General features: G+C 37.7%; 7 protein-coding genes and 2 long non-coding RNA genes across 13 annotated transcripts; 6 read left to right on the top strand and 3 right to left on the bottom strand.

Annotated features, from left to right (window-relative positions):
- Positions 1 to 29,808: 29,808 nt before the first annotated feature.
- LOC104087161 (uncharacterized) lies at positions 29,809 to 30,267 on the top strand. Its single transcript, XM_033653648.2, has one exon. It carries the CDS (start codon positions 29,809 to 29,811, stop codon positions 30,265 to 30,267), a length of 459 nt encoding a protein of 152 aa, XP_033509539.2.
- A 10,467-nt stretch (positions 30,268 to 40,734) lies between these two features.
- On the top strand, positions 40,735 to 57,080 carry LOC104112851 (probable helicase CHR10). 2 transcript variants are annotated; one of them, XM_070177388.1, is made up of 17 exons: positions 40,735 to 41,079; positions 41,288 to 41,295; positions 41,416 to 41,494; positions 41,593 to 41,750; positions 41,932 to 42,063; positions 42,563 to 42,740; positions 49,376 to 49,511; positions 49,681 to 49,798; positions 51,168 to 51,257; positions 51,524 to 51,631; positions 51,732 to 51,935; positions 52,275 to 52,400; positions 52,472 to 53,130; positions 53,538 to 53,683; positions 54,499 to 54,663; positions 56,266 to 56,380; positions 56,688 to 57,080. In XM_070177388.1, the coding sequence occupies exons 1-17, from the start codon at positions 40,899 to 40,901 to the stop codon at positions 56,716 to 56,718; spliced, it is 2,634 nt and encodes an 877-aa protein (XP_070033489.1). In that variant the 5' UTR covers positions 40,735 to 40,898; the 3' UTR covers positions 56,719 to 57,080. The 2 variants fall into 2 exon arrangements, with proteins under 2 accessions (XP_070033489.1, XP_070033486.1); XM_070177385.1 differs by lacking the exon at positions 41,288 to 41,295 and having other exon boundaries at positions 40,952 to 41,079.
- LOC138893322 (uncharacterized) lies at positions 43,798 to 48,851 on the top strand. Its single transcript, XR_011408582.1, has 2 exons — positions 43,798 to 44,097; positions 48,755 to 48,851. It is a non-coding gene; the product is annotated as an uncharacterized lncRNA (long non-coding RNA).
- Positions 57,081 to 57,107: 27 nt separating the features above from the next.
- LOC104112850 (probable 2-oxoglutarate-dependent dioxygenase AOP1) lies at positions 57,108 to 59,086 on the bottom strand. The gene is made up of 3 exons (XM_009622890.4): positions 58,597 to 59,086; positions 57,654 to 57,981; positions 57,108 to 57,567 (listed from the first exon to the last, which is right to left on the bottom strand). The coding sequence occupies exons 1-3, from the start codon at positions 58,968 to 58,970 to the stop codon at positions 57,304 to 57,306; spliced, it is 966 nt and encodes a 321-aa protein (XP_009621185.1). The 5' UTR covers positions 58,971 to 59,086; the 3' UTR covers positions 57,108 to 57,303.
- Positions 59,087 to 62,422: 3,336 nt separating this feature from the next.
- LOC104091259 (probable 2-oxoglutarate-dependent dioxygenase AOP1.2) lies at positions 62,423 to 64,497 on the bottom strand. Its single transcript, XM_009596586.2, has 3 exons — positions 64,060 to 64,497; positions 63,151 to 63,472; positions 62,423 to 62,823 (listed from the first exon to the last, which is right to left on the bottom strand). The coding sequence occupies exons 1-3, from the start codon at positions 64,428 to 64,430 to the stop codon at positions 62,680 to 62,682; spliced, it is 837 nt and encodes a 278-aa protein (XP_009594881.2). The 5' UTR covers positions 64,431 to 64,497; the 3' UTR covers positions 62,423 to 62,679.
- An 85-nt stretch (positions 64,498 to 64,582) lies between these two features.
- Positions 64,583 to 65,300, top strand: LOC104112849 (uncharacterized). Its single transcript, XR_690086.3, has 2 exons — positions 64,583 to 64,947; positions 65,019 to 65,300. It is a non-coding gene; the product is annotated as an uncharacterized lncRNA (long non-coding RNA).
- Positions 65,301 to 84,224: 18,924 nt separating this feature from the next.
- On the bottom strand, positions 84,225 to 86,804 carry LOC104112853 (probable 2-oxoglutarate-dependent dioxygenase AOP1.2). The gene is made up of 3 exons (XM_009622892.4): positions 86,371 to 86,804; positions 84,919 to 85,240; positions 84,225 to 84,591 (listed from the first exon to the last, which is right to left on the bottom strand). The coding sequence occupies exons 1-3, from the start codon at positions 86,739 to 86,741 to the stop codon at positions 84,448 to 84,450; spliced, it is 837 nt and encodes a 278-aa protein (XP_009621187.1). The 5' UTR covers positions 86,742 to 86,804; the 3' UTR covers positions 84,225 to 84,447.
- A 37,126-nt stretch (positions 86,805 to 123,930) lies between these two features.
- LOC104110886 (type III polyketide synthase A) lies at positions 123,931 to 125,813 on the top strand. The gene is made up of 2 exons (XM_009620446.4): positions 123,931 to 124,279; positions 124,597 to 125,813. Exons 1-2 carry the CDS (start codon positions 124,072 to 124,074, stop codon positions 125,574 to 125,576), a joined length of 1,188 nt encoding a protein of 395 aa, XP_009618741.1. The 5' UTR covers positions 123,931 to 124,071; the 3' UTR covers positions 125,577 to 125,813.
- Positions 125,814 to 126,016: 203 nt separating this feature from the next.
- LOC104110885 (uncharacterized) lies at positions 126,017 to 142,831 on the top strand. 4 transcript variants are annotated; one of them, XM_009620445.4, is made up of 9 exons: positions 126,017 to 126,259; positions 126,433 to 126,492; positions 137,694 to 137,826; positions 138,515 to 138,800; positions 139,059 to 139,187; positions 139,270 to 139,319; positions 139,658 to 139,755; positions 139,829 to 140,116; positions 142,269 to 142,831. In XM_009620445.4, the coding sequence occupies exons 2-9, from the start codon at positions 126,445 to 126,447 to the stop codon at positions 142,746 to 142,748; spliced, it is 1,512 nt and encodes a 503-aa protein (XP_009618740.1). In that variant the 5' UTR covers positions 126,017 to 126,259; positions 126,433 to 126,444; the 3' UTR covers positions 142,749 to 142,831. The 4 variants fall into 4 exon arrangements, with proteins under 4 accessions (XP_009618740.1, XP_070033465.1, XP_009618738.1 ...); XM_070177364.1 differs by having other exon boundaries at positions 126,430 to 126,492; positions 138,512 to 138,800; XM_009620443.4 differs by having other exon boundaries at positions 126,018 to 126,259; positions 138,512 to 138,800.
- Positions 142,832 to 144,179: the final 1,348 nt, after the last annotated feature.

The raw sequence follows: 144,179 nt of genomic DNA, 5'->3' as shown, positions 1-144,179 counted from the left end.
AGGAACTTCAAGAACCAATTTTTGATATTAGGTGCTAAAACGCTCCCGGTTCATCCAACACCCGACCTGAACATACGCCCAAGTCCGAAATCGACATACGAACCTATTGGAACCATCAAATCCTGATTTCGAGGTCATTTACTCAAAATGTTGACCAAAGTCAAACTTGGCCTTTTAAGCCAGCCTTAAGGAACCAAGTGTTCTGATTTCAACCCGAATCCTTCCAAAACCCAAACTAACCCTCTCTGCAAGTCATAAAACAGTAAAAGCATGTAGGGGAAGCCTTATTTAGGGAAACGGGGTTCTAGAAAGCAAAACGACCGATCGGGTTGTTACATTCTCCAACTCTTAAACAAACGTTCGTCCTCGAGCGGATTTAGATTCATACCCGAGGTGCTGAATAAGTGTTGATATCTGCTCCGCATGTCCTCCTTGGACTCCCAGGTCGCCTCCTTGACTGGTTGGCGAGGTCGCTGGACCTTTATCGCGAAAATCCTCTTGGATATCAACTGGCGATCCTGTCTAGCAACAATGGCAACTGGCTCCTCCTCATAACCCAAGCTCTCGTCTAGCTGAATAGTGCTGAAGTCTAACACATGTGACAGGTTGGCGTGATACCTCTGGAGCATAAACACATGAAAAATCGGATGAACCCCTGATAGACTGGGAGGTAAAGCAAGCTAATAAGCAACCTCCCCAACTCGCCTCAACACCTCGAATGGGCCTATAAACCTGGGGCTCGGCTTGCTCTTTTCCCGAATCTCATAATACCCTTCATCGGCGAGACTTTCAAGAGAATCTTCTCACCCACCATAAATGACACATCACGCACCTTCTGATCCGCGTAACGCTTTTATCTGGATTGTGCTATGTGGAGCCGCTCCTGAATCAACTTTACCTTTTCTAAGGCATCTTTAACCAAATCTGTACCATATAACTTAGCCTCGCCTGGCTCAAATCACCCGATGGGAGAACGACACCGCCGACCATATAAAGCCTCAAATGGAGCCATCTCAATGTCGGACTAATAATTGTTGTTGTAAGCAAACTCGGCCAAAGGCAAGAACTGATCCCACTGGCCCCCAAACTCAATCACACATGCTCTGAGCATGTCCTCCAAGATCTGGATTGTCCATTCTGACTGTCCGTCGGTCTGAGGATGAAACGCAGTGCTGAGCTCTACACGGGTACCCAACTCACTCTGTACGGCTCTCCAGAAATACGAAGTGAACTGAGGGCCTCTATTTGATATGATGGAAACAGGCATACCGTATAACCGGACTATCTCCCGAATATAAATCTGGGCCAACCTCTCTGAAGTATAAGTAGTGGCAACTAGAATGAAGTGTGCCGACTTAGTCAACCTGTCAATAATGACCCAAACTGCATCGAACTTTCGCAAAGTCCGCGGCAATCCAAATACGAAGTCCATAGTGATGCGCTCCCACTTTCACTCCGGTATAGTCATCTGCTGGAGTAAGCCACCTGGCCTCTGGTGCTCATACTTAACCTGCTAGCAGATTAGGCACCTAGCCACATACTCGACTATATCTCTCTTCATCCGTCGCCACCAATAATGTTGTCTCAGGTCCCGATACATCTTCGTAGCACCTGGATGAATGGAATATCGAGAACGGTGTGCCTCCTCTAGGATCCTCTCCCCCAAGCCATCAACATTAGGAACACATAAGTGACCTTAGAGTCACAGGACACCATCCTTTCCAATAGAAACCTCCTTGGCACCACCCTGTAGTACCGTCTCTCTGAGAACTGCCAAGTGTGGACTCAAACTGTCGAGCCCTGATCTGCCCTAATAGTGAAGACTGGAAACAACGCATGCAAGGACTCGGCTGGGCTCCGAAATATCCAACCTCACCAGTCTGTTAGCCAAGGACTGAATATCCAAAGCTAGTGGCCTCTCCTATGCTAAAACGAATGCCAAGCTACCCATACTCTCTGTCTTCCTGCTCAAGGCATCCGCGACTACACTCGCCTTACCTGGATGATAAAGAATAGTGATGTCATAGTCCTTCAGTAACTCAAGCCATCTGCGCTGCCTCAAATTAAGATCCCATTTCTTGAACAAGTGCTGCAAGCTGTGGGGATCAGTGTAAACCTCACAAGGCACCCCATATTAATAGTGCCTCCAAATCTTAAGAGCATGAACAATCGTGGCCAACTCCAAATCGTGCACAGGATAATTCTTCTCATGGGGCTTCAGCTGACGTGAAGCGTATACAATAAATTGCCCCTCATGCATTAATACACAACCCAAGCCAACGTGTGAAGCGTCGCAATACACAGTATACATCCCCGAACCGGAAGGCAACACTAAAATTGGTGTTGTAGTCAAGGCTGTCTTGAGCTTCTGAAAGCTCGCCTTACAATCATCGGACCAACGAAATAGAGCACCCTTCTGGGTCAATCTAGTCAAAGGTGCTGCAGTGGATGAGAAGCCTTCCACAAATCGGCGGTAATACCCTGCTAGTCCTAGGAAACTCCTGATCTCAGTCGCCGAAGTAGAACGAGGCCAACTCTGAACTTGTCAAACAAATCATCAATGCGCGGCAATGGGTACTTGTTCTTAATGGTGACCTTGTTCAACTGGCGGTAATCGATGCACATCCGCATAGTCCCATCTTTCTTCTTCACAAATAATACTGGTGCACCCGAAGCTAACACACTCGGTATGACAAACCCCTTTGCCAGTAACTTCTCAAGCTGCTCCTTTAACTCCTTCAACTCTTTTAGAGCCATACGGTATGGTGGGATAGATATAGGTTGGGTGCCTGGAGCCAATTCAATGCATAAATCAATATCACGATATGGTGGCATGCCCGGAAGGTCAGAAGGAAACACATCGGCGAACTCCCGGACAACTGGCACTGAATCAATCGTCAAAAACTCTACGATAGTATCCCGAACATAGGCTAAATAAGCCAAACAACCCTTCTCAACCATATGTCGAGCCTTCAGGAAAGAGATAACCCAACTAGGTGTACTGACAGACGAACCCTTCCACTCCAACCTGGGCAACTCTGGCATCGCTAAAGTAACAGTCTTAGCATGGCAATCAAGGATGACGTGATATGGAGATAACCATTCCATGCCCAGGATGACCTCAAAGTCGGTCATATCAAGTAACAGAAGGTCCGCCCTAGTCTCGTAACCACATAATGTGACCACACAGGACCGATAGATCCGATCCACAATCACAGAATCGCCCACAGGAGTGGACACATAAACAGGAGTACCCAAGGACTCACGAGGAATATCTAGGAAATGAGCAAACAGAGATGATACATATGAATAGGTAGATCTTGGATCAAATAACGCCGAAGCATCCCCACCGCAGAGAGAAATAATACCTGTGATCACGGCATCTGAGGCCACTGCATCTGGTCTGGCTGGAAAAGCATAGAATCTAGCTGGAGAACCAGTTGGCTGGCCTCCACCTGACTGAACTATAGCTGGCTGACCTCCCCCTGCCTGGCCTCCACCTCTAGGACGGCCCCTACCCGTCTGTCCCCCACCTCTGGGCGGTCGGACGACTGGTGCTGCAATCATGGGCTGATAGCCCTCCTATACTGCCTTGCCCCGAAGTCTGGGATAAAATCTCTTCATGCGACCCGAATCCCCATACTCGTAACAACCTCTCGGTATCATAGAATGTTGCACCGAAGTCTGACCCTGATGGCCTGAATACCCACTAGAAGAATCCTGAATGACTGGTGGGCGGTATGAACTCTCTCGCATGGCGCTAAAATAAGCACTGGAAGAACCCTGATGAACTGGTGGGCGATAAGAACTCTCTGGCATAGCACAAAAATAGGGTCGTGCCGGAGCACCCCGAGGAGGTGGTGGTGCTGAATATGTGGGCCTACTAGGCTGACCCCTCCCAAACTGCCCTTTGCCCCTAGTCGGGGCAACTCTAAACTCTCCAGAGAATTGGGCCCTCTTGTCCTGCTACATCTGCTCTCTACCCTTCTGGCGGTAGCCCTCATCCTTCGAGCAATCTCTACTACTAGCTGATAACAGTACTTATCTCAACCTCCCGGGCCATACTAGCCTGAATATTGGCGTGCAACCCCGCAATAAATCTCCGCACTCTCTCGGCGTCGGTAGGAAGTAGCAAAAGTGCCCGGCGAGACAACTCGGAGAACCTCACCTCATAATCAGTCATTGACATCTGGCCCTATTCGAGCTACTCGAGCTGACCTCGCAACTCTTCCCTCTGAGAGAGTGGAATATACCTATCCAAGAAAAGTTGTGTAAACTGGTCCTAAGTCATGGGAGGAGAACCCGCTGGTCTGCCAAGAAGATAAAACTGTCACCATCTACGGGCCCTGCCCTCCAGCTGGGCAATCACTTCCCTCCAGCTGCCCACCCTATAGCACTCCAATATATTCATATTGTGCAGTCTGTCTCTGCACCTGTCAATGAAGTCCTGAGGATTCTCGTGTCGCTCACCCCCAAATACCAGAGGGTGAAGCCTAGTCCATCTGTTCAAAATCTTTTGCGGCTCACCGGCCGCAGCTGGTCTAGGATCAGGCGCAGCTGCTGCTACTGGCTGGGCTCCTACAGTATACCCGGGGTCTGATATACTGCAATTGCATGCCAAGGAGCCTGAGCAGTATGGGTCTGTGCTCCCCTTCCTGACTAAGATGTGGCTGGGTCCGCTGGATATAAACCAGCCTGAATTATTGTGTCCATGAACCGCATCATATGGCCCATGACCTCCTGAAAGCTCGGTGCTGTCATGAAATCTATCGTAGGTGGCTCTGCTGTAGGCACCTCGCCCTGCTCCTCAATAATGGGATCCTCCACTGGATCCGCTGGTGGTGCTACTGCGGCAGCTTTGGGACGCCCTCGTCCCCTACCTCTGGTCGGTGCCCTCCCTCGGCCTCTACCTCAGCCTCTAGCAACGGGGGGAGCAGCTCCTCCCGGGTCTGGAACGTTCGTCGTACGCGTCCTCACCATCTGTGAGAGAATAGAAGGAAGAAACTTAGTATACCATCAATTGCACGATAAGAGATGAATAAAGAGTAGTTACCTAACATCCTATAGCCTCTCGAAGATAAGTACGGACATCTTCGCACCGATCCGCAAGACTCTATTAGACCTGCCCAAAACTTGTGAGACCTACGTAAACTTAGAGCTCTGATACCATGTTGTCATGACCCAATTCCAATTTAGGTCGTGATGGTGCCCAACACCATTTTCAGGCAAGCTGACACTAATCAGAATAGTGGTTTCCCGTTTAAATAAATTTACTAAGCGGATACATTTCCTTATTTGTTGAAAAGGTTTAGAAATTTGCAAATGAGGCATAATTAGACGGGAATAACAAGCACTAATCAAAATCAAGTAAACAAATCTAAAATAATAAGTCTACTAGAGTACGTGCCAAGATCTAGTGTCACAAGTATGTGGACAATCTAGTAGAATATAAAAGAGAGTACTAGCCTATTGTATGAAAGGAAATAGACAGAAAAATAGAGCATAAGAGAGACCCCAGCTGCTGCAGGACAGCTTGGAAGGCAGCTCACCTTGAAGTCTCGAGATGGGGATCAAAACTACGTGCACCGGACTGGTAACCAGATGCACCTACCTCAGATCCTGTACAGTTAAGTACAAAAGTGTAGCGTGAGTACATAAACAATATGTATCCAGTAAGTATCTAGTCTAACCTTGAAGAAGTAGTGACGAGGGGTCGACTCCGACACTTACTAGGGCCAACAATATGATAATATGAAATTCTAATTAAACATGATATATATAACAATGAAACTCAGAAAAATAAATAACCGAACAATCTTTCACCATATTTAAGAGCTCAAATCACTTCCTTCATTTAAAACAATAAATCTTTCGAATAATGAAATTGGCACCGATTAGAAAAGGGACTTCCAGTCTTATTATCACGTATAAAATTCCACCGAGGAGGTTCGGCCTGATCCAACATAAATATAAATTGTGCACTGCCGAGGATCAAACTGCTCGAACCATAGATGCATCTATTAACCTGCCGAGACGAACGGCCCGCTTCCATGAGAGTAGTAGAAAGAATTACCCCGCTCGCAGAATATACTTGCGACGCGGTCAATTATAAATTATCAATAAATCATAACCCTTTCTTGATTCTTTTCAAAATAAAGACAATTTTTCATTGAAGCTTTTAAATCCTTAGAAATACTTGACTTAGTTTCATTCGATACAATTAACAAATATCATCAAATAACGGTGTCCACAAAATATGGTGTAAACCTAGAACTACCCGGACATAAACATGAATAGTAGCTACGTACGGACTCTCGTCACTCCGTGCGTACGTAGCCCCCACAAATAACAACACATATTAATTGAGTTCACCTATGGGGTAAATTTCCTCTCACAAGGTTATAAAAGAGACTTACCTCGTCTCAAGCCTACTTCCCAAACTCAAGAATGCGCTCGAACCTCCGATGCCAAATGACTCGGAACTAGACAAATATTACATAAATCGATCAATATATGCTCAAAAGTTTATATCTCTAGTGTCAAAGTGATTACCCAATCTAATTTGCAAGATTCCTAAAATTCACCCTCGGACCCACACGCCCGGATTCCGGAATATTTTGAAGAAAGTTCTTACACATGACCTTAAGTACATAATATATGTTTTTTATTAAGTTTCATAATCATTTTCATGGTAAAATCTCATTTTTATTAAACCCTAGGTTCTAACCCACTATTTCTACCAATTTTCAGGTTGAAATCTACCCACAATCTATGTATTAAACTCACATCAAGGTAGGAATTACTTACCCTCAATAGCCAGGTTGAAATCTCTCCCTTTTGAAGCTGTAAAATCGACCAAGTGAGTAAAGAATGGGAGAAAAATGCTCAAGTACCATATTAAATAAAGACTCTGCCCCTGTGATTTTCGCACCTGTGGTGCATTGGCCGTATCTGCGGATCCCGCTTCTGCGGAAAAAGGGTCCGCTTCTGGAGAATCGACCGGGCCGACTAGGGTCGCTTCTGCGGACGGGTTCCCGCTTATGCGAAAAAGTGGCCACGTTTGCGAAATTAGGCTGCCTTCCTTGGGCCGCATCTGCGAGGCTAGGCTCGCACATGCGGCTGGCCAACCGCAGGTGCGGTTATGACAGAACTGGGGAGTTTTAACTATTGCTTTAGCTCCTGAAATGGTCCGAGCCTCGTTCGATCGACACTCGGGGCCCCCGGGTCCCGCCCGAACATACCAACAAATTTTGAATCATAAAACGGACTCGCTCGAACTCTGGGAACACCTGAAACAATGTTAAAACTAAGAATCGCATCCCAAAACCAATTGAATCCAACTTAAGAACTTCGAGTTCTTCTATTTACTTCCAATGCACTGAAACATGCCTAAACTACTCGGAATGACACCAAATTTTATGTGCAAGTCTTAAATGACACTATAGAACTATTCCTGGTCTCAGAATTCCGTTTGGACCTCGATATCACCAAAACCCGTTCCAAACCAAATTTAAGGAACTTGAAAAACCAACTTTTTATATTAGGCGCCGAAATACTCCCAGTTCATCCAACACCCGACCCGAACATACGCCTAAGTCTGAAATCGACATACGAACCTACTGGAATCATCAGATCTCAATTCCAAGGTCGTTTACTCAAAATATTGACCGAAGACAAACTTGGCCTTTTAAGCTAACCTTAAGAAAACAAGTGTTCCGATTTCAACCCGAATCCTTCCAAATCCCAAACTAACCCTCTCTGCAAGTCATAAAATAGTAAAAATATATATGAGAAGCCTTATTTAGGGGAACGGGATTCTAGAAAGTAAAACGACCGTTCGGGTCGTTACAATAATGAGTCTTTCTCCCCAGTTGTTAAATTCACTACCACCAAATGCCTTCTTTCTCTTGCTGCAAAAAAGGGGTGGATTATTTGTCATCTAGATGTCAACAATGATTTCCTTCATGGTGATCTCCATGTAGAGATTTACGTGAAACTACCCCCTGTTTTAGTGGTTTCTTGTTCTTCTTCGTCTTCTTCCCCACTAGTTTGTAAGCTCAAGAAGTCCCTCTATGGTCTCAAATAGGCTTCAAGATAATGATTTATAAATTGTCCGAATCTTTGTGCTCTAGAGGATACATTTCAAGAAAAAATAATTATTCACTCTTCATTAAGTCTTATGGTAGTTCACTCACTGTTTTGGCAGTCTATGTAGATGATATATTATTGGCAGGAAATGATGTTCTAGAATTGGACAGTCTTAAGGCTTTTCTAGATGCTCAATTCAAAATCAAAGATTTAGGATGTGTTCACTACTTTTTGGGTTCGGAAGTTATTCCACAGCCCCAAGGTTTCTTGATGTGTCAACACAAATTTACTTCTGATCTATTGGAGGAATTTCACTGTGCTTATTTAACTCCTATCACTGTGAGCACGTAAATTTTGCCCTGTGAAAAATACTCCTATAAAATCCACAAAAATAGATTTTTTCTAATTATTTTAATTTTTTCATAGAATTTCTAAGAATTTCTTGCTTGCATATTTAATATTTTAAAATCATAGAAAATAAAATAAAAATGTTCAATTCATCATTGCATAGCATTTTATATCTTAAATGCATTTAGAATTTAATCACATTAATTAAATACATTATTAAATGAAAATCACAAAATACAAGGGTCATATTTATATTTTTTAGCTTTTAGTTTTAATTTAATAATTTTATTTCATTAGTGTTAAGTTGATTAATTAGTTAATTATTAGAAAATAGTTAAGTAAGGTTAATTTTATAAATTAGAATTAAGTTAGGATTTAATTTGTTGGAATTTGAAATCAAAGAAAAGAAAAAAGAATGAAAAAAGAAAGGTTTTGTTTAAGTTTTATCTCAAATTGGGCCATAGCAGCCTCAATTGGCCCAATTCCCCTCCTACCCGCCCCAGTCCATCCCAACACCCGGTCCAACCCCTTTCTTTAATTAAAACAAACCGTTTTGCCACATTAAATCCCAACAATCAATTTCTTTTGATATAACGGTTCGTAACTTTCCCCCATCTCCCTTTTAACTGTCCGAAACCCACCCCCAAAAGCCCCAAAGACCTCTCACTTCTTTCGTCTCTCATCTCTCTATCCTAAACCCTAGCCGCCCTAGGATTCCCAAACCCCACTCACCGGCGGCCGCCACCAAACAACCCCAAATCTTCACCCCATAATCCCTAGACTCCTCTCATCACCAATCTACCATCTATTCTCTTCAATCCCCACTAGAAATCCCTGGATTTCAAATCTCAAAAACCCAACATTTCCCTTTTCTAATTTCTTTGACAAATTCAACCCGTTTTGACCTAAAATTTACATTGGTCGATTATTTTTAACAAGAACGATCGATTAATGTTAGTTTTGGCTCATGTCAAAGCCACTGGAGTTCGGCCAACCAGTCGTAGTTCCAAATTTCCACACTCTTCGAGGTAATCGTCTTCTTTCTCATTAGTTTAAATTAGTTGTTGTTTTTTGCATTTAGGATTAGCTTTTGTTTTAATGCTTCTTTGTCTAGTTTATTAGTTATTTGCATGATTAATTAGTCCGATATTATTAATTAGCTCAATTGCTTCAAGTATAACCAATTAATGGCTGAATAGCTAGGTTTTCGCATTAATGTTTTGTTTAAGATCAGTAGTTTGTAAGCTCAAGAAGTCCCTCTATGGTCTCAAATAGGCTTCAAGATAATGATTTATAAATTGTCCGAATCTTTGTGCTCTAGAGGATACATTTCAAGAAAAAATAATTATTCACTCTTCATTAAGTCTTATGGTAGTTCACTCACTGTTTTGGCAGTCTATGTAGATGATATATTATTGGCAGGAAATGATGTTCTAGAATTGGACAGTCTTAAGGCTTTTCTAGATGCTCAATTCAAAATCAAAGATTTAGGATGTGTTCACTACTTTTTGGGTTCGGAAGTTATTCCACAGCCCCAAGGTTTCTTGATGTGTCAACACAAATTTACTTCTGATCTATTGGAGGAATTTCACTGTGCTTATTTAACTCCTATCACTGTGAGCACGTAAATTTTGCCCTGTGAAAAATACTCCTATAAAATCCACAAAAATAGATTTTTTCTAATTATTTTAATTTTTTCATAGAATTTCTAAGAATTTCTTGCTTGCATATTTAATATTTTAAAATCATAGAAAATAAAATAAAAATGTTCAATTCATCATTGCATAGCATTTTATATCTTAAATGCATTTAGAATTTAATCACATTAATTAAATACATTATTAAATGAAAATCACAAAATACAAGGGTCATATTTATATTTTTTAGCTTTTAGTTTTAATTTAATAATTTTATTTCATTAGTGTTAAGTTGATTAATTAGTTAATTGTTAGAAAATAGTTAAGTAAGGTTAATTTTATAAATTAGAATTAAGTTAGGATTTAATTTGTTGGAATTTGAAATCAAAGAAAAGAAAAAAGAATGAAAAAAGAAAGGTTTTGTTTAAGTTTTATCTCAAATTGGGCCATAGCAGCCTCAATTGGCCCAATTCCCCTCCTACCCGCCCCAGTCCATCCCAACACCCGGTCCAACCCCTTTCTTTAATTAAAACAAACCGTTTTGCCACATTAAATCCCAACAATCAATTTCTTTTGATATAACGGTTCGGAACTTTCCCCCATCTCCCTTTTAACTGTCCGAAACCCACCCCCAAAAGCCCCAAAGACCTCTCACTTCTTTCGTCTCTCATCTCTCTATCCTAAACCCTAGCCGCCCTAGGATTTCCAAACCCCACTCACCGGCGGCCGCCACCAAACAACCCCAAATCTTCACCCCATAATCCCTAGACTCCTCTCATCACCAATCTACCATCTATTCTCTTCAATCCCCACTAGAAATCCCTGGATTTCAAATCTCAAAAACCCAACATTTTCCTTTTCTAATTTCTTTGACAAATTCAACCCGTTTTGACCTAAAATTTACATTGGTCGATTATTTTTAACAAGAACGATCGATTAATGTTAGTTTTGGCTCATGTCAAAGCCACTGGAGTTCGGCCAACCAGTCGTAGTTCCAAATTTCCACACTCTTCGAGGTAATCGTCTTCTTTCTCATTAGTTTAAATTAGTTGTTGTTTTTTGCATTTAGGATTAGCTTTTGTTTTAATGCTTCTTTGTCTAGTTTATTAGTTATTTGCATGATTAATTAGTCCGATATTATTAATTAGCTCAATTGCTTCAAGTATAACCAATTAATGGCTGAATAGCTAGGTTTTCGCATTAATGTTTTGTTTAAGATCAGTATGCTCCTCTTTGTCTGGTTATATGTAGTAATTGGAATTTTAGGGGTCTAAAAGAAATAGAAAAATAAGGGAATCTGTCTGTTTGTTTGTTTAAAAGGTTTTAAAACAGGATAAAAGATTTGGAAATACATTAAAATGGGGGAATCAGTTCAAAACTATGGGTAAAAAGTTAAAGTTTCAGAAGTTTAAAGATTTGGGGAGTAAAGAAAATATCTAAAAGGGAGAGAAGTTAGAAAAGATGCTGAAAATAGGACAATTGTCCAATTTAGTTGCCAAAAGATGCTATTTTCCTGAATTTTAAGGAGGGCTGACATATTCCCTTCTTGAACCTCCCCCATCTCTATTTTGATATACTCATACACTCTATATAATAGGAGGATTTCTCTGCAGACGGGAGAGGAACACAAAAAATTCTCTGAAATTCAGAATTCCTCCTTTCATTCTCTCACTGATTTCTGCAAATCCACTATCCTTCACTTTTATTTTTACTAAAGAAAATTTGTGGAAAACCAACATTGGAATTTCAGAAATGACAAAAAAAAAAAAAAAGAACCAAAGATTTTCATTAGCTCGCTTCATTATCAGATAGCTGTTTTTTCAAAATTATGAATGAAATTCGAATTTTTTTACTACCTGCTTTGTTTTTGATAGATTTAGTATACTGCTTGTTTGAGTTTGTTCAAATGCCTACTTCTGTTGATATCTGAAGCTATTTAGTGTATGAAGTTGAAATTCTGAGTTACTAAGTATTAGTGAACCTTTCAATATTTGTTGTTTCTTGTTGGAAATTTGCTCTCTAGATTGATGTTAACAGTATCCTAATTTGTTTGTTATTTGACTGTCGTGTGTGATACGGTGAATCGATATAAATAGCTCAATGAATACTTCTCTGTTAAAAAGAAAATTATTTGAAAGGACCAGAAGACATGTGACTCAAGGATATCTACTTTCTTGCAAAAGATAATGGGGATATAATTCTATATTTGAGGTTCCTGTAATTCATAAATTGTCAAATTTCAATGTATAATTAGAATATTTAGTGTTATATTTAACATAGTTTGATAGAGTCATTAGTTGCTTTTGTTTCGATTAAGCTAGGTTGTTAATCCGTTAGCATTCTGATTATTGTATGAGATTTAATTGAATTCACTTTATGAATGATCATGTGTTAATCTCTAATTAGCTTTTAATTGTGTACGTTTGGCCATTCGAGATGGGGCTTGTTCTCAATGGCCCAGATCCTATATCGAGCTTTAATGCTTCACTTAGCACCTTGCAGGTGTAATCGGGCCTTGTTTGAAGTGGCCCAGCACTGGAAAGGTCCCTTTAGACCTGCTGGCCTATAGAATGGCCATTATATAAAGTTGATGCTTTGGGCTTGAATGCCAGCCCATCTTTATTCACTTGGGCCTATCTGAGGCAGACCTTTAATGTAACGGCGAACACGTTTTAGGTATCCCTAATTGTCAATCGTTTGTTTTAGCCTAATGCCCTTTTCAAAGCACGATTACTATAAAACTTAAAGTCACAAAAGATGCGTAGTGTATCCAACCCTAGTCATTTCAATTTCCTTAGCAAATTTCATAACAAGATAGGATTCCATGCATTCTGGACAGTTCATGCCTAATCTCAAAACTTTAGGAAAAGTTAATCAATCCTTGAACATCGTAGAAATGCTTTTAGGCACGTTTTAAAATATTATCGTGATTATGTACACGTTCGCATGATATAATTATGATCTCCAAATATAAATCAAAGTACGCGTTCGCGCGACTTTGACCAAACAATCTTAATATTAATAAAGCGTAATTAATTGTATACATGTACGCGTGACATAAGTTTAGCGCCCCAAATAAAATGGATATACACACATGTGATCCGTTTCAAAGATAAATCCATAAACGCCATAATCAAAAGCGGTAAAAGGTAAAAACGCATAATGGTTCTAAAACACGTAATTAGACAAATAAGTCAGGTATGATTAAAGTGACCGTGCTAAAACCACGGAACCCGGGAATGCCTAACACCTTCTTCCGAGTTAACAGAATTCCTTACCAGGTCTTCATTCACCGCGAACCTTAAAATAGAGTCAAAGTTCCTCGATTTATAATAAATCGGTGATTTGGAACACCATAATAATTATCCCAAGTGGTGACTCTAATTAAATAAATAATCCTATTTCGAACAATTTTAATTAAATTGAAAAAAATCCCCTATCCCTATCCCTCAGGAAAAAGAAGGTGTGACAGCTATGGCGACTCTTCTGGGGACCGAACCTAGAATCTCTGGTTCAGGGTTCAGAATTCGATGTTGTAATGTGATCTATACTTGATTTTCTTGATTGTTAATATTACTGTGTTCGTGGGCCTAATGTCCTAATTGCCGCTCATTTCCCGCTTTGATATTATTTTGAAATGTATAAACTACCTTCTTACGCCACCCTTCTGAGTCTTCTAAAATATGGTGCACACATGCGCATGGCCCATTTTTCTATTAGAAGTCATGCCAAATAAAACGAGGTTGGACCAGGAACTAGGCCGGGTAGACTTTCGTGCTCTCGGTACATTTCCCCCACCTTAGCTCGAGTTGTCCGCTTGGGAAAGCCATGTCTAGAACACACCCTAGGTTTTTAAACCTAGAATAACATAACCTTATGCCAGATCCCTAGTAGGAATGTTTGTTTGTATCACATGCATTTGACTTTGGGGACTCAACACAGTGGTTGGGTCCATCTAGGACAGGTGTACCCGAAATAAAATATTATTTGGCTTGCATGTTGATCGGCTAGGAAAAGAAAAGCAAGAGAAAAACCAAGAGTGAGGTAAGAGAGAGAAATTTGCCGATTCTGAAAAACCCTGGTATTTGGAAAATTCTCGAAACTGTGCCGAAATTTTGAAAAAAAAAAATCATTTCAAAATGAGTCAGTATCTTCAAAAAGCATGTTTTCATGTTGTATCAAAACAAGACCGAACTACGCGGGTCTGATTCTCACCGGATGTGAGATACGTAGCCAAACCTCATCGGTTTCGGCCCCTAATTTTCAAAAATCCAAAAATATTTCCCTTTAATTCCTTCTTTAGAAGTTTTTCATTAGAAAATCCAAAATAAAAAAAGCATTTAAAACCAAAAATAATTTCTGTCTTTTTAAAAGTTTTTCATACAAAAAAGAAAATCCCATCAAAATCCAAAAACATGTTTTCCTTTTCTTCTTTAGAGGTCTTTCTCCGGAAAAAAATGAAAATTCTTTCTTCTTTAGAAGTCTTTCTTCTAAAAATTCAAAAAAAAAATCGAAATCCAAAAAAATATTTTCTTTCTTTCGAAAATTACCAAAAATGGAAATCCAAAAAAAATATTTTCTTTCTTGTTTAGAATTCTTTCTTTCGAAAATTTCAAATAAAAAAAAAGATAGAGAATTCAAAATTCAAAAAATATTTTCCTCGTTCGGAGCTTTTACGATTAGATTTTTTTAAAGAGTAAAAAAAAAGTAAGTTTATTTATTTTATTCTTGACCTTCCCGAACTACGCAAGATCTGATTCATATGGAACATGATACGTAAGCAACCTACATCGGGTTCAATCGAATCATCATAAAAAAAAAATGGGATGGAGGAATGGGAAGAAAGAAAAGAGAGGCTATCAGAAAGAAAAGAGAGGGAAGAAAATAAAAAACAAAGGAGCGCAAGAAACAAAAAGTGAAGAAGAAAAGGGGACAGGAAGAGCGAACTTGGGATGATGCCAATATGACCTTCGTACCCTCAGAGTCATTTAAGAACCGATAACTGTGACTAGGTGGATTGCACATAATGTGAGATTATCTTATGTTAAATGCCCTAACGCTAACGTGATGATTTCATTTTGTTTCTCTTTGTTATCTTCATTATAACAGAAGGGTGGCTGGTTTGTGGTTCCTAAGTTGGTAACTCTACCCTGCAACATAAAGTCGAAAGGCAATGACAGACGACAAAGGAATTGGGTTGGTTGATATTGGTGCCCAAAAGCAATTGGTTGAAGAAGCCCCTTTGCTCCAATAGGGTCAGCATGACATTTGTAATTTGAAAATTGCCCGCCCGAATTCGGGGCAGGACAATTGCACTTGCGTAACCTTCATTGGGTAGCACCCCGTGTGCTGCCCGTGGAGGAGGTGGGGGAGGGTTTGGAATGTTATCATTAGCCCGGCATCCTCTTCTTTGGACTTGAGGTTCTAGATTAACCTCATCCTCACCATTGTCATCTACCTCCTCCCCCGGAAGAACATGTCCGAGAGCATCATTATGAGCCATTTGGTACCTAAAGCGATTGATACACAAAAGTTAGAAAAATAGAAGGAAAGAAAAATAAGACACACAAATAGTTAGATAGATAGCCAACACCATCTAACTCCCCAGCAACGGCGCCAAAAAGTGATCGAGGCCAAACCTATACCACTATAGAGTAGCGAGGATGGTTGATGCAGTTTTACCCAACGAGGTCAGAATCGATTTCCACAGGGAGTTAATTTGGTTTGGAGTTGGGTATATAACTAATCTAGATGTGCGTGTTGTTCCTAATTGCACTTTCAAACATTGTTGCGATTGATTCTATTCGAATTTTATACTATTGTATGCTAAGTGTAAGCTAAGTACAATATTTTTGGTGAAAGTTTTCAAGTGTTAAAAGGCACTAGGGAAGTGACTTCTGCCTAGGTGAGTATCTAATGGGTATCAAGAATCTAGGACAAGCTTGTTATGATTGGGGTCGTGATATAACCATCACACATAAGTGCTCACTCTATACCTCTCGGTAGTTTGAGTGACTTTGCCCGATTTGGCTTTCTCAAACCCAAATGGGTGTTCATACAATACAAGTAAAATTGACTCAAGTCGGGTATTATTATCTCTAGGTTTAACCCTTTAATTGGGACTATCAATCTCTTGAGTTTACTCCAATTCCTTGTTAGCCTAATTTTTCTAGACTTAGTCCCTCTTTCTCAAGAAGAGCCTAAGTCATAAAGGCATGAGTCAGTGTTTGCAACCACTAATTCTATAATTTTAGCATGAACTGGGCTAAATATCACTAACCCATAAATAATTAAGCCCTAAAATTCAAGACCCATTAAATACCCACACTAGGGTTGGGTCACAACCCTAGCTATGGGGTCTAGCTACTCATAATAACCGCAGAAATCAAAGATAAAAATGAAATATAAGCCATAATAATAAAGTACAAAATGAAAATCTAAAGTTTGAAAATAAATCTACTTTAAAATTGCCCCAAAAGGGAAAAACCAGTTGTTTACGTGCTCTGCTAAACAAAACTTAACCTAAAATTGATAAAAGGATCTATTTATACTAGGCTGAAATTTTCGGACAAAAATGCCCCTACGAAGGATTCGCGGACGCGTAATTCTGACCGCGTCCGCGCTTGAGCTTTCGCGGCCGCGTAATAATGAGCGCGGTCCGCATTTCTTCAATACTGGGCTTGGATTGGGCTTAGTTTTGCGGACCGCATAATTTCCACCGCGTTCGCGTGTGCTTCCATCGTGCCCACGTAATTTGGACGCGGACCGCATTCTTCAGTTAAGCCCGACTTGCAGGGTCTTTGAACCTCAAGATGCGTACTCAGCAGAATTCCCTTCGCGGTCGCGCCAAAGATTTTGCGGCCACGCCTTTCTAATGCGGTTAGCGGTGATTTTAGTACTCGAAGCAGCTTCTCTGAATCTACTTTCGCGGACCGCGTAATAGTGGCCGCCTCAGCGGTGGTCCTTACGCGGCTGCGCTTTTCTACCGCTCTTAGCGCTCCAGTCTTAGCCTTGGATTCGTGCAGGTTTGACTCCTTCATGAGTTGATTATGGCTTCTTTGCCTCATTTTTACCAAACCCTGCAAGCAAGCACATTAAGTTAGTTTTCGGGAATACCTTTATGCATTTTTGACCCAAAACCTAAGCAAAAGAGAGCAAATAATACGCTAAAACCCCTAGTTATCAACTCCCCCAAAGCTTGTCCTCAAGCAAACAAGGTAATTCCCACCTCCACAAGAAAAATAAAGGAAAATTTCAGCTTTCCTAAGGTGACTTCATCAGGCATCAATTGGGACTAACAATTACCATCAACACAAATGCATTATCAACAACATCATGCTATGACTTCTTGAGTTCCATAGTTCTAATCTGACACAAAAGCATCAAGAGTTGACTCAATTCATCAAGGAAGCTCGCTCTCTCACGTAGGTCATTGTGGATCCCAAACTCCTCCTCATATACTCTCCATGTGCTAATCTCACCTTATAGAATGTGACACTCAAAACAGGTATTGTAAAGAAGTGCGCTCATTACTCTCAAAAGAATGTCACAAGTCCGGCTCTAAGTACCATAAGCTTGCCCCTCATGTAAATCACAACTAATGTAAGCTCACTCAACTTGAAATCCTATAGGGCTTTAGCGGGATGTAATGAAGGCTTTTTGGATCAAGGTAGGACATAATGAACTATGATGGTATCATCTTTCCTTAAGCACTCCATTTGCTCATTTCGGTTCATATTTTCTTGACTCTTTGAGTCATTTTCTTTTTCTTCAGGGGAACTAGAGAGACATATTGTCACTCTTTCTTGTTCACGACAATCATTTTTCTCCTTTTCTCATCATTCCATGCCTTTCAACATTGTTTTCTTTGAATCCCTTCAACCTTTTCTTTCTTTTTGACATATTTCTTTTTAACTCTTCATCCTTTTCTTTGCCTTTCCTTTTCATCAATTCTTTTTGTTCTTTGTACCTTTCATCACTTTGAAATTCCTCGTCTCTCCCCTAAACTTATATTTTTGCTAATTGCTCATCATGAATACTAAGGAAAGATTGGGTGCCAAGAGAGGGTCATTATAAAATGGATGAAGGCTTGTAATGTAGCTATTGAATGAAAAAGGCTTAGGCTCATAGGGGTTGACTAGGGATATCATATTGGTAGGCTATGGAAGCTTTCACAGTTCAAATGGGACCAAGGAGAGCCTACAATCACTTCTCAAGTCGAGCTACACTTAGAATTTCGCCTAGACAAACATTCAGGGCAAGTTCTAGACTTATTGGCACGGGACTTGGACTTGCAATTCAATACCTCACATCTCTCTCAAGCTAATGGATTGTTAAAGAGAATAGAGTCGAGAGCCCACAACAATCCTATCTAAGATTGAAGATCACAGATGGCTCAAAGAAACCACTTGATGATAGTTTTAGTCAACTCAAGAGTCTAAAGGTCACAACTAGAGCTATTCTTTGTCAATCAACTTGTTTCTAACCATGAGATCGAAGGTTAATGTGTTAGTACCAAGTGAAGCCTGCTTGAGACACTTTTATTCATTACTACTACATATCAGAGCAAAAAGAAAAACAGACTCAATCCCTTAAGAAGGTTGTCACGCCATTCATCGTTGAGAAGAGCCACCCGGTTCACACAATATCCACCTTTGGAAAGAACCATGGCATTAAGAAAACCAAAGGCTTATTGATCACACAAAAATGTGAAAAGAAGATCTCAAAAAGAAGCTATTAAAGGAAATAAGAAGCTAAGCTATTAAGGAAAAATGCAAAAGAAGTTATAAAGTAAACTATGGAAAGTAAAATGAATATGTACAATAATGGAGTGAAACGAATATATACAAAATGGAGATGAATATATACATGAAATGGTAAAGTTATATACATACCAAAAGTGAAAAATAACGAAAGTGAAAATAACGATAACTAAAAATAAAGGAAAATAGTATCATAATTATTACATGCCAGTCATCAAATCAAAATAAGACCCCCCCCCCCCCCCCAATAAAAAATAGCATTGTACTCAATGCTAAAAGCAAAAATAAGATTAGGGAAGGGATACAGAGTAAAGAAAACTCCCTATGCGGTCTCTGTATACATAGGGTCAGGCTCACTAGTGGGGACCTCGAACTGCATAGGATCATCAACTCCCTCCGGAACCACCAACTGTATCTCCAGGTCCTCTGACTGGGGCACCACAAATCCTCTCACCGGCTCTCTGTCAGCCTCCTGCTCTGATTCCTGTGATGTCTGTGCTGCAGGGGCAGTCTCCTCCATAAGCAGGTCCAGTGGAATATCTCCAGTAGAAGTGAACTTCTCTACCTCCATCTTCAGCAGCTCCACTGACTCTTTTGAAGCTTGAATCTTCTTCAACTTTTTGACCTGCTTGTCCAGCTCCTTGATCTCCTTCCCATGAGTATCTAATGTCTCTAGGATTTTCTTTTGGTTGTCCAGGAGCTTCTTCTGGTTGTCTAGAAGCCCCTTCAATGAATCCTCCACTGATGGAGGTACCTGAAGCTCTGCTAGGGCTGTTTGTGCTGCGATTGCACTGGATAAGACAAACAACTTTGATGTAGCTGCCTGCAACTAGTTGTTGACGCTGGATAGCGTCTGAGAGACCCGTAGTGCAGTCTGAGGATAAGCTGGGAAGGAAGGCACAGATAGCGGGGAAGAGACAGATGGCCCTGAGGAAGGAGGTGGCATAGCAGCAGATGAACCTTCGGCTGTGGAAGGCTCGGACCCACTGGCTCTTCAGACTGGCCAACGGAGGTAGTGGCTTTGCCTTTGGACTTGGGATTGTCTGCTCCCTGAAGGCTGTACCAAGAGAAGGGCCTTTTTGGCTTCACCTTGATGTCAAAATTCCCCCCCCCCCCCCCATATCTTGGACTTCTAAATACATGGTGAAGTTGGGGAACGGGTATGATGTTTCTTCCTTCCCGATAGCTTTGGTGATGTTTCTGGCCATGATGTTTCCCACATTTATCGGGTACCCCGCCATGATAGAAGCCACAACAATTGCCTAGGAGACTGGGATATCACTGTCATGCTGAGATGGGTCTAGCCGGCTGCAAACGAAGGTGCACCACACCTTTTTGCTTCAAAGCTCAGAGTATTTCTAGCAATTTGGACCCCAGGTGTAAGCCAAGCCGGTGTTGTCCCAGGGATGGCTATCACCTCTGCAAGCCATGGACGGGCCGCCTCATCTAATGCCACCTTCTCCAAGTACAGGGATTTGTCCACATCATCGAACCCTGCATATATATCCAGTATCTTGCCATCAAATCTGATCTTTCGGTTCCGTACCTTAGTCATATAGGTGCCCTTTTTTATGTGGGCGACATTGGCGTAGAATTCTTTGACTAAGTACTCATTGGCCTCTGGTAGCTTGCTAGTGAAGAATTTCCACCCCCCTCTTTCATCAAATTGCTTCTTCAAATTGGGATTGTGGGGTAGAAGATCTCTTTCTATGAAATCCCTCTCGAGGGTGAGCGACCTTTGTGGCCACCATTCCCGAACTTGTGATAGGCTTTCTCACTGACAAATCTATCTTGCCATACTGTGGGCTTTCTTGATCTCACTAAACCTCCAACCAGGGTATCACCACCTCTCCTGTCATCCGGGACATCCTCTTCATCATCAATATTAATTGGAGCCGTTGTTGAGGCTGGAGTTGTAGCAGGTGGGGCAGGTGGTGTCGAAGTCTCACTACCTCCTCCTGAGCCATCAGACGACCCAAACAAGGAGGTAGATTCATTGATGAGGTGGTAGGGCTGTGATTGAGCCTCTTGTTGGGGTTGTGCAGCTTCCCCTTCAGAAATCTCCCGGAAGGGGACATATTCACTAGTCTCAGAAGAGTCGGGAGTGGGTCTTCGAAGGGTTTGCTTCTTGCCAATGACCCTTTTAGGTGCTAAGGGTGCAATATGTTTCCCTCTGCCCCAGCCTCGGGAGGATTCTCCCCTCCCTTGTAATTTCTCAGGACCGTCATGATATCGCACCATTATCTGCATACACAATCAGTGAAAGCTCATTAGTATTGTGGTTCAATGAATCAGCAAAGGAAAACACATAAAATGATTACAGTGTTTCTCAAAGCAGGGGTCCGCTGACAGCGTAAAAAGGAGCGTGACCGTGGAAGGGTCAGCACGGTCCGCGTAAAAAGGGCGCCACCGCGAAAGAGTTGGGACCAGACTACCAACTCTCTAAATATTGGTTTCCGCTGACCGCGAAATAATAGGCGCGGCCACGAAATAATAGATGCGAACCGCGTAAAAATGAACGTGGCCGCGGAATCAATTTGTTAATTCTTTGAAGCTCATGAACGCAGTCAGCGAAATTATGGACGTGGCCGCGTAAAGTCAACCACTGACGCAGAAAAATCACCGCGTCCGCGAACATATAAGCCTACCCAGTTCGCACAAAATCATGAACGCGGACCGCGTAATTTGGACCGCGGTCCGCGAAATTCAAATCATACTGGCACTGATGAATTATTTAAGACCTAGGGTTTCACTTAGTGCAAAACTTTAGGCAATTAAAAGGCATAGTGAACAACCCTATCCCCCATTAGGCATTAAACATTACCCACATAGCATCAATCAAGCATCATTTTGAAATCATGACCTGTGTTAAACCCTAAAAAAGAAAAAGTAAAACTAGAAGAAAAGAAAATTAAAAGATGAAATTAATGTAAAGATTTGAGCATACCAGATGTGGATTTGTAGTAGGAAATTGCTTCTTGATTAATGAGATATGAAATTGAAAGCGTAAGAAGGGGAAGATGAACAAAGGTTTATTTCGGTGAGAGTGTGGGGTTCGAAAAGTGTAAAAGTCCTAAGGAGTTCCTATTTATACCAACCCCAGAGGCCCCACCGACTTACCTGAGCACGGTCCGCGGAATTCCACCGCGGTCCGCGCTTTTTACCTTTCGAAGAGCCTTTTCAGAGACAGGTCCACTGAGAGCGGATTAACGGGCGCGGCCGTATAAGATCAACGCAGACCGCGAAATGACAAACGCGGACGCGAGTATAACTTCATAGAGTTGATATTCTGGACTTTTCAAGTCCGCGTCCGCTGACAATTTGCGCCCCCACAAAAAGCTCTCGCTGATTGCAAAAGTTTGAGCGCGGTCCGCGTAATTTCCCACACTTAGGTAAAATTTTCCAGCAACAGTCTTTTACTGCACAAACAATTCCTACACAAAGCTCACAACTAGTTAGTTCAAAATAAATCCTGATCTAAGAAGAAAAATAAAAAAAGAAAGAAAAACACATGGGTTTCCTCCCAAGAAGCGCATGATTTAACGTCGCGGCACGACGCATGTTACCAACATCATTGGAAATTGATCAAGGCCACCACATGGCTGTCATCAAACTTGCTGAGGTAATGCTTCACTCGGTGCCCATTAACTCTGAAGATTTCACCATTTTTGTTTTTCAAGTCAAGAGTACCAAACGAAGTCACGTGCACTACCTCAAAAGGGCCACTCCATTTTGACTTGAGTTTTCCCAAAAATAGTCGTAACCGAGAGTTGAATAAAAGAACCAAGTCACCCTCCTTGAAATCTTTATTCCGAACATATTTATCATGTAAGTACTTCAACTTGTCCTTATACAAGGACGAGCTGGAATAGGCATGAAATCGGAATTCATCAAGTTCATTGAGTTGCTCTACCCGGAGATTGGCTGCTATATCCCATTCAAGGTTTAACTTCTTGAGCGCCTGCATGGCCTTGTGCTCTAACTCAACCGGAAGATGGCATTCTTTCCCAAATACCAACCGGTACGGAGACATACCAATTGGAGTCTTGTACGCAGTTCTATAAGCCCACAAAGCATCGTCAAGTTTCCTTGATCAATCCGTCCGGTTTGCATTGACAGTTTTTGATAATATACACTTTATCTCCCTGTTAGAGACCTCAACTTGTCCACTAGCCTAGGGATGATAAGGGGTTAACACCTTATGATTGACACCATACTTGGAAAGTAAAGTGTCGAAGGCCTTGTTGCAGAAATGAGAACCCCCATCAGTGATGATTGCCCGAGGAGTGCCAAATCGTGTGAAGATATTCTCCTTTAAGAATGCCACCACACTTCGTGCCTCATTGTTGGGCAAAGCTACAGCTTCAACCCACTTGGAAACATAATCAACAGCAACCAGAATGTAAATGTTACCACAGGAACTCATAAATGGCCCCATGAAGTCTATGCCCCACACGTCAAAAATATCGATCTCAAGAATAGTGGTGATAGGCATTTCATCCTTCATGGAAATTCCACCAGCTCTATGGCATTCATCACACCTTTTAACAAGCTCACTTACATATTTATACAGGGTAGGCCAATAAAATCCATAGCTAAGAACCTTTGAAGAAGTTCTCACCCCACCATGATGACCACCGTAGGGCAAGGAATGGAAAGCATCAAGAATATTCATTTGCTCCTCTTCCGGGACACATCTCCGAATCACACCATCATTGCAAATCTTGAAAAGATAGGGCTCGTCCCAATAATAATCCAAGATGTCCCGTTTGAGTTTCTTCCTTTGGTTAGAAGAGAGCTCACTCAGGACAATGCCGGTCACAAGAAAGTTAGCCACATCGGCGAACCAAGGCATACCATTCAAAGACACGGAGATGAGTTGTTCATCCGGGAATGAATCATTAATTTCGAGGCCATCGTAGGGCCTCCCCTCCTCTTCTAAGCGGGACAAGTGGTCTGCCACTTGATTATCACTTCCTTTTCTATCAATGATTTCAAGGTCAAACTCTTGAAGCGGAAGAACCCATCTCATCAACCTAGACTTCGAGTCCTTTTTGGTCATCAAGTAACGGAGTGCCGAGTGATCGGTGTGCACAATCACTTTGGCACCCATGAGATATGGCCTGAACTTTTCCATGGCAAAGACAATGGCTAATAACTCGTTCTCGGTCATCGTATAATTGACTTGGGCGTCATTCATCATTTTGCTTGCATAAGAGACCGGGTGAAATATCTTATTGACCCTTTGCCCCAAAATCGCTCCCATCGCAATGTCACTAGCATCGCACATGAGCTCAAATGGTAAGCTCCAATTGGGTGTGGTAATGATGGGAGTGGTTGTCAATTTATACTTTAGAAGATCAAAAGCTTTCATGCAATCTTCGTTGAACACAAACTTTTTATCCTTTTCTAGCAGCTTGCACAAGGGGTTTACCACTTTTGAGAAATTTTTGATGAACCTTCGGTAGAACCCCGCATGCCCAAGAAAGCTCAAGTTCCTAACTCCCTTGACGGAAGTAGGAAGAGGGAGTTTTGATATAACTTCAATCGTCGCTTTGTCCACTTCAATACCGTTCTTTGAGATCTTATGGCCGAGGACAATGCCCTCCTCGACCATAAAGTGGCATTTTTCCCAATTAAGCACTAGGTTGGTCTCTTCACATCGGGCCAACATTTTGTCAATATTTTCCAAGAATTGTTCAAATTAGTCCCCCACAACACTAAAATCATCCATGAACACTTCAAGGAACTCCTCCACCATATCCGTAAATATTACCATCATACACCGCTGAAAGGTAGCCGGTGCATTACACAAACCAAATGGCATCCGTGAGAATGCAAATGTGCCTGCCATACAGACATGTGAAGCTGGTTTTCTCTTGGTATTCCGGTGCAATGAGAATCTGGTTGTACCCTGAGTACCCATCCAAAAAGCAATAGTAGGCACGCCCAGCAAGTCTGTCCAATATTTGATCAAGAAAGGGCAATGGATAGTGGTCTTTGCGGGTCACTTTGTTCAGCTTTCTGTAGTCCATACATACCCTCCATATGGTGACAGTACAAGTGGGTATCAACTCATTTTTCTCATTTGTGACCACAGTCATACTTCCCTTCTTCGGCATACATTGTACCGGTGAAGTCCATAAACTATCCGAAATAGGGTACACAACCCCTGCATTAAGCCACTTGATAATTTCCTTCTTGACGACCTTATGCATAGCCTCGTTCAACCTCCTTTGGTGTTCCATGGAGGGTTTGGCATCACCCTCTAGTATAATTTTGTACATGCAAAAGGCGGGGCTTATACCCCGAATGTCAGCCAAAGTCCATTCAATTAGATTTTTCCTTCTTTGAAGCACCGCAAGGGTGGAGTCTACCTGCACGTTAGTTAGGCAAGCAGAAAGAATAACAGGTAATGTGGAAGAAGGGCCTAAGAATTCATGCCTGAGGTGTGAAGGCAAAGGCTTCAACTCCAATGTTGGTGGCTCCTAGATTGAGGGCTTTGTTGGTTGAGTCTTCTGGTTTTCCAAGTCCAAGAAAAGTTTACGGGCCCCATATGAGTAGGATCTCATTCCTTGCAATGCATTTGCATATTCAACCAAACCTTCCTTTTCATCATCCTCATGATTTAACAACACAACTTCCAAAGGGTCTTCCACATTGATCATGGCACTCGTGTCATCAACTATCACCTCCGTCACAAGATCCACAAAAGAGCAAACTTCATTGCTATTTGGTTGCCTCATTGATTTGCACACGTGGAATACAACTTTTTCATCGCCCACTCGAAAAGTGAGCTCCCTGCTTCCACATCAACCAATGCCTTCTCTGTTTCTAGGAAAGGTCTCCCCAATATTATAGGCACCTCATAGTCGACTTCGCAGTCGAGAATCACAAAATTAGCAGGCAAAATAAACTTATCGACTAGGACTAGAACATCATCAATAATACCAAGCGATTTTTTATTGTCGGATCCACCATTTGTAATCTCATGGAAATAGCTCTTGGTTGCCCAATACCTAGTGTCTTGAACACGGAATATGGCATCAAATTAATACTTTCTCCCAAATCACACAAGGCTTTTGCAAAATCGGCGCTACCAATGGTGCATGGAATTGTAAAGGCACTGGGATCTTCAAGCTTTGTAGCCATCGAGTGCACTATGGCACTCACTTGATGAGTCATTTTGATGGTCTCACAATTCATAGATCTCTTCTTAGTTACCAAGTCCTTCATGAACTTGGCATATCCCGGCATTTGTTCGAGAGCTTCCACCAAGGACACATTGATTGACAAACTTTTCATCATCTCAATAAACTTCTTGAATTGGTTTTCATTAATTTGCTTTGCAAGCCTTTGAGGATATGGTGGAGGAGGCCTTGACAAATGGGCCTTGGCTTTAGGCATTACCATTTCTGGTATGTCTATCACGTGTTCCCTAGACAGGTTCATATCATTCTGAGTCTCCTCCATGTTGTCATCAATATCGATCTTCACTTCATCATTCACATTCTCATCATTGGCTTGAATCTTATCATCTTCTTGCAATACAACATCATCACTCATAATCTTCTTTGGATTAGAGGTACTTGCATCTCTACCTCTACCACTTCTTGTGGTCACCACCATAGCATGGCCTGTATTGTTCCCACCCTTCGGGTTTACTACCGTATCACTTGGTAGTGCCCCCTTAGAGCGAGTATTCAATGCTTGAGAAATTTGACCCATTTGTACTTCCAAGTTGCGAATAGAGGTAGTATGGGAGGCTATTTGGGCATCGGAGTCAGCATTCCTTTCCATTATTTGTTTGAACATATTCTCTATCCGCCCCATCTCATTGTTTGAAGAAATTTGCCCTTGAGACGAATATGGAGGCAGATTGTTGGGTTGTTGATACATCGGGGGCCTTTGAAAGCCCGACCCCCGATTGCCTTGATTATTATTATTCCAACCCCCTTGGTTTCCATTGCCGCCCCAATTGTTATTGTTGTTTCCCCAATTTTAATTGTTGTTCCCTCAATTGTTCGAGTTGTTATTGCCATTGTTCTAATTCCCTTAGCCTTGGTTGTCCCAATTTTGATTGTTCCTTTGCGATCTCCATTGTTGATTTGGAGCATTGCTCCATTGACCATGGTAGTTATTGGCATATAACACTTCCTCACTTTGATCATCATAAGAATCGTCTTGATTGTAATCACTACCACTTTGCTCATATTGATCTTGATTGGTTTGCACTTGTTGACCATGCTGTCTCCTCTTGTTGACCATGACATTTACCCCTTCCATGGCATTTACTTGCTTTGTCCCTTGAACTTGTTGAAGTTGGGCCTTTGCTAACTAATTCATAGTAGTTGTCAACTCGGCTATGGCTTGTCCGTGATCATGAAGTTCCTTGTGAAGATGGATGACATTAGGGTCACCCTGAGGAACATTTGCCCGACTCTGCCAAGCTGAGGATGTGTCAGCCATCTCATCAAGTATGTCACAAGCATCGGCATAAGGCATTTTCATAAAATTTCCCCCAGCTAGCTGATTCACCACACACTGGTTGGTTGTGTTGATGTCGCTAATGAATCATTGCTTCAGTCATATCATTGTTTGGGCATTCCTTGACCATTGTCCGGTATCGCTCCCAGATTTCATGTAGGGGTTCATTAGGTTCTTGTTTAAAGGCTAAGATCTCATCCCTCAATGCTGCCATATGATCGCGTGAGAAAAATTTGGCTATAAACTTTTCTACCAACTCATCCCACGTGTGTATGGAGTGGTTGGGTAGCTTCTCGAACCAGTCCAAAGCTTTCCCTCTAAGTGAAAATGGGAAAAGTCTGAATCTCAGAGCTCTGACATGTTCGTTTGCTTGCTCCCCAGCATGTGTCTACAAAACCCTTTAGATGCTTGTATGCGTTCTGATGAGGAGCTCCAGTGAAGAAGCCCCTTTGCTCCAATAGGGTCAGCATGACATTTGTAATTTGAAAATTGCCCTCCCGAATCTGGGGCGGGACAATTGCACTTGCGTAACCTTCATTGGGTAGCACCCTGTGTGCTGCCCATGGAGGAGGTGGGGGAGGGTTTGGAATGTTGTCATTAGCCTGCGGGCCTCTTCTTTGGACTTGAGGTTCTAGATTAACCTCATCCTCACCATTGTCATCTACCTCCTCCCCCAGAAGAACATGTCCGAGAGCATCATTATGAGCTATTTGGTACCTAAAGCGATTGATACACAAAAGTTAGAAAAACAGAAGGAAAGAAAAATAAGACACACAAATAGTTAGATAGATAGCCAATACCATCTAACTCCCCAACAACGGCGCCAAAAAGTGATCGAGGCCAAACCTAAACCACTATAGAGTAGCGAGGATGGTCGATGCAGTTTTACCCAACGAGGTCGGAATCGATTTCCACAGGGAGTTAATTTGGTTTGGAGTTGGGTATATAACTAATCTAGATGTGCGTGTTATTCCTAATTGCACTTTCAAACATTGTTGCGATTGATTCTATTCGAATTTTATACTATTGTATGCTAAGTGTAAGCTAAGTACTATTTTTGGTGAAAGTTTTCAAGTGTTAAAAGGCACTAGGGAAGTGACTTCCGCCTAGGTGAGTATCTAATTGGTATCAAGAATCTAGGACATGCTTGTTATGATTGGGGTCGTGATATAACCATAACACATAAGTGCTCACTTTATACCTCTCGGTAGTTTGAGTGACTTTGCCCGATTTGGCTTTCTCAAACCCAAATGGGTGTTCATACAATACAAGTGAAATTGACTCAAGTCGGGTATTACTATCTCTAGGTTTAACCCTTTAATTAGGGCTATCAATCTCTTGAGTTTACTCCAATTCCTTGTTAGCCTAATTTTCCTAGACTTAGTCCCTCTTTCTCAAGAAGAGCCTAATTCATAAAGGCACGAGTCAGTGTTTGCAACCACTAATTCTACAATTTTAGCATGAACTGGGCTAAATATCACTAACCCATAACAATTAAGCCCTAAAATTCAAGACCCATTAAATACCCACACTAGGGTTGGGTCATAACCCTAGCTATGGGGTCTAGCTACTCATAATAACCGCAGAAATCAAAGATAAAGATGAAATATAAGCCATAATAATAAAGTACAAAATGAAAATCTAAAGTTTGAAAGTAAATCTACTTTAAAATTGCCCCAAAAGGGAAAAACTAGTTGTTCACGTGCTCTGCTAAACAAAACTTAATCTAAAATTGATAAAAGGATCTATTTATACTAGGCTGAAATTTCCGGACAAAAATGCCACTATGGAGGATTCGCGGACGCGTAATTCTGACCGCGTCCGCGCTTGAGCTTTCGCGGCCGCGTAATAATGAGCGCGGTCTGCGTTTCTTCAATACTGGGCTTGGATTGGGCTTAGTTTCTCGGACCGCGTTCTTTAGTTAAGCCCGACTTGCAGGGTCTTTGAACCTCAAGATGCGCTCTCAGCGAAATTCCCTTCGCGGTCGCGCCAAAGATTTCGCGGCCGCGCCTTTCCAATGCGGTCAGCGGTGATTTTAGTACTCAAAGCAGCTTCTCTGAATCTACTTTCATGGACCGCATAATAGTGGCCGCCTCAGCGGTGGTCCTTACGCGGCTGCGCTTTTCTGCCGCTCTCAGCGCTCCAGTCTCAGCCTTGGATTAGTGCATGTTTGACTCCTTCATGAGTTGATTATGGCTTTTTTGCCTCATTTTGACCAAACCCTGCAAGCAAGCACATTAAGTTAGTTTTTGGGATTACCTTTACACATTTTTGACCCAAAACCTAAGCAAAAGAGAGCAAATAATAGGCTAAAACCCCTAGTTATAAACTACCCAGAGTCGGCCCACCAGGTCCTAGACTCATATAATCATAGCTCTCAAAATGAGCCTCATGTTGAGAATGAAAAGTTCACAAGGAAAGAAGAGCGAGATGAGATATCCAGAAAGCTGAAAGGTATAGAACAATCCTTAAACAACATGCAAGGGATGGGAAATCAGATTAACATGTCTTACAATGACTTGTGTATGTTCCTTGATGTTCATATGCCCGCGGGGTTTAAAATGCCAAAGTTTAACTTGTATGATGGGCGTGGAGATCCGGTGGTCCATTTGAGGGGTTATTGCAGTGAAATGAGAAGTGTTGGCGGGAAATATGAGTTGTTAATGGCGTATTTCAGTGAGAGCTTAAGTGGGGCAGCCTTGGAATGGTATAGTCGTCAAGATGTGAGTAAGTGGTATGCATGGGATGACATGGCTCAAAATTTTGTTCGATACTTTCAGTACAATATAGACATTATCCCAGACCGTTCCTCCCGATCTAAGATGGAAAAGAAACCCGAGGAAAGTTTTAGGGAGTTTGGGCTCAGATGGAGGGAACAAGTTGCTCGGGTTAGTCCCCCGATTGATAAAGAAGAAATGGTTAAGCTTTTCTTACAAGCTCAGTGACCCACCTACTTCAGTTATTTGATCCCGGCTTTAGGTAAGCCTTTCAATAATCTGGAAAAATGGGGGAGATGGTAGAAGAAGGGATCAAGTCAGGAAAAATCACGAGCTATTCTGCATTCAAAGATACTACAGAAGACATTCAGAACATCTAGTAAGTTTGGGGGGTAAGTTTGGGGGGAAGAAAGAGAAATAGAAAAGATGTTGTTGAGCCCCGCCAATGACAAGTCCCAGTGGGCGTTCCTGCTCAATGCTTTCAGCCTCAATATCGACCCCATGAATATCCTCGTACTCCAGATAATCCTCCCCAATGCTACTTCTCTCCACAAAATCCTTAAAGTCATACCTCACCTTCCCAGCACTCTATCCACAATGCATCGCCATATTCTCCACATCTACAACACCTGCAACGGCCGGCCCCACCTTCACAAATGTCTTACCCACCTCTACAAGCATATTAACCACCTACCCGCAAGAGGTTCCAACCGAGGCCGGAGTACAAAATGAAAAGGCAACAACAAAAGGAAAAATCTTTCACTCCTATTAGAGAATCATATGCCAGTTTGTTCCAAAAGTTGAGGCAATTGGACATGTTGAAGCCGATTCAGATAAAAATGCCGAACCCCCTTCCTAAGAATTTTGATCATTCTCAAAGGTGCGCATATTACTCTAATGCCCCGGGGCATGACATAGAAAAGTGTTGGAGTCTAAAAAGAGCAGTCCAAAAGCTTATTGATGCAGGTGACATATTCGTGCAGAATCCAGATGCAGCAGATACTAGCCAAAGTCAATTACCTGTTCATAATGAGACGCATATGATGGGCATGGTTTGTTTTGAAAATGAACATGAGAACACTTCCAAGTTCCTTGGCGAGCCACTCGCCGCAAAGTTTTCAGTGCTATCAGTCTCGGTTCCAGAAGTTGATCTTAAGAATGAGCTGGTAAAGGGGACCCCAAAGCCACCTGCTGAGGTCAATGTGATTGAAATTGGTAAAGGTGTGGGTAATGTCGATGTGCGACTCAGTGGCTAAGATGTCGAGCTTGGTAATTGGAAAGACACTCCTTTCTTGGCTAGCCAGGGAGGAGTTTTGGTGGTTTATTTTGTTGTCATTTCTGATGTCCGGGTTATTTCAGGGTTGTAATTCGGATATTGTCTTGTGACTCAAACCCTTCTATCCTTTTACTTTGCCTAGTTCGTTTAGTCGTAGTAACTCGTTTAGTGTTCTCTAGGTTTGTTCCAAGGTTGTAACCCATATTTCATTTTGCTTGTTTCACTGTTTAAACCCTTTCACCATATGTCTAATGCAATTTCCTGTCTTATGTTATTTTTAGTCCGTATTTGTTTAGCTCCCTTTTCCTTTATAGTTCTTTTCATGCTGCCTTTAGTGACATGATTTGCACGCAGAATTCTCAGCCTGGTCTTGAAAGTTAGTCTAATCAGGAAGCAATGAAACAAGTTTTGAAGATGACAAGGACATTTGAGGGAAATAAGTAAAGATTTGGACATTTTAAGATCATTTAAAGCCCGAATTGTGTGAAGCTGGGGCAGATAGTTTGGGAAGTTAAGAGGACAACAAGAATTTGTTACAAGAGAGTGCGTCCTAGACAATTTGAAGCAAGGAACTTTGAGTTAAAGTGCATCTCAAGTTACAAGATAAAGCCAAGGGAGTTTGTCCCACACTGATGGAGGGTATCCATTGTGAAGAAGAAATCACCCAACGAGAGTTCTGTAATTGACAGGGTACTAAAGAGAGATGCAAGGCATATGAGTGATATCTATGCCGAAGTGGCAAAACAAATGTTGTGTATGATCTTCATTTTTCACCCTCGAGTTGCATGTGTTGTACTTGGCATTTTCAGAGATTGGGAGGCCCTCTTTCAGCTACCCAAACACTTTATACCCTTCGGTACCCTTTTGAGCAAGTTTTGATTTCTTTGACCTCCCCTCTTTTGGAATCAAGTTAGAGTCACTAAAAAAATTCATGTCCCCATAAGGTTTGTTTTAGAAGTTCACCCCGAAAGAAAATAGAGAAAAAAGAGAAGAAAAGGAAAAGAGATAAAGAAAAAAAAGGAAAAAAAAAGGAGAAAAGGGAGAAAAAGAAAAATAGCAACAAAAAGTATTCTTTTGAACTACGTTCGACCTGATTCTTGTGTCAACAAGATACGTAGGCAGCCTTACTCTAGGGTTCGGTCACACCAAGTCAAAGTTCTAAAATTCCTCACTTCAAAAGAAACTGGGGCAAAAGTTTTGTTTTCTATAAAAGACGGTTCCAAAAATTGTAAAGTTATACCCCATTTTGTCTTATGTTTGAATTTGAACCTTCATGCCTTTCTTTCTTTCTAACCCTATCCAAAAGCCACATTACAGTCCAAAAACGACCTTCCAGATAATCTTTGAGAGTACCGAGTTAGATATGCGAGGAACATAATGATATTTTTACCATGGTTAATGCCTTATCATCTGCAGAACAAGTGGAAATAAGAAGAAAAGAACAAAATGATCTAGTCTTATCAGTAAAAACCTTCACAGGCACCATAAGGCGGCAGTGAGTTGAGAGAAAGAACAAAATGAGAGAGGCTTGATGGTGAAGACCCCTCGGACACTACAAGTAGAATAAGGATCGTAAATAAGATAGGATAATCAAAGCATTGAAGCCCAGTTTCACGACTTAGGGGTATAACAAGAGTTGAACATTAGACTTGCTTGACAGATTAGGCCGCTTAATCCAAAATGCATGTCATGGTCATTGGAGTTGGTATCCACATCAAATAAGTTTCAACTTTGTAATTTTCTTGTTAGATATCATCTATTTCCATTGTCCCCTTACTATATTCCTCTTGCTTTGTTTAAGTCCTCTTTTTGAGTCTATTTTGTCAAAACAAGTGAGAAATGACACCAAAATTTACTACCAGCTTTCCAATTGCACAAAGCAGAGTCTGGCTAGCACATCAAAGTGGTATAAGTCAGGGAAAAGTAGTATGCGCATTGAGTTGATAACAATTGACGTGCTTTGGGATTCATGTGAAATGCAAGTTCGGTAAATGTCATTCATGAGCACAATGCTTCGGGTATAAGGTATTGGGCTTGAACGAATCAGAGGTGTTTTCTGTGATAAGGGTTGACAGAAAAAGTGGTTAACCAATAACAAGCAAGGTCTTCCAAGTGGAAATCAAAGTTATCATGGCAAGTGTAGGATCAATCCCCCTCAAGGTCAAGACCACAAACCAACCACCATGTTTTAAACTCACAAGTTTTCTTTTTTTGAAACAGGAACGAAGACTATGTCCAAATCAAAGCTTGGAAGCTCGAATTTTTCAGGTGTAATGCCCAAATTTTGTCAGCACAAAGGCTATTTGAGAAGGTTTTTACCTCCTAGACCTTCACCTAGTTGAGAAGATCATTAGCTCTCAAGAATTTTTCATGTTTGAGAAGAACTGTACCTCCTAGGCAGTCTCCCTAGTCGAAAGAGTCTTTAGCTTTCTTTAAGTTCAGGATCTCGCCTGAAAAATAGGGTCACTTCTTAGTTTCTCCTAAGTGGTCAATTTTTAGTTTTCTTAAGCTGTTAATCTTTAGCTTTCCTTGAGGTTAGGGGTCCTGCCTGGAGAATGTGGTCACTTTTCAATTTTCTTAAGTTGTTAATCATTTGCATTCCTTTAGTTCAAGGGTCCCGCCTGGAGAATAAGGTCAGTTTTGAATTTCCTTAAGCTGTTAATCTTTAGCTTTCCTTGAGGTCAGGGGTCCCGCTTGGAGAATAGGGTCACTTTTCATTTTTGTTAAGCTGTTAATCTTTAGCATTCCTTAAGTTCAGGGGTCCCGCCTAGAGAATAGGGTCAGTTTTAATTTCCTTAAGTTGTTAATATTTAGTTTTTCTTAAGTTCAGAGGTTTCGTCTGGAGAGTACGGTCAGCTTTTAGTTTTACTTGAGTTCAGGGGTCCCACCTGTAGAATAAGGTCAATTTTAGTTTTCTTAAGTTGTTAATCTTTAGTTTTTCTTAAATTCAGGGGTCCTGCCTAGAGAATAGGGTCAGCTTTTAGTTTTCTCAAGTTATTAATCTTTAATTTTCCTTGAGTTCAGGGGTCCCGCCTGGAGAATAGGGTCAATATTTAGTTTAGTCAAGCTCAGTTTATAGTTTTTCTTAAGCTCCATCTCACAGGAGACGCACATTCTAGTCGAGTCTTTAATTTCACTCTCATCATTGCACCCTTCATCAATAGCATAGGCGATTTATAGTTTTGCTAACAACTCACAAATCTTCCTAGTACAAACTGGGGCAGAAAATTTTGTTTGTTTTGTTTGTTTTGATTGCAGGCAGCCACCTGGAGAACAAGGGTCAATATTTTAGAAATCGATTTTAAGTTCAAATCAGAGAAGTACCAGGAGCCCGCCTGAAGAACATGGTCAACTTTCAGTTTCTTTCAAGATCAAGCAGGAGGATCCCGCCTGAAGAACATGGTCAACTTTCACTTTTCAAGTTCAAGTCAACAGCAGGAACCTGCCTGAAGAATAGGGTCAATTCAAATTGAAGTAGCAGAAGCTCGTCTCAAGAATGCGAGTCGACAGTTCGAGATGCGCAACAGGACTATAGAAGATTCAAGATCAAGTTTCAGAGGATTTATAGATAGGAATCTTGTAACTCATAGCTGATAGGCTTGTCTAGTTTCTTTTCATTTTAATTTTTGGTGTAATAAGGGGTTCAGCAAGCAGTAGCAGCAGCAACAACATGTGAAACCACAACTTTTTGGTAGTCCCAGCTACCAAAGTTTCTAGAACTACACTGACTTGATTCCTTTATAGCCAAGGATATGTAGGCAACCTTTGAAGCAAGGTTCGGTCAAGCTTTTTCAAAATGCTTCTCATGGAGTGTCCAGTAGGCAAAAATTGCTCGTAATTGCTCACTTTATCTTTGCCCGAAAACTCTTCGTATTTTTGAGCAAAGAGGGGCAGCTGTGAGCACGTAATTTTTGCCCTGTGAAAAAAACTCCTATAAAATCCACAAAAATAGATTTTTTCTAATTATTTTAAATTTTTCATAGAATTTCTAGGAATTTCTTGTTTGCATTTAGTTGCATATTTAATATTTTAAAATCATAGAAAATACCATAAAATGTTCAATTCTTCATTGCATAGCATTTTAGATCTTAATTGCATTTAAGATTTAATTACATTAATTAAATACATTATTAAATGAAAATCACAAAAATACAAGGGTCATATTTATATTTTTTAGCTTTTAGTTTTAATTTAATAATTTTCTTTCATTAGTGTTAAGTTGATTAATTAGATAATTGTTAGAAAATAGTTAAGTAAGGTTAATTTTACAAATTAGATTTAAGTTAGGATTTAATTTGTTAGAATTTGAAATCAAAGAAAAGAAAAAAAGAATGAAAAAAGGAAGGTTTTGTTAAAGTTTTATCTCAAATTGGGCCATAACAGCCTCAGTTGGCCCAATTCCCTCCTACCCACCCCAGTCCATCCTAACACCCGGTCCAGCCCCTCTCTTTAATTAAAATAATACCGTTTTACCATATTAAATCACAGCCCTCAATTTCTTTTGATCTGACGGTTCGCAACTTCCCCCATCTCCCTTTTAACTGTCCGAAACCCACCCCCACAAGCCCCAAAGATCTTTCACTTCTCTCATCTCTCATCTCTTTATCCTAAACCCTAGCCGCCCTAGGATTCCCAAACCTCACTCGCATGCGGCCGCCACCAAACAACCCTAAATCTTCACCCCATAATCCCCACACTCCTCTCATCACCAATCTACCTTCAATTCTCTTCAATCCCCACTAGAAATCCCTGGGTTTCAAATCTCAGTAACCCTAGAAACTCAGCTTTTCCCTTTTCTGATTTCTTTGATAAATTCAACCCGTTTTGACCTAAAACTTACATTGGTCGATTGTTCTTAACAAGAAAGATTGATTAATGTTGGTTTTGGCTCATTTCTAAGCCACTGGAGTCCGGCCAACCAGTCGTAGTTCTAAATTTTCACACTTTTTAAGGTAATCATCTTCTTTCTCATTAGTTTAAATTAGCTGTTGTTTTTTACATTTAGGATTAGCTACTGTTTTAATGCTTCTTTATCTAGTTTATTAGTTATTTGCATGATTATTTAGTCCGATATTGTTAATTAACTCAATTGCTTCAAGTATAACCAATTAATGGTTGAATAGCTAGGTTTTCACATTAATATTTTGTTTAAGATCAGTATGCTCCTTTTTGTGTGGTTATGTGTAGTAATTAGAATTTCAGGGGTCTAAAAGAAATAGAAAAATAAGGGAATTTGTCTGTTTGTATGTTTAAAAGGTTTTAAAACAGGATAAAAGATTTGGAAATACATTAAAATGGGGGAATTAGTTCAAACTTGGGGTAAAAAGTTAAAATTTCAAAACTTTAAAGGTTTAGGGAGTAAAGAAAATATCTAAAAGGGACAACAGTTAGAAAAGATGTGAAAATAGGACAACTGTTCAATTTAGTTGCCAAAGGATGCTATTTTTCTGAATTTTAGGGAGGGCTGATAAATTTTCTTCTAGAACCTCCCTTATTTCTATCTTGATATACTCCTACACTCTATATAATAGGAGGATTTCTCTGCAGACAGGAGGGGAACACGAAAAATTCTCTGAAATTCAGAATTCCTCCTTTCATTCTCTCACTGATTTTTTTACACCGATCTCTGAAAATTCACTGTCCTCCACTTTCATTTTTAGTAAAGAAAATTTATGGAAAACCAACATTGGGATTTCAGAAATGACAAAAAAAAAAAAGAACCAAAGATTTTCTTTAGCTCGCTTCATTATCGGATAGCTGTTTTTTCCAAGTTCTGGTTTGACGTTTGGTTGAGCTTCATTTTCTGCTGTTTGCTACTGTTTTATTGAGCTGTAGCTGACTCTGTTTCTAGCCGTGCTTCTCAAATTCAAAGGCTTATTTTCTTGTTATTGTTTAGGTATGCCCGTTTACCTTTATTGTTTAAATCGAAATCATGAATGAAATTTGAATTGTTTTACTCCCTGTTTTGTTTTTGATAGATTTAGTATAATGCTTGTTTGAGTTTGTTCGAATGTCTACTTCTGTTGATCTCTGAAGTTATTTAGTGTATGAAGTAGAAATTCTGAGTTACTAAGTGTTAGTGAACCTTTCAATATTTGATGTTTCTTGTTGGAAATTTGCTCTCTAGATTGATGTTAACAATATCCTAATTTGTTTGTTATTATTTGACTGTCGTGTGTGATGAGGTAAATCGATAGAAATAGCTCAATGGCTACTTCTCTGTTAAAAAGGGAATTGTTTGAAAAGACTAGAAGACATATGACTCAAGGATATCTACTTTCATGCAAAAGATAATGGGGATATGATTCTGGATTTGAGGTTCCTGTAATTCATAAACTGTCAAATTTCAATGTATAATTAGAATATTTAGTGTTATATTTAACATAGTTTGATAGAGTCATTAGTTGCTTTTGTTTCATTTAAGCCAGGTTGTTAATCTGTTAGCATTCTAATTATTGTATGAGATTTAATTGAATTCACTTTATGAATGATCATGTATTAATCTCTAATTAGCTTTTAATTGCGTACGTTTGGCCATTCGAGATGGGGCTTGTTCTCAATGGCCCAGATCCTATATCAAGCTTTAATGCTTCACTTAGCACCTTGCAGGTGTAATTGGGCCTTGTTTGAAGTGGCCCAGCGCTAGAAAGGTCCCTTTAGACATGCTGGCCTATAGAATGGCCATTATATAAAGTTGATGCTTTGGGCTTGAATGCCAGCCCATCTTTATTCACTTGGGCCTTCTGAGGCAGACCTTTAATGTAACGGCCAACACTTTTTAGGTATCCCTAATTGTCCATCGTTTGTTTTAGCCTAATACCCTTTTTCAAAGCACGATTTCTATCAAACTTAAAGTCATAAAAGAGGCATAGTGTATCCAACCCTAGTCATTTCAATTTTCTTAGACAATTTCATAACAAGATGGATTCCATGAATTCTGGACAGTTCGTGCCTAATCTCAAAACTTTAGGAAAAGTTAATCATTCCTTGAACATCATAGAAATGCTTTTAGGTGCGTTTTAAAATTATTATCATGATTATGTACACGTTCGCGTGACATAATTATGATTTCTAAATATAAATCAAAGTACGCGTTCGCGCGACTTTGGCCAAATAATTTTAATATTAATAAAGCGTGATTAATTATGTACACGTACGCGTGACATGATTTTAGCGCCTCAAATAAAACGGATATACACACATGTGATCCGTTTCAAAGATAAATCCATAAATGCCATAATCAAAAGTGATAAAAGTAAAATCGCATAATGGTTCTAAAACACGTAATTAAACAAATAAGCCAGGTATGATTAAAGCGACCGTGCTAAAATTATGAAATTCGGGAATGCCTAACACCTTCTCCCGGATTAACAGAATTCCTTACCTGGTCTTCTGTAATCGCGGACCTTAAAATAAAGTCAAATTTCCTCGATTTGGGTTTTTAAAATAAACCGGTGACTTAAGACATTATAATAATTATTCCAAGTGGTGATTCTAATTAAATAAATAATCCCATTTTAAACAATGTCACTTTAATTGGAAAAACTCCCTTATCCCTATCCCTCGGGAAAAAGGAGGTGTGACAGTCACTACTCATCTTGATCATTCTATCAAGCTCACTTTTGATATGGGGGAGCCTCTATCTGATCGCAAAATTTACAGAAGGATTGTGGGCAAGTTCAATTTCTTATATCATACCAGGCCTGGCATTGCTTACTCAGTCCAACATCTTAATCAGTTTTTTCAAGCTCCTCAAATTCCTCACATACTAGCTACCATACATGTCTTGAGGTATGTGATGAATGCTCCTAATTTGGGATTTTCCTCCCTAAGTCCTCTGGCTTTTCTTTTTTAGCTTATTATGATTCTGATTGGGCCACTTGTGCCCAGGCTCGAAGGTCTATTAATAGGTATTAAATTACATTAGGGGGCTATCCCATTTCTTGGAAAAGCAAGAAACAACCTACCATTTCTCTCTCAACTGCTAAGGTAGGATATAGAGATTGCGCATGGTGGTTGTTGAGATCCCTTAGCTTGTTCGACTTCTGGCTGATCTTGGGTTGATTATTTCCAGCCTTGTTCCTGTATATTGTGATAGCCAAGCTGCCTTGCATATTGTGAAGAACCCAATTTTTCATGAGCGTACTAAACACATCGGAGTTGATTGCCACTATGTACGGGATAACTTACAATCTGGTCTCATCACTTTGCATCATGTTTCATTTTCTGCTCATTTTGCTGGCATTTTAATTAAGTCTCTTCTAGGTAACACTCATCATCATCTTCTTGGCAAGCTTGGGGTGTCAACACCCTCAAGCTTGAATGGGGGTATTGAGTTGATGGAGCTCACACGAAGAGGCCTAATAGTTAATAGTAGTATTAGGCCCAATATGTACAACTAACCCATTCTCACTTACTTGTATTAGGTCAATTCATTATAGGATATTCTTTTATCTTATTTTGTACAGATTTTATAGAAGTAATGAAATAAAAAATTATTCTCTTTTCTCACCTCACCCGATTTAGGGTTCCTTTTTCATTTCATTTTCTCAATTTTTGCAAATGACCAATGTAACAATTATAATGTTTACTTTTTAAAAAAGAGTTTAAGATACATAATTTAACCTCTTACTTTAATAACATTTGTTATGGTGACTTCTTTAAGTAATTAGAAACAGTAACCCGTGATCTGACAAGCCTGGATATATATAATTGTTAGTGAAAACAAAAGATTGATTGCTTGAGAATCTACAATAGTAGATGAGCAAGTTCATTTCAAGTAAAATAATATTTACTCATGATAATTCTACCTTGCGTCCTGATATAAGCGAGAGCTTTAATCAAATACATCCCTACTTAAATATTTTGAAGCATCTACTCTAAATTCATCAAGTATATATAAAAACATTTGATAAGAGGTAAGTATTTAGTAGCTCGATCGTGGATATTTTTTACTTTGAGTCGCTTGTCCAAGTAGGCTAAAACAGAAAAAGAAGAAGAAGATAAACGCTCTAATGTCCATTTTGTATGAAACTTTATCATCTAGGCAATGAAGAAATATCTATTTGATTAAGATCTTCTAATTATATTTAATTATACAAAGTTATGAATCTTAACATATTTTTTTTGCGCGAAAGGTATTTATTTGGTAAAGAATTTGTAAAATAAAGTTTTAGCCTTTTCCGCGAAGTTTCAAAAACTACTAAAATTTTGTGCTAGAAATTCTTGCAAGTTCAAGTACTCCTTGGGGCATAGTAGTTATAATAAGGATTCCAGGACAGAATTTGCTTCAAAAAAATTGAATAAAAGTTCAAAAAGAATTTCAATAACTTTTCTTAGGTGAAATTTTATTGTCACACAATTTTTGCAAACCCAATCTTTACAAAAAACTATTTTCTAGTTTTGTGAAACAGATGCCAACTTTAGGGGGCAAACTGCACTATCCGTTTGAGGACATTCTGTAAATTGACGCTCCCCGCGCACGTCTCCCGGGGTTCGAATAAATATTTGTTTCCCTGGAAAATCAAATGGTAGTTTCCACTTCCAGCACCGCCCCTTCCTCAGATTTCAATTGCTTTCGCCGATGAATTACGAGCAGAGACTAATCGCCGCATCGAAGTTCGTCTACGCCGGCTACTCAGCCGACGATTCTCCGCCGGTCAACACTGTTGACTGGGGAGTCAAAGCGACTCTTAAACCTCACCAAATTGAAGGAGTCTCATGGCTCATTCGTAGATACCGTCTAGGCGTCAACGTCATTCTCGGTATTTCTTCTTCTAGAAATTTCATACTCTTATGTGTGCTCCAAAGATGTAAACTTTCAGGAGTAAAATAATAAGACTATCCGAAATTGCACTGATAATTAATGAGTTGAATTTGCCGTGTTTTTGGGACGGAGGGGAGTATTTATATTTTATATTGATTGGCCTAATTTGACATAATTAATGATTTCTCATTTTATTGTTTTTACAGGGGATGAGGTAGAATTGCCAACACTGAAACCAGCATTTAATTTGAAAATAATGATTAATTAAGCAGCAATATTTGTAGTCAATGGATAGCGTCTTGATTTCTTCTATGTATGAATGGTTTATTGGCAGATGGGGCTGGGGAAGACTTTGCAAGCTATATCATTGCTGAGCTATCTGAAATTCTACCTAAAGACTCCTGGACCATTCTGTGAGTGGGGAGACATGTGATTTTTATCTAATAATAAATAGTAGCCGAAACACATCTTAGGTAGACATTCTATGCTTAGATTTTGCAAAATGTTGCAGTGGTGCTCTGTCCTCTTAGTGTGACGGATGGTTGGATGTCTGAAATGGCCAATTTCGCCCCAAAATTAAGAGTGCTATCCTATATTGGAGAAAAGGAGCACCGGCGCAATCTACGTAAGAAAATGTATGAGCATGTGAACAAGAAGGCGTTGTCTGATGTAAGTATTGGGTTCTATTGCACTTAGACAATCAGATTTAATTTTAAGTTGGTTTTTCATATACATTTATATAAGCTATATCTGAACACCTAAAGGCTTGTTGTGACATTACAAGTTATTTTCTCTTCAAGATTGTCAATTTATTAATTTATCTTACCCTGAATTTCTTTATTTCTTACAGGGAGAATCATTATCTTTTGATGTGCTGTTGACTACATACGACATATTATTACTTGATGAAGATTTCCTATCACAGGTTCCATGGAGTTATGCAATAATTGACGAAGCACAAAGGCTCAAAAATCCATCTAGTGTATGTCTGGGATTCTTCTTTCACATAAAATGCAACTTGAGATATCACACCTGATCTTGGTATGAGATAAATATTGACTACTAATGCAGTCACGATGCGTGCTCAAGGTCTACTGAAGTTAATTCCGTATATTACCTTTAAGTTTGAATTAACTAAATGCCCATTTGAGGGTAAATAGATGATATTTCTTCAATATCCTTATTACTTCGAAAACAAAGTTTTCCTCCAGCTTTCCTTGAAATGCAAAGGCATTTATCGAAAACGATTTTGATTAACTTTTTCGTTTGTAGATTTCGATATAATGTAATAGTGCAGTCTTGAAATGTTGAGTGCATTCAACTGCTCTACAGAAAGTAGGACAACGTCTATTTTTCAAAGTTCAGGAGCAAATTTTACGTTTCAATAAACCTTTTCGGGGGTGGGGGATAAGCAACTGTTCTTGATCTTCTCAGACCCTATAACACAAATACCTTATGCTGCGTGTTTGAAATCTTTACAGGTGCTGCATAATGTGCTCAAAGAGCATTTTGTTATGCCAAGGAAATTGCTGATGACCGGCACACCTATACAAAACAACCTTTCAGAGCTTTGGGCTCTGTTGCATTTCTGTATGCCTTCTGTTTTTGGAACACTGGATCAGTTTCTCTATGCATTCAAGGAAGCTGGAGATCCTTCATGTAATACTTAAGCCTGTAATGAGTCATTGGCTTGCTTCTTTTTCCCTTTAAAGATGAATATGAAAATTCTTGGGCACTGCTTATTCTTTTTGCAATTTTGATCATTTCTGGTGTAGTTTGGGACGATTTTTGTGGCTTATATGTAAATCCACACACATTCACCTATAGTGGTGGCAAAATGGTTAAAACAAAATAGTTATCTACCCATATTATCCATTAAAAAAATGGGTTGGATAATGAACTTTTTAAAAACGGATCAAATATGGATAAGAACTATATTATCCACTTAGAAAATGGATAACCAATGGGTTTAACTTTTACATTTGTAAAGCCTCAAATTGGGGGTTCTTCAAGTTTGGGATACTAGGATTTTTACCAAAAATGATCATATTCAAGAAGCCATGGATAATATGGAGATCCATATTATTCGCCGGTTAACCCGTTTTTATTAGTATTAAATATGGGTCGGGTAGGATAATTTTTTCCGTTTTTGCATTACCTGTGTTGACTCGCCTATATCCTATCGACCCGCCCGTTTGCCACCCCTATTCACCTGTATGTATATACTGTACACACTATAGAATTTTTATTTTTTTCATATATATATATATATATATATATATATATATATATATATATATATATATATATATATATTCACACACACACATACATATATATTATTTCATCGTGTGGTTTCTGTAGTTTTGTCACTTTATGATACTTTATAGCATTTAGAGCACAATATGCTGATGGCTCCTCTATTTTCTCTGTGACATACTTCTGTAACAATTTGCTATGCTTACTGAAAAAAAAGAGGCCTATGAATTGGGTTGCCAGTGGTTGGGAAGAGGAGAGACTTGCTAGTGACAAGCTCCCTGTGACAGAGTCAGAACATCATTCATTTTCATATATCTGAGAAAAAGTTATTATTCTTCATCTTCCCCCCTATACCCACCAAAAAGACGCAGGGCTCTTCTAAGGATTCGATTGTCCAGTCCTATATTTTGTGGGGTCCATCCCCATGCTGAAAAAGTCCAAGTTGCCAAATTGGACTTGGACCTGGTTGCCAAATTAGGTAGGCGTCAGTAAGGAAAATTTGCAGTGCAAATTTTCAACCAATACTTCATTCTGATTGGTTGAAGAGGTAGGCCATTTCTCCTTTTACAGCTCTCATTTCTACACACCAACAAAGAGAGAAAGAAAGAGTGAGGTTTCACAGACAAGGTATAAGAAAATAGTGTGTGAGAAAAATAGAGAGTGAGCGATATTGTAGTGAGGTGAGAATATCAAAAGAGGGTTATTTCTTTTGAGTGTTGTAGTGGTCTTTGGAGTATTTTACTCGGACCTACAAAGTGTAAAATTCTTTGCTATAGTGATATCAGTTGCTCGTCTCGGGGCCGTGGTTTTTTTCCTTATTCAAAAAGGTTTTCCACGTAAAAATCTTGGTGTCGTTGTCACTATTTTATTCTTGTTAATTACCGTATCTCGGTGCTACTTTATTATTCCGCTTTTATTACCGTGAATATTATTTCTGTAGGGGATTTATTCCCAACAACTGGTATCAGAGCACAGGTTCTGCTCGTTTACAGAAATATTATTCACTGTCGATAGTACTATACTCGGTGAAAAATAAAAATGTCCGGAGTAAAGTACGAGATAGCAAAATTTAATAGAGATAGCTGTTTCTCAACATGGCAAAGAAGGATGAGGGATCTGCTCATCCAACAACGATCACACAATGTACTAGATGATGATGCCAAAAAGCTTGATACCATGAAAGCTGGGGATTTGGCTGACTTGGATGAAAGGGCTGCTAGTGCAATCAGGCTGCACTTATCAGATGATGTGGTAAATAACATCATTGATGAAGACACCGCATGTGGCATTTGGATAAGGTTGGAAAGCCTATACATGTCCAAAACGCTGACAAATAAATTGTACCTGAAGAAGCAGCTATACGCCCTACACATGGGTAAAGGTACAAATTTTTTGTCACATTTAAATGTGTTTAACGGACTAATCACACAGCTCGCCAATCTCGGAGTGAAAATCGAGGAAGAAGATAAAGCCATCTTGCTGTTGAACTCACTGCCATCTTCGTACGATAATTTGGCAACAACCATCCTGCACGGTAAGACTACCATTGAGTTGAAAGATGTCACATCGGCTCTTCTACTCAATGAGAAGATGAGAAAGAAGCCTGAAAATCAAGGAAAAGCTCTCATCACAGAAGGTAGAGGCAGGAGTTATCAAAGGAGTTCGAGCAATATGGTAGATCCGGAGCTCGTGGGAAGTCTAAGAACCGATCCAAATCAAGAGCCAGAAATTGCTACAACTGTGATCAACCAGGTCACTTCAAAAGAGATTGCCCAAATCCAAGAAAGGGCAAAGGTGAAAGCAGTGGCCAGAAGAATGACGACAACACAACCGCCATGGTGCAAAACAATGATAATGTTGTCCTCTTTATAAACGAGGAAGAGGAATGCATGCACTTATCAGGTCCAGAGTCGGAATGGGTTGTTGATAAAACAACATCTTACCATGCCACACCGGTAAGGGATCTTTTTTGCAGATATGTAGTAGGTGATTTCGGCCTTGTGAGAATGGGTAACACAAGTTACTCAAAGATTGCGGGGATTGGTGACATTTGTATCAAGACAAATGTCAGATGCACATTGGTTCTAAAGGACGTGCGACATGTGCCTGATTTGCAGATGAACTTGATATCGGGAATTGCGTTAGACCGAGATGGATACGAGAACTATTTTGCAAATCAAAAGTGGAGACTCACCAAGGGATCATTGGTGATTGCAAAGGGAGTTGCTCGTGGCACGTTGTACAGGACAAATGCAGAAATATGCTAAGGTGAATTGAGCGCGGCACAAGATGAGATTTCTGCAGATTTGCGGCACAAAAGGATGGGTCATATGAGCGAGAAGGGATTGCAGATTCTTGCCAGGAAATCACTCATTTCTTATGCCAAAGGTACAACGGTAAAACCTTGTGACTACTGTTTATTTGGTAAGCAACATAGAGTCTCATTTCAGACATCGTCTGAAAGAAAATTGAATATACTTGATTTGGTATATTCTGATGTTTGTGGTCCAATGGAAATTGAATCGATGGGCGGTAACAAATATTTTGTTACTTTTATTGATGATGGTTCACGAAAATTATGGGTTTATATTTTGAAAACCAAAGATCAGGTGTTTCAAGTTTTCCAGAAGTTTCATGCTATGGTGGAAAGGGAGACAGGCCAAAAGCTAAAGCGTCTCCGAAGTGACAATGGAGGTGAGTACACTTCAAAGGAATTTGAAGAGTACTGTTCGATCCATGGGATTCGACATGAAAAGACAGTTCCTGGAACCCCATAACACAATGACGTAGCCGAAAGTATGAACCGCACCATTGTGGAGAAGGTGAGAAGCATGCTCAGAATGGCTAAACTGCCTAAATTATTCTAGGGTGAAGCAGTTCAGACAGCCTATTACATGATAAATAGGAGTCCATCAGTTCCGTTGGCCTTTGACATCCCAGAGAGAGTTTGGACCAACAAGGAGGTGTTCTACTGGCATATGAAGGTGTTCGGCTGCAGGGCTTTTGCACATGTACCAAAGGAGCAGAGAACAAAGCTTGATGATAAATCTGTTCCATGCATATTCATCGGATATGGAGATGAAGAGTTCGGGTACATATTGTGGGATCTTATAAAAAAGAAGGTCATTAGAAGCAGAGATATAATCTTCCGAGAAAGTGAAGTTGGAGCTGTAGATGATCAATCAGAGAAGACAAAGAATGGTATAATCCCTAATCTTGTTACCATTCCTTCTTCTTCTAACTATCCCACAAGTACAGAAAGTACGACAGACGAGGTTATTGAGCAGGGGGAGCAACCTGGTGAGGTTATTGAGCAGGGGGAGCAACTTGGTGATGATGTCGAGCAAGTGGAGTACCCCACTCAGGAAGAACAACCTCAACCTCTGAAGAGATCAGAGAGGCCAAGGGTAGAGTTATGCAAGTACCCTTCTACAGAGTATGTCCTCATCAGTGATGAAGGGGAGCCATAAAGTCTTAAGGAGGTGCTGTCTCATCCAGAAAAGAACCAGTGGATGAAAGCCATGCAAGAGGAGATGGAATCTCTACAGAAAAATGGCACGTACAAGCTGGTTGAACTTCCAAAGGGAAAAAGACCACTCAAATGCAAGTGGGTCTTTAAACTCAAGAAAGATGGAAACGGCAAGCTGGTCAGATACAAAGCTCGATTGGTGGTTAAAGGCTTCGAACAGAAAAAAAAGGTATTGATTTTGACGAAAATTTCTCACGTCAAAATGACTTCTATTCGAACAATCTTGAGCTTAGCAGCTAGCCTAGATCTTGAAGTGGAGCAGTTGGACGTGAAAACTGCATTTATTCACGGAGATTTGGAAGAGAAGATCTATATGGAGCAGCCATAAGGATTTGAAGTAGCTGAAAGGAAACACACGGTGTGCAAACTGAATAAGAGTCTTTATGGGTTGAAGCAGGCACCAAGGCAGTGGTACAAGAAGTTTGACTCATTCATGAAAAGTCAAATTTACACAAAGACATGTTCTGATCCATGTGTATACTTCAAAAGATTTTCTGACAACAACTTTATAATTTTGTTGTTGTATGTGGATGACATGTTAATTGTAGAAAAAAACAAGGGGCTAATCGCAAAGTTGAAGGGGGATTTGTCCAAGTCATTTGATATGAAGGACTTAGGCCCAGCACAACAAATTCTCGGTATGAAGATAGTTCGAGAGCAAACAAGCAGAAAGTTGTGGCTGTCTCAGGAGAAGTACATTGAACGTGTACTGGAACGCTTCAACATGAAGAATGCTAAGCCAGTCAGCACACCTCTTGCTAGTCATCTAAAGTTGAGCAAGAAGATGTGTCCTACAACAATGGAGGAGAAATGAAACATGGCTAGAGTTCCTTATTCTTCAGCAGTCGGAAGCTTGATGTATGCAATGGTATGCACTAGACCTGATATTGCCCACGCAGTTTGGTGTTGTCAGCAAGTTTCTTGAAAATCCTGGAAAAGAACACTGGGAAGCAGTTAAGTGGATACTCATGTACCTGAGAGGTACCATGGGAGATTGTTTGAGCTTTGGAGGATCTGATCCAATCTTGAAGGGCTATACAGATGTTGATATGGCAGGTGACATTGATAACAGAAAATCCACTACTGGATATTTGTTCATATTTTTAGGGGGGGCTATATCATGGCAGTCGAAGTTGCAGAAGTGTGTCGCACTCTCTACAACTGAAGCGGAGTATATTGCCGCTACTGAAGCTGGCAAGGAGACGATATGATTGAAACGGTTCCTTCAAGAGCTTGGATTGCATCAGAAGGAGTATGTCGTCTATTGTGACAGTCAAAGTGCAATAGACCTTAGCAAGAACTCCATGTACCATGCAAGGACCAAACACATCGACGTGAGATATCACTGGATTCGAGATATGGTAGAGAATGAATCTCTAAAAGTCTTGAAGATTTCTACAAGTGAGAATCCCGCAGATATGCTGACCAAGGTGGTACCAAGAGACAAGTTCGAATTGTGCAAAGAACTTGTCGGCATGCACTCAAACTAAAAGTCCGGTGTTACCTCCTTCAGGTGAATGGGTCTGGAGGGGGAGATTGTGGGGTCCATCCCCATGCTGAAAAAGTTCAAGTTGCCAAATTGGACTTGGACTTGGTTGCCAAATTAGGTAGGCGTCAGTATGGAAAAATTTGCAACCAATACTTCATTCTGATTGGTTGAAGAGGTAGGCCATTTCTCCTATAAAAGGAGAGCTTCGGCTCTCATTTCTACACACCAACAAAGAGAGAAAGAAAGAGTGAGGTTTCACAGACAAGGTATAAGAAAATAGTGTGTGAGAAAAATAGAGAGTGAACGATATTGTAGTGAGGTGAGAATATAAAAAAAAGGGTTATTTCTTTTGAGTGTTGTAGTGGTCTTTGGAGTATTTTACTCGGACCTACAAAGTGTAAAATTCCTTACTATAGTGATATTAGTTGCTCGTCTCGGGGCCGTAGTTTTTTCCCTTATTCAAAAGGGTTTTCCACGTAAAAATCTTGGTGTCGTTGTCACTATTTTATTCTTGTTAATTACCGTATCTCGGTGCTACTTTATTATTCCGCTTTTATTACCGTGAATATTATTTATGTAGGGGATTTATTCCCAACATATTTTTCCAGTTAAACAGAGCGCTGCTCCTGTAACTTTTTGTAAAAATAAAACAGACATGGTGCCTAAATCTTTTTCAACTGTGAATCAAGGGTAGAGGCCACAAAATGATATTACGAACATTCAAGTAATTTTCAATAAATAAAAGAAGGTGACGATGATACTAAATGTTGCCTAAAAATCTTGAGTCTGTGTCTTCAGTTTCCCAGTTTACAAGTATACAAGATTGAGATTCATCTTTCCATTTTTGCTTATAGGAAAAGACTTAGATTGCATTGAATTGATTAGGAGGGTTCATTGAATATTTTCTTTAATTCCCGACTGACAAGGTCATGTCACTTGTTTATATGCTATCACCATTCATTGAACAGCAACATTGGCCGCCCCTATTCTTATTGTAATATATTTCCATTTTAACAGGTCGTGATGCAGACAAAGCTAAGGAACAATTCAAAATTTTGAAATATGTAATAGGGGCATTTATGCTCCGAAGAACTAAATCTCAGCTTATTGAGTTGGGGACTCTTGTACTGCCACCTCTTACTGAGATTACTGTGTAAGTTCACCATCAGGGTCACTGATTTTGCAAATGATTGCTACAGAACTCTCACTAGAGCTTGCAGAGGATATCTCTCTCTTTAGTTGGTTGGCAATAATCTCATGTGGTTTTTCCATGGACTTACTTTTGTGTAGTGTTGGTAATATGTGTGTAAATTCGATTCCAGGATGGCACCATTGGTGGCCCTGCAAAAGAAGGTATATATGTCCATATTAAGGAAGGAGCTAACACAGCTGCTAGCACTTGCTTCTGGAGCACCCAGTACTCGGTCGTTACAGAATATGGTACATACCTATCTTTACTAGCCTGGGTGTTTCTCATTTTGTTTCTCATTTTGGGTTCGGTGACACTTAGATTGATGATTTTGATTTGCTCTTCTGTGTGGAATCTGGTGTGGTGAATTAACTTTTTGTTTCAATAAGAGAGTGCAACAAGAGGTTTCTTATTATGCTTTTTGCAACTGGAGTATAAGAAGCTTCTGAAGGTGATGAGTACTAATTTAATGAACCAACTTGACATTTCAACGATAAGCTTTTCATCTAAGTGCGTCTAGTTTATTATATCCTGAGTAGTCTAGAGGAGCTATGTTGCTTCTTTTGTAAGGTTTTCTGCATGCCAAATTCTGCCTATGCTGATCAGCAGGATTGACATAATTGAAGGTGAGTTGGTAACTGGGGGTCACAATTGAGCTATGAACCTTGGTTCCGTCTAAGAGGAAGTCTAGTTAGTAAACCATGTATAATTACAGACAGTTACATCTTTATCAAAAAAATAAAAAAATAAAAAATACATTACAGACAGTTACATGCGGTGAACTTATGTTTATAATAACTATTCATACTTCAAAGTTGATCTTATTACGTGTAAAAGATTAGGGTATTATACTCCATGTGTGAACTTTTAGTACTTTTACAGCCTCCTTAAGTTAAAAGTAAATCTTAGTTAACACTCGTATCTGAAGCTGCGTAAACAGCAGACTGAAAAATTAGCAACTATATACACCACTTCGACCAATCAAAAAGAGACAATACACTTCTTTTCTAATAATTTTTTTAGAGTTACCATTCTCTGCAGAAGATAGGGCGCAATGGAAGAAAAAGATATATATAGGCAATAAATATTATTTGAGAATATGTTTTAGACGGTAACACTTTTATGGTCTTATACTTTCTAGGAGTGGTTTAACCTTTCAGAGATATATACATTTAGAAAATATGCAGAACTTCTAATACTTTTTATTTGCATTTGCATATTGGCACGGGATAATTTAAATGGTGTAACGTGGTAAGTGAAGATTCATATAGCTGACCCCAACTTGTTTGGGACTTAGGTCTTTGTTGTTTACAGTTGGATAGTTGGAGTTTTTGTTATCAGATGGAAGTAAAAGAGGTTGTTGGAACATTTTCTTTCAGATTAGGAGAGGTTTAATGGCATTCTTTTTTAAGCTATTCACTTCCTTTCTGAGTTGAATTTGCATTCATTGAGATTCCACCAAGTATCTTTACTGCTGCTCAGCATCTCCGCTTCAAAATATCATGCTTAGTATCTGATTTTAACCTTTAAGGGGCGAGACAAATGCTTCGGAGTTGGAGATTTATTTGCCGGAACTCAGCTTGTTTCTTCCCTAAAACTAACCTGCTGTCTTGCTTCCAGGTAATTCAACTACGAAAAGCATGCAGTCATCCTTACCTTTTTGCTGGTATAGAACCTGAACCATATGAAGAGGGAGAACACCTGGTTCAGGTACTGTATCTGCTTTCTGCTGATAGTCATTATACTTATTTATGACTGTAGGTTTCACACTTGTTACACACCGTAAATTGGTATCCACCTGGCAGTTAGTAGTTAAGATTATGCAGCTGTTAGTTATTTACTCATTTTAGCATTGAAGATTGGGGCAAAAGATTATGCTACATTCTTTTGTAGTCACTATATTCATGTCACGCTGTGTAAAAGAAGTATTTACTTGTTCATGAATTCTTATCTTCTCACCATTAGCTACTGCTCAGGCTAGCGGGAAATTGCTTATTTTGGATCATCTTCTTCAAAAGCTTCATGCCTATGGACATAGAGTCCTTCTGTTTGCTCAGATGACTCAAACACTGGATATATTGCAGGTAAGTGTTTGTATCTGGTATCTTTTGTAAACTCTAGTGGATTGTTTGAACAATACAAGCTTTACTTGAATATTTCTACTTCTTTGTTCATCTTATGCAGGATTATCTGGAATTGAGGAAATATTCTTACGAGCGTCTTGATGGTTCAATTCGCGCAGAAGAGCGCTTCGCTGCAATAAGGAGCTTCAGTCAACACTCAGCCAAGCGAAGATCAAAGTTGGAAGCTGATCAAAATGGAGCATTTGTTTTCTTGATTTCAACAAGAGCTGGTGGAGTTGGGTTGAATCTTGTGGCTGCTGATACTGTAAGTGCCAATTGGTAGCCCAACTTATATCATCAAGGAAAATGCTTTTAGCTCGTATTCCATACAATATAGTAATGTCAATTGATACCTACCGGGTGATAGGTGGAGCATGCTTTGGGAAGTCATGATTTTTCTGAAAAAATGCTTAATGGTGAATATCTTGCAAGTTAATTGAACGATACACTTAAATTACTGCCTTAAGTTTGATATCAAGTGTACAAATATAGTCAATTCTCTTTCTTTTGGCCACTGCGGAGTGGTTTTGTGTACATCTGGACCCATCGAACCCTGATCTGACATCTAATTCTTTCAGCTCTTTGACAAGTTATGGTGGTGTAGGTCATATTTTATGAGCAAGACTGGAATCCCCAGGTAGACAGGCAGGCCTTGCAGCGTGCTCACCGAATTGGTCAAACAAACCATGTGTTATCTATAAATCTAGTCACAGAGCAGACGGTGGAGGAGGTAAGAAGAAGATTGTAAACTATCTCGAAGTTGATGTTTAGTTCCTCTAAATGAAGGTTCTAACTGTGTAGGTCATTATGCGTAGAGCGCAACGGAAATTACAGCTTAGCCAGAATATTGTAGGAGATGATGTCTTGGATCAGGAAGGGAAAGAGATGGCAGGTGCTGAAGCTGGTGACTTGCGATCTGTTATACTTGGATTGCATATGCTAGATCCTGCAGAAATAACCAATGAGGAATCAGATGAATTTGATAGGACTGAGTTGACTGCAATGGCAGAAACGATTATTGGATTTCGCAATGAAGAACGTTCTGCTAAAGATGAGTTTGAGGTAAAGCCAGTTGACAGGTTAAGTGAGTTCAATGTTGTCACAAAAAGGGGTCCAGAATCTATTAAGCTTGATCCTCGTCTTGATGAAGCTTCATATCTCGCATGGGTTGAGAAATTCAAGGAAGCATCACAGGCCAACCATGGTCCAATTTTCGAGCTTGGGAGTAGGAGAAGCTTGCCTGAGAAAAAGCATCTAAAAACTGAAGCAACAAAGAGAAAGGAAGAGGAGGAGAAGTTGTCAAAGTGGGAAGCTCTTGGATACCACTCGTTATCTGTCAGATATCCTGTATCAGCTCCGGATACTGATATCTCCTCAGATTCCGGCGCTGTTCATTTTGTTTATGGGGACTGCACTCATCCTTCTAAAGTGTCTCCATCAGAGCCGACCATTATATTCAGGTTTATATGCTCTCAGTGAAATCATACCTTTCTTTGTCAAGCTTGTGATGCTTCTTGCAGCTTTTGCACAAGTATTTAGCTTCTCTTGAAACTTTGTTGTGAAATCTTGTTTGCTCTCTTGGTTCAAATTCTTTCCTTTTTCTTTTCCAAAAATTCTTTTCTTGCTTGCTTGGTATATTCGTATATTTTTTTCAATGACAGAGAGGATTCCATGGTAACTGCAATTTCCTTTGAATTCTTGCTCTTCCTTGCAAGTTGCCATTGTTGAATGGTTTGGGAATATTTGTAAGTAACTAAATAATTACTTAATAGAGGGCACCTGTATCTGATAAATGCTTAAAAGCACTCCAAGCCGGGCAAAAAATTCATTTATACTGCATGTATTTCTTATCAATATTTCTTGGCAGCTGCGTTGATACATCCGGAAGCTGGGGTCATGGGGGTATGTTTGATGCATTGGCGAGACTATCAACTAGTGTACCCGCTACATATGAGCGAGCTTCTGAATTTCATGATCTTCATCTAGGTGATCTCCATCTTATAGAGATTACAGGTAAATTTGGTTTCTTTGTAAAATCATGTGCTTGTTTTCCCTGACATCACTAGCGCTGACAATCGAGGTTTTTAAACTTGTCCTATACTTGTTACTCCTCTAAGCTAATTAAGGAACTGACTGACTTGTGTTATTCAGGTGTACTTGATATTATGAGCGTGTACATGCATTTCTTCCACTTTATAGCCTCCATCCAGTTCATGTCAGAAGATTCCTTTCTGTGATGGAGTTCAATAGTATCATTTTGCATACATATCTGTATAACTGCTGTAACTCAATATCTGCATCCATAGTCAAGTCAACCATGACATCAGTTTGAAATCATGCAATGTTTGCATAACTTGGCATGTCTCGACTTGTCAATTAGGACTGGCTGGAAGTATATAAGATGTTATGGTAGTAGATATGCACACTATATTGATAGAAAAGCTGAGGGTTCACGCTGGTCTTAGTGGAAGTTTTCTTGGAGTTGCTTTTAACAGAAGACCTTCTTGTCTTCTGCTGAGATGAGAAATAAATAAAAGTCCAAATTAGCGGAAAAGAAAGAAAGAAATGATAGATCTGCATGGGATGCACTTGATTGGTGGTTTCCAGGAGTTGTTTATTGCCGCATGCAGTACACCTAATACAACTGCTAAATTCTTTAGATGGGAAAATAAGATTGCTCAAGATTACTGGTGCTGTATTTTTCTTTTCTTTTCTTTTCTGTGCTCTCCATTCCCTGGTCACTTACTTTTTTCAATCTTCTTTATTTGTCTTAGGCTTTATCTTTAATTAGTTTTTTTCCTAATCTCCACATAATCATTGTTATGTAGAGGATCTCACTAGTGGCAGTGATTCACCTCATGCTCCTCAATGGGTAGCTTTGGCTGTTGTGCAGTCCTACAATCCTAGGCGCAAAGTCCCACGTGGCAGTATCTCCATCCCTGATTTGGAGCATTGTCTATCAAAAGCATCATATTCAGCTGCTCAAAAGTCTGGTACATTCAATTTTCATGCTTCTAGAGAAATTTCTTCTGTTCTACTTGTGGTTTGCGTTCTCTTTGTTTTTGTATGGTCTGCAGTTGGGTTCCTATTTTTCAATCTTTGCTCAAGTATAAATTTAGTATTTGAGATATTCTGGGAGCTTACTAGAACAGTGTAACGACAGCTTGAATGGGAAGAGAGAAAAGGAGGCGCTCTAGTATGGGTGCCTTTAAAAGTAGAAATTTCTTTTTTCCGTCTTGAAGTTGGCAGTTCCCAGTGCTTCTCTTTCTCTTTCTTTTTTTTAAGTTGGATGTCCCTGAAGGGACGTTCCTGATGCTTCTCTTTGCTCCAAGAGATGTCCCAACTTCGAGCGCTTTACTCAAAATGCTACGAGATTCTGAGACGAAGTTTAACATGAGTTTAGGTTAAGAACGGAGATAATATACGTCTCATATACCGCATGTTCCATGGGAAGTTACATTCAGGATTGTGTTTATATAGCTTATGATCATTGGTTTTGGCCATGCCATTAGGCATTCTTGAAGACATTTCATAATGGTCCAAACGCTTTGTTGCATCTCCTCGAATATAGTTATAACGATCTCCTTTGGTACAGATATATCAATCAGTATATATCAATCAGTTAACTATTCCTCAATTCAAGTTAGTGAGGTCGGCAATATGAATTTTCCGTATGTGTACTTCTCTTGTTCATGCACATTTCCTTCCGAGACTAAATCATTTATCATTTAAGCAAATTAGGAGAGAAATTGGTCATATACTTTCTACTGTTGAGATGTGTAGAATTATGGACAAGGAATTACAGCCAGGTGGGAGTTTAAATACTAAATTTTCATTTGCTTCTTAAACAAGTGAAATAAGTGCAAAAAACTGAGATTGATATTGGAGCTGCTGAAATGGATATTGGGTGTTTTTGAAATGTTTACAAAATGGATTTAGGTGCTTTCATATACAAGAATGGAGTGAAACAGATATTCATCTAAGAGAACAAAGGAAAGTCGAGAACACATCAATCTAATGATGTTAGTTTCCTGCTTGTTGGAACCATATGAAACAAGTAGACCGATGTAATAACCCTAATAATTAATAATCTCAGAACAGCAGAAATTGTATTATTAAATATTAGTAACTTCTCCAAGTATACTAGTATCTACCAAAATTAGAGTAAACATTAGTCAGATTATACTGCAACGACTTGTACATATATGTAGAACTAGTGTATTATGGAAATGGTTGTACGGAAAAACTTTCACCAAAGTGATATGCTACTTGTTATCCCTAGTCAAGAATGGTTGCGGCCTTGTGGGATGTGGGGGGTACATAATGTGCAATGTGCCAGGTAGTTCTGTGCCTATACCAGCTCTTAGTAAAAACAAATACAAGAAATTTCTGTAATTATTTGAATATTACCAGGTTATTGTACCTGCCAAATGTATCTGTTCAGAAGTTTCCTTGGCTATAACATGGTGGATGTCCAGCTATTATCATGTTTACATTTGGAAGAACATTGCTCAAATCTTATCATTGATGGTGACTTCTTGTTTTCTGCCGGCACAATATCCTAATCGTTTATTTATACTTTTTGATATTTGAAGCATCAATCCACATGCCAAGAATTGGTTATCAGGATGGTTCTGACAGGTCAGAATGGTATACAATTGAACGTCTGCTGCGGAAGCATGCTGCTCTCTACGGCATAAATATCTTTGTGTAAGTTCCTTCAATTTGTTGTGTTTCTGTGTGCTCACACATCTAATCTAGTTGTACATGTGCATCAGTGCTTGTATATGATCTAGCAAAGTTGGTTGTTGAAGGATTATGGTAGATTCTGTATTCATTGGATGTTTGTGTTTTTAGCATGTACATAAGAAGAAGGAAAAAGGAGGAAAAAAGAAGGGAAAATAAAAAGAAGCCAAATTCCCCTTTCTAGTTGGTTAAAGTGTGAAATAACAGCTACTGCAGTTTTAAACCAAGAACAAGCATTCACCTAAGCATAATTCCTATTTCATGTGTTCAGGTATTATTTCCGGCGTTCAGCACAGAGCTAAGAGATGGACAGTATCAGTGCTCCATATGCAATGGACACATCTGGAAAAAATCCGGTTAGTGTAGATTAACCTTATGCCGTATGAAGTTGGTCAGCCTGTGACATTCTAGATGTCAACAGTTAGAATACCTGTATCCTTTTAGTCTAGGTGTGAGTTGAGTTAAGCAATGATAATATGATGTGGAGATCTCCTTGATGGAGGTTTATGTTTTTCAGACCGTTAACTATGGTCAAAGCAACTTTCAGGTTGTTATACAAGCTAATCAATAGTTTGGTATCTGGCATTTGTTTTGGCAAAACAACCGTAATAGGTTACTTGTAAATATTTTTTTGTTGTATTTTCAATGAAATTATTATCTGAAACATTGTGCATCAATTACCCTTTGTCACTTGTCGATAATCACTCGGCTGGTGTAGAACCACTGGCGTAAATTTGATTACACGTCAGCAAACATTTATTTATGATTTGTCACAGATTTTACCTACCTTCTTTTTCCATATGAAGAACTTTTTTGAAGCTATCTAATCTATATATATAAATATATATATGTTGATGCCATTAAGGACTTCGTTATAGAGATGAAATTCAAGCGATGGATGCAGTAGTATTGATGCCGCAGTAAGCTTTAGCAGTGCTGTGAATCATGGAGTTAGCACCAGAGAGGTAGTACCAAGCTAATCCAAAATTATCGAAAGGCTTGTATTGTAAAGGATGTGTTTCATCCACTAATTCCTCAGGTATATCTGTTATTCCTTTGTTGAATGTGAACAGGGCCAATGTGTACCTTTGCTTTTCCTCTTTCAGCAACACTTGGTGCCGCGGTGCATATATTCTTCCATTGCTCCATGCCTATTCCACAACAAAACACACATACATTGGTGAATATTAAGTAGTCATATGAAAGTTAAAACTCAAGAAGAAATAAACAGATAGACCTCATAAGCATCACCAGCCATGAAGACGAATGCAGAAGGAGGGACATTAACAGCAATCCAATCACCACTTTTACTTTCAACTTGCAAACCATTAATCTGATTCTGAAAGAGCAGTGTGGAGAAGCTCTTGTCAGTGTGTATATTTGCACCTACATTATTAATATTGGACGGTGGTGGCGCTGCGTACTTTGTAGGACGGAGGAGATATGTAGTGGCTGCTATATGAGATTCATAGTGCCTTTCTGCTACTCCATAGCTTTCGAACACCATTTTGTCCACCAACTGTTCTAGTTCTGCTGCTACCTTTACGTACGATGTTACTGTTTCACTAACCCCCCCCAAAACAATGGAAAAAAGAAAACAAAACAATTCAAAAACTATTTTTGAAGTTAATAATATAGAGTACTTTATATGTGCCCAAACTGACAAAGTAGTTGTGATTGATTATATAAATATCATTTTGTTCTAACAATCATAAATATTACTAACATATTCATCAGATTATTCATAAGTTATTTCATTCATCATTACCGGAAAAATAACTGAAAATTTACAAAGATTACATTTTATTAAAAGAGCCTCTACATAACAAAACATAGATAGTACGTCTTTGCCTAGAATACGAAACAGCTAATTTTCTTCTTTAGTTCTAAATTTTGGTTGATGTGTTTGGTGCTAATGGCAAGTATACATAATACATGCATCTTTGATTGTATATATAACTCATCGTATAAAAGCTCTATGTACAGTCCGCACATAAGATAAACTGGATATTCGTAATAATTATTATCTGCTTTGTTATTGAAATGACTTAATTAGCTTGTTGCGGACGGTATTTAGGTTAAATATGATCTCTGCAAATAGTTAAATCTTTTTAATTTTAATTTATGTCAAGTCAAACTAGAAGAAAATTAGGACAAAGTAACTATATATTTGCTGTTACCTAAATCTTTGGTTGCCTTGTGGCCACATGAGTGTGGTAAAGCTTTGTAGTGCTTGAATATGAGTTGGATATACAATCCCAAAGCTTTCATGAAGAGGAGCTGCCTCCAGCTGACCAACCCATCGATAGAAATAAAAGTCAGAAGAGTTCTTCTTCTTTGTTTCAATGGGCAGATCAAACAACTCATCCATTACATCAAATATTTCCTTCTCAACTTCAGAAGAAACCTTATCATATAGTGCTATAAAATAACCATGATCTTCAAGTGCAAGGCGAACGCCATTGCACAATTCTAGCCAAGAATTTGAACCTCGCTTTGATTTCTCTAATTTGTTGAGATCAATAATAGGAGCCTTACAAAGTGTTTGAGACATAATGTTTTGTTTTACTTAGCAAGAAAAACCTTCAATATTTCAAAGTATGCATGCGGGGAATAATTCATGCCACTCTTTCAAGTTATACAGTATATATAAGTGTTTCATTAACTCATGATTATTTTTTCTTCTATTTTTTGGGAAGTGGGGTTGGGGTTGAGTGGGGTGTTTACTATATGGATCAAAAGTGAAAAATTAGGTAACAGAGAAACCTAAAGTGCAATATTGATAACAAAACGTGACTATTGTTCATGTTAAAACTTAGACAAATTTATTTGAATTTTTTAAAATCGAACTATTTTTTTGGGGGGAGGGGGGGGGGGTAACCATCTGTTACTGAAACCCACTAACCCGGCTATACCAGATTCGTGCCGCGTAGAATCAATTTAAGGAGAAAATATTTTTTGCCAAGAATTTTTTCATTCACAATGCTCGAATCGAGACCAAGTAAGCTATATGAGCTATCAATTTACGACAAATTTACTAAGTTTGATTGCTCAAATTAATGAAATTATCAGCATACTGTCAATTTGAGAAATTTAGCTTGTCTTTCTCATTATTGAAACTCGCGAACTACTTCCTACAATCGAAGTTGAATTATTTTAGTTATGATATATAGTTGGTACGATATATTGTAAATGGATTTCAAGTAGCCATCACTGGGATTGATTCGTTTATGATAAAGTTTTGATGGGCTCATGCATGATTGACTACAGCTAGATCATTTATGGAAAAATTACGCGACACAACAAATATATATAATGTATTCATCATTCGTAGTTATGCTATCAAAATATCATCATTCGTAGTTATATTTGGATTTTTTAGCAAATCCATATATAGTACTTAAACAAGAGATCAATTGTTTTGAACTTAAACTAGTTGGTTATAGCGTCCGTTTAGTAAGCGGAAGTCTTGAGTTTGACTTTTAATGAGAGCATTCTATTTTTCTGCATTTATATATGTATTTCGCGTTGATTGTATTCGTTGTGCGAACGTATACAGTCGATACAAGCTATATCCTTTGTATAAACCCTTGTATTTTGACTTAGTTGAATTATTTTAGTTATGATATATAGTTGGTACGATATATAGTAAATGTATTTCAAGTATCCATCACTGGGATTGATTTGTTTATGATAAAGTTTTGATGGGCTCATGCATGAGCTCATAAATATTATATTTATGATTTTAGGGTGCATAAGTGCATTGACTACAGAATTAATGAAACTAAAATATGGTTGTCTTCTGTCAAAGCTAGATCATTTATGGAAAAATTACGCGACACAACAAATATATATAATGTATTCACCATTTGTAGCTATGCTATCAAAAATATAATGTATTCACCATTCGTAGCTATGCTATCAAAAAATCATCATTCGTAGATATATTTGGATTTTTTTTTAGCAAATCCACATATAATACATAAACAAGAGATTAATTATTTTGAACTTAAACTAGTTGGTTAGAGCGTCCGTTTAGTAAGCGGGAGTCTTGAGTTTGACTCTCAATGAGAGCATTCTATTTTTCTGCATTTATATATGTATTTCGCTTTGGTTGTATTCGTTGTGCTAACGAATACAGTCGATACAAGCTATATCCTTTGTATAACCCCCTATATTTTGACTTAGTTGTACTCGTTGTGCGAACAAATGCTATTGATACATGTTGTATTCGTTGCGTGAACGAATATATCATACTATATTTGTTGAGAGTCTAAATACAAGTAATGCAAGTTGATAACAATTGAACAGTAATTACAAATAGTAATTAGACAAACTATAGTTAAGCCCGGTAATTAAGCTCTAAATTGTAGTGCTTTACGAAGATTCCTCGTCATTTATCATGGTTCAAGTACAAATTTGGATCTTTAACAACAGTTAGCTTTTAAGTGAAATCTAATGCCCCGAAGTATTGGCCTTTTGGAGTCCTTTTTAATTTATTTTTTTTAAACCCGAAGGGACACTTTTGGAGTCTAACTACTTTTTTAAACAAATTATATTTAACAAAATGTTATCACTTATCAAATAAATAAAAATACTACAGAATTATTCGGTGCAGGATTATTCAACTAATCAAGACATGCTTAAATATGATTAATGTTTATCTATCGTACATATGACGTTAAGCAACAAATAATCTTCTAAAATTATTGATTAAGATATTTGCAGGTCTATTATCGTACACAACCTAATGTGGGTTTGTTTTTAATATTCTTTTAATCTACTCGTATTACATTAGCATATACATGCATCTTTCTGCGAAATTAGTCTCCGTGGTTAAAAATTACTCCATTAATTAATTTTTGGTGCATTCCTGTTCTTTTTGCTTAATCGACTCAACCATTTATTAAACAATTCTGCACATAGAAAAGATTAATATATTTCAAGTTCCGTACGTTAGATTGGAACATAACAACTAATCATAGGATCATGCTTAGCTCAACTACCTAGCTTAGTTTAGGACTTGTTCTTTATAGCTTAGTTCTTATATACATTAATAACATTACATATGCGTTTAACTTCTATACATGGATAGTCTAAAAGAATATTTTATATTATTTGTCACCTAAAAGATAATTTCAACTAATTTTTCTTTTTGCTGTTACAGAAGCAATAGGCTTGGATGGACGAATCTAAAAATAAATATTTGATCGAACTCTCTTTTTTCCTTCGATCCGTGAAAAGATATACTCTACTTCTTTGGATCTTATCCGCTTCATAGGTTAATCAATCTCCACATTTTTTTTATCTTCCTCTAAAAAGCTCATCATAAGTGGAATTAATTATTTGAAAAGTAAGAAAGACACTAGGTTGTGAATGTATGCACACACGCACATGCGCGCTCAAACACACAATTAACAAGCATAAATCTCACACAACTGAAATATAGATAGACCTTTTTAGCCTTTAAAAATATATATATTTTACATTAGATAAATTATTATTTATATTTACTACTATTTAAAACTTTAAATTTAACAAAGTTTTGAGTATTTTGTATTTCTTTATTTTAAGTATAGAAACTCGTAATATTTAGAAATAAAAAAATCGAGTAAAACTTTACTTATATAAATTATTATTTTTTGAACTGTGTAAAGTTAGCTAATTACTATAAATATGAATGATTTGTAATTATGTTGTAGATATCTAGCTATGCATAATAAGGAAACTTAATAATCTGAACGCTTTACTTTGCGAGAAATTGAAGAATTACATATATATTTAGTTGTGAAGGATCCAGGTAAATAAATTAGGAAGTAGGTGTTTATGGGATTGGTTGGAGATGATATTTAACAGAGTTTGCTAAAATCGCGGGTTTATATATATATATACATATATATATATATATATATATATATATATATATATATATATATATATATATAAAATCGCGTATAAGTTTCATGTCTATTATAATAGTTTAGATTAGATAAATAGGCACAAATATCAACAATCAAGTCGATCCATTATACATAATTCTGGATTCTTTATTTACAATAGGCAATAGCAGAGAAGATTGGTGCTAGACAAGCAGAACTTGTCTTGAAAGCAAAGATCTTAGTTCTGAAAAAATAAACATGCGTCTAATAAGAGAAGTAAAGCATCAAATTAAATATATCAGCACTTGAAGAATAGAGCTTCATCTTTGTGTTCTTCACCCGATTTGTAGTTACGAATCAGTTCCATATATAGTATCAAAAGGCTTAAACTGCAGAGGATGAAACAATGAGCTCTTCTAGTGTTCCTATCTTCTGTGGATGTGAAAATTGCCCAAGTGAATATCTTGATTCATTTCCACTCATTGTAACTCTATGTGTAACAGCATGTATTCTGTCGTTGCTCCATTCCTTAGCCAATAAAAACCCAAAAATTTTGCACGATCAAATGAAACAACATCAGGTTTACAATCTACTTCGTTCGTTTCATTTTATATGATACTCTTTCCAACAACAACATTTTATATGTGAAAACTCTTTAAGCTTCTCATTTTTACCTTTAGTGATATATGCTTTTATACCTCAAAAATATTTTGACATGCTTACTTTTGGTATATGACAAAAATCATTATTTTCTCTTCTTAAGCTCCGTACGCACCTAGTCAACTACTTTCACAAAATATGAAACGGAAGGAGTGACATGCAATTTAAAGTTTCATAGGTATAGGGATAACTAACCTTAAGTGCATCACCCGCGATAACAATAAAGGATGAAGGAGGAAATTCTACAGAAATCCAATGGCCATCCTTTGTTTCGATTTCCAAACCATTTACTTGATTTTGATGGAGTATAGTAGTGAAGCCCTTGTCACTATGAGGTGGAAGACCAACGTTAGGCTCATCGGACTTTGGAACTCCATATTTCATGACACGAACAAGGTTACCCTTAGATTTAACGCATGTTTCATGATATTTCTCCACATCATAGCTTGCAAACATCGTTCTTGTCACCATGTTGTCTAGTTCCAGCATTTGCTTTGCATGGGAATGAAGTAGTCCACTATTCACACAAAGGCCAATGGATAAATAAAATTAAGAATATTAAAGAAAAACAAAGAAGGGAAATTGAGGAGTGGAGGAAGGTAATCGATATATGGCTAATAGCCTATTTGGCCTAGTTTCTAAAATCAAACTTATTTTAAATAATACTTTTAAAAAGTGTTTCTAAGTGTATTTTCTCAAAAAAAATAATTTTAGGAAAAATCTATTATTTTCCGCTTCTTAAAAACTGCTTATGCTTCTACACAAAAATACTTTTTTCCTTCTAAAAGCTTGGCCAAATACTTTACCTCGAGAAAAAAAAAATTTGGCCCAAAAGAAGCTTGGTCAAATAGGCTATAACTATATTTTTCTCAAAAGTATTTTTTTAAAATAAGTGCTTTTGAGAAAAAGTATTTTTTCTTGCTTCACTAAACTATTTCAAAAACACTTGTTTAATTTCCTACTAAAAGTTTGACCAATTAACTAAACGTTGAAAAAAATACTTTTGACAAAAAAAATAGACTATAAGGATGGTAAAAAAACTCCTTGATATGCGAACCAAAAACTTTAGTATGAGGAAAATAAATCTTAATTCAGATATCATACCAAAAATGAGTATTTCCAGAAGGCCACATGAGATTTGTGAAGCTTTGAACTGATTCAAGATTGGTGGAATTCTCAATTCCCATGCTTTCATAAAGAGGCCGAGTATAGGATTCTGGTCCAATATAACCAAAATTAGGAATTTTCGAAGTGTTTTTAGCTTTGGTCTCCACAGGTAAATCAAACAACTTCTCCAATTCCCGGAAAAGTTCTTTACACTGCTCCATTGAAATTTCTTCATATATTGCTAAGAAACAGCCATAGATTTCGAAAGCTTTTTTAACATCTTGGCATGTTGAAATCCAACAACTTGAACTTGGGCTCATATTTTCTTGGCTAAATCTGATAACAGGAATGACTCTTTGGGATTCCATGGTTATTAAGTGGTCCACCACTAAGACTTTAGAGATGTATATTAGGACTGTAGGAGGTAGCTATCTGAATCATATACTATATATATATATATATATATATATATATATATATATACATCTCATTAATACTGAAATATAGCAAGAGGACTAATATTTTTTGCCCAGTTATTTACATCAATTATTGTCTTTATCATTGGGCGGCAATCTTTTACATAATAAAATTTCCATCATCCATTTCTAATGTCAATGATTACTTGAAAAATTTGAATATTTTTTCTCTCATCATTTGTTTTTACATGGATTAGAATATTAAACATATGTGTAGGTCATATTAAACATCTGGACCCATCGAACCCTGATCTGACATCTAATTCTTTCAGCTCTTTGACAAGTTATGGTGGTGTAGGTCATATTTTATGAGCAAGACTGGAATCCCCAGGTAGACAGGGCTCACCGAATTGGTCAAACAAACCATGTGTTATCTATAAATCTAGTCACAGAGCAGACGGTCGAAGAGGTAAGAAGTAGATTGTAAACTATCTCGAAATTGATGTTTAGTTCCTCTAAATGAAGGTTCTAACTGTGTAGGTCATTATGCGTAGAGTAGAGCGCAACGGAAATTATAGCTTAGCCAGAATATTGTAGGAGATGATGTCTTGGATCAGGAAGGGAAAGAGATGGCAGGAGCTGAAGCTGGTGACTTGCGATCTGTTATACTTGGATTGCATATGCTAGATCCTGCAGAAATAACCAATGTGGAATCGGATGAATATGATAGGACTGAGTTGACTGCAATGGCAGAAACGATTATTGGATTTCGCAATGAAGAACGTTCTGGGAATTAATAATGCATGTCACTTGTTCAAGTTATACAGTATATTTATCTAACCAAACCCCAAAATAAGTAAGAAAACCACTTATTTTTCGAGAAAATATTTTCCTCCTTCCTACTAAACATACCCTAACTCATTATTTTTTCTTCTATTTTTTGGGCGGTGTGGCATTGAGGTAATTGGGTGGGGCGTTTACTGTTTCCTTTCATGAAAAAATAACAAATGATCATATTCATCGTGGCAAATGAAATATCAGTGAGTAGACTGGGTAAGCTTTCACCCATTTTGTTGCCCAGTAAGACCAAATATAAATTAAAGAAAATTAAATTGGTGTAAATTTACCTTTTTAAATAATTATTTTACTTCTGAAGCTATAAAAGGTTAGTTTAGTAGGAGTACTGTTTTTCCCCATCCTGAGAAAAGAAATAAAGAATACGCTAAAGTATCCATCAATTTGTTAGATTTCTGGGAATTTTCAATGGAGGGATCAAAAGCACTTTTATATAAGTTAAAAGTTAAATGTGTTAATCATTACTATATCAAAAGTGAAAATTTTAGGTAACAGAGAAAGCTAAAGTGCAATATTCCTACCAAAACGTGACTATTGCTTATGTAAAAAATTAGACAAATTTATTTGAATTTTTTAAAATCATTTCTTTTTTTTGGGGTTTAACCATCCGTACCGAAATCCACTAGCCCGGCTATACCAGATTGGCAAGAAATGGCGTGGTATAACACTGTATTTACTTTTTAGCCAGTGTTTTTAATGTTGAGCAAAAATAGTCACTACTCTATTAAAATCGATACAAAAAATTATTTTTATCCTTTCTTCATGAGTGATGTGTAAATATTAAGGGCATATTATCCTTAATTTCATGAGTGTTGTGTAAATATCAAGGACAAACCATGTCTTAATATTTTACACATCATTCATGAAGTTAAGAACACCATGTCCTTAATATTTTATACATCATTCATGAAGTTAAGGATATCATGTCCTTAATATTTACACAATACTCATAAAGTTAAGGACACTATATCCTTAACATTTACAATGCACACATGAAATTAAGGACACCATGTCCTTAACATTTATACTGCACATATGAAGTTAAGGACATGATGTCCTAAAGTTTCATGAGTGTTGTGTAAATATCAAGGACAAACCATGTCTTAATATTTTACACATCTTTCATGAAGTTAAGAACACCATGTCCTTAATATTTTACACATCACTCATAAAGTTAAGGACACCATGTCCTTAATATTTACACAATACTCATAAAGTTAAGGACACTATGTCCTTAACATCTACAATGCACACATGAAGTTAAGGATACCATGTCCTTAACATTTATACTGCACATATGAAGTTAAGGACATGATGTCCTAAAGTTTAACAACATAAGGTGCAAATGCAAGTTAAGGACATTATGTCCTTAATATTTACATTGCACACATGAAGTTAAGGACACTATGTCCTTAACATTTACGCTGCACATATGAAGTTAAGGACATGATGTCCTAAAGTTTAACAACAGAAGTTGCAAATACAAGTTAAGGACATTACGCCCTTAATATTTACATTGCACACATGAAGTTAAGGACACCACGTCCTTAACATTTACACTGCACATATGAAGTTAAGGACATGATGTCCTAAAATTTAAATACAAGTTAAGGACATTATGGCCTTAACATTTACATTGCACACGTGAAGTTAAGGACACTATGTCCTTAACATTTACGCTGCACATATGAAGTTAAGGACATGATGTCCTAAAGTTTAACAGCAGAAGTTGCAAATACAAGTTAAGGACATTATGTCCTTAACATTTACATTACACACATGAAATTAAGGACACCACGTCCTTAATATTTACACTGCACAAATAAAGTTAAGGACATGATGTCCTAAAATTTAACAACAGAAGGTACAAATACAAAATACTTTGTCCTTAATATTTACACAACACTCATGAAGTTAAGGAATTATGTCCTTAATATTTACACAGCACCCATGGACACCACGTCCTTAACATTTACACTGCACATATGAAGTTGAGGACATGATGTCCTAAAGTTTAACAGCTGAAGGTGCAAATACATGACACTTTGTCCTTAATATTTACACAACACTCATGAAGTTAAGGACACTATGTCCTTAATATTTACACAGCACCCATATCTAGCACAGGGGTATTTTTGTCCGCACGGGTAAAAATCTATTAAGCACTGGCTAAAGAGTAAATACATTTAAAACAGTGGCTAAAAAGTAAAGACATCTCTAATTAGTGGCTATCTGTGCACTTCCCCCCAGATTGGTGCGGCATAAAATCTGTTTAAGGAAAAAACGCTTCCTATCAAAAATTTCTTCATTCATAAGGCTCGAATCGAGACCATGTAAGCTACGTGACCTATCGATTTCCTACAAATTTACTAAGTTTTATTGCTCGAATTAATGAAATTATTAGCATACTGTCAATTTGAGAAATGTAACTTGTCTTTCTCATTACCGAAACTCGCGAACTATTTCGAACAATCGAAGCTGAATTATTTTAGTTATGATATATAGTTGGTACGATATATTGTAAATGGATTTCAAGTAGCCATCACTGGGATTGATTCGTTTACGATAGTTTTGATGTGCTCATGCATGAGCTCATATTTATTATATTTATGATTTTAGGGTGCATAAGTGCATTGACTAAAGAATTAATGAAATTAAAATATGGTTGTCTTCTGTCAAAGCTAGATCATTTATGGAAAAATTATGCGACATAATAAATATATACACTGTATTTACTATTTTTTTTGTTAATACTTTCAAAAAATTACCATTCGTAGCTATATTTGGAAATTATAGTAAATTCACTTGTAGTACTGAAACAAGAGATTAATTGTTTTGAACTAAAATAAGAGAGTAACAAACTCTCGTAGTTATTTGGTTAGAGCACCTACTTAGTAATCAGAGGTTTTGAGTTTGACTCTCGATCATATCATTCTATTTTTTTGCACTATATTTCGCCTTAATAATGTCTCGAGAGTAATTGGCTTTTTGGAGTCCTTTATTTATTTATCCAATGCCCCGAAGGGACACTTTTGGGGTCTAAATACTTTGTTTTAAACAAATTATATTTAACAAAATGTTATCAAATAAATATAAATGCTAGACAGTTATTTGGTGCAGGATTTATTCGACTAATCAAGACATGCTTAAATATGATTAATATTTATCAATCGTACATATGACGTCAAGCAACAAATAGTTTTCTAAACATATTGATTAAGATAGGTTCAGGTCTATTATCGTACACAGCCTAATGTGGTTTGTTTTTAATATTCTTTTAATCTGCTCGTATTAAATTAGCATATACATGCATCTTCGCGAAACTAGTCTCCATGGTTATAAATTACTCCACTAATTAATTTTTGGTGCATGCTTAATCAAATTCGACCCCATATATATATCACGTTCCGTTAGATTGGACATAACAACTAATCATAAGATCATGCTAAGCTCAATTACCTAGCTTAGTTTAAGACTCTAATTTGTTCTTTATAGCTTTTTTCTTATATACTGATAGTGAAAAAAAAGAATTTATATTATTTGCTATCTAATCGATAATTTAATTAGCTGTTCATAATGAATGAAACTAGTTATTTGAAAAATAAGAGACACACTCAGTTGTGAATGTGTAACATGCACGCGCACGCACACACGCACACACACAACTAAAAAACATTAAGTTCACAACTGAACTATTATAGACGTTTTTACGTTTTAAATATATATTTCATCTTAGAAAAATATCAATTAATATTTTATAGCTGTTCATTAAAAATAAGAGACACACTCAGTTGTGAATGTGTAACACGCACGCGCACGCGCACGCACACACGCACACACACAACAAAAAAATATTAAACTCACAACTGAACTATTATAGACGTTTTTACGTTTTAAATATATATTTCACCTTAGAAAAATATCAATTAATATTTTATAATATTTAGAGCTTTAACTTTAACTAAAGTTTTGAGTATTTTATATTTCTTTATTTTAACTATGTGGGAACTCATAATATTTAGAAATTTAAAATTCGAGTAAAACTTTACTTATATAAATTATTTTCTTATTTGAATTCTATAAAATTAGCTAATTACTAAAAATGTGAAGGATTTGTAATTATGTTTGAGGTCCAGCTATGCACAATAAGGAAACTTAATTATCTGAAAGTAATTAAATCGCTTTTATCTTCCTAGATACTGAAGAATTGCATATTTAGTTGTGAAGGATCCAGGTAACTAAATTGAGAAGTACGGTGTTTATGGGATTGGTTAGAAATAATTTATATATTTCACAGATGACAAGCACTTTGCTAATTAAACGCGTATACGTTACAACTATGTTTGTCCAACGGGACAGAACGAGACAGGACGGGACGGGACGGGATAAAATTAACGGGACGGGACGGTATTTAGTCGGGATAGTGACGGGACGGGACGAAACGGGACGGGACAAACGGGACGAAACGATAGACCCATCTCATCCCGCTAACAAACGGGACGGGACGAGACGAAATGGTAGGCCCATCCCATCTCGCTAACAAACGGGACGGGACGAGTTCGCGGGCCTTAAGTGCCGTTTTAAACAAAAAATTATTTAAGCATTGAGTTTGGCAACGACTATTCTTTTGACAATGACTAAATTTTTAAAGTTTGCAACGGCTAGTTTTTTGACTTATTTAATAAACTTAAAAATTAAACGGAAATTAGAAAACTAAGTAAAGAATTATAAAGTATTAAAACAAAAGACTTGTAATGAAATATTCTAGATCCCATCCCGCTAACAAACAGGACGGGACGGGACGAAACGGTAGGCCCATCCGGTCTCGCTAACAAACGGGACGGGACGGATTCGCGGGCCTTAAGTGCCGTTTTAAAAAAAAATTATTTAAGCATTGAGTTTGGCAACGACTATTCTTTTGACGCTGACTAAGTTTTTAAAGTTTGCAACGACTAGTTTTTTTACTTATTTAATAAACTTAAAAATTAAACGAAAATTAGAAAACTAAGTAAAGAATTATAAAATATTAAAACAAAAGACTTGTAATGAAATATTCTAGTAATTATAAATTTATAATAGAGTTATAATTTATTTAATATAATTTCAAGCCACTAAGTAAGTAAGTAAGAGTGTAAGACAATTCATAAAAAAAGAAATCAACGCTTAGAGCCTTTTATTTTATTAATAGAATTTTCAAATCTCACATACAAATATAATTCTTTTGAAGAGCACCTAATCTACGCAACCACATTCTAGGAAGGGTTCTGTTTGAACTAGGCCTCTTTGTTCGTTGCCTTCTTCGTCTTTAATACTTTCCAATCCTTGATTAATATAAGAATCAAGTTCATCATCAACAGAGGAATCAAAACCTATTATATCATACATATCTTCCCATAGAACTTCTACTCTAGACTTAGAAGTAGAAGGAGCAGTTTCACCACCTGTTGTTTCCATAGATTTATATTTATCAAACATTGATCTAACATAAGAATATATGTTAGCTTGACAGTCTTCGAGAGATGGTTGTTCATTTTCTTGAATTGCTAAATTCTCATAAATTTTACAAACAAGTCTATTTGCACCTCTTAATTTTAAAGATTGATTAAGTATAGTAGAAATTAGGGGGGGGGGGAGGGAGGAGGACAATTATAGCCGTTTTGGCCGTTGGGAACAACTATTTTTGCAATTGGAGCCGTTGCCCAACGGCTAGAATTCACAAAACAAAAAGGACGCGGGACAGGCAGGACGGGACGGGACGGGACAAACGGGGCAAAATGGCCATCCCGTCCTATCCAGTATCCCATTTAACATGAGCCTATCCCGTTTAGAATTAAGTGGGACGGGACGGCCCGTCCCGTTGGACAGCCTTAGTTGCAACTAGATGAGTCAGATATTAATTAATAATTAATGGGAACAAAATAATAGTTTTTTTTGGGAACAAAACAAAGTGCTCACCACAGAGTACTCACCCAAAGGGCAGAGGCTTTGGCAGAGGCTGTAGCTATCACGACCCAAACCGCATGGCCGTGATGGGCACCCGGTGCCTTACACAACCGAGTACCAACGTAACATATCTTTCTTATCATACTGTCATGGGTAAGTGGCCCAGAAGGGTCGTCATGAGACAACAAGAATAAAACATAAGGGAATACTAGACATAGCACGACCCAACATGATATAGAAACTTATACATGTGACATACGGGCCTATAAGGCCGACATAATCATTTGTATACTCAAGACATAGGCCGATAAGGCCATACAAGTATCCATATACATGTCATCTTTCTACAATCCTCTATGAGTACATAAATGTCATAAAGGTTGGGACATTGCCCCACCATACCAATCAATACATATTCAAATCATACTGACCAAATAGTCAAATCCGAAGCAAAAGGAGTGCACAAACACCTTCTGCTGAGCTGATAGCCTACTAGGAGAACTCTCAACCTGTCTATCGGGACCTGCGGGCATGAAACGCGTGTCCCCGGAAAAAGGAACGTCAGTACAAATAAAGTACCGAGTATGTAAGGTATGAAACAAACATGGAGTAAGGAACTCAACCTGTAAGTCTGAATAGCTCTTTGAATCATGAAAAACTTTATAATGTCATGCATGTGCGTATAAATACCATACCATGCTTAAGTATATGCGTACATAACATCATCAAGCCTCTGAGGGCATCCCATCATATCATCTCAGCCACTGTGGACTATATCATCAACGTATACCAACTGATCAGGTGGTGGTGCATATATAACGCCATAACCTTTTCCATATCCCATATACATATAATATACGCGTATATAACGTCATCTGGTCATGGGTCAATGTACATGTATAAATGAATGCAATGCATAAGGAAGTAAATCTATAAGATCTCTCGGAATATCATAAGACCCATGGGCATACGATATGATAGTAGGACATATGGGGAATCAAGAACATAGGCAACCCTAGTACTTCTAGGAATAGAATTATTTGTGAAAGTTGCATACTTGCTCATTTCTTGCATCATATGGATCATGCCAAAAAGGAAAGAATGGATAACCTTAACATACCTTATCACAATATTTTCAATCACCAAGTTAAACTCGCCTCTTCGTACCTTAATCTACAACAACAACAATAATAATAATACTATCATTAAGTTACGAAATGTACAACTATCACACAACGAACGACAAACTTATTTTATATTAAAACGGACAACATCTCCCCTATAATCCTTACTTCCTTCAAATTCAAGATAACACCAAACACAATAATATCAACATGTATACATTATTTTCCAACCTTATATACACCACAGAATACTATAAAACAGCCCAACACACCCCAATCTTTTTATACACAAAACGACCATCGTAGTAGTGTCAAACGGCCCGAAAATATTACGACGAATGACCAGCCCACCACCCTGAATTTATGTGGTGTTCTTCCATAACCTTATTCCTCCAAACCTCCACAAAACAGTAGTAATACACGCAGCCCAACAGCAACACAAAATAATCCACAAAACAGTCTGCTACAAGTGAATAACTCGAACTCACAACTTCCGATCACCGTCCCGTGAGTTCTAACTATTGGGAAACGAATTTATCAACATTCCTTGATATCAACATTCCTTGAATAACTCGAACTCACAACTTCCGATCACCGTCCCGTGAGTTCTAACTATTGGAAAATGAATTTATCAACATTCCTTGATATTTAAGCACTTAAATACATAAAGTACACATTTTCCTAACTATGAAGTACCTTCCAAAACTCAAACTACAAAGAAAAAGAGAGGCGATATAGCGATACTTATGTCGTATGGATCGTTTTAATGTTATCGTTTCTTGATTCTATGCCCGGTATGATAATCTTGTTTGAAGCTTTTGCAGAGAGCTTAAGAGTAAAGTTAGGGGTCTTATTTGATTGTGTGTTCCGGAAAATTGAAGAAATAAACAATATAAGTATATAAATATCCATTTTGTTTGAAAAGTCAAAAGGTGCTACTTGGCACCCTAGCATTCGTCATTCTTCAATGCTTATAATTTTTTATTCGAGTGTCGTATGAACAAACGGTTAAGAGAGTTGGAAACTAAATTCCAAGATATTCAATTTGGTATATAATATGTCCCAAAAAGCCCTCATATAGCACACAAAATATATTTCTTAAAAAGCTTTATTACAAGGCAAATCCTTAGTCGGTGTTTTCGCAACTTTAATCCGATTTTTTCCAAACATCATATTTTCTATCCAAACCTCATATATAGCCATATTATGACTTTAAAATCATTTTAATAATGATTAATTAGTCTCATATTCATTACGTCACCTTGGGACGCACATGGTGTAACAATTTTTCCCCCTTAGAAACATTCGTCCTCGAATGTTAATCCAGAAATCTATAGAAATTTTAGCAGAGTCTCCCCTATAATGGTACTACTACCAACCTGTCACACATAAAACCCAACAATACAAAGCCACATAGGGCCACAATCATCAATAACACCAACGGCCTCACATGACCAATAACAATAACTAACATAAGAATCAAGTATCATATACGTACCTAAAGGTTGTGATGTCTCAGTCTGATCCTCCTCCGGAAGTGGAAACAAGTGAGGATACCTAGTCTTAATTTCTTCTTCAGCTTCCCGAGTCATCTCCTCCACACTATTGTTAATCCAAAGTACTTTAACTGAAGCTACATCCTTAGTTCTTAATCTCTGAACTTGTCTATCTAGTATAGCAATGAGTGCTTCCTCATATGATAACTGCTCTGTAACCTAAACATCGTCAACTGGAATGACTTTAGAGGGATCTCGAATACACATAAGGAACATAGACATATAAAAGACTGGATGTACATACTCCAATTTGGAAGGCAAGTCTAACTCATATGCTACTTGGCCTACTCTGCGTATAATCTTATAAGGTCCAATGTACCGAGGGCTAAGCTTTCCTTTCTTACTGAATCTCATAACGCCTTTCATTGGTGATACCTTTAGGAATACCCAGTCATCTACCTGAAACTCCAAGTCTCGTCATCGATTATCTGCATTGGACTTCTGACGAATCTGTGCTACTAATAGCCTTTCCCTTATAAGCTTAATCTTCTCAACTGCCAGTTGTACCAACTCTGGTCCTACTAACTTAGTTTCCCCAATCTTTAATCATCTTATAGGAGACCTACACTTTCGTCCGTAAAAAGCTTCGTATGGAGCCATATGAATGTTGGAATGACAACTATTATTATATGTAAACTCAATAAGTGGAAGATGATCATCCCAGCTACCCCTGAAGTCCATCACATAAGCCTGTAGCATATCCTCCAGCGTCTAAATAGTAGGTTCAGCCTGACCGTATGTCTAGGGATGAAATGTTGTACTAAGACTTACCTGAGTCCCCAATCCTTTTTGGAAGGACCTCCAGAAATTACCTGTAAACTGAGCACCTCTATCTGAGATAATATATATAGGGACACCATGAAGTCATATTATCTCCCTAATATAAAGTCTTGCATAATTCTCTACTAAGTAAAGTCCTGACAGACAAAAATGGGCTGCTTTTGTAAGTCTATCGACAATAACCCTTATAGTATCGAACTTACGTTGGGTACGAGGTAAGCCTATTATAAAATCCATATTAATCACTTCCCATTTCCAAGTCGGAATCTTTATAGCCTATAATAATCCACAAGGTTTCTGATGCTCAATCTTAACCTGCTAACAATTAGGGCACTGAGCAATAAACTCTGCTATATCCCTCCTCATTTCGTCCCACCAGTATATTCCCCTGATATCATGATACATCTCCGTCGCTCCTGGATAAATAGAATAACGAGAATAGTGAGCTTCTCCCATAACCTGATGGCGCAACCCTGCCACATTAGAACACATAATCAACCTCGATATCTGAGGACTCCATCTCCTATAATCTCAAATGGTGTATTCTCCTTTTGAGGGTATGTATCTCTGTAATGAGCTAGAACAGGATCCTCATACTGGCGTTCCTTCACTTCAGTTACTAAAGAGGATGTTGCCGCGTCCTGAATAGTAACTCCGGTATCACCTGAGTCCAGTAATCGAACTCCACGGCTAGCTAGTTGATGAATCTCATGGGCTATCCCACACTTCTCTGGATGTAAATATGACATGATACCCCATAGATCTACGGCTGAGGGCGTTAGCTACTACATTCGCCTTCCCCGGATGGTATAAAATATCAGCGCCATAGTCTTTCAGTAGCTCCAACCATCTCCGTTGGCGTAAATTCAATTCCTTTTGATTGAAGATATATTGAAGGCTCTTATATCCGTATAGATATCAACATGAATGCCATACAAATAGTGCCTCCATATCTTTAGTGCATGAATCTTCGCGGCTAACTCTAAATCTTGGGTCGGATAATTCTTCTCGTGCTTTCTTAGTTGTCTTTAAACATAAGCAATTACTTTTCATGGTCGTTCTGGCACTTGTTGCATGAATACATGGCTTATCTCATTACTCACAAATACTGGAATTTCCTGTAACTCATATGATATCAAAAATCATCTTTTGATTTTTTTCCCCCTTCATTAGCCATGATAGGTGCCACTTTCTTATGGAGTGCATACAATGTTGTTGTGAGACTGTTGTTACAAGACCATTTCTTCTTTATGTCACTATACTTAAGTTGAAGCCTTCTTCCTTATTCTCTCAGCTAGTCTTTCTTTGTAGTACTTAAGAGAGACCCTTTGACTCTTGTAAAGCTGCGAGCTTATTACATCGTATACCCGAAAGAATTTTTGATGTTCTTATTTACCTATAATTATCCTTAACTACTTACCTCCACGCCCTTGTGCTCGTAAGGTTGATTCTGAACTGAAACTTTTGACTGTCTTCTCAGTGGCACCATTTTTTTTAATTTTCGTAACACTTATACGGTACATTTAACAACCCCAACTCCAATCTGAATATTTCTCAAGGATTACAATGTCATCATATTTGCCCGACTGAATTCCCTATGTTGGGTTTCACTATGTTTATCTTGCACAACCTGTTGATTTGTCTATATCCTCTTGTTTAGCCATGTCTAGGCTCTTCCTGAATCAACTACTAACTACACGTTAGTCCATTCTCATATCTATATTCTGCGTAATCTCTCTTGGGTTATATCATTTGTCTTAACTTACCCCGCATACTGGCTCCTTATGTATCTAGTGTTCATTTGCACTTATTTATCAATAACATCTAGTGATGGAACCCTTATTGTCTCTCCCCGCCGTCATGCTTACATAATGTTCTGGAGTCGTATCATATCCGTAGGATCTGAATAAATGCAATCTTATTCCTTTCGCCTTTCTACCACATTCTTCCTTTACTATTCCATAGTTACCTTGACCACATAACTCCGACTTAATACCATATCACACCACCTTCCCCCTTTAGGGGAGTACTAACATTTATTGATATGAAGATTTATCTATAAATGTTTCACCTCTTCATACTTGGCATCTTTTCACATCTTCACGGACTCATACTTGCCTTGCGGTAACTCTTATGTACGAGGGATAATTTAATTTCTTACATACAAAGGTGACACCTAGTGTAACTGGCACACTTAGTCCCTTAAGCTTAACTCTGGTCACCATGCTTGTTTTAGGGAAGCGTTTTCCTGAATGACCTTTAAAGGTTATTCTTCTATTGTCCATTCAATTATCGCCGGAATGCGATCTCTGAAATTCTCATGATATCAACTATTATCAAATCCTTTGGTCCCGAATTCATGTTCAGTTATCTTATTCACTAGCCCATACTAATTTCTATTACTCAGGGGGTCTAACTTTTCCTTTTGGTAATCACATATGAGTCACCAACTCATTTCTCGAAATGGGACATGACTTTATGGCTTATACTCTTTTATTATCTCAAGGACTGTAACTTCTTGTCTTTTCCTTCACTTGACTATAGAATCTGTAGTCCTGTCATATTTTTATTTATCGTTATCATCCATTTATCACATCTTACTCATAATGCTTCATTTACTTTCTTCTTATTCTCCTGCTAATATTTCTGTCTATCACCTTATTATGAAAACTTCTTCAAAATATTCTTTTACTTTTAGCCCCCATCGATTCAACTCACTGGCTCTTCGGGTCGCCTAACACACTTTCTTTACTAGGGACGAGATCCATACAAAGGTAAATATTTATCCCTTCTAAGATTCCAATGCCAATCTTCTGAAATTTCTGAACATTCTAGTATTCATATCTGATTGTACTATTCTAGAGTGCGCCATCTGGGTATTTCAAAAGAATAACCATTACCTCGTTTGCAATATCCCTCGAAAATGTGAGCTAATGATAGCAATCCATCCACAATTTTGGGTTACTCCCACAGGGCATAACTGAAATGGGTGTTGTCAAGTGAATATATCTTTGCTATTGTTGAAAGTAACTCAGAATGCTTATATTTCTTTGCATGAATTGTAAATACAGATAATCTTCACTAACTGGGTACCTCGTATCCTTCTTCACCTAGCTTCTTTTACTTGTTGAAACTTGTATCTACCTTCTGATACTCTCGTTGCTTTTTACTATAGGGGTAGATAGATATTCATGCCTTATGGCTCCTTATCAAGAGGCTCACACGTCGTAGTACACACATATCTACTGAAGGCCTTACATTTACTCATCATAAGCATGACGCAAAATTGAGTTCCTCTGACTCAACTCTTCCACAACCACATTTAATCTTTTACCAACTGTCTTTCTGGATGTAGATGTCGTTGTATAACAAATAAAATAGAATTTAGGAATTTGAATTTCTTACAACTGATCTCTACCACACGATCTAGAGTAAGAAGAAAGAGTGACAGTCCTAAATGCCCTATAGCCTCCTGCTTATAAGTGTGGTGCATAGCACACCTATAAACAAGACCCTACTAGACACGGCTTGTAGACTCCATAGGACATAACTGCTCTGATACCACTTCTGTCACGACCCAAACCGCAGGGCCGCGATGGGCACCCGGTGCCTTACACAGCCGAGTACCAACGTAACATATCTTTCTTATCATACTGTCATGGGTAAGTGGCCCAGAAGGGCCGTCATGAGACAACGGGAATAAAACATAAGGGAATACTACACATAGGACAACCCAACATAATATAGAAACTTATACATGTGACATACGGGCCTATAAGGCTGGCATGATCATTTGTATACTCAAGACATAGGCTGATAAGGCCATACAAGTATCCATATACATGTCATCTGTCTACAAGCCTCTAAGAGTACATAAATGTCATAAAGGTCGAGACAGGACCCCGCCATACCAATCAATACATATTTAAATCATACTGATCAAATAGGCAACTCCGGAACAAGTGGAGGGCACAAACACCTTTTGTTGAGCTGATAGCCTAGTAGGATAACTCTCAACCTGTCTATCGGGACTTGCGGGCATGAAACGTAGTGTCATGACCCAAACTAACCATGTCGTGATGGCGCCTATCGTGGAACTAGGCAAACCGATATTTTCATTTCAAAGATAATTTCAAGGCTATCTAAAATAAAAACCTTCGTAAAGGAGTTCAAATCAAAACAAAAGTGTGGAAAGAAAAGCCCGACATCGGGGTGTCACTAGTCATGAGCATCTACTACAATTTATCTGACAATATCGATACTAACATAGTCTGAAAAATAGATAAATACAACTAAAGGAAGATAAGAGGGAGAAGAGCAGGGCTGCGATCGCCAGGCAGCTACCTTGCTATCCTCGAGAAAATCTGCAACCAGAATAGTCAACAACGGCTACCGTGTCCAGCTACACCTGGATCTGCACACCAGGTGCTGGGAGTAACGTAAGTAAGATAACTCAGTAAGTAACAACAATAAATAAAGACTGAGCAGTAGTGACGATCAATAAGCATATAAAGTTCATATCATGGAATCTTAGTAAAATACCACATGCTTTTAAAATCAGGGTTTGAATCAAAATATCTCGTTTAAACCCAGTTCCAGTAAAATCATTTAAAGATATTTTTTACAGTTTTCAAACAAAGGCTCAATGCAAGGTATGCAAAAATGATGAAATCATAAATAGCCCCTCGGGCAAAACATCACTCATATACAGCCCCTCGGGCAAACCTCACAGTCACTCGTATACAGCCCCTCAGGCATACCTTACAATCACTCGTAAACAACCCCTCGGGAATACCTCACCATCACTCATGCCTCCCAGTCACTCAGCACTCGCACTCAGTAGGTACCTGCGCTCACTGGGGTTGTGTACAGACTCCGGAGGGGCTCCTTCAACCCAAGCGCTATATCAAGCCAAATCATGGCATAAATCAATCAGGCCCTAGGCCTATATCAAACATGTTGCGGCGTGCATCCCGATCCCATAAATATCCTCACAAATTAGGCCCTCGACCTCACTCATTCATAAACCTCTCAAGCCACTCGGGCTCTCAGTAAAACAGGGTATTCAGCCCAAAAAACATTTATATGCATCAAAATAGAGTAATAAAAACTGAGTTATACAGTAAACAGGTATAACCATGACTGAGTATAAATTTTCAATCAAAAACAGTAAGGGGATAGTAAGAAAAGGCCCCTAAGGGTCCAAATAGCACTGGAACAAGGCCCAAACATGACGTTCAGCCCAATTTACAGAAACGTTTTCTAAAACACATAAGTATCATATAGTTTCAACAAAATATGCAACTTTACAGTTGCTACGGGACGAACTAAGTCATAATCTCTAACAGTGCACGCCCACACGTCCGTCACCTAGCATGTGCATCACCTCAAAATAGTAAAATGATACAAAATCTGGGGTTTCATACCCTCAGGACTAGATTTACAATCGTTACTTACCTCAAACCGGTCAAATCTCTACCCCGCGATGCTTTTGCCTCTCGAATCAGCTTCCAAATGCTCCAAATCTATTCACAATCAGTACAATAGCATCAATATACGCTAATGGAATAAATTCCACATGGAAAACTACCAATTTAGACCAAAAACCCGAAATTGGCACAAACCCGGCCCCCGGGCCCACGACTCAAAATCGGGTAAAAGTCACAAATTACGAATACACATTCACTCACGAGTCCAACCATACTAGTTTCACTCAAATCCGATTTCGAATCGACATTCAAATCCCAAAAATTTATTTTATGAAGTTTCTATAATTTTTCCCAAATTTTCACCTCAAAGTACTAATCAAATGATGAAATCATTGATATATTCATGTATATTAACCAAATTCGAGTTAGAATCACTTATCCCGATGAATTTCTTGAAAAACCCACGAAAAATCGCCACAAACCGCGCTCCCTAGGTTCAAAATGTGAAATACTGCCCTAAACCCCATTTATATAATGCACCCTCTGAACTCCCACTATGCAGTACGCGCAATTCCAAGTGCGGCCGCGCCTCCCAGGTCCTGCGATCACAAAAAAATGGTGCGACCGCACTTTTTAATAGCTGCACTGCCAGGCTTTAGTATTTTGGCCATAACTTTATATACAAATGTCCACATAATGACTTCTTTACCTTTCTGGAACCTAGACACAAAGGGCTACAACTTTCGTTTTTAAATCATCTCAAAACTCATTGTAGATCAAAAGATATAGGCTCCCGAAGTCGGACCAGCGGATCTGCAGAACGTTTCCCTGGAGTGCGGCCACGGCAGAATTATGCGGTCCGCGAAATTCTGCTGAGGTTCACGAAATTCTGCTGAGATCCGCGAAATTCAAAGCACCAGAATCATACCTGAGTTCTTGAAATGCCCGGACTTGCTCAAAACTCATCCCGAAACACACTTGAGGCCTCCGGAACCTCAACCAAAGTTACCATCAAGTCCTAAAATACCATACAAACTCAATCGAGCTCTCGAATCACATCAAACAATAACAAAAACATGAATCGCACACCAATTCAAGCTTAATGGACTTGAAACCTCAAACTTTCACAACCGATGCCGAAACCTATCAAACCTCGTCCGAATAACCTCAAGTTTTGCACACACGTCACAAATGACACTACGAATCCAATCCAACTCCCGGAATTCTATTTCGACTTCGATGTCAAATTTTTCACTGCCGGCCGGAAATCACCAAATTTCCAATTTCGCTAATTTAAGCCTAATTTTACCACGGACCTTCAAATTACATTTCGGACACGCTCCAAAGTCCAAAATCACCTAACAGAGCTATCCGAACCATAAAAATCCCAATTCGAGATCGTTTACTCATAAGTCAATATCCGGTTGACTTTTTCAACTTAACCTTCTAAATAAGAGATTGAGTGTCTCATTCCACTCCGAAACTACTCCAGACCCGAACCTACCAACCCGATACAACACAAAACAACTGAACAACATAAAAAGAAGCAGAAATAAGGGAAACGGGGCAATAACTCTCGGAACGATCGGCCGGGTCATTACATGCAGCGTCTCCAGGCAAAAGAGATGTCAGTACAAATAAAGTACAGAGTATGTAAGGTATGAAAGAAACATGGAGTAAGGAACTCAACCTGTAAGTCTGAATAACTCTTTGAATCATGAAAATATTTATAATGTCATGCATGTGCGTATAAATGCTATACCATGCTTAAGTATATGCGTACATAACATCATCAAGCCTCTGAGGGCATCCCATCATATCATCTCAGCCACTGTGGGCGAAATCATCAACGTATACCAGCTGATCAGGTGGTGGTGCGTATATAACGCCATAACCTTTTCTATATTCCATATACATATAATATACGCGTATATAATGTCATCTGGTCATGGGTCAATGTACATGTATAAATGAATGCAATGCATAAGGAAGTAAATCTATATCTATCGGAATATCATAAGACTCATGAACAAACGATATGATAGTAGGACATATGGGGAATCAAGAACATAGGCGACCCTAGTACTTCTAGGAATAGAATTATTTGTGAAAGTTGCATACTTGCTCATTTCTTGCATCATATGGATCATGCCAAAAAGGAAAGAATGGATAGCCTTAACATACCTTATCACAATATTTCCAATCACCAAGTTGAACTCGCCTCTTCGTACCTTAATCTACAACAACAATAATAATAATACTATCATTAAGTTACGAAAGGTACAACTATCGCACAACGAATGACAAACTTATTTTGTATTAAAACGGGCAACATCTCCACTATAATTCTTACTTTCTTCAAATTCAAGATAACACCAAACACAATAATATCAATATGCATACATTATTTTTCAACCTTATATATACCACAGAATACTACAAAACAGCCCAACACACCCCAATCTCTTCATACACAAAACGACCATCGTAGTAGTGTCAAACGGCCCGAAAGTATTATGACGAACGACCATCCCACCACCCTGAATTTATGTGATGTTCCTCCACAACCTTACTCCTCCAAAACTCCACAAAACAGTAGTAAAGCACGCAGCCCAACAGCAACACAAAATAATCCACAAAACAGTCCGCTACAAGTGAATAACTCGAACTCACGACTTCCGATCACCGTCCCGTGAGTTCTAACTATTGGAAAATAAATTTATCAACATTTCTTGATATTTAAATACTTAAATACATAAAGTACACATTTTCATAACTATGAAGTACCTTCCAAAACTCAAACTACAAAGAAAAAGAGAGGCGATATAGCGATACTTATGTCGTAGGGATCGTTTTAATGTTATCGTTTCTTGATTTCGTGTCCGGTATGATAATCTTGTTTGAAGCTCTTGAAGAGAGCTTAAGAGTAAAGTTAGGGGTCTTATTTGATTGTGTGTTCCGGAAAATTGAAGAAATAAACAATATAAGGATATAAATATCCATTTTGTTTGAAAAGTCAAAAGATGCTACTTGGCACCCTAGCATTCGTCATTCTTTCAATGCTTATAATTTTTTATTCGAGTGTCGTATGAACAAACGGTTAAGAGAGTTGGAAACTAAATTCCAAGACCTTCAATTTGATATATAATATATCCTAAAAAGACCTCATATAGCACACAAAATTTATTTCTCAAAAAACTTTGTTACAAGGCAAATCCTTAGTCGCTCTTTCCGCAACTTTAATCCGATTTTTCCCAAACTTCATATTTTCTATCCAAATATCATATATAGCCATATTATGACTTTAAAATTATTTTAATAATGATTAACAAGTCTCATATTCATTACGCCACCTTGGGACGCACATGGTATAACAGTAGCGGTTGCGGGTTTTCCGGAAGTTTCTAAAAACAAAAAGAAAAAAACAAACCAATCGTTACCAAGTTGATTTGTGTCAAAGACTTTTTAACTATGTATGTTTGGTCAAGTTTCTTCAAGGAAAAAAAATATTTTTTTTTCAAAGTTAAAGTGTTTGGCTAGGCTTTTAGAAGAATAAAAAATATTTTTGAGTAGAAGTAGAATCAGTTTTGAAAAAGCAGAAAAAATTAGCTTCTCCCAAAAGCATTTTCGAGAAAATTATACTTAGAAGTACTTTTTAAAAGTTTGGCTAATACTAATTGCTGCTCAGAAGTATTTTTTACAAATTAATTAGCCAAACACAAACTGTTTTTCACCAAAAATACTTTTGAGAAAAATACTTTTAAAAAAAAGCACTTTTCAAAATAATCTTATATCTTTGCTACAGCGCACATGTCATCATTTAAGCTGTAAAAATGGGAAAATCATCCATGCAAGACATGTTCCAAAGAGAAATGAAGAAAAGAAAAAAAAACAAAAATTCTTCAATCACATCCAATTGCAAGTTGTGGGAGAAATATTATTTGATTTAAAATTTCCAATTCGTTTCCTCACCGTTCTCTTTGTCATAAATACATATTCTTGGGTGGTGGAAGTATTAATTATAATTTTTTCCAACATGAAATACACTTAAGAAGAATATACAGACAAGTCGATCATCATTCCATGATGAAGTTTCATGCTTTTATAATAGTAAATACAGGTAACAACAATCAAGTCCATTATTCTCCAACAAGAGAAGTAAAGCATCAAACTAAATATTATCAGCACTTGAAGAATAGGCCTTCAGATCGAATATCTTCATCTTGTGGTTCTTCACCCGATTTATAGTTACGAATCAGTTCCATATATAATATCAAAAGGCTTAAACTGCAGAGGATGAAACAATGAGCTCTTCTAGTGTTCCTATCTTCTGTGGATGTGAAAATTGCCCAAGTGAATATCTTGATTCATTTCCACTCATTGTAACTCTATGTGTAACAGCATGTATTCTGTCGTTGCTCCATTCCTTAGCCAATAAAAACCCAAAAATTTTGCACGATCAAATGAAACAACATCAGGTTTACAATCTACTTCGTTCGTTTCATTTTATATGATACTCTTTCCAACGACAACATTTTATATGTAAAAACTCTTTAAGCTTCTCATTTTTACCTTTAGTGATATATGCTTTTATACCTCAAAAATATTTTGACATGTTTACATTTGGTATATGACAAAAATAATTATTTTCTCTTCTTAAGCTCCGGACGCACCTAGTCAATTACTATCATATAAAATAAAACGGAAGGAGTGATAGGCAATTTAAAGTTTCATAGGTATAGGGATAACTAACCTTAAGTGCATCACCCGCGATAACAATAAAGGATGAAGGAGGAAATTCTACAGAAATCCAATGACCATCCTTTGTTTCGATCTCCAAACCATTTACTTGATTTTGATGGAGTATAGTAGTGAAGCCCTTGTCACTATGAGGTGGAAGACCAACGTTAGGCTCATCGGACTTTGGAACTCCATATTTCATGACACGAACAAGGTTACCCTTAGATTTAACACACGATTTATGATATTTATCCACACCATAGCTTGCAAACATCGTTCTTGTCACCATGTTGTCTAGTTCCAGCATTTGCTTTGCATGGTAATGAAGTAGTCCACTATTCATACAAAGGCCAATCACTACTAAAAATCCGGTAAAAACCGATCAAAGTTGGTCGATAATGGCCAATAACCGACCAAAACATGACCATTTACGTGTGAACGGTATTTTAGGGGTCGGAAAGGAATACCGCCCAAAGTTGGTCGGTCAATTAAATTATAAAAAAAATATATTGCCAAAAAAAACCGACCAAAGTTGGTCGGTATTTTAATTATGTAATCAAAAGATTTACCATCTGGGAATCGAACCGGGGTCTGTACTGTGGCAGGATACTATTCTACCACTAGACCATTGGTGCATTTTGATGTAAGACTGTCTTTTATTTGATTTATACTCTTTAATTGTATTTTCGCACGAAAATAACCGATCAAAGTTGGTCGGTTTTATTAAAAAGTAAAATTACCGACCAAAGTTGGTCGTTTTTTTAAATGACCGGCCGAATTAACCGACCAATTTTGATCGGTTTTTTAATATTAATTTTTATTTATTTTAATTGAAAAACCGACCAAAGTTGGTCAGTTTCTTGAAAAATAAATTTCGCGGGACTCAAAAATAGTTTCTCGCATTTTTGTGCCAAAGAAAACAGACCAAAGTTGGTCGATTTCGTAAAAAAAATTTAAAAAATAAAATATTTTGAAAAACCGACCAACTTTGGTTGGTTTTTTGACCGACCAAAATTGTTTTGGTCGGTTTTTTGACCGACCAAAGTTGGTCGGTCGACCTTGGTCGGTTTTTGCCGAATTTCTAGTAGTGAATGGATAAAGAAAATTAAGAATATTAAAGAAAAACAAAGAAGAGAAATTGAGGAGGGGAGGAAGGTAATGATATATGGCTAATAGCCTATTTGGCCTAGTTTCTAAAATCAACTTATTTTGAACAATGCTTTTAAAAAGTGATTCTAAGTGTATTTTTCTCAAAAAAATAATTTTAGGGACAATTTTTTTTTTTGCTTCTCAAAAACTACTTCTGCTTCTACTCAAAAATATTTTTTTTCTTCTAAAAGCTTGGCCACACTTTTGACCAAAGAAGCTTTTTGCTAGATAGGTTATAAGGATGGTAAAAAACTCCTTGATGTACGAACGAAAAATTCAGTATGAGGAGAAAGAAATCTTAATCCAGATATCATACCAAAAATGAGTATTTCCAGAAGGCCACATGAGATTTGTGAAGCTTTGAACTGATTCAAGATTGGTGGCATTCTCAATTCCCATGCTTTCATAAAGAGGCCGAGTATAGGATTCTGGTCCAATATAACCAAAATAAGGAGTTTTCGAAGTGTTTTTAGCTTTGGTCTCCACAGGTAAATCAAACAACTTCTCCAATTCCCGGAAAAGTTCTTTACACTGCTCCATTGAAATTTCTTCATAGATTGCTAAGAAACAGCCATAGATTTCGAAAGCTTTTTTAACATCTTGGCATGTTGAAATCCAACAACTTGAACTTGGGCTCATATTTTCTTGGCTAAATCTGATAACAGGAATGACTCTTTGGGATTCCATGGTTATTAAGTGGTCCACAACTAAGACTTTAGAGATGTATATTAAGACTGTAGGAGGTAGCTATCTGAATCATATATATATATATATATATATATACACACATCTCATTAATACTGAAATATAGCAAGAGGACTAATATTTTTTGCCCAGTGGTTTACATCAATTATTGTCTTTATCATTGGCCGTCAATCTTTTACATAATAAAATTTCTATCATCCATTTCTAATGTCAATGATTACTTGAAATATTTGAATATTTTTTCATGTGATGCTCACATGATTAGAATATTAAATATACGGTATGTGTTATATAGAATACAATATTCAAACCAAACACACCAATTTGGTTTACCTTAATTATTGTATTTACCTGCACTTTTCCACAAAAAAGTTCAGAATCCAAAAGTGACTTTGAATCCACTTTCAACACATTCAACTTCTAGCTTGAGCCTTTTGAACCAAAAAAAAAAAAAAATTCTAGCTCGAGCAATAAGTCCTTGCACAAAACCCCACAAATTTTGACATTATCTAAACGCCTGGTTTTAAATCAAAGATAGGGTTGTAAGATCAGCGCAAGAAGATATGACTCGTCCAAGTTTGGACGGATTTTTGACCCGATCAAATTCAACTCAACCCGTATATTTGATACCTCTATCCCAAGGTCTGGTTCTATATGGGTTTTTTGGATGGCCATAAGACTACTTACCCAATTTTTTGTTTTTCTCAGGCCAACTCTACATTTTGGGGAGACTTTTACGAAGAATTAGCTCAAATAGCCGCCCACCTAATGTCTTAAATTAAAAATAGCCGACAGATGTATAATATATATATAATTCATGTATAATATATGTATAACTGTGTATATTAACATATAATCTGTGTATATTAGCTAGAAAAAATAAACGTTGAATCTGGCCGGCTATTTGTGTAAAAATTCCGATTTTTATTGACGTCCCCTAGGCTTGTCTGAGGGACCCTTCAAGCGACGTAGTTTCAAGGCAAAATTACATCGTTTTGTTTAATAAATCAGAGATTAAATCTCACCTGTCCATGTTTTCATGATTCAACGGCCCCTATCAATCTCATCCCTAGGTATTTAAAGCTTAGAATCCCTGAAAATTACCCCAATTTTCCCTTTATTTCCTCTCTTCTTCCTCTCTTTTCACTCTCCCCCCTCTCCCTCAAGACCTCATCGTCCGCCGCCCATCTCTGCTGGCCGAAAATCGCGACCACCGGCGGAGCACCGCCAATCACCTCCATGTTTACATCACCATGCTCCCTCACTCTCCTCTTCCCTATTCTTCACCCCAAAATCTTCAAAACCCTCCCCAGATTCGTAGATCTAGCCTAGAACAAAGCCCTAGCCGCCACCCATTTTCCCAAAATCAAAGAACTCCGGCCACTACCACCTCACAACACATACATGAATGTATATAGCTCCACGATACCTACCCTTTCCCCTTGGTCTTCATCCGTAACGCCATCCGAATTCCATCGACTACCTCCCGCCGCCACCATTGTCGTTGCTCACTTTTCTTTTCCTTCTTATTTTCTTCTTCCCTTCTGCCCCTGTTGCAAGACACGACTCGAGCAAGCTTTTTCCGCTGGCATGATACCGAGATCGAAACTGGTTCTCTGGACCTTTAGTTTTGGTGTCCGCCAACGTGAAAAGTTTGCTTCGTGGTCAATTCGTTGCTGCCCGATATCCTCGGCACCTCCTCGCTGCTCGAGTTAGCATTGAATCCCCTGTTGTGGTAGAATTCTATTTCCACTTTTCTATTTTTACTTTTTCCTTCTGCAATTAGGCTTAGTATTAGTTTAATTTATTATTTCTTATTACTAGTTTATCTATTACTTGTTTCGATTGTTATTATAGTTCTTAGTCATTCTGTGTAGGCGCTTGGTTATTAGTTTGAGTAGCACCTGCTTGTCTATTGATTATTGAGGTGATTTAGCTTATTAATATAATTTAGGTTCTGTTTATTTAAGTGTTATTAGGCTCTGTTTAGTTAATTGTTCAAATTAGCCATAGTTGTTTAATGAAACAATTAGTTTGTATGTGATATGTTAAGGTAATTGCTTTTAATTAGACAATTTGAATAGTATATTTTTTTTGTTTAATTTTTAGTTATTAGTTGACTTCTAGTTACTTGTTTCTTATTTTTTGGTTTGTTATATATAGGGTGGTATTGATGTTGATAAAATTTGAAGTTTAGATGTGTTTGATCATGATTTAGGGTACTGGTAGCCTACTTTTTACTAGTAGGGTGGCTGAAAGGATGTAATGACCCGGCCGGTCATTTTGGGTATTACAGCCCCGTTCTCTCATTTACTGCTCTATTTGTGCTTTATAGATGTATTATGACCTATTGGATTAGTTAGTTTGAGTCCGGAAGGATTTCGGAATGAATTGAGACACTTAGTCTCATAATAGAAAGCTTAAGTAGGAAAAGTTGACCGGATGTTGGCTTATGTGTAAATGATCTAGGATTTTAATTATGATGATTTCAATAGCACCGTATGGTGATTTTAAACTTAGGAGCGTGTACGGAAAATTATTTGGAGGTCCGTAGTGGAATTAGGCTTGAAATGACGAAAGCTGAATTTTTGAAAAGTTTGTCTGGGGGGTTGACTTTTTGATATCGGGGTCGGAATTTGATTATGAAAATAAGAATAGCTTTTTTATGTCATTTATGACTTGTGTACAAAATTTGAAGTCATTCCGGATTGATTTGATGTGTTTCGGCACAAGATAGAGAATTTGAAAGTTCTAAGTTCATAGATTTTGAATTGGGGTATGATTCGTCATTTTGATGTTGTTTGATGTGATTTGAGGCTTGACTAAGTTCGTATGATATTTTAGGACTTGTTGGTATATTTGGTTGAGGTCCGGAGGGGCTCGGGTGAGTTTCGGGGTGGTTTCGGACCATTTCTAGGCCATTTTTAATTGCCAGTTTCTGTCTACAGAGGTGTGCATTGCGATGGCGAACATTTGGTCGCGTTCGCGAAGAGCAAACAACAGTTTGGAGCCTTATGAATCGCGATCGCGTAGAACAAAATCTCTATTGCACTGACCTGACTTTGGAGATTATCCAAAAATGAAAGTTATAGCCCTTGATGTCTAGTTTTGAGAAAGTCAAACCATTTATTATTTGGAGTTTTATACAAAATGTTATGACTATTATACTAGAGGCTATCTGGAAAAGGTGAGGAGTTTGTTCTTCGCGATCATGAGTGGATTTCCGCGGTCACGAAGGAAAAATTTTGGGCTGAAAAGTTTTGTGCTTCGCGATCGCAAAGCATTTTCCACGATCGCGAAGAGTAAATGCTTGGATATGAGGTATATTTTGAGGTTTCGGCTATTTTAACACATTTGGAACTATGGAGCTCGGATTGAAGCGATTTTGAGGCGATTTTCACCATATGGATTGAGGTAAGTGATTCTAACTCGGTTTTGGTTAAATTATAGGAATCTGTTGTTGTTTTTATCAACATATTAGTGTTTTGGGTTGAAAATAGTAGAAAATTTCATAGACTTTAATTTGAAGATTTGAGGGTCGAGTTGATGTCGGAATTTGATAAAATTCGTATGGTTGGACTTGTGGTTGAATGAGCGTTTATATTTTATAACTTTTGTCGGGTTCCGAGACGTGGGTCACACGGGCGATTTTTGAGTTATTTTTGGATTTTTATTGGAAAATTAGTATTTTCTTATGGAATTGATTACAATAATTGGTATTGACTGAATTAAATTAATTGTGGCTAGATTCGAGCCGTTCAAAAGTTGATACGTGCGGAATGGGATTTCTGGAGTATTGTTTAGCCTGCTCGATAGTGGATTCGTCTTGTTCGAGGTAAGTAACTCTTCTAATCTTGGAGCTGAGGGTATGAATCCTGAATATACGCATTATGTGAATTGTTTGGAGGTGACGAACATGATAGGTGACGGGCGTGTGGGCGTGCACTATAGAAATTCTGACATAATTGGTTCCGTGAAATTTTGTAGTCAAATAATCTTGGCATTTTCTATGTAGTTTTATGTGTTAAAGAAATTGACCTGAGAATCATATTAAAAATCATACTGAGGCTATGTGCCAGTATTATTAAGACCCACAAAGGTCATATTGCTGTTGAATTGTTTGTTTAAAATGAAATTTTATAATCAGTCATGTTCATTCATTTCATATCATCTCTCAGTCTCTGTTGCTATTTATTGATTCATCATATCATCATTTTGGGCTAGTTTCATGACATTGTGAGCCAGAGAGATTGGAGAGATTGATGACTGAGTAAGGACGAGGACCTGATTGCGAGGATAATTATGGGATCGGGCTGCATGCCGCAGCATGTCATATTGGCTTTATATACTTTATTATTATGTGGATCGGGGCTGCCCGTCTGCAGCAGGCCTTATAGGCGTTATTATAGCACGTGAGTTATTCGGGCGGATACATATATTGATACTATAGCACGTAAGTTGTCCGTACAGCATGTGAGTTGTCCGTGCAGATTATAGCGCTTGGCTGAAGGAGCCCCTCCGGAGTCTGTACACCCCCAGTGAACTCAGGTTCCTACTGAGTGCTAGTGCCGAGCGATTGGGAGGATTGAGTGACTGTGAGGACTAAGTGATGGGGAGGACTGGGTGAATTGATACTCTGAGAAGTATGCATATGATTTTATCACTGAGATACATTGCATTAACATGCATCTGTGATATACAGACATAGAAATGTATTTTTCTCACGTTGTACGGTATCACGTCATTCATGACTTCTCACACATATTGGCCTATGGGCATAGTGATGCATTTTTCCACGGGCTATCTTGAAAGAAAATAAAACATCTTATCATTGTTGAAAGGATTTTTGGGAAAAATTACTGTTTTCAAACTTATTCGTATTTTTGGCAACTTCGGTAAACGACTTGGAACTTTTACTGATACACTTGAAAGGCAGAACTATTTTTGAAAATCATGATTTAGCTGAGCATTTATTCCTTGGGTTACTTCTTTCATTACTTGCTTAATGTGGTTATGAACTGTTGTTGGTTATTGGAGTTGGACTCTGACCTTGGTACAAGCTCGTCACTACTTTTAACCTGAGGTTAGGTTTGTTACTTATTGAATACATGGGGTCGATTGTACTCATACTACACTTCTGCATCTTGCGTGTACATGTTGGCTGCTGATGTTGCTGCGTTCGTCGGGAGCTGGATCTGAAGGTGTACCTGCGTTTGAGTTATAGCTGCCTCTTGTTCATGGTAGCCTTAGATTCATAAAACTTTATTTATGTACTTTTCAAACAGATGATGTATTTATTTCATACCAGCTTTGTAAACTCTATTCTTAGAAGCTCATGATTTGCACTACCAGTTCTTAGGGAAATGTATTGGTTTTATATATATTTTTTTAATTAATTGCCTTTCTAAATTCATTGGAATTGGATAGTTGATAATTGGCTTACCTAGCGGGTTGGGTTAGGTGCCATCATGACTAGTCAGATTTTGAGTCGTGACAAAGGACCCTTTTCCTCTGTGTTTCTTCCGCAACTGGTTTTCAGGTTGTCCTTTCACCTTTTGGACAACCCTTGGGTAGTGTTTTGGCACACAAAGTCAGTATTTTTGGACAGACTTGTGGTTAACCAAAATCTGTCCAAAAAGTGGTTTTCTTTGCCTACTTAAGGGCTGCTCTTTTCTCACTTTACACACACTCTCTATATTACACTTAGATGACACCTTTCACTCTAAGTTGAACACACTTTAAGAGAGTAAAAAAATCAATTGTTAATAAGTACCCTTTAATAGCTGAAATTGAGAGTTTTGTGAGTGATTCTTAGAGTGTAAAATCGTTATAAAAATCGATGAGTCTTTGGAGTTTGGTTCTAAGTTTCACCTTTCTCAAATCACTATTTTTGCTCAGATTTCTGGGCTGTTTTTAACACTAATTTGCTGCTGGATTATTGTTGTTTTTTGTTGCCGAGTTTTCTACTCAATCACTGTTGTATTTTATTCTGCTGCAAACCAGGTAATTCCTAAATCCTTGTATGACAGATTAATGAAGATAATGAGAAGGTTTTGAACTTCTTTCAATATGGAGCTCGCTTTAATCAGATTTTGTTGGGCGAAAATGAAACTTTTAAATGTTATGATTGTATATCAAGCTCGATAATGTGTATAAATTCGTAGTCTCTGAATACTAATTTATGAGTTTATTATTATTAGCTTATATTGATTTGAGTGTAGCTTGGATAAATGCTTAAATAAATATGGTTGAAGTACATTTAGGTCCTTAATCAATAGGTTGTTGCTCATTAGTGTTTAGATTCCATAAGCATGTTAATATGCATTTTATTTCAATAGGAGCGATAAGGGTGGCAATAGGAGCGATAAGGGTGACAATAGGAGCGATAAGGGTGGCTATTAATATTATCTCGGCGGAGCGATAAGGGTGGCTATAGGAGTGATAAGGGTGGTAATATGAGCGATAAGGGTGGCTATTATCAGGGACGATATGTGAAGATGTGGGGTTGTGGTGTTGATGATTTTCATGTGATGTTGTGATTTTGTTGTGTTTTTAATTATTATACCTTGTACAATTTGTCTTGTTATTGGTAAATTGATAACAATCTGATTTATGTTGAAATTGAGAGCCTGTGACTATGGCCAGACGGATTATAAAATGAAATGTGGGCACGAGGTGCTGTGATGAAATGATAATGATATTTGACACGTGAGATGTCCGTGCAATTGTGATATGAAATGAGGGCACGAGGTACCGGAGAAATATGATGATTTAATTATGGGCACGAGCTGCCGTGGAAATATGAAAATGGGCTCAGACCCGTATTTACGAAAAATATGAAAATGGGCTGAGACCTGTATTTTAATGATTTTGAAATGAGGTGTCACATGGTGACTTTTAATTGAAAAAATTATATTCAAAATGTTTATTTGGAAGGATTTTTATTCAAAAAGAATTATATAAAAGATATTTATTTGAGAAAATTATATTTGAAGATATTTATTGAAAGAATTTTATATTCGAAAGATGTTTATTAGAGGAAATTATATTTGGAAAAGAGAGTTATCTGGAAGAATTATATGTGAAAGACATTTATTTGAAGGACTTGATTTAATTGGGTGTAATTGTGTTTATTAATTATTGAGTGATATTAATGGTATTCTTGTTGTCTGCTGTGCATATCACTGGTTGTTTTATCCTGCCCTTATTGTTATTTGTTTCCTATTATTTTGTATATTATATTGCACAGGTTATTAGACTAGTGAGTGTCTTGAATGTACCTCGTCTCTACTCCACTGAGGTTAGTCTTGATACTTACTGGGTACTGACCATGGTGTAGTCATATTATACCTCTGCACATTTTTGTGCAGAGTCAGGTATTGGAGATATCAGACTTGAGCAGAGTTAAAGCGGGATCGTAAGGATTCAAGGTAGAGCTTTTTAGTCATCGCAGTTCCTTGGAGTCTTTTTATTTCATTGTACTGTTAATTTGTAATCAAACAGTATTGTATATTCAGTCCTCGTGATCATTCCATGTATTCAGTTAGAGTTCGTGACTCAGTACTACCAGTCTTGGGAGGTTGTATATTGTAATTATTTCCGCTGTTAGTTTCAAAGAAAAAAAATAGCTTCAAAATGTAATTAAAATCGACTTACCTAGTCTTAGAGACTAGGTGCCATCACGACGCCTGTGGTGGGATTTTGGGTAGTGACAAGTTGGTATTAGAGCTCTAGGTTTATAGGTTGTACGATTCATGAATGAGTCTAGTAGAGTCTTGCGGATCGGTACGGAGACGTCTGTACTTATCTTCGAGAGGCTACATAACTGTTAGGAAATTTTCGTTTCTTTCATTCCTGTCGTTGGGAATTTGTTGAATTTGGAATTTGAACCTTTGTATCTCCATTCTCTCATAGATGGTGAGGACACATGCTACTGGGTTAGCTGAGCAGGCATCCGCACATACTGCTAGGGTTGCAAGAGTCCGGGGCCGAGGTAGAGGCCGAGGAAGGGCACGTGCTGCGACTAGAGCACCTGTGAGAACAATAGTTGAGGAGCCACTAGTAGCTCCAATTGGGGGACAGGTACCAGAAGCACCGGTTGTTACCTCCGGACTTCAGGAAACCTTAGCACAGTTCCTGAGTATGTTTGGTACATTAACTCAGGCGGGATTGATCTCTGTTGCACCAAATATTTCACAGATTAGGGGAGTAGCTCAGACTCCTACCACAACTCCAGAGCAGCAGGTTCCGGGTGTAGTACCGGTATAACCTATTATTCCGGTTCGTCCTGAGGTCAGTCCCGAGGCATCAGAAGAAGAACAAAAGAGACTAGAAAGGTTTAAGAAATATGATCCATCAACTTTTAGTGGCACAACTACAGAGGATGCCCAAGGATTTCTGGAAAATTGTCACTGTATTCACCGCACCATGGATATTGTGGAAGTGAGCGGAGTTGCCTTTACTACATTTCAACTGTCAGGCGCAGCATATCGGTGGTGGAAAATCTATGAAGAAGGTAGACCAGCCGATGCAACACAACCAACTTGGACTCAATTTTCAAAAATGTTCTTGAAAGAGTTTGTTCCCCAGACTCTTCGAGATGCATGGCGTATGGAGTTTGAACGGCTGCATCAAGGCACTATGACAGTGTCAGAATATGCTATTAGGTTCAGTGAGTTAGCCCATCATGAACCTATCTTAGTTCCTACAATCAGAGAACAGGTCCGCAGATTCATTGAGGGGCTCGATTATGATATTAAAATATGCATGGCTAGAGAGTTGCAAACTGATGCTCCATTTGAACAAGTAGTGGAGATTGCAAGGAATATTGAGGGTGTTTTAGGCGAGGAAAGGGAGTCTCAGGGGGCCAAAAGGTCTCAAAGATCTGGAGGATTCAATGAATTTTACTCTTAAGCTGGAACCCATTATGGCGGAGGCTCGAGCAATCGGTCAGCTCAGTCCGCACATCAGATTACTCGGGGTGCTCCAGTTTATAGTGCACCACCGACACAAGATTCTTACAGTGGTTATTCCAGTTATTCGGCACAGACTCAGTTCGAGTAGCCGTGACCTCAGAGGAGTTGTTATGAGTATGGTGATGCTAGGCACATCATGAGAGATTGTCCCAGACTTGGGAGGGGTGGATTTTATCAGAGCACTCAAGCTACAAGCTTTATTCCAATTAATACTCCACGTGCACAATCAGCTAAAGAAGGAGGACAGGCGGGTAGTGGGCGCCTAAGAGGTGGAGGCCCGACCCGTTGATTTAATCATTATGTTTTGGCTGAGGCCAATACACCAGATGGTGTCATTACAGCTATGGTCTTGATTTTTATTATAAAAAGATATTTTCCTTAATTTGATTTGGTTCTGAATATTGAGGTGAGTCCTCTTATTATTCTCCACTTATGGGTGAGCTTCGTAAATTTGTGACCCACTTATATGTTTTTCCCTGTTGGAAGATTTAAAGATGTGAATCCGTGTCTGTCATTTTATTTTTGTATACCATTAAGGGATATAAGTCCAAAGGTAATTTTTATTATTCATTACAATAGGTTTAATGTGCTTCGGAATAATTGATTCTAATTTTTATGAATTATACACCCTACCGATATGAGGGTTCATTATATGTTGTGAAAAATTATTTATGAAATATATTGAAAAGAAGAAAGAAAGAAAATTGAAAATTTTAGTTGGCACAATGTGCAACATACTTGTGATTCGGAATTGAGGATGAGATCCTTGCATTTTTACATGATGTGAAATATTTAAACCGGGCTGCAAGCCGCGGTGGAAGTTATGTAAGGACGAGGTCCTTGTGGTGAAATATGTATAAGTTTAAAATTCTCCCTTTGTGAAATTTAATTTGTACAATAATATTAAAAGGGAGTCATGCCTGTTAGGCTTATTTGATAATTCTTGTATATTTTTCTGTTCATATTCAGCCATTTTCGTGCTGTAAATATTGAGTTTTAGCCTATGAGGTGAGTGCCCAGGTGGCGTTAAATATGACTCATTAATCCGAGTAAGTAATCATGAGGTCTTCATACCTCACGTTCTATTGTCAGTATTTTAAAAATTCGAAACGAGGTGATGGTTAATATGAGATTAATTGATGATGATGGAATTAATTATGAACAGCTTCTAAGACCAGCAATGTGGTGATGATCATACATATGATGTGCTTCATGTCCTGATATCATTATAATAATGCAATGCTGAGATTAATGTTATTGATATGTACCTTGTGGTATTTTGTTGGGTTGCGGATGTGTTGTAGGAGTTATTTTGGTGTTACATAAGCAGGTGGTTAGGCCCAATTACAGGGGAGACTCTGCCAAAATTTCTGAAAAATTTGGGAGTTAGTAAAAATTTGGGGGATTGAGAAGTGCAAAAGAAGAGACAAATTATGTTATGTGTTTGAGGGCGAATGATTCTAAGCAGGGAAGAATGAAACACCCCAGAAAAATTTTGAAGTACTTCAACACTATCAAGAAAGTTGATGTGTGCATAGGCACGAGTTGCTATAGCCAGTTAAGACTAATACCGTACGTCGAAGTAAAAATCAGGCATTTTGGAAATGATTGGAGAGTTAGGAATTTTTTCTCTAAATCTTATAAGAATGGAGAAAGGAAATAATCTCAATCGAGATGGTGTTGTCGGGCCCGTGTTAAATTGCAGGAATGTAGAATCGCCCACAAGTATGTGTGCAAGAATATACTCAGTAATTTAAAGTCCTCAGAAAGATTTTTAGCACGTTCGAGGACGAATGTTTGTTTAAGAGGTGGAGAATGTAACGATCCGACTTGTCGTTTCAAGAATTTAAGTCTCGTTCGGCGGCATAAGGCCTGGAGCAGCTTCGTATTACGCGTATTGACTTGCGTGCGTGGTTGAATTCAGTTATCGGATGATTCAAAGTAATTTTGGACACTTGGTCTCTAAAAAGAAAGCTTAAGTCTTAGGTTCCGTTAGCTCCGTATGATGATTTTGGACTTATGAGCGTGTCCGGAAAATTATTTGGAGGTCCAAAGTGGAATTAAGCTTGAAATGGCAACACTCAAAATTTTGGAAAGTTTGACGGGGGAAGGGGGTGACTTTTTGATATCGGAGCCGGAATCTGATTCCGGAAGTGGGAGTAGGTCCGTAATGTCGAATGCGACTTGTGTGCAAAATTTGAGGTCAATCGGACGTGATTTGAGAGGTTTCGGCATCGATGGTAGAAGTTGAAGTTTTAAAGTTCATTAGGTTTGAATTAGGGTGCGATTCATGATTTTGATGTTGTTTGATGTGATTTGAGGCTTCGAGCAGGTCCGCGTTATGTTATGGGACATGTTGGTATGATTGGACGGGGTCCCAAGGGGCTCGGGTGTGTTTCGGGGTGATTTCGGACCAAATTAGAGCTGTTTGGACTGCTGTTGCTAAAGTCTCATTTCTTTCTTCACGAACGCGAAGGGAGTCCCGCGTTCGCGAAGCGGAATTTGAGGGGATGATGGTTTGGCCTTCGCGAACGTGAAGCTGTGGACACAAACGCGAAGAAGGAGCAAGGCAAGCCTTCGCGAACGCGGCCAAGGCAACGCGAACATGAAGAAGAAAGGAAGCGTTGGGGCTCAGGTCGGTTGACCTTCGCGAACGCGAACGCGAAGCGCGAAACGCGAACGCGAACGCGAACGTGAAAGAGCTGGACAGCTGGTCATCGCGAACGCGACGAGGAGGTCGCGAACGCGAAGAGGAAATGATGGGGCAGGAACAGTTGGCCTTCGCGAACGTGACTCTGGTCACGCGAGCGCGAAGAAGGATTTGAGGCAGCTGGGTTTTGGCCTTCGCTAACGCGAAGCAATAGTCGCGAACACGAATAAGGTGTATCTGGGCAGAATTAAAAGTCCCAAAATGGGAGTTTGAGTTCATAACTCAAAATCAAATTGGGACCTCGGTAGAAGGCGATTTTTGGAGAGATTCTTGCATGGGTGTTTGGATTAATTTCCATGATTATGTCTTTGAATCCATCATTTAATTCGGATTTAAATGGAGGAAAATCAAGATTTTTGTAAAATCTTCCAAAAATAAAAATTTAAGATTTGGAGGTCGAGTTGTTATTGGAATTCGATAAAATTAGTATGGTTGAACTCGTATCGGAATGGGTGTTCGAATTTCATGAAAATTATGCCGGGTTCCGAGGGGCGAGTCCCACATTTTCTTTTGTTGACTTTTTGGAATAAATTTTTAAGTCGACGTATTATTATCCGGAATTGTTTCCGATAAATTTTAATGAAGTTATACAATTAATTTGGATAGATTTGAGGGGTCCGGAGGTCAATTCAAGCAAGAATGCGATTTTGGAATATCAGCATAACTTCAAAGAGGTAAGTGTCTTGCTTAACCTCGAGTGGGGGAATTACCCCTTAGGCATCGAGTCTTATGTGCCATTTGTGAAATGTGAAATGCCGTGTACGCGAGGTGACGAGTACGTAAACGGCTTATATGTGTAAATTTGTATTGAGTTAAAGTCTTGAGCATATTGTGTGGTAAATTGGGTAATTATTGGTATATATTTAATCATCTATTTGTCGTGCCTAAATCCTTGTTGTTGTTGAATCTACTGTTATATGACAATTTGATGTGATTATTACTTGATTATTTATGTAATTCTGTGAATTTGTTGGTTTGATAATTATTAGAATTGAATTTCATTATGGATTTTTCCTATGCAAATAATTAATTAAATGAGCTTAAGAAGAGTTGTTTATATAATTATTAAAAATTTGAATTTAATGAAGATTTACTTTATGTTGAGTAATTTCTATCTCTATTAGTTGTTTTTGGGTGTTGTACACATTGTGTGGAGCTTTTGGCTATTTGTTGTGAAATTAATTGATTTTGTTATATCCTTAGAATTTGTTGTGGCCATTGAGCAAACTGTAATGTGAATTGATTTTGTTATGTTGCCGTTATAATTTGCCGTGTAAATTGTTGTGTTGTGTGAATTATTATTTTTAGGAGATAAGGGTGGCATTTTACCATTGATATTATGTGGGTATAAGGGTGGCATTTCACTGTTGTTGTGTTGTTGCAATATTGTCTAGGCGAAGCGATAAGGGTGGCAATAGGAGCAATAAGGGTGGCAATAGGAGCGATAAAGGTGGCTATTGATATTGTCTGGGCGGAGCGGTAAGGGTGGCTATAGGAGTGATAAGGGTGGCAATAGGAGCGATAAGGGTGGCTATTGTCAGGGACAATATGTGATGATGTGGGGTTGTGGTGTTGATAATTTTCATGTGATATTGTGATTTTCTTGTGTTTATTTTTATACCTTGTGCAATTTGTTTTATTGTTGGTAAATTGATAACAATCTGATTTATGTTGAAATTGAGAGCATGCGGCTATGGCCAGGCGGATTATAAAATAAAATGTGGGCACGAGGTGCTGTGATGAAATGATAATGATATTTGGCACGTGAGTTGTCCGTGCAGTTGTGATATGAAATGAGGGCACGAGGTGACGGAAAAATATGATGATTTAATTATGGGCACGAGGTGCCGTGGAAATATGAAAATGGGCTGAGACCCGTGTTTACGAAATATATGAAAATGATCTAAGACCCGTATTTTAATAATTTTGAAATGAGGTGTCACATGGTGATTTTTAATTGAATGAATTATATTTAAAATATTTATTTGGAAGGATTTTTATTCAAAAAGAATTATATGAAAGAATTGTATTTGAAAAAAATTATATTTGAAGATATTTATTGAAAGAATTTTATATTCGAAAGATGTTTATTTGAGGAAATTATATTTGAAAAAGAGAGTTATCTTGAAGAATTACATGTGAAAGACATTAATTTGAAGGACTTGATTTAATTGGGTGTAATTGTGTTTATTAATTATTGAGTGATATTAATGGTATTCTTGTTGTCTGTTGTGCATATCACTGATTGTTTTATCCTGCCCTTATTGTTATTTATTTCCTATTATTTTGTATATTATATTACACAGGTTATTAGACTAGCGAGTGTCGTGACTGTACCTCGTCTCTACTCCACTGAAGTTAGTCTTGATACTTACTGGGTACCGACCATGATGTACTCATACTACACTTCTGCATATTTTTGTGCAGAGTCAGGTATTGGAGATATCGGACTTGAGCAGAGTTAAAGCGGGATCGTAAGGATTCAAGGTAGAGCTGCTTAGTCGTCGCAGTCCCTTGGAGTCTTTTTATTTCATTGTACAGTTAATTTGTAATCAAACAGTATTGTATATTCGGTTCTCGTGATCATTCCATGTATTCAGTTAGAGTTCGTGATTCAGTACTACCAGTCTTGGGAGGTTGTATATTGTAATTATTTTCGCTGTTAGTTTTAAAAAAATAATAGTTTCAAAATGTAACTGAAATCGGCTTACCTAGTCTTAGAGACTAGGTGTCATCACGACGCTTGTGATGGGATTTTGGGTCGTGACAAGAAGGCAGAAAAAGTCAAAATTCTTGACAAAGTTTGTAAGGTACATACAATTTCAGTTATATTTTTTTCTATTGTTGAATCTTCTTTTAAAATTGGATTTATTTTGTATTTGTTTGTTTTTAGTTCGTGTCATTTATTTGTTGCCTTGGAAGCTTTATATTCTAGTTGGTGAGCCTTTTCATGTTACTCATTGGACATCATACACTAATGTAGATATCGTATCAATTTTACAGTCAAAGTTGACTGATGTCCAGCTTCGAATGTTTAGGTGTGATGATCCAAAAGGTCATATTTAAATTTAATAATTATTTTTGTGATTTAAGATCTCAAAAAGTACTATTCATCATTCCTCGACATGCGTGCATAATCCGTATAATTTTCCAAAAAGTTGTTATATGAAAAATTGATTAAAATTTGAAATAGAGCCTTAAAACTCAACCAAGTTGACTTTGGTCAATATTTTGAGTAAACGGACTCAGATCAGTATTTTGACAATTTCGGTAGGTCCGTATCGTGATTTGGGACTTGGGCGTATGCCCGAAATTTAATTTGGAGGTCCCTAGCTTGAATTATCGCCAGTTGGCGGAAACTAGAAGCCTAAAGGCTTAAAGATTTCAAAGCTTGACTACAAATTGACTTTTATTGATATCGGGGTCGGATTCGAGTTCTGAAAATTTTCATAAGTTTGTTATATCATTTATGACTTGTCTGTCAAATTTGGTGAGAAATAAAGTTGATTTGACGTGATTCGGACGTTTAGTTGTGAAAATAGAAGTTTTAAAGTTGTATTAAAAATTTCATTTGATTTGGTGTCCGATTCATAATTCTAGGTGTTAAATTAGTTTTTTGATCGCACGAGCGAGTTCGTATGAGATTTTTGGACTTGTGTGCATGTTTGGTTTGGAGCCCCGAGGGCTCGGATGAGTTTCGGATAGCCTACAGACCATTTGAACTTTGGAAAAATCTGGTATTTCCCAGTTCTGGTTTCTTTAATCGCGATCGCGTGGCTTCATCCGCGATCGCGAAGGCTTGTTGAGCACTCATGAAAATTTGTACTATGCGATCGCATAGTATTGTACGCGATCGCACATTTGGAAAAGCTAAGGCACCGCGAACGCGTGGGCAAAGCTGCCTTCGCGAAGAAGGAATGAGGCAGAAACGGAAGCACCAAATTTGTGCTACGCCATCGCACAAGTCAGTACACGATCGCGTAAGGCTGAGAAAATGTTTTATGCGATCACATGTCCATTTACGCAATCGCGTAGAGTTAATAATCCGGGCAACCAAAATGTGCTTCGCGATCGCGAAGAGTAAAATGAACCTTGGCAAAAGTTATTCTACGCGATCGCGAACAAATTTCCACGATCGCGATGAGTAAAAATCTGGGCAAACAGAACTTAAGTTCTGGAAATGGGATTTCGAACCATTTTCTACCATTTTCGATTTTGAGCTCGGGTAAGACGATGTTTGGGCGATTTTCACAGGAAATCATTGGGGTAAGTGTTCCTTATACTATATTGATTATATTTCATGATTCCATACTCATTTACATCATGAATACGTGAGTTTATGGAAGAAAAATTAGGTTTTTATAAATTTTTCCAAAAATGTAAAATGAGGATTTGAAAGCCAATCCGATGTCGGAATTCGATAATTTTATTATGGTTGAACTTGTATCGGAACGGGTGTTCGAATTTTTTGAGTTTTTCCGGGATTCAAGACGTGGGCCCCACTATCAATTTTTAAAATGAATTTCGGATTTTTATCCGAAACATTAGTAAATTCATATGGAATAAATTCCTTTGATTTGTATTGAGTATATCGAATTGTTTAGGAAAGATTTGACGCTTTTGGAGACAAATTCAAAAGGAAAAGCTGTGGTCGAGTAATTTATTGGAATTTGCAAAACGAGGTAAGTGTCGTGGTTAACCTTGACTTGAGGGAATAGAACTCCTGAATTATTTGCTATGGGAATTTCATGTGCAACGATGTATAGACAAGGTGAAGAGTGCTTATACTTTGTCAATTTAATTGGCTGCCTAATTATTTAAATATCTTAAATTGTTTTAAGACACGAATTGGGGGATCGGGTTGTACGCCGCAACAGACTTGTTTAAAAGTCTATATATTGGGGGATCGGGTTGCACGCCGCAAGAAACTTGATTAAAATAAATATATTGGAGGAGCGGGTTGCACGCCACAACAAAGTTGAATATGAAAATATTGTAGGAGGGGGTTGCACGCTGCAACGAAAATTGATTGAAATAATAATTGGTTATGACTGCGGAGTTGGCTTCAACTATTAAAATGAGTTACCTGATTTATTTCTATTATTGTGGTTATTACTATAATTGCATATAGGTTAATGTAAGTGACCCGCCTTAGCCTCGTCACTACTTCGTCGAGGTTAGGCTCGACACTTACCAGTACATGAGGTCGGTTGTACTGATACTACGCTCTGTACTTCTTTTGAAGATTTCGGAGTTGGTCTCAATGGCGTACCATAGACTTGCTCGGATTTTAGCTATTCAGAAGAGACTTGAGGTATAACTGCACATCGTCCGCAGTTTGAAGTCCCCATCTACCTTATTTTAGTTGTGTATTTGCTTTTAGACAACTTTATTTTATTCAGACCTATATATGTATTATTCTAGAAGCTTGTGCACTTGTGACACCAATTCTGGGATGGTATTTAGACATCGCTATTTTTATGGATTAATCACTACATTTCAAACTTTACTTCCCCATTAGTTTCTTTGTTATTAATTAATCTAAAATTATTTTAAAATGGCTAATATTATTCTAACATTGGCTTGCCTAGCAAGTGAAATGTTAGGCGCCATCACGGTCCCGAAGGTGGGAATTTTGGGTCGTGACAGTTTCTCACGAATGTGAGAATTTCGGGTCGTGACAGTTAGTTTCAGAGCACTAGGTTACATAGGTCTCACGAGTCACGAGCAAACTTAGTAGAGTCTAAAGGATCGGTACGGAGACGTCTGTACTTATCTTTCAAAGGCTATAAAGTTTAGGAACAATATCACTTCTTTCTTATTCTGTTGTGCGATCTTATTCTATAATCGATAATTGAACCATTCTATTCATATTCTCTCGCAGATTGCGAGAACACATAATACATCTACCGATGGACAGGGACCAGAGACCACGGTGGCAACTATGGCCAGGGGTAGAGGTCAAGGACGAGGTCGTGCTAGAGGCCTAGGCAGAGGTAGAGGTAGAGCTCAGTCTAGAGCTTGAGCAGTAGCACATGTTATAGATCCTCAGGTGGATCTTCAGGAGGAGGTTCCAGTTCAGACTGTACCGGTTGGACCAGTTCAGGTTCCGAAAGGGTTCATAGCTACTCCAGTGCTTCAGGACGGTCTAGTCTGACTGGTGAGTCTTATTGAGGGCGTGGCCCAGAATGGTACATTTTCAGTGGCACCAGTAATCTCACAGGCTGAGGGAGGAGCACAAACTCCCACTACCCCACTCCGGAGCAGATGGCTCCCCAGAATTAGGCTCCCGCAGCCCCGCCAGTTGGGGTAGTTTAGCCAGTTATTGCGGCACAGACCGGTGATAGGCCCGCCATGTCTTTTGAGGCCTTATTGAGACTGAATAAGTTTACTAAGATCTTTCCTGTTCACTTCAGTGGTACATCTTCTGAGGACCCACAGGATTATCTTGACCGCTTCCATGGGGTGCTGTGGAACATGGGTATAGTTTAGACCAATGGGGTCGATTTTGCCGTATTTTAGATGACGGGTTCCACCGAGAGGTGGTGTAGAGATTATACATTGACAAGACCAGTTGGATCCCCTGAACTTACCTGGGAGTAGTTCTCGCATCTATTTCTGGAGAAGTTCCTTCTTATCATACTGAGAGAGGATTACTGCAAGCAATTTGGGTGTCTACAGCAGGGCAGTATGACTGTTACTCAGTATGAGTACCGTTTTGTGGATTTAGCCCGTCATGCTCTCCTTTTACTACCTACTGAGGGAGAGAGAGTGAGGAGGTTTATTGAGGGATTCACTCACCCTATCAGGCTTCATATGGCCAAGGAGACCGGAAATGAGATTTCAATTCAGGCGGCTGCTAATGTTGCAAGGAGGATTGAGATGGTTCTTTCACAAGAGAGAGGGCAGAGTTCTGATAAGAGGCCTTGTCAGTTCGGTGGTTTCAGTGGTGCCTCGTCTGGAGGCATGTGTAATTTTAGTATGGGTCATCCTCCCAGACCGTTTCATTCAGCACCTCAGGCATCTCCCGGTGCTTAAGGGAGTCACGGTCCTATTATGCCTTACTCTGGGCAGCCAGCATTTAGTGCACATTCAGCTCCTATCAGTACACCACCACTCCAGAGTCACTACGACGGTTATCCAGCCCATTCGGGTGAGCTTCAGCTTCAGCTTTAGCCGCCATGACATCAGGATGGGTATTATGAGTGTGGGAACATTGGTCACATTAGGAGATATTGCCCTAGGTTATTGAGTAACAGATCTCGATAGGATTCTCGTGCCATCATACCAGCACCGGTTGCTTCACCGCCTGCTCAGCTAGCTAGAAGTAGGGGTCAGGCAGCTAGAGGTGGAGGTCAGACCATTATAGGTGAAGGTCAGGCCGTTAGAGGTTGAGGCCAGCCAGTTAGAGACCGTCCCAGAGATACAGTTCAGAGTAGTGGGGCTCAGCCCCGATTTTATGCTTTTCCAACTAGGCCTGAGGCTGAGTCATATGATGCTGTGATCACAGGTATTATTCCAGTTTGCCATAGAGATGCTTCAGTTCTATTTGATCCAGGATCTACTTATTCCTATGTGTCCTCCTATTTTGCTTCTTATTTGGTTGTGCCTTGTGATTCTTTGAGTGCTTCTGTGTGTGTATCTATACCGGTGGGAGACTTTGTTGTAGTAGACCATGTCTATCGTTCTTGTGTGATTACTATTGGTAGTCTTGAGACTAGTGTGGATCTTCTACTTCTTGATATGGTAGATTTTGATGTCATCTTGGGTATGGATTGGCTGTCACCTTATCATGCTATATTGGATTGTCATGCCAAGACAGTGACCCTAGCTATGCCGGGGTTACCTCGTTTAGAGTGGAAAGGAATTTCTGGTCATTTTATCAGCAGGGTTATTTCTTATTTGAAGGTTTGGCGTATGGTCGAGAAAGGGTGTCTAGCCTATTTGGCTTATATTCGCGATTCCGGTGCGGATGTTCCTTCTATGGACTCAGTACCAGTTGTTCGTGAATTTCCAAAAGTATTTTCTGCAGATTTGACGATGCCACCCGATAGAGATATTGACTTCTGTATTGATTTGGCTCCGGGAACTCTACCCATTCTATCCTACCATACCGTATGGCCCCACCAGAGCTGAAAGAATTGAAGGAACAGTTACAAGACTTGCTCGATCAGGGATTCATTAGACCCAGTGTCTCGCCCTAGGGTGCACCAGTATTATTTGTAAAGAAGAAAATGGTTCAATACGAATGTGTATAGATTATCGGCAGTTAAACAAGGCTACTATCAAGAACAAATATCCACTGCCAAGAATTGATGACTTATTCGATCAACTTCAGGGTGCCAAGATGTTTTCAAAGATCGGCTTGAGGTCTGGTTACCATCAGTTGAAGATTAGGGCATCTGATGTCCCTAAGACAGCTTTTCGGACTCGGTATGTGCATTACGAATTCCCAGTGATGTCATTTGGGTTGACAAATGCCCCAACAACATTTATGGATTTGATGAATCGGGTGTTTAAACCCTTTTTGGATTCTTTTGTGGTTGTATTCATTGATGATATCTTAATTTACTCCAACAGTCGAGAGAAACATGAGCAATATCTTTGGAGTGTGCTTCAGACTTTGAAGAATAATCAGTTATATGCCAAATTTTCAAAATGTGAATTTTGGTTAGACTTAGTTTCCTTTTGGGGGCATGTTGTATCAACAGAAGGCATAAAGGTGGATCCTAAGAAGATTGAGGTTGTTCAGAATTGGCCTAGACCTACTTCAGTTACAGAGATCCGGAGTTTCCTGGGGTTAGCAGGTTATTATTGTTGGTTCATGGAAGAGTTTTCATCTATAGCAAGTGTGATGACCCAAAATGTCATCTTTAAATTTAATAATTAATTCTGTATTCTAAGACCTCGAAAAGCACTATCGACTTGCGTGTGCAGTCCATAAAAATTTTTCGGAAAGTTTTTAGGTGAAAAATGAATTTAAATGTGAATTAGAGCTTTAAAACTCAACTGAGTTGACTTTGGTCAACATTTTGAGCAAACAGACTCGGATTAGTGTTTTGATAATTTTGGTAGGTCCGTATCGTGATTTGGGACTTAGGCGTATGCCCGGAATCAAATTCCGAGGTACCTAGCCAGAGATATGGAATTTTGATGAAAAATTAAAAGTTTAAGTTCAAATAGTGACCGGATGTCAAATTATATGCAAACGACCCCGGAATAGAATTTTGATGATTCCAAGAGCTCCGTATGGTGATTTTTGACTTAGGAGCGTGATCAAAATTTTATTTGGAAGTCCGTAATAGAATTAGGCTTGAAATGCCGAAAGTTGAATTTTTGGGAAGTTTGACCGAGGGGTTGACTTTTTGATATCGGGGTCAAAATCCGATTCTGAAAATTTTCATAACTCAGTTATGTCATTTATGACTTGTGTGCAAAATTTGAAGTCATTCCGAATTGATTTGATGTGTTTCGACACAAGATATAGAATTTGAAAGTTCAAAGTTCATTGATTTTGATTTGAGGTGCGATTCGTCGTTTTGATGTTGTTTGATGTAGTTTGAAGGCTCGACTAAGTTCGTATGGTATTTTGGGACATGTTGTAATAATTGGTTAAGGTCCCGAGGGTCTCGGGTGGATTTCGAAAGGTAAACGGAATTGATTTCGGACAAAGAGTGCTGGAAATTTCTGTTGCAAAAATTCCGTGCGTGGAGCCAACTTTGGAAGCTTATATCTCGCAATTCATAAGAAATCAGAAAATGTGCAAAACATCAAAGTTGTAGTCGTATGATTATAGGTTCCAGAAAGTTAAACTATGCATTATTTGGACATTTGTACAGAAAGTTATGACGGATTGAATAAAGGCTGGTAGAGCAGTTTTGCCAGAAATTTCGCCAGAAATTCTGATGCATGCAGCCGACTTTGGGAGCTTATATCTCGCAATGCATAAGGAATCAGAATAATTGCAAAACACGAAAGTTGTAGTCGGTGGATTCTAGTTTCCAGAAAGTTAAACCATTTATCATTTGGACATTTGTACATAAAGTTATGATTAATTAAAATAAGACTGGTAGAGCTATTTCTGGTAGACTTTTAGTGACGAAAAAATGGACTTTTAGTGACGGATTGGCAGAAACTTAAGGACCAAAAATGCTCATTTCATTCATTTCGTTTTGGATTTTTGGAGCACGGTTCTTGGGCGATTTTTGGGCGATTTTCACGGGAAAATATTGGGGTAAGTGTTCCTTATCCTATATTGATTATATTTCATGATTCCATACTCATTTACATCATGAATCCGTGAATTTATGGAAGAAAAATCAAGATTTTTGCAAAATCTTCCAAAAACGAAAATTTAAGATTTGGAGGTCGAGTTGTTATCGGATTTTGGTAAAATTGGTATGGGTGGACTCGTAATTGAATGGGTTGTCGGATTTTATAAGTTTCGCCGGATTCCGAGATGTGGGCCCCACGGGCAAATTTTGAGCTAATTTCGGATTTTAATGAAAATATAATATTTTCTTATGAAATTGATTACTATAATTTTTGTTGACTGTATCGAATTAATTATGACAAGATACGAGTCGATCGGAGTCGAAAAATCGAGGAAAAAGCATAATACTTGGTTAAATTGGAGCAAGTCGAGGTAAGTGACTTGTCTAACCTTGTGTGGGGGAAAATTCCCCTAGGATTGATATTGATGTGATTATTGAAATGTGTTGAAAATCATGTGCACGAGATGACGAGTATGTACACGGACTAAATTGTGAAAGATTATATTTTTAAATTGTGTAGATCACTGTTGCGCATTTATTAAATTATTTTATCTTGTTATATTCTTCATCATTGATATGAGATATATACTTCAAATTTGTTTGATCTTTTCTTACTAATTGTTTTACCTGTTTAGTTGAAACTTGGTTTCTTTTATTCTGTGCATTATTTGAAGGTTGATTTTTTTAAAATTAAATATTATTAATATGAAGTATTTGACATTTTTAAACTTGATATTGAAGCAACGTAGTAAAGATTTTGAAATATTATTTTCCTAAATTATTTACTCCTGAATATTTTTATACTCATTGTGAGGGAGCCGTGAGCTCTTTATTGTGGAAGAATATTATTGTTGAATTATTTTGACATGAGCCGTGAGCTCTTTATTGTGGAAAACTATTATTGATGATTTATTTTGGCATGAGCCGTGAGCTCTTTATTGTGGAAAAATATTGTTGTTGAGTTATTTTGGCAAGTTAAATTATTTGAGCACTTGAGGTGCAAATTGTGATATATTGTGATATTGATACGCATGCGGTGGTATAAAGTCTGGGTGTTGAAATGCATGCGGTGAGATAAGGGTGGCTTGATACGCGTGGTTAGTAGGGGTGACTACTAGAAGTCATGCGGTGTGATAAGGGTGGCTAAAATGCGGGATGCTATTTCGGGAAAAAATATTTTCTTTAAATAAATTGTGAAGGCTCCCGCGGTGATATAAGAAAATGAGATATTGTGAATTTATTTATGATTTGGGACTACGAGGCGGTACCTCGAGAGTGCCCTTGTTGATATTGATTTATGGCCATAGTTGCTTTCGATTAATTGTTGTGATTTTCATAAAGTTGAAGGAAATTCTGTTTTGATTCCACAAGATATTATTTGTAATTATTTGATGTCATTAAATGTGACATACTATTTGATTCATTTCCAATGTCATTTTATTTTACTACATTGATAAATATTTTACCATGCCATTATTATATTCCAGTAGGGCCTCACCTGACCTCGTCACTACTCTACCGAGGTTAAGCTTGGCACTTACTGGGTACTGTTGTGGTGTACTCATACTACGCTTCTGCACATCTTTTTGTGCAGATCCAGGTACATTTTACCAGCCTAGACGTCAGTGAGTTACCTGCGCACGGAGACTTCGAGGTATATCTGCCAGCGTCCGCAGACTCCGGAGTCCCCTTCTATCATTTTATGTTGCTTTCTTATATTTTATTTAGACCTTGACATATAGAGACATTGAGAATAAATTCTTAGAAGCTTGTGACTTATTTCTACCGAGTTTTGGGAGTTGAAATTGTTTGAATTGTAGTTTATTTATTTCAGATATTTATTATTATTCCGCATTGACAGGCTTACCTAGTCTTAGAGACTAGGTGCCATCACGACATCCTACGGAGGGAATTTGGGGTCGTGACAGCAAGCCCATTGACCAAACTGACCCAGAAAGGTATCCCATTCAAATGGTCAGACGAGTATGAGTTGGGCTTCCAAAAGCTCAAGACCGCTTTGACAACGGCGCCAGTGTTGGTATTACCCACAGGTTTAGGATCTTATACGGTATATTGTGATGCATCTCACATTGGGCTTGGTGCAGTACTAATGCAAGATGGCAGGGTGTTTACATATGCGTCGCGATAGTTGAAAGTTCACGAGAAGAATTATCCTATTCATGATTTAGAATTGGCAGTCATTGTTCATGCGCTGAATATTTGGAGGCATTACCTCCACGGTGTCTTGTGTGAGGTATTTACTGATCATCGTAGTCTTCAGTATTTGTTCAAACAAAAAAAATCTTAATTTGAGGCAGAGAGGATGGTTGGAATTGTTGAAAGACTATGATATCACCATTTTGTATCACCCCGGAAAGGCTAATGTGGTGGCCGATGCTTTGAGTAGAAAGGCTGTGAGTGTGGGCAGCCTTGATTATATTCCGGTTGGTGAGAGATCATTAGCTGTAGATGTCCAGACTTTGGCTAATCAGTTCATGAGGTTAGATATTTCAGAGCCCAATCGGGTTTTAGCTTGCACAATCGCTCAGTCTTCTTTATATGAGCGCATCAGAGGACGGCAGTATGATGATCCTCATTTATTTGTCCTCAAGGACACGGTGCGACACGGTGATGCCAAACAGGTTGTTGTAGGGGAAGATGGAGTTTTGTGAATGCATGGTCGCATTTGTGTGCCTAATGTGGATGGGCTTCGTGAATTAATTCTAGAACAGTCCCACAGTTCTAGGTATTTTATTCATCCAGGTGCCTCTAAAATGTATCAAGATTTACAGCAACATTATTGGTGGAGTAGAATGAAGAAGGACATAGTTGCATATGTAGCTCGGTGTCTAAATTGTCAACAAGTAAAGTACGAGCATCAGAGACCTGGTAGTTTGCTTTAGAAGTTAGAAATTCCTGAGTGGAAGTGAGAGCGTATCACTATGAATTTTGTTGTTGGGCTCCCATAGACTCAGAGAAAATTTGACGCAGTTTGGGTCATTGTGGACAGGTTGACCCAGTCAGCACATTTCATTCCAGTGGTAGTTACCTATTCTTCATAGCGGTTTGCTGAAATTTACATTCGTGAGATTGTCCGCCTTCACAGTATGTCCGTGTCTATTATTTCAGATCGAGGTACGCAGTTTACCTCACACTTTTGGAGGGCTGTACAACATAAGTTAGGCACGCGGGTTGAGTTGAGTACAATATTTCATCCATAGACAGACAGATAGTCAAAGCGCACTATTCAGATATTAGAAGATATGCTTCGCGCTTGTGTTATAGACTTTGGAGAATGCTTCACTATTCAGATATGCATCTACCCAGGAGTTTGAGTTGGACATGCGGAGTAAATATCCACACCTTTTTCCCAGTTCAGGTACTTTTTCTAACTCCGTTCGAGGACGAACGTTTGTTTTAGAGGTGAAGAATGTGATGACCCAAAAGGTCATCTGTAAATTTAATAATTGTTTTTGTGATCTAAGACCTCGAAAAACTCTATTCATCATTCCTTGACATGCGTGCGCAGTCCGTATAATTTTTCAAAAAGTTTTTATATGAAAAATTGATTAAAATATGAAATAAAGCCTTAAAACTCAACTAAGTTGACTTTGGTCAACCTTTTGAGAAAATGGACTCAGATCAGTATTTTGATAGTTCCGGTAGGTCCGTATCGTGATTTAGGACTTGGGCGTATGACCGGAATTTAATTTGGAGGTCCCTAGCTTGAATTATCGCAGTTGGCGGAAACTAGAAGCCTAAAGGCTTAAAGATTTCAAAGTTTAACTGCAAATTGACTTTTTTTGATATCGGGGTCGGATTCGAGTTCTGAAAATTTTCATAGGTCTGTTATGTCATTTATGACTTGTCTGTCGAATTTGGTGAGAAACGAAGTTGATTTAACGTGATTCGGACGTTCGGTTGTGAAAATAGAAGTTTTAAAGTTTTCATAAAAATTTCATTTGATTTGGTGTCTGATTCGTAATTCTAGGTGTTAAATTGGTGTTTTGATCACGCGAGCGAGTTCGTATGAGATTTTTGGACTTGTGTGCATGTTTGGTTTGGAGCCCCGAGGGCTCGAGTGAGTTTCGGATAGCCTACGGACCATTTGAACTTTGGAAAAATATGGTATTTCCCAGTTCTGGTTTCCTTAATCGCGATCGCATGGCTTCATCCGTGATCGCGAAGGCTTGTTGAGCACTGATGAAAATTTATACTATGCGATCGCACAGTTGGAAAAGCTAAGGCATCGCGAACGCGTGGGCAAAGCCGCGTTCGCGAAGAAGGAATGAGGCAGAAACGGAAGCACCAAATTTGTGCTACGCGATCATACAAGTCAGTACGCGATCGCGTAAGGCTGAGAAAATGTTCTATGCGATCGCATGTCCATTTACGCGATCGCGTAGAGTTAATAATCCGGGCAGCCAAAATGTGCTTCGCGATCGCAAAGAATTATCCGTGATCGCGAAGACTAAAATGAACCTGGGCAAAAGTTGTTCTACGCGATCGCAAACAAATTTCCGCGATCGCGATGAGTAAAAATCTGGGCAAACAAAACTTAAGTTCTGGAAATGGGATTTCGACCCATTTTTCACCATTTTCGATTTTGAGCTCGGGTAAGATGATTTTTGGGCGATTTACATGGAAAAATATTGGTGGTAAGTGTTCATTATCCTATATTGATTATATTTCATGTTTTCATACTCATTTACATTATGAATCTCTGAATTTATGGAAGAAAATTCAGATTTTTATAAAATCTTCCAAAAATATAAAATGAGGATTTGAAAGCCAATCCGATGTCGGAATTCGATAATATTTAAATAGTTGAACTCATATCGGAACGGGTGTTTGGATTTCATGAGTTTTTTCTGTATTCTAGACGTGGGCCCCACTGTCGATTTTTAAAATAAATTTCGAATTTTTATCCGGAAAATTAGTAAATTCATATGGAATTAATTCCTATGATTCGTATTGAGTATATCGAATTGTTTGTGAATAGATTTGACGCTTTTGGAGACAAATTCAAAAGGAAAAGTTGTGGTCAAGTAATTGATTGGAATTTGCAAAACAAGGTAAGTGCCGTGGTTAACCTTGACTTGAGGGAATAGAACCCCTAAATTATTTGCTATGTGAATTTTATATGCAACGATGTATAGGCAAGGTGACGAGTGCCTATACTTTGTCAATTTAACTGATTGCCTAATTATTTAAACATCTTAAATTGTTTTAAGACACGAATTAATTGTTATAATAATTGGTTCTCTCCTATTCTTTGCCAAATATTAATTCTGAAATTCCTGCAATAATTGTTACATGCTTATTTGATTTATGTATCTTAATTGCTACTTGACACTTAGCATATTAAATATTAAACTGTATATTTTCTCCCTGATTTTTACAATAAATTGTTACTTGTCATTGTTTGTTTCATTAATAAATCATAATTATTGTATGATTGTTGTTTTATAATTTCATATTAATTGTTGCATTTATTGGGGAAATTTCTTTTATAAGAATTGGTAAATGAATATATTGGAGGAGCGGGTTGCATGTCGCAACAGAAATAAAAATGAATATTAAAATAACTAATATTATTCTAATGTTAGCTTGCCTAGCAAGTGAAATGTTAGGCGCCATCACGGTCCTGAAGGTGGGAATTTCGGGTCGTGGTAGTTGCTCAGGAAGGTGGGAATTTCAGGTCGTGACATTAGAGAAAGCTGTTTGGGCTATTTCCTTGATTTACCTCGAGTTTCTATCCAAACACAATTGATTCATTCTTTAATGTTTAGGGAGTTAGTTCAAGATAAGTGTGATAAATTTTATGTGAAATTGAATGACGAATGTGTTTTACGTTTTGGTCTTTGGGAATTTGATGTTGTAAGTGGTTTAAACTGTTGTGGCAATGAATATGTTGAGGGTAACTTTAGTGGACCCAATAGGTTGGTGGATACTTATTTTTTTGGTTTTGAAGCGGTGTCAAAGAAGTCGCTTATTGATTGTTTTGAGAAGAAAAAATGGCAGTCTGATGAAGACGCATTTAAGATTGCAATCATTTATTTCATAAACACATTTCTAATGTCCCCTCAGGCTCAGAAAATATTTAAAAGTAAACGTGATTTCCATCTTGTCGAGAGTGAGTATGTGTCATTTATCTAGAGTAAGATTGCGTTTCGAGCTTTAATAAAGTCGGTGAGAGACATGTTGTGGGGAAAATCTGAGTTTTATAGGATTGGTGAATTTTCTCTTGCAGTACAGGTGTGGTTCTATGAATGTTGCATTGTAGTTGATAAAAAGTTTGTTGTTCGCGTTGGAGATCATACACCACATATATTGAATTGGGAAATGACAGATAGACCAATGCGTGAGGAATTCTTTACTGGTTCCTTCAACAACATAGGGAATAAAGTACCAGCTTTTATGTATTGATGGGTTATACATATATAATACACTGTAATTCATTATTATACATCAAATATACAGTTTTTATACATCTTTGATACATCTAGGACTGAAGTACCTTTTGTTACATTTGCAGTTTAAAAATATTTCTCCTACAACTGAAGAGCTAGGGAGATTTACCTTGCCTATTGAAGTTAACGATGAGTATCAGAAATATTTGACATCACGTAACAGGGAAAAACTTCCTATTGATGATAACGATGATTTTGTCACGCCATCCCCGAAACAGATTAAGGAGCTTGTCCCACTAAAAAAGGCGCCGGGTGTCCAACCTGTTGATTATGACCACGAGTTACAGAAGTTGAAAGCTGATGTTAAACAGGTTTGTATTGGTTTTATATATTTTATTTTTTGAAAGTTTTGTTAAAAATGTATATTCAAAGTCTATTATTTTTCTTATTTGTTTCCTTTTGTAGCTGCATAAGCAGTTAAAGTCCTTCATGGAATATGTTTTTTGATAAATTCAAGGAAGTTTTTGAGTTGATAAATTCCAAGGTATGTGTTTCTTTTCCATTATGCATTTCCTTTTATTTTTTTAGTTAACTTACTGTAAAAATATGGTACACATCCAGAGGAAGACACTAGTGGTCGTCAAGACAATAATAATTTTCTGAGCAATATGGAGTTTGATGGTAATGAAGATGTTGACATGGATAGTTGTAAGGTGTGTTTAGTTGTACATTCTGTACTTTTTCTTTTTCTTTTCTTTGTTGTTTTTGATAATTAGATTCTTTTTAAAAATAATTAGGTTGGTGAAAGTGAAGGTAATGATGCTCCACATTCTCAAGGAGATACCGGTACACATCATCGTAATAACATTGTGCTCGATGCAATATATCAGTTAGGTGTCAACATCATGGAAGAACCTTCTGGTCTAAAAGTTAACATGTTCGTTGCTAAAGTAACTTTCACACCAGATATAGCGCATGCTGGCGCTATTGGTGAGACTGCAGATGAGGCGGCAGGGGAGACGGAGGCAGAATCTGAGAAAGAAAAGGTTTCTGAATCTCAGACTGGTATTTTTTGTGTGACTGCAAGTGTTGATGAGGCGACAGGGGAGATGAAAGAATAATCTGAGAAAGAGGTTCCTAAATCTCAGATTATTCTATACCAGCCTGAATTACTTCTTGAAGTTTCGCCGCAAATGGAAAAAAGAAAGAGATGTCCTGCAAAGGCCGTGCAGTCTCCGTTCATTACTGTATTTGATTTAGGATCCAGTACTGTGTTGTTGCAGCGAAAGAAAAAAAGAAATTTTATGCTGTTAAACATCTTTTTCAAAGCACAATCAGAACTGGCGTTAACAACTATTTGTTGAATGTATTTGTTATGTGGGTCAAAGAAGGGAAGTCCAGAAAGAAGTATGTTTCCAGCTTCTGAGTTTTGTTCAGTTTTATATTTTAATATATTGTCATTTGTGACATTATTTTATATCAAATCACTGTATCTCTTTTGTGTATATCTGTTATCAGGAATGAAATTTACCCGAACCATGTTAGTGAACTCATTCCTGCTTATGATCTTGGTGTATATCATGTTGAAGACAAAAAAATAGTTTTACACTTTGGCATATAATGGTTAGCCTTTAGATGAATCGTTATGTAAGAAGTTACTTTTACAGTTTTAAAAAAAATAATTTTAGCCAGTGTACACGTGATCAGGATAAGTTAGAACAGATTATTAATTGCTATCTTGCCTGGTATAAGAGAAGTAGTGAGCATTCATTTTTCTTTTTTTTTTCTTCTGTGAATTTGATTTGAAAAGGTGTAGCTGCTTAAAGCTTACGAGCCTTCAGTGATTAATTATTTGTTATATTTTGTTTAAGCACATTGATGTTTTGTTCTATTATTTGAGGAAGAAGGGGAAGTATGACAAAGATCTACCTGTAACATTCACCACCACAGATTGGTACTTCGACGAGAAACTTAATGAGTTGTGGCAGACGTTTATTGATACAGATGGAGATAGTGAAGTATTCAATCCGAAGCATGTCATTGCAGAGTATATTCAGGGGTATGTCTTGGATACTAATGTTCCATAGAACACTGTCGAGCACGTCTTAATGCCAATTAATGTTGCGGAACAATGGCATTGGATAATATTAGGTTGTGATGTTCTTCAAGGATAGGTGCATATATGTGTATGACTTTATGAGCGGTGGAGCTACTCATCAAGCCAAAGTTCATAACACAATGCACAAATATTCTGTGTTGCTGCCTCATTTTTTCGTGCACACGTATTTCTATTTACACAAAAAGATATCAATTGGCGCACTGGTGTCTACAAATTAAAGGACTTGATTACCCCTTTTGATGTAAAACTGGTTGAAGGACTGCCTCAACAAGTCGAAGCGTATGAATTTCTTTCATTATTGGTATGAATTTTTGTAGTGATTGTGGTGTATTTGCGGCATCATTTGCTGAGTATTTCATTGAGGGCAAGAAGTCTCCTAAAATATTCAATTCCTATGCACACCGACGCAGATTTGGTGCTCTCTTATGGGATTATGCTAGAAAGAAGATGGAAGTGATCGTGCAAAGTGATGATGAGATTATTGATTGACAGAATATGTCGCGAAAGCGGAAGAAGTAGTTACCTTTTCATTGTTGTAGGATGAACTTAATAATTTCATTTTGTATTGTGTTTTGTTATGTTGTCATTGTTGTAAGATAGATCAGATTTGTTTATGTTTGAATTTTATGAATACTTTTAAGATTTGTACGGCAAATGAGATGTCTTCTCTATTATAAAGGTTTAATGAGTTTTAGTGCAATATTGGAGTGTTGCAGTTTAGTTTATTTTGGTGTTTTCTCCCTTGATTTTGTATTGTGAATTCAAGATATGAAAAATATACGGTAGTTTAGGATACACTGTCTCATCCAGATACACGCATGATACACATATGATGCAGATATGATACACACATGATACATAGATGATACAATCATTTTGGATTGCTGCACAGTTAGTTTCTTCACAATGAGTTCTGCAGTTTGGTTTTGAAATATGTATTGATGAAGCCACACTCTTATTTGCAAATTTCTAACACTATTTGCATAGTTTTCTAGTTGATACAACTGTTTTTTATTAGTTAGCTTTGTTATTACACAAATACAGACATGAGTAAGAGCCGATTCACAGGACACATAGGTGATACACAAGAGATACATAGATGATACAAATATGATACATAGCTGATACAACTTCTTTTTTAATCAAACAAATGTATAATTTACCGATACACAGAGATACATAGGTGATACACAAGAGATACAAATATGATACATAGATGATACAACTTCTTTTTAATTAAACAGATGTATCATTTAAAAAAAAATACACTTGCAACACGATTTTAAAAGATAGATCAAATATTTATTTATATGTAAAATTAAAATGACATTCTACATTGATACAGTTCTTGATATATTGGATTCTTATAAATATCTATGATATTAAGTAAAGTAAATTAACAAGTAATTCTAAGTTTGACAAATTTAATCCTCTCTTTGGATTATTTGTACAAGTTTTTCTATTGTGACCTTCTTCTCCACACTGTCCACATGAAATCGACCTTTTTCGTTCCCTTTCAAATATTGGCTTGCACCTCCCCTTCCTTGGCCTTCCTATTGATTTAGTCACGTCTGGTGGCAAGAATTTTTCATCTAGAACTTCTACAAGAATTTTTCATGTGCTTTCATCAGGAACCGGCTAAATTAAAATTTCATAGGTCTTCAATAGGTACTTTCTGGTGTAGTACATTGAGGAATACTCAATGTGATAAATGCATTTGTATTTTAATACTGCCCAAGCATGTGCACATGGCAGATCATCCAACTGAAGCCTTCTACAGCTCCAAGTTCGATCTTTTAGGAACATTATTCTCTGCTTACCCTTGTCTAGTACTGAATATAAGTAACTTGTCGAAGGGGTCACCTATAAAATTTATCAACTATCATTAGTGGTGATAAAGTAGATGCCCTCAAAACACATATACTGGAGAGCCTACAAGATTTAAAATAGCTTAATATCATGTCAAACCAACCAATATTTTAGTAGCGGGGTAGGCATAGATGCTATGTTAAATTGAAAGCCTTATATACATGCTGGTAGTCGCCTAAAAGTTGAAAAATTTGCTTACATAATGACTAATTTCTTGCATGCCCCAGAAGAAATAGAGAATAGAGGTAGACCAACTAGCGTTGAAAAGAAACAAAAAACCTGAAGTCTCGGGTAACAGAGATAAGACCCTTCATTACTTGAACAACTATAATATTGCTTTTGTGCAAACAATGAATATTAAAAAACGTTAGCTTTAATCAATTTGGTCTCCCTGTGCTGTGCAGGTGGACACAAGTTTAACAAAATCACATAAAGAGTTCAAGATATAACAGATCCGTTAAATTCGACATGATTACATATTATATGCACAAGTATCTACATATTCTAGTCATACCTTCATCCGATGCGATAATTCGAGATTGTCCATCAACGTTGTATTATATTTTTTTCCAAGATCAGCAAATGACTCTATTGCATTCTTTTGGTTTGTAACGTTCCACCGTCCGATCAATTGCCTTATGTACTCTAGAAAAGGTAGTACTGGTAGTTCCCTAACAGCCTTGAGTGCTATATTGACTGACTCCGCAATGTTTGAAGTCATTGTCAATGTTCTGTTGATAGTGGAATGTGCTCTAGACTATCTTTCATACCCAACGTTGATTAAGTAATCTTTGACCCTCTTATCAATTCTCTCTACCTCTGCCATGTGGTAATAAAACTTCTCAACTGTGTATGCTTTGGTCATAGCAAAGAATATGTCTTTGAGCTGCAAATGGTTTTTCTTGTAATTTCTTTACATTATTCCATAGGTGCCATATGCAGACACAATGAGGTACTTGTGGATACAATATTGCCGTTGCATTTTCAATGCCTTCATGCCTGTCCGAGACTATGCACATTCCCTCCCTTTCCCCAAATGCATCCTTGAACCTCGTGAAAAACCACTCCCATGAAGCATTATTCTCTAAATCTACTATGGCATATACGGGTGGTAGAATACTACCTAATAAATTGAATCATACAAACATATTTGAGTATATACATGAATAATGAGGTGTGTGTGTATATATATATTACTCTTATTTTTACCTGTTGGATCTTGTGTGGATGCTATTAATAATGTTCCTTTGTATGTCGATTTAAGAGAGGTTCCATTTACAACAATAACCGGTTTGCAATACTGCCATCCTTTTATGGACGGATATAGTACAACGAAAGCATACATGAACATGTCTTCCTCTATTTTTTTTTTCAAACTTACCACCGACATAGGATTTGTAAGAACCAGCATATAAAAGAAGCTTGGTAGTTTTTCATATGATTCGCTTGGGTTCCCTCTCAGTAGTTGAACTGCATATTCCTTCGATCTCCATGATTGCATATATGTCATTTAAAGACCATATTGCTTGTTCATGTCTCCAATTATGTCATTAAGAGTGTATATTATTTTTGGGTCTTTATACTTGTCTATCAGAAGACTACCGATGAGTTTTGCAGTAGCTTGACGTTGTGCGTAAGATCTGTCCTTCAACGGGCATGAGTGTAGTTTGCTGAAATTTCTGACCTTGAAAAGTTTTGCTTTTTTCAGGCTCGAAGATTTAAAACACCAATCGCAGTTATTGTTGATGTACACTAGGCAGTACCTACTACAAGGATATAAACTTTTCCATCAATAAACAAAGTGACATGAAATACAATGATATATAGTGATACACACTACCATCAATAATACTAGATGAAAAAAACAACGACTATACAGTACTATACGGTGACAACCATAACTTAAAAGCGTACGACCACAGACTTACAAGCAACAACTTATTTTCTGCATAATTATGCTTCTAACATCAACTACGATATACATTGAGATACATAATTATACAATAAATATTTTGATACCTGCTTTCACTTGATCTATGCACCTTAAACTGGAATGTTTCCTTTACTTCCAAGTGCTTCATGACTGCGACTATCGTAGCCTTGTCTTTATAAATTTGACCTCAGTTATTATCGTATTTTCATCAGATTCTGTATCCTGCTAGTCTTCTCCATCCCCAAAACTCAATCATATTAATTGTATCGCTATCTCTCCTGTATAACTGAGCCTTGTGCACACTCTGAGAAAATCACAACAGAATTTGAATTGTAGCAAATCATATCCATATCCTTTTCACTTGATGTTATAAAAATAGAATATATTGTAAATTTCGAGCTTTTTTTCAGCTCAAGATATACACATATACCCATATTATTGTGTATCACTATTGGTGGAGAACCGTTTTGGACAATGTATTTGTCAATAACATTCAATGAAGTATCTATCATAAGTTGTTTCGAAATCACGTCTACAAAATCTTCGAAACTTATATTTGGAGTAACTATTACAACATCAACATTGTAATCTAAAAAACTGTTGTCAACATTCCATCGGCCACCATACTGAATAAAAATTGGTAAATTTGCCATTGAAGTGCCTGAAATTAGGTCAAAACTCACTATTCCTTGATTGATTTTGATTGTAGTTCGTAGTTCCTTCATCAAAGGTGTATCTACAGAGAAATTGCGAATGAAAATTGTTGCTTCTACTGTAAAATTGATCGATTTTTGAGTGAAATTTGGAGCTCTTCTTGAGAATTATTTGGGAGAGAATGTCGTGATTTACAGAATGTAGGTCTCTGTGAAATTGATACGCTGGAAAAACAGGGAAGGAAGGAAGATCTTTAGCGTGATTCTCGGATGGAAGAATCCTCCCTTGGGTGTATCTCTAATTTTTGGCTACTTTTGATAAGTGTCTAATTTTGGGCTAGAGGTTGGTAAGTTTGAATTTAAACTGACTATTTCTGTACTTTTCCCATACCAATAAGAGTTGGTATATTTTCTTTTGATAAAAAAAGCTGTCCATTCTTTAATATAACAAGTTGGACCGAGCTTTCAAGTGTAATGTTTCCATCAATTAATTTCAATAAATTAGATTTCTTTTCCTTTATAATTAAAATAAAGCGATAATTTAATCACCTCTTAATTAATTAATTCAAGCGCTAAGCAATTAGTAGGCGCGCTTTAACTTCTTTATTCACGGATTCGCTTGCGTAGCGTAATGTTTAACTTTCAATAAATTAATTCAATAATCTCATACCATATCCAATAGCTTTAATTAATTCCTAATTTAATTAATCCCTTGCTATAATCGCGAATTCGTTTGCGTAGCGCGATAGTGACATTTAATATTTTCTTAAACTAATTTTCTCAAGCATAAGTGTAGTAATTTCTCAAATGTACTACAAATAATTGATTGTCATGATTTCGGATCCGCTTTGCGAGGCACGATTATGATAAATTAATTAATTTTATTTTCTATCACGCATTCGCTTGCGTAGCATGGTTATGACAATGTAATATTATCCAAATCATTCTTTAATAATTCTAATAATCAAGAAATAAAAGCGGATAAGTAAAATATGAAAATCAAATAAAGCACAGTTTGCCCAAAATTAATTTAAGCCAAGTTGTAGTCAATAAAGCGACTGTGCTAGAACCAGGGGATTCGGGGAGTGCCTCACACCTTTTCTCCGGTCAACAGAATTCCTTACCCAGTCTCATGTTTTCGCAGACCAATAATAAATAGAGTCAACCTTTCTTTGACTAGGGATTCAAACAAAAGGTGACTCGGAACACCCAAAAATCAATCCAAGTGGTGATTCTGTAAATAAAATAATCCTTACTCAAATTTGTCACTTTAATTAAAAAAACTCTTTATCCTACAACAATCCATAAACATATATCTTTTTGGGGTAAAAAAGGGTGTGATAATTTGTACATATCAAAACTATCAAAAAAAAAAAAGAATAATATTTTTGAGGAAATAGAAGAAAAGATTAAAGTAAGAGAATTCTCTTTTAGATTATCAGTGTTAACCAGAGAAAAGAAAGTATTTTATTTACCTAAGGAATGCAAGTAAACCCGGAAAAGAAAGAATGGCTCATAAGTCATGAGATTTCAACTAAAGGGTTTGCAAAAGTGATTGCAAGGCACTGGGCAATATTTACTCCTAGCCAACCAATTCACATTAGTAAATATATTTGGAGAAAGTAACTGGCAAAAGAAAGTACTAAGTGATGAGGAACAAAACAAATTACTACATTATTGCGATTCAATGGGTATACATGTTCTTATCAAAAATCTGGAGAGCAAACTCCATGATAGTAAAGTTTGTCAAAAAACACAGTATGTTTAAATGAATATCTGCTTTACTTTTTTTTAAGTGACACTGTAATTATTTGAAGATCAAAAATTTTTTATTAAATATTTTCAGCGTTTTTCTGAATATTAGGAGTGCAAATCATATATCTGTAATATGTATTTTCAAGCGGATATATCATGAGAACAACAACATTTTAGCAATGAAAAATAAGAAGGCAAACGCAGCACATTTATAGAATTAACATTTGAACAATGACTAATGGTGCAGCTAGTTGGTGCATTGGAAATGCCCCCTCCCCTGCGCACAAAACAAACTAAAAAATAAGATCAATAAAAAGGAAGTGAAAAAAAAGGAAAAGATTGCTTTCGTTTTATTTATACTTTCACACAAAAAAGCCTCAACAACTCAATCATAATATATTAAAATCTGCAACACCGTTAAAGCATGCACTAGTTTTATAATTTGTCATGCCAGAAGTTCTCTAACACAATTATACCAACCTTTCTCCAACAACAGACTTAGCTCTCCATTTATATTTGATGCAACATGTTTTGAAACAATCTCATACTAAGATTTCATCAGACAACAGCAATCTTAAGTCTCATACTCTTAGCTTCCACATTTAGCCAATATGTCACAGAACGGCAAGAACATTAATGGTGCATCCAAGTACTTTTTCCAACCATCGACGCGGCTTCCTACTCCAGGAAAAGCCACCATTCTTGCCATGGGCAAAGCCTTCCCTGCACAACTTGTCCCTCAGGATTGCTTGGTTGAAGGCTACATTCGCGATACCAACTGTCAAGATTTGGCTATTAAGGAGAAGTTGGAGCGCCTTTGTAAGCAAAAATTACTTCCATTAATGTTTCATGCTTATAATCCTTTGCCTTTTTCATGAATTTAACTTGTACACATCGTCAATATATAGATTGTTTTTACACTTGTCAGCGTATTTTAACATGTTATAGCACGTAAAAAGTCTAATTTTCCACGTGACAAGTCCAACTTTTGTTGGACGATTACATGTAGTTATTTTTTGATGATCCGATAGTGTAAAAAACTTTTTTGACTGTTCTGTTAGTTTATATAAGTTAAATTCTTTTAAACATATTTAGTAACTTTTTCATGTTTTTCTGTTTTTATTATTTGTATGTAGGTAAAACTACTACTGTGAAGACCAGATATACAGTGATGTCAAAGGAAATCTTGGACAAGTATCCAGAACTAGCAACTGAAGGCACACCAACAATCAGACAAAGGCTAGAAATTGCAAATCCAGCAGTTGTGGAAATGGCAAAACAAGCAAGCCAAGCTTGCATTAAGGAATGGGGAAGATCAGCAGAGGAAATCACACACATTGTGTATGTTTCCTCAAGTGAAATACGTTTACCAGGAGGTGATCTTTACCTTGCAACTGAGCTTGGATTGAGGAATGACATTGGACGCGTAATGCTGTATTTCTTGGGCTGCTATGGTGGTGTCACAGGCCTTAGAGTTGCTAAAGATATAGCTGAAAACAATCCAGGGAGCAGAGTTCTATTGACAACTTCTGAGACCACAATTCTTGGTTTTAGGCCACCTAATAATGCTAGGCCATATGATCTTGTTGGTGCTGCACTTTTCGGAGATGGAGCTGCTGCTGTTATTATTGGAACTGAACCAATTGTAGGAAAAGAATCTCCTTTCATGGAATTGAATTTTGCAACTCAGCAATTCTTGCCAGGGACAAATAATGTTATCGATGGGCGACTTACTGAAGAAGGGATAAACTTCAAATTAGGAAGGGACCTGCCTGAGAAAATTCAGGACAACATTGAGGAATTTTGCAAGAAACTTATGGCTAAGGCTGATTTGAAGGAAACTAAATACAATGACTTGTTCTGGGCTGTTCATCCGGGCGGACCGGCTATACTTAACAGATTGGAGAACACACTGAAGTTGCAAAGTGAGAAACTGGATTGTAGCAGAAGGGCATTGATGGATTTTGGAAATGTGAGTAGCAATACTATTTTCTATGTGATGGAGTATATGAGGGAAGAGTTGAAGAATAAGAAAGATGAAGGTGAAGAATGGGGACTTGCTTTAGCATTTGGTCCTGGAATCACTTTTGAAGGCATTCTCCTTAGGAGTCTCTAAATGTCATGTTATGAGTCTGTTTACCTTTGATTTAAGATATTTAGGTTGTTCCTTTTCTTTGTACTGTCTTTAGACAGAACAAAAATGTTTCACTTTTTTTCCCTTTCCGAATATGAAGTTAAAATAAGAAAGACATGAGTTCACAACTCATGCAATTTTAATTATTGTTGGAACTATGAAAGAATGTTACATGGCAAATGAAAGAACATTTATTGAAAAAGGAATTAAATTTGTCCACTACTGGTGTGAACATATTTATTTACCCTTTTAGGAAAAAATCTATATCAAAACTCAAAATTCTTTTTGGATCAAGATCCAATAGATTGATTTCAAGACTAGTCCAACAACGGTTGCTATGGGCCCCAGCCCAAATACGTAGGGCGGTGCCCAATCTTTATTCCGCTAATTCTAACCGTCAACCGTCATTTTCTTTCACATTTAATCGATTATCCTTCGCACGTAAGTTTTGCTACGACGTCGTTCTAGTGATTTCTAGTCGTCTTCCTCTTCTCCATGAAGTGTCCGTTAACTTTGGCATTGCTTTGCAATTAAGCAATTTACCCTTTCTCCATCATTCTCGAACCTCCTCTTTATAATTTTTATTTTGTTGGCAAAAACAATTAATTTTTTTCCAGAATCTTAAAATTACCTAAGCATAATTCAATCTCTTTTGCAGATTAAAGGTACATGTTTTTTGTTAATATACTCCGAATTTTAGTTTTTTAGGTATTGTTTGATGTATTTCAAATTTTTAATCTCACATCCTAAGAGATTTTGTTCATTGAAGATGTGTTTTCATGTTTTTTACTTAAATTTTGTTGATAACTTTTATTTTATTTGTTTGCTTTATTAGCAGTGGGTTTATGATATGGACAGACGTAACAACACAACTCAGGAGTCGAGCGAGCCCTTTGTGGTAAGGTTCCTCTGCCTATGATTACTAATTTATGAAATTAAATAAAAACAATAGAAAATCCATCTTAAATGGTGGGAACCGGTTTCATTTATGCTGAATACAAATAGGGAAATTTAAGTCTCCAAGGATGTACATTTTGAATTACTCGTCTAGTTTGATCGTATTGAGATATATTATTTAATAATCAGTTAGGGAATGTTATAGTTAGTTATGTCGGTTACTTAGTAGTTAGTGTAATAGTTTTAGTGCCAGCTGGCAGCTTGTGTATATATACTGTGTACTGATATCAATGAAAGCTTAAGCTTCATTTCATCAATTTCACTCTCTCTTCTTCCCTTCTCTCACGTTGAGTTCTAGAAGCTTCACCACTCCACCGTTGCAGGTATGGTGGAGCTCAACTCGTTCCTACTGATTCTCAGTGTCGATCTTGACATGGTATCAGAGCCAGACCCATCCCAATTTATTGTTACCGATGTTGGGCCCCTATTTATGTTGTTCACGCTCCAGTTTGCAGGCCTGGGCGTGAGGAAGGGTGTTGAGTTGTGTCCCACATTGGTGGGTAATGGGTGTCTTGGTCTCCTTATATGATCTTGGGCAACCTTCACCTCATAAGCTAGCTTTTGGGGTTGAGTTAGGCCCAAGGTCCATTTTATCATGGTATCAGAGCGAGGTTAATCCCGCACATTATCTTTCCCTGCGTCTTCATTTTTTGATTCATCTTGTTGTTCGATTCTGTTAGATTTCGATCTTTGCCCTAATTTTAGGGTTTTTCGGTTGCATGTTAGTGAATTGCCGATTGCGATAATTGAAATTCCTCTGTTTTTCTTCATTAATTTCACTCAATCATGGCTGTTGTCGACCATGAGAATTCGACTGGAATGGAAACTACTGCTACTGTTACTGCGCCAAGCATAGGGATCGATCCAAGTGATCCTCTGTATCATCATCCATCCGACAATCCTAGAGCTATGCTCATTTCAACTGCTTTTGACGGAATAGGGTACAGGTCTTGGAGGAGGAGTGTATTGAGGGGGTTGTATGTGAAGAACAAATTAGGTTTCACAAGTAGCGAGTGCAAACAACCAGATCCTCTGTCACCACAGTTTCGCCAATGGGAGTGATGTGATAATATGGTGACGTCTTGGATTCTGAATTCACTTTCTAAGGAAATTGCAGACAGTGTAGAATATGCGAATGATGCTGTTGAGCTTTGGAAGGAATTGGAGGATCGTTATGAACAAACCAATGGAGCTAGACTGTATCAAATTCAGATGGAAATCAACGACCTTTCTCAAGGAACTCTTGATATTACTGCCTATTATACTAAGTTGAAGAAACTCTGGGAGGAACTCACTACTCTGAACAAGAGGACTCAATGTAGTTGTGACTGTAATTGTGGTGCAAAGAAGAGTATGTACATAGCTGAGCAAGATAGGAGACTGATACAATTTCTTATGGGATTGAACGAGGTTTACACTGTAGTTCGAGACATCATACTTATGATGAACCCATTGCCAAGCCTAGCACAAACATTTTCACTCCTAGTTCAAGATGAGAAACAAAGAGAGATTAGGCCAACCAATCAATTGTCCATTGAGTCAACCTCACTGTATGTGAGTGCATCAGGACAAGGTTCATTCAAGACAAATTTCCCGGCAAATAACAATTACAATCGCAATCCTAGAGCTCGACTCATATGTGATTTCTGCAAGAAGTCAGGGCATAGTAAGGAAAGTTGTTACAAGCTACATGGTTACCCACAGAATGGTCAGAATTCTGGCCAAAACTTCACTCCCAGGTATTTCCCAAATGGCCAAAACCATGGCCAAAACTCTAGATACAATAAAGGCAAAAGAGTAGTTGCAAGTGTACAATTAGCCTCAAATGAAGCTTTGATCACTAAGGAAAATGAAAACATAACCCAAGATGATGGAAGGAATGTGAGCCTGACTGAAGAACAGTATGGGCAACTTGTGAGCCTACTTCAACAGTTTCATGTGGGAAATGGAGATGCTGGGAGATCCCTAGGAAGTTCAAATTCCTCTAATGTCAATGCTGTCAACTTTGTAGGTATGATAATATGTACTTCATCCATTGATTTTGGCAAACTTTCATACAAATGATTTGAATCCAAAACTGATACATGGATACTAGATTCATGGGCTTCCAATCACATGACTTTTAATAGATCTTTACTGTCTAACATCAAGATATTACCTTACCCTCTCCTAGTAGTCATGCCTAATGGCTACAAAGTCAAAGTATCTGAGATTGGTCATGTTGTTTTCACATAAAAAATAGTCCTGTACAAAGTCCTTTTAGTTCCCTCTTTCAAATTCAATCTTGTGTCAGTCTATTGGTTAACCAAACATCTTAAAGGCATGGCATCTTTTACTGACGATACTTGTCTTCTATAGGCCCCTTCAGTGAAGAGGCCTCTGCAGATTGGTAGAGTAAGAGATGGCTTGTACCTGCTTTGCTCCAAGTGCTTGAGAAAAAACAACTCTTTCACTGCAGTTTCTGATCACTGTTGTGATGTAAATAGTTCCTATTTGAATAATCTGCAATGTCATTCACCTTCACTTGTAAATAAGTCACCTCAATCAAATGCAGAACCTTTCCCTTTCAACTGTTAATACTTCATCTTTGAATGTTGATATTTCCTATTCTGTTTCTAATTCTTGTGTCTATAAGGACAACAATGTGAACCTCTTATGGCACAATAGGCTCGGACATGTGCCATTTGTAAAGATGAAAGGTATTTCCACTATACCTGCTGATTTCTCTCCTAAACAACCTTTTATATGCACAATCTGCCCCATGGCCAGACAAACCAGACTGCCCTTTCCCCAAAGAGTCAGTACTTCTTCCAAATTTTTTGAATTATTCCATGCAGACTGGGGATCTTATCATGAACATACACATGACAAATATAGATACTTCATCACTATAGTAGATGACTATAGCAGAACTACTTGGACTATGTTACTGGCATGCAAAAGCAATGCACTACAGGCAATCAAGGCCTTCATCTCCTTAGTTGAAAACCAGTTCAAAACCAATATCAAGTCCATCAGATCTGACAATGGATTGGAATTTAACAATCTTGAAGCCACTGTTTTCTTTCAGTCAAAAGGAATTGTCCACCAAAGAACTTGTCCCTACACACCACAACAAAATGAAGTGGTGGAGAGGAAACACAGATACCTTCTTGAAACAGCCAGGGCCCTACTTTTTCAGTCTAAACTACCCTTGAAGTATTGAGGGAATGTGTTCTCACAGCCACTCACATTATAAACATGTTACCTACTACATATCTCAAAAACAAGTCTCCCTTTGAAGTCTTATATGGTAAGAAACCAGACTATACACAGCTAAGAAGCTTTGGTTGTTTATGTTTCCCTACAACACCTAAGATCCACAGAAATAAATTTGAGCCAAGAACAGTTCCACATGTCTTTTTGGGCTATCACTTTGGTGTGAAAGGCTACAAAGTTCTGGATTTGTCAACAAGGAAAATTCACATTACCAGAGACAAAATGTTCCATGAGTTTATCTTTCCATTTGACATCTGTTCTAAGTCTATGACTGTGTCTTTCCCTACATTCTTTGATGTTATTTCTTCTGATGAACTTGTGATTGCTAGTAATGACAGTGTTACCAGTGTGTCCACTAATGACTCATCACCTAACCCTTCATATATAAGATCATCTCATTCTATTGATTCTGTATCTTCTTCTCCTTCTTCACCTCCTTTTTCAACTTCCCCTCTTGATACTTCTGCACCCTCTCCTCCAGTACATCACTCTTATGAGCCTTTAAGAAGATCACAAAGGGAACACAAAACTCTTACCTATCTAAAAGACTATGTACAAGCAATCCTGATAAGCACTCATTCTCTCTTAACACTTTGTTTTCTAATCATCACCACATAGCCCCTGAATCAATAGCTCCTAACAGTCAGGCTTTGGTAAGTAGTATTTGCAATGATAGTGAACCATCTTCCTTTGAGGAAGCTGTTGTTAGTCCTGCTTGGCAAGCAACCATGGTCCAGGAATTTGAGGCACTCTATGCTAACAACACCTGGAATCTAGTACCATTCCCTCCTGATAAGAAAGCAATAGGTTGTAGATGGGTCTACAAAGTAAAGCACAGGTCTGATGGTACTATAGAAAGGTTCAAAGCCAGGTGGTTGTGAAAGGTTATACTCAACATGAGGGTGTAGACTTCACAGAGACATTCTCTCTAGTAGTAAAGATGACTACAGTGATAACACTTATTGCAGTTGCCGTAAAGAATAACTGGACAATGTTCCAATTGGATGTAAACAATACTTTTCTCCATGGAGATTTGCGTGAGGAAGTATATATGCAGATTCCACCAGGTCTCATGATGAAAGATAGATCTCTAGTTTGCAAGTTAAATAAATCTCTATATGATTTGAAGCAAGCAAGTAGGCAGTAGACAGTGGTATGAGAAGTTAACTGAGGCATTGTGCTCCAAAGGTTTCAACCACTCTATGAATGACTATTCATTATTTTACAAGCAGCAAGGAGATTCATTGGTTTATGTGGCAGTGTATGTAGATGATGTCTTGGTCACAGGTACAGATCAGGAGGAAATAAGTCAGTTGAAAGCTTTCCTTCATGATAAGTTTAAGATAAAGGACTTAGGCAACCTGCATTACTTCTTAGGTCTGTAAGTCCTATACAAGCCCGATGGTGTGATTATCTCTCAAAAGAAGTTTGTTTTAGATTTATTGAAAGAGTACAACTGTTTGGAGTATAGTGCTTTGAGTTCTCCACTTGATCCTAATGAAAAGTTAAAGGCCAAGGAGGGCAAACCATTGGAGGATCCCACCTCCTACAGAAAGCTGATAGGCAAATTAAACTTCCTTACCAACACAAGACTTAATATAGCCTTTGGAGTGTAACACTTGAGCCAATTCATGCAAGACCCTAGGGAACCTCACCAGAAGGCTGCTTATCACCTACTGAGATATCTCAAGGGTGATCCTACTTTGGGAGTTTTCATGTCCAACACTGCAGACTGGTATGTTAGAGCATTTTGTGATTCTGATTGGGCTTCCTGCCCAGACTCAAGAAGGTATGTGAGTGGTTACATTGTTTATTAGGAAGTAGTCCTTTCAGCTGTATATCTAAAAGGCTGGAGGTTGTTTCATTATCCTCAACAGAGGCAGAGTACAAGTCGCTTAGGAAAGTGGTTGGTGAACTGGTCTGGTTGAGTAGACTACTGACTGAACTGAGAGTTCCTTCAATTCATCCAATTACAGTGTTTTGTTACAGTTTGTCAGCCCTACACATAGCTAAGAATCCTGTATTTTGTGAGAATGCAGGGGAGAAAAATCTGTTTTGAAGAGTCGCCGCCAAAAAATGGCCGGAAGGTGGCCCATGTGCCGGCGCGTGACGTCGGAACTTCGCCGGAAAATTTTCTTCCGGCGGCGCGTGGCAGCGCGTGGCAGCGCGTGGCAGCGCGTGGAGGGTCATCTGATGGAGATTTTTTTATGGGTTGGTCGCCAGAGGCCGATCTATTTCGTGGTAGTGTTGGTTTTTGCACAACACTGACGAAAAGTGGCTTTTTACTTGCGGCAGACTTGTGTTTGCCGGAAAAAGACTTCTGGTTGACTGGTTTTTCTTCCCGGAGTCGCTGGAATTTATGCACAGCGATAAATCTCTCACTATTGCTCTGATACCATGTGAGAATGCACGGGAGAAAAATCTATTATTGATATTCTGTTTAATTATAATACAATGAACCCTATTTATACAATACATATAATACTCCTATTCTATGTGGGACTAGGACTAATTCATATTATGTACATAACTATCTAACATATTTCATAACGTACAAAACACATCGAAGTTGATTGCCATTTTGTGAGAAAACAGCTACAAGGGCCTCATCTCTTTGCATCATATTGCTACTGACCATCAACTCGCAGATATCCTTACTAAAGCTCTCACATGCATCAAGCACTCTAGTGTTTAAGGCAAGTTGGCAGTGTTTTCACCACCTCCAACTTGGGGAGGGGGGGGTAATTGAGATATATTATTTAATAATCAGTTAGGGAATGTTATAGTTAGTTATGTTGGTTAGTTAGTAGTTAGTGTAATATTTTGTGTCAGCTGGTAGTGTGTGTATATATACTGTGTACTGATATCAATGAAAGCTTAAGCTTCATTTCATCAATTTCACTCTCTCTTCTTCCCTTCTCTGCTTCACCATTCCACCATTGCAGGTATGGTGGAGCTCGTTCCTACTGATTCTCAGTGTCGATCTTGACAGATCGAAACAAGCTTTAGTGCTAGGAAGATCTTTATGAATTTGCCATGATTTTGCTTACATAAAACAGTGCGGATAGAAGCTTTAGATGTTTTCAATATCATTCGAAGCTCTCCCTGTGTGAGATATTCTCCACAAATTATTTACTAGTGTAATGAACTCTACAGACAAAATCTATACCATTCGAGTTGCAAAGCTCTATACTGTACTTCAACACTTTGACCTTTGCTTTAAAGTTGTCTTCCATCCATGAAGGCATAGAATATGCGTTGATCATTTTCCCTAAGCATCCAGCATGCATTTCACCATACCTAAAGCTTCTCCCATTTCATTTTTAGTCTAGCGTCCCAGGCTTGACCGCGGGCCAGACGGGCCAAACGGCTAAACGGGCCAGGACCGTTTGGTCCGGTTTTAGCGGGCCTGGTCCGGTCTCGTGGGCCGGTCCTATGTTTGGGCCCGTCAGGCCCGGGACCGTTGGGCCCGCCAGAGCCTAGGACCGAACCGGCCCGGTGGCCTAGCGGGCCCAACGGCTATTTTTTACGGCTATTTTTACCAAAAAAAAATTAATTTTTTTTATAGCCATTTAACCCCCAACTTTGTTTTAATCCCAAACTTTTTATAATTACACTTTTTCCCTATTTTCAACTATAAAGATATTGCCATGATTTTTAATGCTATAATAAAAATATAACGCATTGATTTGAATATCTCTTTACAATATTTTTGTCTTTTTATATATCTTAAGCTATACATATAGTATAATATAGTATAGTATATATATATATAGTATATAATACATCTCATACTATATATATATATATAGTGTATATATATATATATAGTATATATATATATATAGTCTATACTATATATACATCTCATAAGATATATAAGCTATATTCGATATACATATATATATAAGCCTATATATATACTATCGAATACGACTTATATACTATAGTATAGTATAGTATAATATATATATATATATACTATATATACAACTTAAGATATATAAACTATATTCGATATACTATATATACATCTTAAGATATACTATATATACTATACTATATATACAACTTAAGATATATAAACTATATTCGATATACTATATATACATCTTAAGATATACTATATATACTATACTATATATACATCTTAAGATATATATACATCTTAAGATATACTATATATACTATACTATACTATATATACATCTTAAGATATACTATATATACATAGTATACTAGATATACTAGATATATATATAGTAGATATACATGTATATATAGTATATCTTAAGATGTATATATAGTATATAAATCGAATATAGCTTATATATAGTAAGATGTATATATATTATAGTATAGTATAGTATATATATAAGCTTATATATATATATATATAGTATAGTATATAAGCTTATATATATGTATGTATATCGAATATATCGAATATAGCTTATATATCTTAAGTTGTATATATAGTATATACTATACTATACTATAATATATATACATCTTACTATATATATTATATATATCTTAAGATGTATACTATCGAATATGACTTATATACTATGTATATATAGTATAGTGTGTGTATATATATATATATCTTAAGACGTATATATAGTATAGTGTGTGTGTATATGTATATATCATAAGACGTATATATAGTATAGTGTGTGTGTATATATATATATATCTTAAGATGTATATATAGTATATAAATCGAATATAGCTTATATATAGTAAGATGTATATATATTATAGTATAGTATAGTATATATATAAGCTTATATATATATATATATATGTATATCAAATATAGCTTATATATCTTAAGTTGTATATATAGTATATACTATACTATACTATAATATATATACATCTTACTATATATATTATATATATCTTAAGATGTATACTATCGAATATGATTTATATAATATGTATATATAGTATAGTGTGTGTATATATAAGATGTATATATAGTATAGTGTGTGTATATATATATATATCTTAAGATGTATATATAGTATATCTTAAGATGTATACTATCGAATATGACTTATATACTATGTATATATAGTATAGTGTGTGTGTATATATATATATATATATATAGTAAGATGTATATATAGTATATAAATCGAATATAGCTTATATATCTTAAGATGTATATATAGTATAGTATAGTATAGTATATATATATAAGCTTATATATATATATATGTATATATAGTATAGTATATCGAATATACTATGTATATATAGTATATATATATATATATAGTTTATAAGTCATATTCGATAGTATACATCTTAAGATATACTATATATACATCTTACTATATATATATATAGCTTATATATCTTAAGATGTATATATATCTTAAGATCTACTATACTATACTATATATATATAGTATATCTTAAGATGTATATATAGTATATTTTAAGATGTATACTATGTATATATAATATTGTATATATATATTTTAAGATGTATATATAGTATATAAATCGAATATAGTTTATATATCTTTATTACTATTTTTTTCTCTAACTTCTATAAAAAAAATTAAAAATACAAAGTTTCTGTTGGGCCCGTTTAGGCCCGGGACCGGCCCACTTAACCCGGGACCGTTAGTTCGTGGTCCCGATCCCGAGCCGGTTCCAACAATAAGCCCGCGAAGCCCGGGACCGTTTAGGACCGGACCGCATAGGACCGGCCCACTTAGGACCTGGCCCGCGAAGCCCACTTAGGACCGGGCCCGGCCCACTTGCCACCCCTAGTTTTCAAATAAGAGAGTTTTTCCCACTGAAAACTAATAGTTTAAGAAGACTTATCCATGAATACTAATAGTTGTTCTAGCTTTCTTTGTACATTCAAGTAGTTTCTGCTTTTAACATTATATTTAGGTCACCGTAATTCAGATTGCTTTTCAGTTGAAATTTAGAGTTTGGTTTTTTTGTGTGGCAGTAAATTGGAATGTGTTGATTTGACATCTTTCAACTTCAAATAACATATTACTTGTGGCATTCCTTTCCTTTTCTCTCTATTAGTTGAAGAATGCATTAGTTGGGGTTGGCTGCATTGTCAACTAATTTGATCATTTGGTTACTAGCCCATCCGCTTGAAAGTCCTCTATATTTGTAGTACCAGGATTGTTGGAGTTGTCACCTACAAGGACTGGTTCATGGACAGAGTTACTAAATTTTCGTGATTTTTCTTCGAGTTAATCTTAAGTCCGAGTTTTTTCTTTTTTCGACATTGTGACATATTAAAACTATCTGCATTAAGCATGGACAGGATTCCCCGTTGATCTTATCAAATTATTGAATCATAATTTAGTGGATTGTCCACTTTATAAATCTTTACATTCTTCCTCTAGTAGTGGCTATATAAGACAATTAAGTGGGAAGGCCAGTTCTCAGGCAGCCACAGCCCACAGACCAACCAAGCATCTGAGACTCGGAGCACTTCTCTTTGTTCGGTGGCACTTAGCTAGAACCTCACTCTTGACCTCCTTCTGTTTTCACAAATCTGGCTTAAAATCACATGCAGTGCTGGAATTTGGCAGAGCAGCGGAGCACAGTGAAAATAGTTAGGTACGAATTTGAGGCTTCAATTGATGGAAACTTAAGACTGAGGTGGGAGAAAGTAGAAAGTGGGAAGTATTTTGTCGAATGAAATGTCTAATTCTTGAACTTTTGATTTAGATCTGTTATGTGGAAAAACCTTTGCCTTGTAAAAGGACATTCCTGTCGTTTCTGCTCAATATTAATATAAGCTTGTATTAACTTGCTTCTATCAGGAAAGCATTAGAAGATTGTTGGTGGTGAGGAATGGCTTTCAGGCATTGCGTTTTGTATTTCATGCTTGATGAGAGATGGTAACCGGGAGTTAGAGGAAGCTGAATGACACTTCCTAGGTTAGTGTAAGTGCTGAATGTAATTGAAGTAAAGTTCATGGAAGTCGTGAGTTAAGGCTGAATCGGATGTACCTGTTGGGAAAATTATAGTAACTGAAGTACTTAGAATCAAGTGCCTAGAAAAAAGTTGTGAATATGTGAACTGAAGGTGAAGGATCCAATATATTAAGGCAATATATTGTGTAGTTACTTATCCAAAAAAAAGAGGAGATACATTGTTTTTATTCTAAATGGTTGTTAACCTACTGACATCTTGTTGTTCCACTCACACTCCCTATTTTTTGCCCTGTTTTGGATTAGCCTCCACACTCCAGTAATTTATGCAGATCCACTAGCTGACTGCTTAGGGGTTGCAGGCTGCGACGAAAATAGTTCCTGATACTAGGCATGTGAATTTACAATCTTCAACTATCATCATGCAGTGTGACTGATGGCCAGTCCTGTATATCCAAACCCTTGCGTTGACATGAAATTACGTCAAACAAGATTTATAACCAGAAATAAAAAAACAGTGGTGCAGGATTGAGTGGTTAAGAATACCTATATTGCCCACATCTCCTCTCCAGTACCAAATCCACATATCTACTCACATCAAGACTCGTGGTTGTAGGTGGCCTATATAGTGTAAAAGGTCGGCCCATTATCATCCATAACTGCATTTGGCATTTCTGCTTTTCCGTTAAGTTGCTCCAGGAAGTTCATGTCTCTGTTTACATGGAACGGTCACTACCATTTGGTGCAGATTTGGTCTCTGGTCAGATATCAGCTTTTTGTCCAAGAACTAAGGGCTAAAGTTATCAACTTCTATCAGATATCCCTTGTTTTTCATCTTTTTAAAGTGTACATGTCTATTGATAATCCTCTACCTACTGTTCTGAATCATTTGGTCCCTAACCTCTGAAAAGATTTCGTCTTTTATCATTTGCCTAATGTTGTCTCCTTTTTCGGCCAGGCGAATGACAGTTCTTTGAGAAGAAATAGGGGTATCCCTCAGCTACTTACTTCTGTCCCGGCTCTCAATGATGCTGCTTCCTATCTTGCAGACACATCATCATTATTTACTCGCTGTTTCGTGGATTTTTCTGGTGAGCTTCATGAACTTTTTCATGTGTTCCTTCTCTTATCCCTTAGTAAATTTTTTATTCCCCCAATTTGTTGGTTAATGATGGTTGGCTGAGATTGGTCCCTACATGATTTTTGATGCATTAAGACTTTATATACTCCATGAATAGTCGAATTTCTTCCTTCTAAAGTCTTCTATTTTATTGTTTTAGAGTATTAAAAAAATTTCCTTCTGAATTTCTTGCCAATTGTACCCAAGTAATATCTTCCAGGTTAGACTTCACATGATAAATTATGTGGCAAAAGCTAATGGAAGATGTTGATTTCTTTTAATGTAAGATCTCTATTGTCTACCATGATCAAAAGCTAGTTTTAATCCTTTAGGTGAGGGACACAATAACTATCCTATTCTTTTGTTTGCATGTTTGGATTTTATTTGCTTTGAATTGAAGCCATGCATCTTAGTGCCACTGAATTTTAGGTTTTGAGGCTCTGGAAAATTGGGAATTGAGATTTTAAACTTTTCTTTCTGTTTTTTCTTTTCCCCTTCTATTTGAGATGCAATTTGGTCATAAATGTCAATGACATGATATTAACTCCTGAATTCTGGCGCCAGCAAATTTCTTTTCTCCTAGAATTTGATATGAACTCTGGTTATGGATTTGCAATTTAGTGCTTGTATGATGTGTTTTCTACTTCCAACTGTAGCAGAACCTGCCTCTAGAGGCTTAGGAGGCCAGGAGATGGTTACATTTGGTTCTGCAGAAAGTAGAGGATCCCCCACCTTCAGTGGTGTTTCTTCCAGTGGAAGTCATTTAGCTGTTTGTAACTCATCTCAACCATCTGTTGATGCTCCGCTTCTCCATGAAGGATTATCTAGAGAATCTTCTCAAAGTGGTAGTGCAACAAGGAACTCAGAGGATCTATCTGACAGTTCCTGTGCACAGGTTTTTCAATCAACGCAGGCCAGCCCAAATGGCATTTCCATTTTCCAAGGGTATGATTATCTGAATGGATACATGTTTGGCATGTTAAATGCTAGATCATATTCTTGTTAGACATAATCATGTATGTATAGTCATCTGCACATTCATAACTGAAACTACATAGAAATTGCCGGTTTTCCGTAAAACTCACTCTATTTCTTTTTCTACTGATTCTGTAAAAACAATTGATGTTTGTGGTACTACTGGTTGGTGCAACTCGTGCTCTTATTGAAGTACCTTTCCTCATGGTTTATGCATTTTATTTTTAGCCTTATAGAGAAGGTGAGAAGGACGGTTCGTGGGTCAGCTGATGATATTGGATGGCTACAACGTGCTTCATATATGCCTCCTGTCGAAGATCAAACTGATAGATTTGTGGAAATCCTCGACGATATTAGGTACAAACACCACTTGATGTACAAATTGACTGCGACTGTCAGCTCGAATACAATTTGACCTTGTTCGGATATTTTTTGTCAGGCATGGACTACATAAATTACCAAATTCAATGGTTTACTTGTTAGTTCCAGGTAAAAGCACCCTTCCTCCGATCAGTAGCAATAGTAAACAACCAAAATGGTTAATATTTGAAACTAGATCAGCCTCATAGAATTTATGGAAAGCACATTAGTTGTGCCAAAAGTCTCTCGCATCAGTACAATTATGTGGATTATTTTCCCTCATTTCCCTGCACGTGTCTTTGACCACTGTTGGACCATGCTATATTCGTGATCTTTTTAATTATTAGTTATTAGGGATGCTGGAAAAATGATCTTATCATTCAAGGGGTCTTCAAGTTATGATCAAGCTAATCATCTTTAGTAGCATATGTCCTGATAATTGCTAGTCGTCTCTTCTCTCTGTGCAGGTCTATTTAGCAATCATGGACCGCTTTACTTTGTTAATATTAAAACAAGCTTTTCAAAAATGGGACTCACTTGTCATATAGCCAAAATTCATAGTGAGGTATCTCTCTTGTTTGTAAACCATGTGTGCAGTTTATTATTTTATCTCATACCATCAAACATGAAATATGCAGGCCTCTGTGGAAAAGAATGCTAGAGAAATAAAAGATTACATTGAAGAAGTTTATTGGGGCTCCAGTAAACGTGTCTTGCTTCTTGGACACAGTAAAGGGGGAGTAGATGCAGCAGCTGCTCTGTCCATGTATTGGTCTGATTTGAAAGATAAGGTTGCAGGGCTGGTTTTAGCGCAGAGTCCCTATGGTGGAAGTCCAATTGCTTCAGACATTCTGCGAGAAGGACAGCTTGGTGATTATGTAAACATCCGCAAGATTATGGAGATTCTCATTTGTAAAGTAATCAAGGTATATCCACCAGTTATTGCTTATTTGTTATTGATGTGCATTGTTTTTCTAGTGTGGGATGGGATTGTCTTGTTTTCTGCTTCAATGGAGTACAAGCAAATGAAATTTCTGTCATGCTTAAAATCATCAATAGCTCTAGGGAAATTCTCTGTTTCACGTTGTGGGTCAACTTGTACAAATAAGAGATAAGAGTAATACAAGATTCCCATGATACGTATTTCTGACAAGGATTGCGTATGGCTTTGTTCTTGGCGATAAAAAGAAAGAGATTAAAGGTGAAGATTGTGGTCAAGAAAAGTTCAAACTTGGAGTTGAAAAGTTTCCCTTTAGTAGAGGTATTAGTGGGTGCGTAGTTATTTATTAAAGACATCTACTGAAGTTAGGTCATCAAACTACGAAAGGTGATAAAACATTAAGTCACTTATGGTGTCCTAGAGACTCGTCCATAGCCTTGCAGTTTTTCTTTACCCTTCTTGTTATTAGGAGTGGATGAGAGAGAGGGGGAGAGAGAGAGAGAGAGAGAGAGAGGGAGAGGGAGAGGGAGAGGGAGAGGGTATGGAAAAATAATTTGTTTTCATGGATGAGGAGTTGGAAGGAATTTCAATATATTCTTAGTTCCTTTCAGGAAAGTGCTGTTTAAACCTGTATTGGGAGAGAAATTATGTAGAGGACGGTTAGGATATTTTGGTGAGAATGTATCAGTGAGCTCTTGTTTTCTTTTTCTTTCTGAAAAGATAATACCAGCCAGAGCAAGGTTCCTGTGCGGACTTTACCTTACTAATCCTGGTGAGGGAGGTGTAAAAGAGGAGATATATTTGAAGTATTATTTTACAGTTAAAAATTGAACCAACCTGAATTTGTAAAACTAAAGAAGTGTCATCAAGATTTGGTCATATTCTGGGATCTCTCACTTATTATTTATGATGGATTAGTAGCTTCATGCATATTATTGGTTCCTAATCAAAGGGCACATTGTTTCGAGACACTATGGCCTAGTTGTTATAGATGGTTTCTGCTTGAATATGGTTATGATACGACTATGAATAGTGATTTTTAACCGTATATATTGCTCCAAGCATTGACTAAAACTGATCTAATGCTACTTGTAAATTTCTTGGAGGTTAAGCTTGAAACGGCTAGTATTTTGATCATCTATAAACTGAAAAACCTGCCTTCTCTCTTTTTTGGATTTATGACTTAATTATGCCAATTAGAGCATGACCTTCTCCAATAAGTTGGGGAAAGCACATTGTGTGGTCCAACAAGCTTAGATTGAGTGACTGGATGTAATGGTTGTGGAAAAGATCGACTCTCGTCCCTGTTTTTAGAGAACAATTTGGACATGAGCCAGGAGATGGCCTATGGAAGTTTCAGATATTGAATTTCATGATTAATATCATGCTTAAGATATAAAGATTCCGATCAATGGTCTGAATCTGGAACTTATAAGATTATAATGGTCCAGTGCTACTCTGTTCACTGCCTTAATATATTGGGATGGATGCTCAGATCCATTCACATTGTGTCCGAATCAAACTTAAGCTCATTTTTACGATTGTCTTCTCTCTATCTATTATATTTCTCTAGGTTTCTTTTCTATATTCAGCACATCTGAGTCACTAAGTTACTCTCGGTTAACTTTTATCCCGTTGAGATTACTCTCTGTATCTGCTATACAGGTCTAGTAGTCAGCAGTCTCTCTCTACTCCAGGTCTCTTTGTTAGCCTTTCAAGCAACTCTTACTTCCACCAAGAAAATTCTTTCTTCATAAAAAAATCTTTCAAGTCCCCGTGTAAACTTTAGAACCAGGTCACACGTATGTGAGTGTGTTAGATAATATATCACATGTCCCTCATCAGGTGTAGAAGAATCCCAAACGGTTTTTTCAATAGTACTATGCTACTCCACCATTGCCTTTTTTAGTTTGGATGATCAGATTCTTTCACATCAAAATTTACATATCATACAAATGGGTGTAGTTCGAGTTGTCCTGAAACATGCCTATCCCTTGTCTTGGATGTTCTTTGCATGTTGTTTTCTTTTATGCTGCTCATACACAACAAAGCGAAATAAACTCCGATAGATGCCATGTTCCATTTCAGAGCTTTCTGTTTACTCTTAGGGTATTCTAATATCCACAGCTGTTTTGAAGGGTGACATGCAAGCTTTGGGAGATTTGACTTATGAGAAGAGGAAGGAATTCTTGAGCAAATACCATTTGCCAAAGGAGCTTCCTGTTGTTTCCTTCCAAACGGAGGCCAGCATTTCTCCAGCGGTCTTGGCCACATTATCCCGTGTGGCGCACGCAGAAATGCCAACTTTTTCTACTGCCCAGCCTGCTACGTTTCCAGTGGTGATGCCTCTTGGTGCTGTGATGGCGGCATGCGCCCAGCTTCTTCAGATCAGGTATGGTGAGAAGAGTGACGGGCTTGTCACTTGTCGTGATGCAGAAGTCCCTGGGTCTGTGGTCGTTAGGCCAAAACGGAAATTAGACCATGCTTGGATGGTATATTCATCATTAAACGATGACCCGATGGAGGCTGATGCATCTCAAGTTTGTGAAGCTCTTCTAACTTTACTAGTAGAAGTAGGACAGAGGAAAAGACATGAAATATCTAACAAAGATGAATGAAGCGTATACAAGAACATACTCCTCATCTGGAGATTGATACTTAACCTGTTATCACAATGGTAATATGTCCCAATTTCTTTTTAGACGTTCAGTGAATAGAATATAGAAAATTATCCAATGCGCACCCCTAACCCCCCTTTTAAACAGGAAAAAAGGGATGAAATGTGGTTGGGAAAAAGAAGTGTCTGAATAAGAAAATTCCTGCAATATATGATGTGTATACAATGGTGCGGCGGTTAGGCATACTTAGACAAAAGAATGGTCTTTTGGATTGGTTATTGTATCTTGCCGCCACCTCCCACCTATCCCCCTAGGTTTGAATTCCTTCTGGAGATAAGCAACCATCTTCCCTTTAAGATATGGGTTAGGGAGGTGAAATTGAAGTGGGAGTCCTTCTACAAGGGAGTTGCGGGCTAGGCTCGAAGGTTCTAGGGCAGCAAGTTGGTTTTCTATCTTTTTTACTTCTTTCTGGTTTTACACCTCTTGGAAATCGCAGCAAAGTAAACTTCCATCGGATTGAATAGAGATGTGTAACTATGTGCATGGAGTTTGTATTCCGATTCCGATGTGCATATTTGCTTCTATCTCTAAGTTCTCATGTTTCTATATCATATATCTTGAATTTTCTTTTTAGATATAAGCTTCAGTGTCAAATTCGGGAGCAAGCGTATATAGCAATTTCCATTACCAACCTGTACTCCTTTCTAAAGTAGTCCTCCAAGCAAAACCAGTCTTGAATATCTCAAAATCCAAAGCAGGAAGAGCTTTATAAAAAAGGTGATCGGATTGTTCACTTAGGTTTTTTAGAGTGTTAACATGTTCAAGCTTTTTTTTTTTTTTTTTTTTTTTTAAAACATGTTCAAGCTTTTAGACATGAGATACACACCTAAAAAGAAAGATCCGTAGGATTACTGGAACTCTTGATTCATGCCAACCAAGGAACTTCTAAAAAGAAAAAACTATAAATCAAAGACTAACACAATAGTTAAAAGCTTATACTTTCAATAGTTGGACTTCCATAACTCAAATTTTGGTCTATAGTTAACTCGTCGTCTTGTTATATGAAACTCAAACATCAGAATCAGAATAAACTTCATGGTAACAGTCAGCCGATCCTGAATAGTATGTAAAGCCAGAGGCGAATCCGGAATTAAAACTCTATGGGTTCAACATATAAGGTTTTTAGCATTGAACTCATTATATTTTTAAGGGAAAATGGTCAAATATGTCCTTATACTATTGAAAAAGGTCTAATATTATCCTCCGTTATCCTATCAGTCCAAATATACCCCTAACATCATACTATCGATCCAAATATAGCCCTAAAATCGTAAAAGTTGTACAAACCTACCCTTTCTCCGTTAACTGCCTCCCCTATGACCACATTTTATTGCTACATCACCATTTCACCCCGTTTGCAGCTACCAAGTT

This window comes from Nicotiana tomentosiformis, chromosome 1, assembly GCF_000390325.3.
Source record: "Nicotiana tomentosiformis chromosome 1, ASM39032v3, whole genome shotgun sequence".
Taxonomy (NCBI): domain Eukaryota; kingdom Viridiplantae; phylum Streptophyta; class Magnoliopsida; order Solanales; family Solanaceae; genus Nicotiana; species Nicotiana tomentosiformis.
The sequence above is the reverse complement of the archived record's forward strand: the minus strand, read 5'-3'. Positions and strand labels throughout refer to the sequence as shown.

Excerpts from the sequence above, each read along its gene's own strand:
- LOC104091259 (XM_009596586.2), bottom strand. The coding sequence starts at position 64,430 with ATGGAATCCCAAAGAGTCATTCCTGTTATCAGATTTAGCCAAGAAAAT. Across the intron at positions 63,473-64,059 it reads TCTGGAAATACTCATTTTTG|TGGACTACTTCATTCCCATG; the intron begins GTATGATATCTG and ends TTGTGTGAATAG. Across the intron at positions 62,824-63,150 it reads TCGCGGGTGATGCACTTAAG|GAATGGAGCAACGACAGAAT; the intron begins GTTAGTTATCCC and ends TTATTGGCTAAG.
- LOC104112851 (XM_070177388.1), top strand. The coding sequence starts at position 40,899 with ATGAATTACGAGCAGAGACTAATCGCCGCATCGAAGTTCGTCTACGCC. Across the intron at positions 52,401-52,471 it reads CAGAGCAGACGGTGGAGGAG|GTCATTATGCGTAGAGCGCA; the intron begins GTAAGAAGAAGA and ends CTAACTGTGTAG. Across the intron at positions 53,131-53,537 it reads GAGCCGACCATTATATTCAG|CTGCGTTGATACATCCGGAA; the intron begins GTTTATATGCTC and ends ATTTCTTGGCAG.
- LOC104110885 (XM_070177364.1), top strand. The coding sequence starts at position 126,445 with ATGGACAGACGTAACAACACAACTCAGGAGTCGAGCGAGCCCTTTGTG. Across the intron at positions 137,827-138,511 it reads CTGTTTCGTGGATTTTTCTG|CAGAACCTGCCTCTAGAGGC; the intron begins GTGAGCTTCATG and ends TTCCAACTGTAG. Across the intron at positions 139,188-139,269 it reads GAAATCCTCGACGATATTAG|GCATGGACTACATAAATTAC; the intron begins GTACAAACACCA and ends ATTTTTTGTCAG.
- LOC104112850 (XM_009622890.4), bottom strand. The coding sequence starts at position 58,970 with ATGTCTCAAACACTTTGTAAGGCTCCTATTATTGATCTCAACAAATTA. Across the intron at positions 57,982-58,596 it reads CAAGGCAACCAAAGATTTAG|TGAAACAGTAACATCGTACG; the intron begins GTAACAGCAAAT and ends GGGGGGGGTTAG. Across the intron at positions 57,568-57,653 it reads TGGCTGGTGATGCTTATGAG|GCATGGAGCAATGGAAGAAT; the intron begins GTCTATCTGTTT and ends GTTGTGGAATAG.
- LOC104110886 (XM_009620446.4), top strand. The coding sequence starts at position 124,072 with ATGTCACAGAACGGCAAGAACATTAATGGTGCATCCAAGTACTTTTTC. Across the intron at positions 124,280-124,596 it reads GGAGAAGTTGGAGCGCCTTT|GTAAAACTACTACTGTGAAG; the intron begins GTAAGCAAAAAT and ends ATTTGTATGTAG.
- LOC104112853 (XM_009622892.4), bottom strand. The coding sequence starts at position 86,741 with ATGGAATCCCAAAGAGTCATTCCTGTTATCAGATTTAGCCAAGAAAAT. Across the intron at positions 85,241-86,370 it reads TCTGGAAATACTCATTTTTG|TGGACTACTTCATTACCATG; the intron begins GTATGATATCTG and ends TTGTATGAATAG. Across the intron at positions 84,592-84,918 it reads TCGCGGGTGATGCACTTAAG|GAATGGAGCAACGACAGAAT; the intron begins GTTAGTTATCCC and ends TTATTGGCTAAG.
- LOC104087161 (XM_033653648.2), top strand. The coding sequence starts at position 29,809 with ATGGGAAATCAGATTAACATGTCTTACAATGACTTGTGTATGTTCCTT.